The 144,179-nt window shown below is 39.3% G+C and overlaps 6 protein-coding genes and 1 pseudogene across 10 annotated transcripts in view; 2 read left to right on the top strand and 5 right to left on the bottom strand.

Moving 5' to 3' along the window:
* Positions 1-793: 793 nt before the first annotated feature.
* Positions 794-44,319, bottom strand: foxo6b (forkhead box O6 b). The gene is made up of 2 exons (XM_067508889.1): positions 42,182-44,319; positions 794-5,241 (listed from the first exon to the last, which is right to left on the bottom strand). Exons 1-2 carry the CDS (start codon positions 42,677-42,679, stop codon positions 3,529-3,531), a joined length of 2,211 nt encoding a protein of 736 aa, XP_067364990.1. The 5' UTR covers positions 42,680-44,319; the 3' UTR covers positions 794-3,528.
* A 10,560-nt stretch (positions 44,320-54,879) lies between these two features.
* On the bottom strand, positions 54,880-65,014 carry LOC137129577 (nuclear inhibitor of protein phosphatase 1-like). Of its 3 annotated transcripts, none has more exons than XM_067508901.1 (7): positions 64,900-65,014; positions 60,975-61,035; positions 58,237-58,390; positions 57,409-57,626; positions 56,849-56,993; positions 56,699-56,763; positions 54,880-55,778 (listed from the first exon to the last, which is right to left on the bottom strand). In XM_067508901.1, exons 1-7 carry the CDS (start codon positions 64,944-64,946, stop codon positions 55,419-55,421), a joined length of 1,050 nt encoding a protein of 349 aa, XP_067365002.1. In that variant the 5' UTR covers positions 64,947-65,014; the 3' UTR covers positions 54,880-55,418. The 3 variants fall into 3 exon arrangements, with proteins under 3 accessions (XP_067365002.1, XP_067365003.1, XP_067365004.1); XM_067508902.1 differs by having other exon boundaries at positions 60,970-61,035; positions 64,900-64,958; XM_067508903.1 differs by lacking the exon at positions 60,975-61,035 and having other exon boundaries at positions 64,900-64,958.
* Positions 65,015-76,409: 11,395 nt separating this feature from the next.
* On the bottom strand, positions 76,410-87,463 carry pdik1l (PDLIM1 interacting kinase 1 like). Its single transcript, XM_067508904.1, has 3 exons — positions 87,324-87,463; positions 80,992-81,287; positions 76,410-78,174 (listed from the first exon to the last, which is right to left on the bottom strand). Exons 2-3 carry the CDS (start codon positions 81,274-81,276, stop codon positions 77,434-77,436), a joined length of 1,026 nt encoding a protein of 341 aa, XP_067365005.1. The 5' UTR covers positions 81,277-81,287; positions 87,324-87,463; the 3' UTR covers positions 76,410-77,433.
* A 4,662-nt stretch (positions 87,464-92,125) lies between these two features.
* On the bottom strand, positions 92,126-101,579 carry LOC137098026 (protein lin-28 homolog A-like; annotated as a pseudogene).
* A 5,862-nt stretch (positions 101,580-107,441) lies between these two features.
* On the top strand, positions 107,442-118,877 carry maneal (mannosidase endo-alpha like). Of its 2 annotated transcripts, XM_067508905.1 has the most exons (4): positions 107,442-108,724; positions 109,198-109,307; positions 117,339-117,415; positions 117,685-118,877. In XM_067508905.1, the coding sequence occupies exons 1-4, from the start codon at positions 108,220-108,222 to the stop codon at positions 118,319-118,321; spliced, it is 1,329 nt and encodes a 442-aa protein (XP_067365006.1). In that variant the 5' UTR covers positions 107,442-108,219; the 3' UTR covers positions 118,322-118,877. The 2 variants fall into 2 exon arrangements, with proteins under 2 accessions (XP_067365006.1, XP_067365007.1); XM_067508906.1 differs by lacking the exon at positions 117,339-117,415 and having other exon boundaries at positions 108,586-108,724.
* A 7,722-nt stretch (positions 118,878-126,599) lies between these two features.
* sf3a3 (splicing factor 3a, subunit 3) lies at positions 126,600-135,634 on the bottom strand. The gene is made up of 17 exons (XM_067508907.1): positions 135,403-135,634; positions 135,241-135,288; positions 134,272-134,324; positions 133,845-133,950; positions 133,685-133,757; positions 132,849-132,940; positions 132,673-132,755; positions 132,394-132,532; positions 132,219-132,287; positions 132,045-132,112; positions 128,352-128,459; positions 128,188-128,257; positions 127,872-128,036; positions 127,316-127,426; positions 127,134-127,224; positions 126,989-127,044; positions 126,600-126,898 (listed from the first exon to the last, which is right to left on the bottom strand). The coding sequence occupies exons 1-17, from the start codon at positions 135,496-135,498 to the stop codon at positions 126,821-126,823; spliced, it is 1,506 nt and encodes a 501-aa protein (XP_067365008.1). The 5' UTR covers positions 135,499-135,634; the 3' UTR covers positions 126,600-126,820.
* Positions 135,635-136,819: 1,185 nt separating this feature from the next.
* LOC137129670 (ubiquitin-conjugating enzyme E2 E2-like) overlaps positions 136,820-144,179 on the top strand; it is a 69,254-nt gene continuing 61,894 nt past the window's right edge. The window contains exons 1-3 of one of the 2 annotated variants that reach the window (XM_067508908.1): positions 136,820-136,978; positions 140,907-141,104; positions 142,848-142,880. In XM_067508908.1, the coding sequence (XP_067365009.1) occupies positions 140,914-141,104; positions 142,848-142,880 (224 nt within the window). In that variant the 5' untranslated portion in view covers positions 136,820-136,978; positions 140,907-140,913. The remainder of the gene's footprint in view (positions 136,979-140,906; positions 141,105-142,847; positions 142,881-144,179) is intronic. The other variant, XM_067508909.1, reaches the window with a different exon arrangement.

A 144,179-nucleotide genomic window follows, 5' to 3' on the forward strand; every position in this document is an offset into this window, starting at 1 on the left:
TTTAATCATATACAGACAACAGTGCACGTCAATGAATGAAAAAGCTTCAAAATAAACAGTCTTTATGGTGAATGAAGGCAATTAATTATTATTATTCCCTCTGCATGGGAAACAGTAAAAAATATGGAAAATAACCGCACTTATCCATAAAGTACGAGAGCTCAAACTTAAGTGGCAGAGAAAACAAGTAGAAACTAAATTAGCTAAAATATCTGTTGTAAACATGCTCTTTTAATTGTAAAGTCTTTCTGTGAGGAACAATGAGGAAATCTTTCAGAAATGTTGGTTTCAATCTGTTTTAGTTTCAGATAAAGTGGTTAAACCGCCTCAGTCATGTTATCGTGGCTGATACATAATGTCCAGCCATGAAATTCACTTGAAGTCTTCTCTGACGCTCGTATGTCTGCATTTGATTTGCCATATATTATCTTCTGTTGTTGTTTGACTATTACAGCTATTACTATTATGCTATTATACTATTATACAGCTATTTCTGTCCTCTCTATGCGCATGGCACAACTGTCTGTCATGGAAAAGGGCCCTTACCTCTGTTGCATTTCCTGTTAATTTTTTTTCTTTCCAGAATGAGGCTCTGTGGACAGAGGTTGTCGTGTACAGAGGTTGTACAGATTGCAAGCTCCTCTGAGGCAACTTTACACTTGGGTTTTATTAGTATTGACTTAAAACAAAATGCTTTGTATAGGTCATCAAGAGGTCATACGCAAAAGTTGCAAGGTTTTAATCTGACAGCAGTGCACATGTGACTCTGTATGCAAATAACACAAAAACACAGATAAAGCATCTATCTTCTTATTTGTTTTTATTTTACGGTCACCAGATGAGCAGATACATCATTTTAGAAAAGAAATTGATATTTGCAAAAAAATTATAATACAATTTTCTTCATATAGATTATGTACAGGATGAAATGTAGTCAAACTGCCTCTTTGTCACCACGAAGATAAAGCAGGGAGGGATCTGAGCGCCATCCCCCTAAACCAATAAATATAAACTGTATATATTATGTATGCTGCACTCAGCCAGACATGGACAATACCAGGGCAAGTTAGTTCTCAACAGTATTCCCTTAATCAGTTCTTGTACATCACTGTGCTACACACACATGCACACACACTCGCACACCCACAAGAAGCTTGACACACAGGCCAGAGAACAAATTACAGTTGGGTTACAACAATGGGCCATTTTAACTCATCAAAAGGGAAGAAGAAAGCAAAAGAAAGGTGTATGGAAATACCTGTCATTGTCCTTGATCAGGAGGGAGAAGTGGCTTCCTGGTCAGAGCTCGGCTGGCTGCGTGAGTAGCACTTGACATTTGGCCTGATTCAAGCAGCCAATTCTACAAAAAGTTACCGAGCTGGAAAATCTCTCCCAGTCTCACAGATCCTGCCTGCTTGTAGAGTTACCTTCCTCCCATTCAGTCCCCTTGCTTTATCTATCTGGCTTTTGCCTCTCTTGTCCCTATTTTCTATATCTTGTGTTTGAGAGGCACCAGGACAAGGGTTTTGCAGTTACTGCTGTTGCCCATTTTCCCTCTGGGAATGAAGAAAATAAAATGCGCACGAAAGCTCCTATCCACGCTGCATTGAAACAAGACGTACAATTGCACAATCACAGAACGAGCACGAGAAAAGACGATAGCAAAGTAAACCTATGGCCAGGATGTTGCGGGGCAAGCTTGTAAAAGGGTGTGCTTGAAGGACTTGAAGGACACTGTGAGCACACCGCTTGCCAGGTGTGCTGGGCACCACCTCTCAAAAATCACCCTCCATTTGCTTGGTTGGGGGGGGGAGAATTATGACTTTGTGCCGATGAGCGAATACACACACTTGCATAAATCATCCATCTTGTTTGGCGGTTAATTACTCTTGTTTACCCTCTGAGTAACCTCAGGATGGGGCGGCACGATAGGAGAGAGCCTGGAAAGAGGAGATAGCACCAAATAGAAATCTGCTGACGCTGTTCATCGGCATGCAATTCACAGGAGTAAAAGCACATAGTGGGCCCAAACCTGGGTGTTAGTGAATTAGACAAGGTTGCCTGGGGTCTGAGGACAGCAGCTCCATCAACATCCTGGCATGACCACAGCTGCTCACTAAGCTGTTCTGGGGTCAGCCAGTGATAGAGCCACGCTGAGGCAGCCCAGCATAGGCCAATAAGATAGCTCCTCAGGATGTACAGCAGGCTCTGATCGTTGCTTATTTCATTACGGGGAAAGCTACATAAATCCACAAAATGGAGAGGAAGAGGCACAGAGGGAATATTTGCATTTCTCCTCTCCTATCAGCTCTCCTCAATCCCCCACCCTCCCCTCCCCCTTTCAATCCCTCCCCCATTTAGTGCAGAGTGACTTTAATCATCACTTTCACCAAAACACATTAAGCCAGTGTGTCCGGAGTTGAAGAGGGAGAGAGGGGGTTGAAAAAACACAAAGTGGCGCATTAGATTTGCAATAGTGATGCATCACTCTGGCATTACTTTGGAGATTAAAGAAGGGACGTGGCATTTCAATGGAGTGGCGTTGACAGTTGTCTAGTGGATGACTGTCCTTCTGCTCCAAAATGAGCAGGCAACACCACTGTCCACCAGGGAGAAAGGTCACACTGACCTAGGACTTGTCTTACGTTATACAGAAATCAGCCACAACATTAATAGAGCATGGCGGCATTGAATGTAGTGGTGGACAAGGGTCAGCACGGGAAAAATGTAATGCTGGCCATCATGGACAGGTGTCGGAACACACAGAGTATCACAGCTTGCTCTGTATGGAGCTTTGTAGCTGCAGATCGATTAGAGTATCCATGACGACCTCTGTTCAAGACCCCATTAAAATCCCCAGGTGGTATTAAAGATGTGGCTGACTCGTGTATCTCTCCCTTTACTCCATCTTCTTTAAAAAACTTTCTCTTTTTTCTCGTCCTTAAAACCAAAATCCTCCCCTGCCTTTTAACCCCCAATCTGAGAGGAACCTCCACACTGAAAGATATTTATGCAGCTGTTTGATCATGTTCTCCAGTCAAAAACAACACCTCGTTTGTAGGAGGAGATAATACTGTGAAGTGGATTGCATACATTAAACTTAAGCCAACAGACACTGTGACTTTGCCTGGTCTTTGTGTTACTGCATCTGTGTGAAAGGATGGATGTAAAGAGCTTGAGAGCTTCCAACAAGCAAGGATGAGATTGGAAGGAGAATTAAAAAAAAAAAAACACAACAGAAAAAACTGAAAGGCGTGAACAAGTGCATCTTAAGCACTGGGCTGACTAGGGGCAGGTTCAAAATAAAGACAGGAGGCTTTATAAACAGGAAAGGGTGGTGGAGTGTGGGGGTAAGAGTACTGTGGGATGCGGAGGTCCCCAGGAAACAAAATGACAATACAAATTTAGTTTTACAGTCACGGAGAAACAGAATCACAGTCAGTCAGTCCAAGGGCACAGCCCACCAGCAGACTGGCCCAGCGGGTGAGCTATCTGGTCATATGTCTGTCCAAGCCCCTGGGCTTGCCTTCACCCTGGCACCCAACTCTGGTTGCTGTGTGCTGGTGGAGGGCAAGCAAACACCCCTAAGCTCATGCCCATCCCCATGCTCCCACCTTGGGACAGAGAGCCGTCAAAGTTAAAGTCCATGCCCTCTGTGTCCATAAAGTCATTGAGCAGGATGGAGTCTACATCACAGTCCAGGGTATTAGGGGCATCCTCCATCTCCAGGTTGGCAGCCATTCTACTGTGAGAGCTGTGCTGTTGCCCCTGGTAACCAGCATTCCCAGTATGGTGGTGGTTGTGGTAGTAGCCATGCCAGGAGTCGGTCATGCCCTGATGGTGGGCTCCTGAGTAAGGCTGGTGACGAGGTGCAGATGCCAGATGGCAGGGGTCCTGGGGAACATCCATGACCCCGGCAGGGTTGGGTGGCAGGGACGGTGATGTTGGAAGTTGGGGACGGGGCCTGTAGTGGTTAGAAGTTTTGAGGCTGTAGGGCTGCAGGATGTCGGTGCTAACCCGTGGGGAGAGCGCCTGTGGGTGAGGTCCACTGTGCATAGGGTTGTGGGGGTTGTGGCTGTGCATGCGACTCTGGCTGGAGCGAGGGTTGTGATCATGACTTGGGTTTACTTTGTTAGTATGACCATGCTCGTGACTCGGACCATATTCATGGGCAGGGTGGGGTTTGTGGCTGTGGCTGTAGTCGAGGCTGGCTTGACGTTTGTGACCCTGATTGTGGTTCTGATGGTGGGTTGCATTCTGGTCATGGACTGAGGCATGGCCGTTATGTAGACTAAGATTGTGAGCTTGTTCTTGGCTGTGATTGTGGCTATGATTATGGTTGTGATTCTGATTGTGGCTGTGCTGACTGTGAACACTATTGGTTCCCTGTGTCATTAGCGTGTGTGTTTCCTGTCCCTGGCCCAGCACTGTGTCTTTGTTGCAGTATGAAGGACCTCCAGTAAGCAAACTCTGCAGGGCGTTGCTCTCTGAGTAGCCCCTCATTGGTCGCTGGAAGCTAACTGGCTTATTCTCCTGGATGGTCTCCATGGGAGTGTGGTGCCGGAGAATACCCATGGAAGGCTGTCCATACATGGGACCACAGTAGGAACCCTCTGCCTTGGGCCCAGGCACATAGGGATAACCATTGCATTTAATTTGTGGTGTCTGGGGATAGCCACTTTCATCTAGACTGATAGCCCCAGTCAGGTCGGTCAGCTGGGGCAGCTCCACAGAGGGACAGTGGCCCCCAGTGCCCAGGGCTGGGGAGCGGGTGCTGGTGGGGCTGGGGTACAGTCGAGGGGAGGCTGAACAGGATAGTCCACCTTCCTCCGGTTCGTCAGCCTCTGCCTCTGCCAGGATGGGAGACAGGCAGCTGCTCAAAGTAGAGGCAGAAGAGGAGGTGCGGGAATGAAGATCAGTCCATGTGTCGTACTCTTCACCCACCATGCCCACACCCCCTTTACCTGCTGGACTTCCATGCTCTGGGGAGCCTTGCAATGCAGGTCCTCCCCCCTGACCTTGTCCCCGCCCAGCTCCTATTGCTCCTACTTTCTTCCGGCTGATGCGACCCTTAGTCTTCAGGTAACGGGTTCCATTGTCTATAGAAGCTGCACGTCGCCTGGGTCCCTTGCCCATCTTCCCACCTTCTGGATTCAGCATCCACCAAGAACTTTTCCCCGTCCCTTCATTTTGCACCCGGATGAAGCGACTGTGTAGGGACAGATTGTGTCTGATTGAGTTCTATAAAGAGAGAAAAAGGTGGGAAGGAGATGGTGGGAGAGAATTGAAAGGGGCAAAAAAAGGGAGAGAGAAGAAAAGAGATAAATATTAACCCCCAAGGGAACATTTAGGATTAAATAATAATTTCTTGAAAACACAAAGTCATTTCAAATTATGGCCAAACTATCAAGGCTGCAGTGCAAGTGAGAAAAAATGGGTAAAGAAAAGAGGGAGATGGAGGGGAGGGCAAAGAGGGCAGGAGAGTGAAGGACCAATCAATACCTCCCCTGACCAGCCTCTCCTCTCCACACGCGCTCACTGAGTCATAATATGGACATGGGTGCAGCCTCCACATCAAACCATCACCAAGGTTACAGAAATGAATCACGCGAGGCAACCCAATCACAGACAGCCCATATCGATTGCAGGCTTCCAAATATGAGAGTCTGAGACCCAGCCAGAGACAAGAAGGGAGAGAGGGAAGGAGGGAGGGGGAGGCATGATTTGGCAAAAGAAGATGTGGAAGAGCACCAGAATGGAAAAAAAAAAAGAAACGCTCACACACAGGCTTTGAATCAGATAGAAGGAAACTAAGCTGGGGGGAGGGAGGAGGGGAGAGATATGCTCATTTAACCTCTTTTAAAATTATGGCACAATTAATGTGACTAGAGGCAATGATGAAAGATATGCTTACGATGAAGTCTTCTTGCAAGGAGCTTTGAAATGGTGGTGGGGTGGATGCTGTGTATAAGGTGTAGAGTTTTGGGGTTGGATGTAGTGGGTAAAGAATAAGCCCCTCCAGACCTCTGTTTAAGTGCCTGAATGACAGCTGTGTATAGTTAATCCAGGGCTCCACAGCAGCTTTTGCAGTCTGTGCCAATCTGGAGTGAGCTGATGAGATCTAAGCTTGCCTAAAGGAGAGCTTAGCAGGGATCCACATCATCTCAGCTGGCCAAGTTAGTCTAAGTACAGCGTGTTCATCCAAATCTTTCCTGCTTGTGTCATTATTCACACTCTCTCCAGCTTTCCGTCACCTTCTGCCTTCTCTTTCATTCCCTCTCACTTTTTTTGTGCCTTTTTTGATCTGTTGGGATCAACAATCCCACCCTCTGCCTCAACTCTCTACCTCCACCCCATGCGTGCAATCACACACTTTTTCTTTTTCCTCTCTGGAGATATCTATCTATTTCTGCCTTGTTTATTACCTGCACATAGCTCACAATCTCTGTCTCCTGATATCTGGAGCCATTCTCTATCTTCATTCACTCCCCGCCTCCTGTCCAATTTTCCTGCTCTCAGCCCCATTCATCTCCCTCTCTGTGTCCCAGCATCTCTTGATCACGACATTGCTCATTCTCTCCCTCTCTCCACATCCATCCTCTCAACACCTCACACAACTTCTACGCCCCCCCCTCCTCCCTTTCTTTGATTCATTCATTCACACTGAAAGGACAGCAAATATGGGAAACAAACAGCAGGAGATGCAAATCTGTGTTCAACAGGGGGCAAGCTTACATTTCACCCCTCAGTGCAATCCATACAGTCAGCATATGTACACCCCCCTCCCACACCTCACCCCTCCATTCTGGCAGCATACAGAGCCGCATGGCTGCAAACTGGACAGCCAGCTAAAAGAGGTGACGGCTTTTTGTTGTTGCAGCGTATTATGAAAAGCACAGCATCCAGAACAGCAGGTAATAGGTTTCTCGCAAAATGTTTACAGGGGAATTCAGCTTTAAGTGAGTTTCAAATCAGTCTTCTATCCTACCTGCTACTATTCTCATTCATCCACACACACTCATCCCCTCAGCATTACACCTAACAGGTAATTTCATCCCATCCTCCACTCAAATCACGCTGCTTTGACTAGAGCCTCTTCAGAGACGTTGAAATTGGATGGGAGAGATTTATGTTTTTTTCTGCTGTTCAGAAACTGCCGCTCAAAACACCAGGTCGGCAAAATTGAACAAACTCAACATTCAATGATGAATACGACTGACTGCACTTTTCAGCCGCGGCACGCTATGGAGCAGCAGACTTAATCAAAGCCAAAATTGAGCGATGACGGCGTGTGAAACAGGCCACCGGTGGAGGCGACCCACATCAGGTGATCTGAGAGCAGCGCCCTGACAGGTTCCTCCACACTGTGACGGCTCTGGCTGGGCGTAGCTATGGCAACAGAGTAAACCAAAAGAGGGAGAAATGAAGAAAGAGGAGGTAATGGTGAGGAGGAGTGGTGGTGGGGGGGGGAGGCGGCTGATGCTGTTTGATGCTGCAGGCAACTCCAAACAGCCTTTTATCTGAGTCTGTCAGATTCCTGCTTCCAATCCACAAGGGAGGCTCAATCAGTAGTCCCAGTGCCTCAGTACCTGTACCAAGCTGTGATTAGCAGTTGTATGTGTGTGTGTGTGTGTGTGTGTGTGTGTGCACGCAAGGAGAGAAAGCTTCTGTACAACTACCAGAGCAACACCTGCTGATGCATTGTACAGCACTATACTATAGCCGCTGTCTGAATTGTCTTCTGTTTATGTGTAGATTGACATGGCATCCTTTAAAGGCTTATAAGGACATTTTTGTTCTTAAACAGCTAATAGTGAAATTTTGGTGCTGATATTCACCAACTAATGTTACAATTTCTATGACAAAATGTGACTGACAGATCCATTTTGTGCAAACAATAAGGGTCCAATGAAGCATCAACAGGCAATAAGAAGTCTCCAGATTTTTAAAAAATGTATATACACCAGTTTCCTAACAACTGATCTGATCAACACTAATCAGTTTAGGCTTTGAACAGACAACCAGTGTTCAATTCATCAAGAATATTTCAATAAAGAAGCAAAAAGACCACATACAGATGTGTACACTTTACACGCTTTACTGTGTACCAGTTTATTAGGTACACTGAGCTAAAACTGATCCAGCCCTCCTTCATGATGTTGAAACTGTTGTTGAGGGGTGTGTGGTTACTGTTTGAGTATAGTTTGTGGTGTTCTTAAACTACATTATGTTACAGTGACAGGACTTTTTATAAATTTGTGGATCACCTTATTCTATCTGGTGGTGTCTGGTTAGAAAATATTAATTACACCATACTGTTTATCATTTATAGTTCTACAGGCAACTCACCCATTTCCAACTGGCTTCTTATTGTTTGACTATATATGAATATGAATGATATTAAACTTCTCTCTGCCTTCCCTACATTAACATAACCCACTTCTAGCTTAAAAGCTCATCCAATGCCATCATCCGAAGGGGTTTTTTTTTTTTTGTTCATATACTGTCATCTGGGTGAGTTCAGGTGGAAAAGGTCGACTGACACTACAACTTCTGTAGCAGATGTCATCTGGAGGAGATTTTCAACAATAAGAAGAGACATGTTTTAGATAAGGCAGAAGAAAATGTAATACCATTCATAGACGTGCAGTACACTATGCAAACTACAGCTATAAGAATGGAGTTGAAAATTACTGAAATGCACTCACTCAGCCTCACTCAGAAAAATAATTATTCATAGCTCACATCTTCTGATATTAAGTTGCTCACTTACAGGAAAAATAACTCAAATTGCCAGTAAGTCATTCTTGGCGTACTTATTATAATATCTATAGTATCTGTGTTTTAATATGCCCTTTACCATTGTTCAGTATTCTGAATCCAATTATGTCTGTATTGTTACTATGAACTCACCATAAGATGTTCTGTATAACTTTATTTCAATATTAAGGTAACTCAATTCAAACCTTTTTTTTTTTTTGGTAAAAAAAAGGAGTCTCCTTTCAAAAAAATCACAACATGAAAATTTTCAGTAAAATTTTTATACTTTGACACCACAAAGGACTGTCATGGACTTTCATTTTGGTTTCTTTCAGACATTTGAGCTGGGTTTATTTCACTCCAGACCACAATTAAGTCCTAATCTCAAACTGGTAGTTCATGTTTTAACCGGCACGTGTTGCACAACTTAGCAAAATAGTAATTTGAATCCAAACCATGATGTTTCCCTAACTTCAACCAATATATTTTTATACAAACTTGACCAAACCTTAGCCATAGGTCGGATACTGTCTGATCAGAAAACAACACTTTGTGATTTTTTTCAGAAGCCCTGACAAATAATGTCATCCTGTAGGTGTGTAAAGTCATACAAGATATACAGTGGATATACACGACAAGTTAAAAGAGGCTTTTTAATATCACTAATGATTTAAATACACATATGAATTCAGTTAGCATGTCTGTGTTGCTGAATTTGACCAGCCCATGCAATCTGAGGGGTCATCAAGTTTTTATTGCAGTCAGGAATGTCACTGATCAGGACCAATGTCAGGCTCAGTGGAGGACCTGAACCACAAAACCCTTGGTATAGCCTTTGGTTGGACTAAACCCCGCAACCTCCTCAGCCTTCCATGGCACGTAGCTTGCCACCCCTGTCTAATTGTATACATTAACCTGTCAGAAAGACTGATTCTTAAGTGAAGATGCCTGCTCCCTCTGCTCTCCGCCTTTGCTTTTCTGCAAATGCAGGGAAGACAGAGGGTTGTAAAGAGAACGACAGCTGAATCTGTCCTCGCATCCACCCTGCTCCTCTACAGGGAGCCTGCTGTACTTTATACATAAAGAGTGACTGGGTTTGACCTGATCACACTGCTGCTTTCACTGAGTCAGAGGAGTCAGTCCAATGGTTAGGTAATGGCCCATGGACACACAGATCTGTCCACACACAGAATTCTTACACTTTCCCCTTTTTCCAAATGTGAGGCAGGAATTTCTGAATACACATATCTGAGTAAATACTGATAGTGAAACTACATTACACTGTATGCTATATAGTTACAACTAAACATTTAGATAAATCGGTAAAATAATGGAATCTGACATATTGTGTATTGATGTTTGAGGGCATGTTCTGCAGTATATTGTTGCAGTAAGTTGTTGGGGTGGCTGTAGCTCAGTTGGTAAAGGCAGTTGTAAAGACACTGAACCCCCAAGTTGCTCCCAGTGGGTATGGTGAGCACCTTGCATGGCAGCCACCACCATTGGTGTGTGTGAATGGGTGAATGGGAATCAACATTGTAAAGCCCTTTGGATAAAAGTGCTATATAAGCAACCATTTACCATTTACCAGTATAGTGCATGTTGTCTATAAAAGACTAGTGAATTTCCATTAGGAGTAGGAGAAGGTCTCACAGAGGACTATGGGATATTGTATGGTTAATACTGCTGGTTTTTGCGCTCATAAGAAGGGGAGTTCACACAGATACAGAGGGGTTAATGAATGACAGCTGCAATGTGCACTTCAGTCTTAGTCAGCGTGGCATGTTCATCTGCATAAAGGCAGCCATTCTGGGGATCCTTTCCTGATAATCATAAACCATGTTGTTGTGTCTTTCTCTTCATGCTGAAAACTACAGACTGGATTCATTGCACTTTCATTGCACTCTTGTTTTACTCATCACAGACCTAGTTTTGCCCAGTCTTCATCACAGTTACACAGTTGTCATTGAGCTGCATCTGTTGATGTACAAGCTGAGTGGTAAAGTAGTAGGATTTCCTCAGCATGACTTTTATAGCTGTAAGTGTTAGGGAAGACCATGGGGCATGGCTATAAGGTCACATAAAAGGAAATGACTGGACTGAGTTGTAATTGTTGTAGTTTTTTTTTCTGTCATATATGTATATAAAAGACAACAAGGCAGCAAAGGATAAGATGTGTTGGCTTTTACTGTGCAGTGTCCTTACATACAATGGATTCTCTCTACACATGGGGGGAACTTGTCTCAGTCTGCAGCCTGGATTTGCTCATTCTACTTTTATTGTTGTCCAAAAAGCTAAAAACAATAGTTTTATTAAAATTGTCAAATAAATGTTAATTTCCCCACCAGGTGTGGCCCACCTCAGCCACCAAGGGCCAGCTTGGGAGGGTGCAGCAGGACACATTCTAGCAGGACACATTCAGGAACATGCTCCGCTGTGGCAACCCCTGAAGAGACAAGCCGGAAGCTATTGATCTAAGTCTTTGTTCCAAATTGCCATTACTTTTGAACAGCAGTGGTCCATGTGTAGGTGACGCTCACTTACTTCAAACCAATGTGGAAAATGGTGATTTGGGACATTTTTAACACCCTTATGACCAAGTTCTTTGCAATGAAGAAAGAGTACAGTATGTAGCTTTCTAAAGTTTATTAATTAATCTCAGTTGTAAAATCACTGGAGTGTCCGTTTAATATGCTTCCGTTGACATTTCAAAGTAAAATACAGGAGACGGACAGAAACAGCTGCAGTCTAATATAAACATACACCTTGTGTTTCAGGCTGTTTCAGTTGTGTCAGACTGACAAAGGTTAATCTCTGTAATTGTAAATGACATTACACTGTGGGTCGTTATTATTTATTCTGTAGGCACCCCATGGTGTCTACATTTTCATTGAGACTACAATGAAATCAAAAAGCTGTTTAAATGGTCAAAACCCATGTGTTCTCTGCAGCAGAATGCCATGTGCTCAAAACCTCCATTTCAGAAAAGTAATAACAGAGCGATGGCTAATTTTCTTGATTATTATTATTTTCAGCACCCTTGTGCCTTTTGTATTCTGGGTTAGCTAGCTAACGCCAATTACATCTATTGCAAATTATTCAGTTTGAGTTGCATAGCAACAGGAATGATGTAACCCATTGCACCTTTTCCCTCTTGCTGTGTCTCTGTTACTAACAGTTCTCTCAATGGAGCTTTGTGTCTGCATAGAGGAAATGCTTCGTATTGGCCAAAAATCTAATATATATATATGAACCTTTCAAACCCAGTGGAACAAGAACTGTGTCCCGACATTTCCACACTTTGTTGCTGACTGGAACAGATGTGGAAATCAAGTCATATATGTACTGTTTTCTAGACATGTGAGTTGGGATAGTGCTGTACACACATAAAACACATGTAAATAACAGCCACCATATATATGTTTCACAACTTGACACATGTTCTTGTTGATGTCCAAGCACACAGACTCTCTCTCTTTCACACACACACACACACAAACACACACACAAGCACACACCCCAAACTGGCAATCATACTTAATCCCTCTCCAGCCTGAGTAATCCCCGACAATCCAAGGCTAATCCTGGTTAATTCTGGGCACTCCTCAGCTGGGTTTCACCCTGAAACCACAGAGACAGCGTGGGGATTGGTGGGATCATAGCGATTGAGGGTGGGCGCAGCATTGATAGATATAATTGGTTGGACAGTGATTGGGAGGCCAAGAAAAACAAGCACAGGTTTTCACGAGCCTTCAAAATACATCCAGATTGACCTCTGTACTGTATGTCACATCACTGCCGTAGAAAACATGTTTGTCACCAGTCCTGGATGTTCATCCACACTCATTAGAAGCAGCGTTACTTCGTCTGTTTGCATTGAGAACCTGATCTGGGAAATAAATTAACCTTTTATACAGTGTGTCATTTAAAAGAAAGTAAAAACACAAACAAAATATACAGTATGAGCCCTTCCCCTGTTCTACGGGGCTTCAGAGAAGTCATTCGCTTCTTTTCAATCAGCTCTACCTAGCGAGGATCCCAGCTCAATTCTTCTTAGCAGCTATTGATCCTGATTCCAAAATGAAGCACTTAAGACGCCTTGATCAAGCTGTTCCTTAATCTAACGTTAAGGAGATTGAGACCTTTTCACCCCATGTCTCAGACAGACTTATTACTTTGGCACAAGGGTACAGTGGGAGTCAGAGCACACTTCACTATCACAGCCTCACTTTGGATTTTATAGTCTGTTTAAGCCCCTTTGGTGCAGAGCAGGCGGCAAGAACACTTTTACTCTCTGCCATTAAAAAAGAAAAAAACTGTCAATATACACAAAGCCAAGAGTGTTAATTAAGCAATATGTCACTGACAGGGGTGGGATGAGGACGCTTGGTTAAAAACAAGGAAGCCTCTGGTGTTTGCAGGCTCCACTGTTTGCCTGTTCGATTGAGTTTGCACATGGAAAGTGCAGGATGTGTGTGTTTGAAGCGCCAGTATACTCATGAGAGCGTGAAAGCAGAAGCAAAAAGGAAACTGATTTACCTTCTGCTGCAGCTCTGTCAGCAGTGAGACGGGGAACAGGTTGCAGAGGAGTTCTGCTCCTGGACATTTTTATAGGCTGCTTTTACCTCTCTATCCTCACAGGAGAGAAGTCTCTTAGAAGAGATTCTTGTGAGGATTCAGTACAACATCATGTAGTGGGTTTTATAGCATTTTCGGCTTCTCAGTTTAAAGAGGCCACCTCTAATTTATGACGCATTTCAGGGCACATTCAAGAGGAGGGATGTGTTTTAAATTCCATGCAGTGCTCCATTACATGTGGTCCAGCACAATCCCGCTGATTGTTGTGGGGATTGTTCTATGCCGCCTTGTTGGGAACTAGTGGGACTAGGCAAAGCCGCTTTCTCCTCTTGCTCAACCATTATTTATTAATCCATTTCACACAGCCAGGAGTCATTATGCACGGTCCTGTCAATGGGTATCTCTCTATGCCGCGCATTTATTTGATAATAAGCAAGAGTGGGGGAGAAGATAAAAGCGCTGACTGCGTTCATTGTGGAGCGTTTTCTGCAGGCGGGGAGACTTAAATGAGAGCAGCCAGGCTCTGTGTGGGAATGGGTCTCGTCTGCTAAGCCTGTCTGGAGGCAATCGATGGAAATTAGTCAACGCTAAAGATTCACTTCCTGTGACTGATGTCACAGGCAGCGCTTGTCTCTTTGAAGGGAAATAAAGAAGTGGGAGGCTGAGGGATTAATGGGGTTAGAGAAGGTGTGAGCATGCAGAGATTGGGTGGGGGTAAGCTGGGGAGAAAAAAAGATGCTGTTCTTCTGGTGGATTGGAGAAAAATAATAAGTCAGAGCATCCAGAGGAATGCAGTGCAGCTAGGAACATTTAAGGGACACAATATCATCATCAATCGGTTAGAATAACATGCGTAGTCACACTTTTATAACAATGGTATTGCTAGTACCTCTAAAACATTAGTGTATTAAAGGTGCAAATGCTGAATATCATTTAACAATCAGAACAGGAATTGTTGAAACATGTTTTACTGATTCTGTTAGGAAAATGGCTCTTGAGCCAAGCACTACAAACTGCACTGTAGCGGATCAAGACTTGAACTACATTTGTAGTCTTTTTGAACTGGTGGTTCATGACAGTGTTACAGAACTATTAACCTCATCAAGGATACAATCTTTTCTGTGTGCAGCATAAATGCTAGTGTTAACAGTACTAACAGGAGTTTTAAATGTACAGCGATAGTAGCTGTGACAACATGATCAGAGTCAGTGTCTGCAGCAGTTGTGCTGAGCCCACCTCCTGAAAGGTACACCAGTTAGGTTCTCCTCAGAGTACAGCTGAGTGACTAGAGACAGCCCTAAGGCAACAGAAGGCCTTTCACTGCCCCTTACTCCCTGTGGAGCTCCTCAAACTCAGTGGGAAAACAGAGAAACAAGGCAGAGAAATATAGGATTGGTGTAAAGAGGCAAGGAGCGAGGTAGAGAGTAAGGCATTGTCTAGGGCAAACCTGAGAAAGGTAGACGGGGAGAGAGCCTAAGGGGCCTGGGGCAGACAGCAAGCCCAATCCCCAGTGGAGTGGCCTCTAATTGGAGATGCCAGCCTGCCGAGGCAGCGGATGGACATAAGGAGCCAAGTGAAGGCAGAGAGCCTGGGGGCGGGAGAAGAGGGCAGATAAAAATAGAGCCGGCAGATTAACGAGCATCTGAAAGCGGGGCAGGGGATCGGAAAATCCTCCCTGCGTGCCAGAGAAGCCCAGTCCTCAGCCCTTGGCCAGCTAAGTAAAGATGGACACAGAATGGAGATGAGTGGTGCTTCCTTCCTGTTGGCCTTCCTTACATCACAGTCACTGGGGCGAGGAACAACACTATCTCCTGCTCCGGGGTTTGGCTTACATTTAATGAAATGCTGTAGTGGTCGATTCACTGGGTAAAATACAGTTGTAATTTTGCTTTTGTGCTTTATTGACGCAATAAAATGATTCTGATTTTAATAGTGTCATTTGTAAGCTTCTAGCCTTTTGTGCTAATTTCATAGCTGAAAAAATAACCAATTCCAAAGCAGGATCTTATTTTACAATTTACTTATTTTAGAATGAATTATATTCTCTACATTATAATGCAGACTGAATGCAGTCGCTTCTAATGCCTATATTCTAAAAAGAACTAAGCAAATACAGGAAAGTCAACTCATTTACAGTAACAAGACCAAATGTAGCTTATCACCTCCACCTTTGACTCACACTTATAACAGCAGTCACCTCCACGGCTGTGATTTCCCCCCCCCCCCCCCCCCCCCCCTCCCCCCCGGGAGCTTACACACGCCAGGTGGAACATCGTGACACCTATGGGAGCCAAAGGAGAAGCTGAGAAACAGGCCTGATCACACCTGCCACTGGGTCTCGGGGGAGCACCACCCACCTCAACATTCAGCTGTCACATCCATCGACACACCGACGCTGTGCGACACCTCCTACAAATGCACTGATCCGCAGTCAAAAGCTGATACACTGGCAGAAACACAGGATGATAGATTCTGAATGGCACATTAATAAAAAGTAACAAAGCCTATGCTGCCTCGAGGAGCTGCAGATGTGAGAATACTCACAAACACAAGACACTGACACATAGCTTGTTAGAAGAATAACAACCATCTCTTATGTTCAAATAATGAGTTCAACCTTTGGCCTTTCATCCATCATTTAGGATAGAGAAAAGCTGTAGCCATGACTCCAGACTCCTGGAGAAGAAGTGATCAACTTTTCTTCTAGTGTCCATTGCCCTATTACAGGTTAGTGCGATTTAATCAGAAGAAACACTGAAAAGCTATTTAATCATGACAGAGTTTTGCACTTTGCACTGGACTTTCATTGTAGTTTGAAGGAGGTATTGCTGAGGATGTTGCTGAAGTCATGCAGGTGGGGTTACCTGGACTTCTTGTTTCTTGTTTGTTTGAAACTTTCCAATACTCATCGCAGTAGTGAAAAGTCGGCTACACTGTGTTCTTGTAATCTGATTTCTATTTACATCACAAATAATAATAAATCCCTCCATTCATAATAGTGAAAGTCACAATAGAATGAGTGACTCCAGCTCTTATTGTACCAAAAAAAGTTAATAGTATCAGTAGTATCAGTTTTTCCTTATATGGTTTCTGACTATGAGACTCTCCTGCTGTGCTTGGCCTTGGTGGATCAATGGGTAGAGCATTGGGTTGGGATGCCGAAGGCCAATGGATTGAATCCAGGTGTACCTCCACCCAATCACCAAGGGCCACCTTGGTGCTGGACCCGAGCCGGCATAAAAATGAGAGCCGTTGATCTTTTTTTCACACTCTGTGTGCTACATGTGTGACCTCGTGATTCTCCTGAGTTCATATATTTAAAAAAGCATGACTAAGGTACAGTCTGAAGTAACAGTGATTCTCCTTCCTGTTTTTTTGTTTTGTTTTGTTTTTTGTCAGGGCAGTAGTTAGCACTGCCACCTCACAGCTAGGTCCCCTGTTTGAAGTCCTGGTCAGCTGCTGCCTTCCTGTGAAGAGTTTCTTCTCGTGCTTGCATGGGTTTCCACCCACAGTTCAAAGATTTGTTAGGTTACTTGCTGACTCTGCCTGTAGGTGTGAATGTGAGTGTGAATGGTGAATGACTGTGTATGTCTCTCTGTGTTGGCCCTGAGATAGACTGGAGACCTTTCCAGGGTGTACCCCTCCTCTTGCCTAGAGACAGATGGGATAGGCTCCAGCCCCTGTAATGCTGCACACACTAAGCAGTTAAGTAATGGCTGTTTTTCTTTTTTTTTTTTTTTTTTACAAGACTCCATTTGTAACAAATTCTAAATATTTTCACTATCATTGTACTATCAGTCATTTTGTTTTCGTCAAACTATGTTACAATGTAAAGCAACAATCTAAACTTATTTGTTAGCCAGTAGTCTTATAAGTTACGTGATAGCTAATAAAAGAAAATGAAGAGCTCTTTCAAAATATGTCATTTAGATTCATTTTTAGGTAAACTTTTGAATCTATCCTTCAGTATTTATTTTTGTCAAGTTGCAACATCCTGAATAACTGAGTCAATTTCATCCATGCTTGTCATAATTTATGTGACAATTTCTCTGAGGGTGTTCATGTTTCAATGGTTATTTTCCTGGCTGTGGTAAAGGAAGATGATTGTTAATCCTACGTACAAAGCTCTCACTGGCACAGCTGAAATGGCCATCAGCTGAACACCAGATCTAATTCAATTTCTGAAATAATCAAAGTTGTGGGCAGCAATTGTGAGATGTGTAACCAGGCTACAATATCACATCAGTAATGCAGCGATGCCAACCCTAACAGGTGCCTCATTGTATTAACTGTTACAGTTCAGTTTACTGTATCATCAGCATCCTCACAATGACCTCGTCGTAGGAACATGGAGCAAAGCTAAATACATAAACAAATCTGTTTAGACTGACTAAAACTTGGGTGGTGTCTCTGTTCATAATATATCATCATCAGTTTCATCTTTGATTGCTTCTCAGTAACCTGATCCCCGCTTTGGATCCCACGCTCAAATACCGAAGCTGGACAGGAATATTAATGATAGCTGATTTATGGGAATTATACATGCTCATTCCCTACAATAAATACTTCACTGTAACGTTTGATTCAATTAGTCTTTTGTTTTTTTGCCAGCTTTGGAGACACTCTTTATAAACTCATGGGATTGTGACTTGAAATTGATTTTTTTTTCACAAATAATTATTTTGCCAATTCACGCTGTCACACTTTTTGAGGAGTCAAATTTCTTTTAAGAGAAACACATCTAACATCAGATGTGCTCCTTTGAAGTATATTAATTTTTCAAGAGAAAAAAATGTTCACTGTCGTTATTCCAGGATATAATTCCATTTAGCAAATGCAATATGGGAAATTGAGAGGGGAAAGAGGGGAGAAAACATGAGAGGAAAGACTGTACAGTACAAAAACTTCTAATCCTGTGTTATTAATTGACATCAAAACAGAAGTCAAACCCAACTCTGACAGTGTGCATATCACCCTAGCAAAGGCAAAGACAAAGCCACACACACACACACACACACACATCTCGTGCTTCGCTAGCATGGCATGCTGGGCCGGCTCATTACTACAATGCCAAGCTACTAGTTGCTAAGGAGACCTGAGGGAGAGGGAGGGTTCCTGTTGCCATGGCAGCAAGCCTGCATCCTGCCAACTGTCTCCCCCATGAGACCTGACCATCGTAGACACACAGAAAGAGAGTGAGAGAGAGAGAGAGAGATTGGGAGGACAAGTCAGGGCAGAAGAGAGCGTGGAGAGAAAAAGCTGGAGGGGTTTATAGTTAAGATATTGAAAGAAAAGGACTTGTAAATATGCCTGCGAGGCAGTGAGTATGTTGGAGAATCACAGAGACTGTTGGAATATGTGTGTAAAATTGATAGGGTGAGAGCAGGAGAAGAGGGAGACCTTGAATAAAAAAAAAACAAGGCCTCCCCTTATTTTTAAAAGCATCAATGTCCGTGCAGGAGATTTTCCCATGGCTAACATGGTAACTGCCTGGCTGACCACAACTAGATCCAGGCACTAAAAGAAACACCAAATAATGTTAAATACCCAAAACCTGATTTCAACCATCCTCCATCCTCTGGCCCATAATGCCACGCATGTCCCCAAGTGAACCGTCTGCCTCTTGGCTTTTACTGTGCGAGCAGAAGATCTGACAGAGCTTTTTTGGACCAGTGTTCACAGAGCACATCCGTCATGGAAAGAAATCTGCTTTGGTGAGAGTAAGCAGTAATGAGCAAAGGATGGGAAGGAGAGAGTATATAGAGAGACAGAGAGTGAGAGAAGGGGGGAGAGCATCTGGGAGGGATGAGTGGAGAGAGATTAAACTGATTGTGAGGCGCAGAAGAAGGGCGAAGAAGAGGTCAGATGAGGCAAAAGAAAAGAGAAGTAGTCCTCAGACTCAAATTCAAATTAGCTTCATTGGTTTCCAAGGACAATGAATTGTTTCCATCCTCCATTTCTGTCTCAGCCTGCCTCCCTCCTCCCCTGGCTCGACTTCTTTTCCTCTGTTTTTTTGCTCTCTCTCTCTGACTTCATTGGCTCCTATTAAATCATTCTTTTCATTGCCCAGGACTGCTTCGTCACATTGAGGTGTTCGTGTGTGTCAGGGGAGCTATATTGCAGAGCTCCAATATATTAATACCTAAGGCGCTTACCTCTCACCACCCTCTACCACACTAGAGTTCTGCTGCCTGAACTGAACCCAACGGGTCACAACAACATCTTGAGTTTCAGGATGGGTTTATGTGGGGTGGCAGAAGTCCCATTTTTTTTCCAACTCTGGGCAGGCTCAGATTTGTCAAAAGACCCATATTAATTATTTGCTGGTGGTGGTGTGCAAAACCTGCAGATTTAATTCAACTTAGTTAACATCTAATGCCAACATATTATTTTATTCTTTCTACAATATCTGTAGTTAAGATTGTGTTTATGGCAAAAAAACAACCACTGTTCAAGGTATATTTATAGTTTAGGGAAATAATTAGTGAATGTAAGTCATGCACCACTAAACACTTCAACATGACCTGGTCTGTGTGTTGTGTTTTAAATGGATACTGTACCAGTGCCCATTGGGAAAATGGAAATAGCCTGGTGATCTGACAGTTAGGGATGAATTATAGAATGGAATCAAAATATGTTTAATCAAAGTAATTATTGACTGCATTTACATAGATTCAAGTAACAAGGTTACAGTCAGCTTTCTCTAGGAAGCTGATTTCTGAAGTGTCATGTAAACGAGAAAGCCGGTTTCTGAAATTAAATTTTCAAAACAAGGTCTGCAGTAACTAACACAAAGTGCCTCGCAGATGTCTAAATAAGTTACTTTTCCCCGTGGATTGTGGATCTGCGGCATGTGTCTTTTTTCTCTTTACCCCGCACTGTTACTCTGCTGCAAAATATACACACACAAGTAACAAAGCAGCATTTTCCATAACTATACAGTTAAAAACTGCAGGACAGGCTTCCAGAATAAGTCAGAGGTGGAGGTGAAATCATATTATTCATCCGCTGCATGTATGCATGGATTTCCCGTACCCCGGTTCCTTAAGTGCATGTAAATGCAGTCAGTGTCTTGTTTTTAGAACTGCTAAAAAACCCATAGGCTTAGACTTTTACTACCAACCAATATTTGATAGGTTACTGGGGTTTGGGTCCACTTTGTGCCACTTTCTCACAAAATTCTTTGGGCTTTGATTCGGTCAGTGCTTGTTATTTTAGTATGTTTTTAAAAGTTTGAGTTTCCTAAAAACCAGATGTCATTTTGTTGGCTCGGGTCTCAAATTTAGCAGAATTAGTTGGTCTTAGAAAACTTTAATACAACTCAGGTTGTGGTGTTGTGTAAATTAAAAAATTATGATACACGGCAAATATTAGGACCACATGTTAGCATCAGAGAGTGCTCATAATAAATATGATTTTAGTCTAACTGATTTAACCCTTTGGGGTACCTTCTAAAACAAACTGCAGGATCACTTGCGAACTGAACTTATCACTTTATATTTTAGTTAAAAGTTTGTTTCTCATTTCCACCAACTGCCATAGCGGAAACAGCAACAGCCAAATTTTTAGGTTCAATACAGCTGCTTAAAAAAGTTATCCTTTAAGACTTGACCAGCCTCCACAGAGCCCTGAAGTGAACCCCATCTAAAACTGAAATGAACTGGAACACCCTTAATAACCTTATTGCCCACTGTCATTGTTGGGCCGTGATCATGCCCATGTGGCTGAATGGGAACAGATCTCTGCAGCCAGGCTCCCTTATCTAGCAGGAAATCAGCGGATTTGGAATGATACATTCAATTGCTACTGTAATGTTTGGGTGTCATATATTTGGCAGTGTGAGGAAACGTTTTTTTTTAGCCAAATCAAGAACATATGTATGTGTTTAAAGGAAGAAATTATATACAAGTAACTTAGGTCTGAGTTGCGTTTGAGTCTCACACTGGGGAGTAACAGTCGCGTTCAGCTGGGTTCAGTTGGGTTCGTGCTTCACTACGAGGCCTGCACAGGACTTTAACACACACACATGCAACACAAAGCCTATTCCCACATACTTTTGCTTCGTGCAATGTGCAAACATGCTGTAACTGTCCCAACCAATTCAAAGCGCTCCTCTCCATCTCTCTCATTCTGGTTTTGATCACTCATCCCTTCTCTCTTTCTCTCTCTCAGTCTGTTTTTCATTGCGAGGGAATGTGGCGTCTGTCTCATTGTCACAGACGCTGGGAAACAAGAAGCCTCATCACACTCATCCTCATCTGATGCTCTTCTCTAACCCCCCCCCCCCCCCCCCCCCCCTTTACTTTCTCTCTCTCTCTCTCTCACACACACACACACACACACACAAACCACACAGACACAGCTTTATTGACTTATTCATGCATGGGTTTGTTTCAGGGCAGAGCTCCTGTCTGCCAGTCTGACAGACACCCCGTGAACCCTCGAGACTCTCCTCTCCACCTCTCACACACATACTCACAACCCTCGCCCCCCCTCCTCGAGCCTTCCCCTAACCCGACCATGGAGCTGGGACTACTCCTAGAGCAATGGGGTTCACTCAGGTTTTTCCTCCATCGTTTTCCCTCCTCCCTTTTCACTTCTAGGAGAAGGTATGCCCACATTTCCCAGAACAAAGACAGCCCAATTAAGTCAGTTTGAGTTAAGGTCTGTGTGGCAGAGAAGGATTGGAAGCGAGGAAACTGAAGAGAAAGAGTGACGGTGGAGGAGTGAGAAGAGGGGAAGAGAGAGGCAGTCTAACAAACAGGCAAACGAGGGGGTAAAAAGAAGTTGAAGAGGAGGAAAAAAAAGAAGAGCGCAAGTCACTTTGTAGCGGAAGCGGGTCGACTTCGTTTTTAGCTCCTCAATGGGAGACTATGAAATATTAATAACTGCTCCAGCCATATACTTCAGAGGCCTATGGTAAAACTTAAAGTCTAATGAGACGCCGCTCATGAATTGCTAATGTGGATGCTGGAATGTGTGTTTTTTGTGTGTGTTTGAGTGTCTGCACATGTGCCTATGTTTGTGTGAAGGGGGGTGGGGGTCAAGCTGGTAGCTGAGGGGTGGAGTATAGCAGAGCGTTCAGTCTTTCAAAGAGTAGACGAGAAACTTCATTAGAGGCTTGAAGTTCTCGGCATTGCACATCTAAGCGTCGTCGTGTTTTCTTGAACTGAGAAGTAACTTGACTGTTCTTAACGATCCAACCGCAGCTAACAAAGTTAGAAATCATCCTATTAATTGAAACAAAATGGAAATGCATTTAGTTTTTGTTTTTTGGTGGGGGTTTTTTTTGTGTGTGTCAATCTTTTGTTACATCTTAATTCTTTCACTTACAGTTAGATGTGCATGTACATTTGTGAGACAAAAACTGCTAACAGGAGGATGTGTCTCTTGTACAAAGCTTCTACCCTCCTACATGGGATTCCATTACGGAGGTTAAACATCTTTAATTACTGTCTATTACTATTTTATTATTATTTTTTATTATTATAATATTACATATAAAGACCAATTTTCCACATTTTTCACTGAAAATAAAAGCATACCTAAAATTTGCGTCCTCTTCTTTTGAAATGTCAAAAAGAGTAAAAAAATGTTTTTAATCAACATAATATTGAATGCAGAAATGTTTAATAATTAAAAGTTAATTAAAGTAACATTTTTATTAATTTATCAAGGACGATGAAAACTTTTGCACCAATGTAATTTTCCTTATTTTATTATAACTTTTTTATACACTTCTGATGGTGAAAGGTTGTCTGTACGAGCTGAATTTGCATTATTACACTGAAAAAGCATTGAAGGTGATGCAAACTTAGCCCCAAAACTAACATAATCACAATGCACATTCAGCTATTTTCACTGACCTCTATTAGTGAACTCTGTCGCTTTTAAACTGCACACCAACTGCCACTTTTCCTCGTACTGAAACATACCTATGGCCTTTATAATGACTACTGATAACTGGCTGCTCAAAACATGTTTTTATGTTTTGCACAAATTATTTTATAATGCCTGGATTTTGTGGTAAAAATCTGCTGATTATAAACCACTGTAATGAAGCACTTATTTGGTTATTATTTATTTATTAGCTGGAGGGCAGACATTGTTGAGCCCAGCATTTGTGTTCAGAGTTTGTGAAAGAAATTTTTGTGTGTGCTGTGGATCCTCTTCTAGCAGTTGTTTGGTTATTTATTCTCCAGAACATGCACAACAATGTCCAAACGGTTCATTAACATTTACACCTGCAGACTTGATGCATTATTGTGAAAACTATTTCTCAGCTCTTTGTAGATGACTTACTTTAGTGAGGCCATGAGTTACAACATACAACCCCTTACTCTATCAGTCAGTGGCACCCAGTATTCAACAGTATCCAACAATCTCTCCTCCACTTCAGCACTGTTTTTCCTCTGTACAGTACCTCTCATAATGCTCCCCAGCCCAGTTATTTCATACAGCAGGGAAATACCTGGCTTTGTTTGCCAAGCCAATCTCCACCAGCGTCAAGAGGCCTTGCAGAGCCTTGTGTAACCCCACCTGAGTTTAATGGCAGGGCTGAGCTATCAGCTGGGACATTGTGTGCCATGTGCATGCAGGGGACTGAGGGGTGTCTCCCTGCATCACAGTGTTGATGTTACTGACCTCATTCCTTAGATTTCAGGGCGAGTCAAGCAGAGAACACTCACATAAATACTTTATTAAAAATCAAACATGAACAAATGCCTTCAGGTGATTGATTACATATTATTATCAATACCATTCTGGGAGTCTATAGGAATAAATTACCCTGAATGGATATAAATAAGCTATTTTGATCAGATTTCCATATGCATGATTGTTTATTATTAGTAAGGGCCAATTAGTAATTAGGAGCAAGAGCAGCAAGAGAATACTGAAAAGGCGCTTGAGCTCACTCTAATGAAGGAATAAAAAGATTTTATGGAGAAAGTAGGCTACATCCAAAAGCTGCAATTTGGAGGTGTTGCTAAATCTGTGAAGTGGCAACGATTTATTTCTGAGCACCACTGGAGTGTTTTCTACCTCAGCCCAGATTGACTAATGTGTGCATAAATACATTTAATATTGGGAGAAAGCCTCACCTTTACAGCAGGTTTGTGAAATGGTTTGATCAGTGTTGGCAATCAAAACTCCTATTAATCAAATGTGAAACTGGAAAGGGGCATTAAATTCCACCCACATGTTAAGACAACGGTATACTTAATTTGAAATGATGCAACAAAGTAAGTGGAATTTTATTGTTTCTGTGAATAAAGGGGGAATGAATGTGAGATAATGAACGGTACACACTGGCACATGCAAAAACTCTAAACTGGGTTTAAGGGGTGAGTAAGATAAATAGATAAAGAACAATCTATATCAAATAAATAAAGATTAAAAATATTTCAGATGGCACATAAACTATGCTGTGTATAAAACCTGCACAAATACTTGTGAAAAGAACTAATGAAGCATAAGTGCAACTCAGATCCCGGTACTGTTACACAATATGTCTGCAGCAAATATCTATTTTCATTGTTACTTATTAAACAGTTATTTTGTGATTAATCAACCAGGCTATTCAATTAATTCGACACTTTAAGTTCTCCTATTTAACATTTACATGTACAGAGCGGATTTAATAATAAATGCCGTAATGGTTTATAAGACACAGACAGAGGCATTTACCAACTTATGTGAAACATACATCATTATTCAACTGACTGATACATTCTCATCTCTGTTTGTTGCATTATTTCTTTATCTATATGTTTTCTGCCTCAAGCAAGCAAAAAACTATTTTCTGACACTGCAGGAATTTCAGTGAAATGTGCCACTTTCCATTCAGCCCATCTAATTCAATACCTTTCCATTTGCATAAAAATGCATGAATGGTATGTGAGCTGCTCCATAAGCATGTTGAAGAGGAGGGGTGCTATCTGTGTGGTCTATTTTTGTGTTTGTCATCTGCCCTACATATATGTCTACATATACATCTGTTGACGTGTGACTGAACAAATGGGTGTAATTTGTTAATGTGGATCAATCTGTCTCACCATGAGTGCTTTTGCAGGTTAGCACACACTGCATGTGTGTCACACTTGCATAGTAAATGTGTAGCATTGCGATGAGAAAGGAGTTCAGTACTCTATATGAGTGTCTGTGTGTGTGAAGGGGAGGAGGGGTGCAGCCTTTCCGCATGAGTGGGGCTGTCAGTGGGCATCAGTCAGCCAGGCAGCGACAGGCGGAGCAGATCATTAGCAGAGACAGAGAGGAAAAGGCAGAATGGGGAAGGTGAGGGAGGGAGGGAGCGCAGGGACAGAGCAGGGGAAAGGCCTCAGTGCTGCGCCTTTAATATCCGTCTTGCGAGAATTACACAGACAGGCCGGTACGATGCCCAGTCACACAACCACACCACCATCCAAGCACCTTCCTCTTCTCTTTCCTCCAACGAGCTTCACAACTTACAGTCTTTTATGATAACAGTCAATACCTCAATTTTCATGTGAAACTACTTCTAGGCATTCCAAATAGATCCAATTAATACAGCATTTAGACTATGAAGAAGGCTGTTAAAACTCAAAAACTGAACTCTATTGATAGTAGTAGAGCTGCTGATACCAGAAATCCTATATTGATATTAAGTCAAAATAACATATAAGATTTAGAATGAATAATGTTAAAATGCACCACAGTAATCAGCAATGGAGGACCAGATACTGATTACTGTTGTTACTAAAAGTAGCAACACAATGTAAAAATACTCAATTTATAAAAGAGTTCTGTATTCAAAATATTAATTAAAGGGGTCAAAATCAATGCATCAAAGCCTCCTACATATTCCCATAATGCAGTCTCTCAGCCCCAGCTAAAATACCCCTGATGATGTTATTAGAACATTACCAGCGTTTCTTTCTCGGACATGACTTAACTCGTCCACAAAATATATTCTCCCCTACAACAATTTTCATTAAATACTACTGACAATGGCTTTAACATGCATTAAATTGGTTAAGTGCATCTCTAAGTGTTGGTGCATAGGTAAGAGAAATGCATGCTATTTAGTAAAAGCAGCTACTTGTATGTGGAGAAGTGCTGTTGATGCCTCCTGTAGCACAGGTTCACAAAACAGCTCTAGCATAAGTACAGACATATTCCCTTGTGAAGGTTTTTGAAGGCTCATCTTTCTGACCAATCAGAGAAGTTCAAACGTATCTATGAGATTTGGTGGGCTTTGACACAGCATTTGTATTTGATGCACTGGATGGTTTGATTTTATGTCTCAAAAGTTGCATACTGTATATGCATGCATGCATTAAAATATCAGAAGTAAATGGCTTCTTAAGCAACAGTTCGCCATAATTTTACCAACGGGTTGTACTGATGGGTAGATGAATCAATAAAAATGCATCATATTCATTCAATACATAGTACGGTAAATACATTTTAAAACAAACATGTTGGAGTACAAGAATATATTTCCCTTTGAAAAGCAATGAAGGGATAGTTACCATAGCTAGCAATAAATAAAAGTAACAAAGTAAAGTACAAATACCTCAGAATTATACTTAGAGTACCAGTGTAAATATATGCATTCCACCACTGTTCACAAAAGAACTGAAGTAAATGTCAAGACTAAATGTACTAAATATACTCCTCCACCACTGTTATTTCTATGACAAAATTTGATGGCACAGAGTATATGATCAGCATTGCCAAGTAGTTACTAAAGCCTGCTTGACAAGTCGCTGCATGCTGCTAAATCTGATTTGCATATTAGTGAAAGCACAATATTAATTACTACTAACTACTTGTACTTACTGAACATTTTTAAAAGTTCTGATTAAAATAAGATTTAACAAAAAGAAATGGACATAAAATTAAACTTGAAAAGTAAGACAATGGCTGTTTCATAAGATGTCAGTAGGAATTTGATTGGATCAATGATGGCAGACCCAAGTTCAGTGTTTTCTCTAAATCAGCTCTACATTATTTTACTCTAAAGGAAAAGACTATGAAATGAAACTGACCTTTTTAGAACTATTGATTGAACATCCTATGAATGTCTAAATTATTGTGCAAATGCAATAAATATCATATGTCTGGCAACACTGAGCATGCATCTTTATCTACCACTAATTTCATAACAGTTTATGTGTTGAGAAGATCCAAGTGTCATGAGTAGGGGTGTGATTACATCTTGTGACATGAGACCCTCACAACATTAAAATGTGATGATATTTATCTCTGCAGTAAAAAGCTGCCTTGAGATACATACAACAGAACATGAGCAGCAGCTGGCATGATGGAGTGTGAGGGTGAAATTGGCATGTGCCCACTACATTTAAACCGTTTCTGTAGCAGAATTTCAGGTACCCAGTGAAAGTCAAATGGGTTTGTGGAAAAACCTTTTTTTTTACTGCATATGATAGTTCATAAATTAGAACGTAAAATGGAGGTGACATTCATTACAAGATGTTTGAATATTTCAAAATGCACCTACATTGTTTTGCATGCACTTTCAGTCAAATACATTTTATCATTGTAGATTTCTTAAAAACTATATTAAAAGTCTTATCGAGAGCACATTCACTGAGCAATGTTAGCAACTCTTCCGATCATACAGAATTTCATCTGCCACGAGTGTTCTTTTTTAAAAGAAGAACATTCGTATAGGAGTTGTCAAATCTAGCAAGGAAATTATGATTGGCAGTACTGTAAATGATAAAAGCCTATTATCATTATCCCAGTGTATTGGTGTAACCTTGTTCAAAACCACAGCCAATTAAACGTTGCACTAAGTCCTCACTGGGCCTCATTACACAAAAACAACCCACAACAATGTTGACTGTTTTAGCAAACATCTTGAAAAAAAACGGGGGGGTATTATATTTTTTGTCTAGATATGCTTTAGCAGACTTATTAGCTACACAGGGTTATGAAGTGATGAGAAGTGAAACATAGTTGTGTAATCCCATAAAATGTCACATGAGAATCAATTATCATGTGTTCTCAGTAAATTAGCAGAGATGTAAATTGTGCTAACAAAGAAAATATTACCTCCGGCATGTGTTTAGCAACACCAAGCGACTGGGGACAACCAGCATCCTGCAAACGCTGACAGCACTGTCTGAAATGTTTCTACTTAGCACCATGTTCACTAAGTTGTTTAGTTTCTTCTCGCCCTCTTTCCTGTGGAAAAAGACCTTGTTTAATTCCAACACTCTCCTCCATATCTCGACCGTTTTACATTTTGCCCTTTCATCGTTCGCTGGCTGGGCCCATAACTCATCTTTTAGTGCTGCGTCTTGCGGTGACCACCTTCCACTCAACAACACCATTAAACAGGCAGATTAATGCTGCTATTAAATCCACACATCGACTTCGGTGGCACTCATCAAAGACAGTATATATGACTAGCGGTATCAAGGATTTGATGAAGTCAGACATTCAGAGGGCCAATAAATCAGTTAGAAAGGCTAGACCCAGCACTTCACAAGGTAGAGGCTGACATAGTAGGAGACTGATGCTGGACAAATAAGTAAAAATGGACGTGAAAACATTTAACTGCATCTTCTCAGTGACACTAACTTAAACTGGCTAGTTGCTTGACTTGGCTTTCTCTTCCTAAATAAACAGATGATTACTTTCCTTGTATGTTATTATCAAGGCTGGATTAACCTGTCAGTGGGTTGCAGTGCAAAAATTTACTGTTGGGTCCCTAATGACCCCCTTACCTACAATCCACTGTGCATCATGAATATCGGCAGCTGTGTTGGACATCCTCAGACCAGACATATTCTGTGTGGCAGTTGGTGGATTGATAACTATATAGTCAGATACCATATTTCTCAAATTTTTACTCAAATTTGAGAAAAAGCTGTCTGACTATATAGTTACTTTAGATGGTATAGCTCTGGCCTCCAGTATTACTGTGGGGAAACTTGTAGTTATTTTTTAACCAAGGTTTGTCCTATACCTCAAACATCGCAAACTTCCAAAACGACCTTCTTCAACTCTCGGAACATTACCAAAATTAGGAGCATTGTGTCTCTAAGAAAACAGTCCATGCATTTGTTACTTCTAGGTCAGTCTACTGTAATTTCCTGGGGTGCCCTAAACGCTCCCTTAAAATGAGTCCAAAATGCCGCAACAAGAGTACTGACTGGAATTAGCAAGAGAGATCATATTTCTCCCTTCCTATAAAATGTAGAATAGAATTTAATCTTCCGTACATACAAGTCGTACTGTATCGTCTGTTTAGATCCCAGAATGCAGACCTACTTGTGGTTCCCAGAGTTTCCAAAAGTAGAATGGGAGGCATGTTCCTCTCTTCTAATATATATATATATATATATATATATATATATATATATTTAGCTAGCTCTTAGTTATGCTGCTATTTCTTCTACATATCTGTATAGTGTTGAATTTATTATGTAAAGTACCTTGAGATGACTGTGTTTTGAATTGGTGTTATAGTAATAAAGTTATTTGAATTGAACTGAATTCGTGGGTGATCCATGTGATTACCCGGAGGTTACGGATTTGGCCCCTTAATTGGTAAGTCTGTTAACAGAGACTAAAAAGCCATGCCAGTAGCTCACAGAATGACCTAGAATAGGATTTTACATTTCTTAAGGGTTAAGGGTTAATAAAGTTTTTCCTGGGGCTGCAACTAAAAGTAGGACCATGGGAATTTTTCATATAAATGGATGCACAAATGTGCTTAACACATTTCTCAACTTCCTCTTTTTCTTCCTTTCATTTAGATTTGTAAGTCATATTTCATAATTCAGTGTTTTTAGCGTCTGTGTCTTCTGAACAACTCTTAAAAGTTATTTTGAACATAGTATGTATGTTAGATTATGGGCTATTTAATATTCAAACAATTCAACAAAGGTGGAACCAAAGGAGCGCTAAATGAGAAAAACATTTCAGCCCAGTGGATTGTCATGTTTGCCATGTAGCTACAACATGTGTCTCAGCAGTGGGAGGTAAACCAGATAAAGCAGAAAACATCAAAATCTTGCATTTGTGTTCTGAAGGCAACAGCTAATATCTGGTTTTAGTTTAATTATCTCCATCTTTAGGTCCTGCTGTTAGCAGAGCATAAAGTAGCATTAGCTTGCTACAAGTTACACTTTCACAGGTCCATTAGCTGGTTTTGCTACATTAGCGGTTGGCTAATAGCCAGCCAAGAGAGCTACTTCTTCTCAGGCAATAAATATTGCTTCCAAAGCTGTGAAACACCAATTTTTTTCTGCCTTGGCAATCTAATTGGACACAAATCAACCTTATCAGAAAATTCACTTAGCAGAATTGACCTCACAGCAGTCTTTTCACTTATCTATTCCTGCTGTTAGCTTTATTTTTACCCATTATTTGTGTACAGCCAATTCTCAACATGCCAGAGGTGGTTGCGAGGACTCAATTGCAAAGTAAGTGAATTCACCTTTAAGAGAGTCATTTTAAAGCATGGCAGTCATGAGAGATAAGGGTCTGCTCTGTAGCCGAATAATAAATCAAGCCCCTCTATTGGTGACCAAACCTACTGCTAAGCTAGGTCACTGCTGGCCACGGTTGAAATATTATCCTCATAAAACTTTCCAGCACATCTATTTTCTCTCTTGAAAGCAGCACTACAATAGTCAAAAGTACATCTAAATCAAATAAATTCTGCCAGACGTAGACAATTGTGGATTTAAGTGCAATTTCTGTGGTGGAGGAGGACTTAATCTACGGCCACAGATTTGAATGTCTTTGCGTGAGCTTGAAGCGATGGAAGCCACAGCAGAGAGACGGAGGATGACAGGACAGAGTTTAGATTACAGAGGCATGAGGAGGGGGTGGGGTTGGGGGATAAAGAGTCAGAAAGAGTCTGGAGTTCATTCAAGGCTAGCTGTCGTCAAGCGCAGCATCAGGCATCACATGGGCAGAATGCTAAACGCCAAGCTCTGAATCCTGACCTATTTTCATCAAACTGACACAGAAATCCACTGAGAGGCCGTCTTACACTGCTAACCTCTGTCTGCCTCCTGGACCGCCCTCAGCAAGCCATCAAACACATACACATTTGTATAATCTGTACATACCTTAATGTCAATCTGCTTAGCTGTGATTTAAAGCTGCCTAATGATGTTTGATTAATCAGTTCCAAAATGACTACTCAGCTCTGGCTTGAAAGACTTCCATTGTAATTTGTCCAAATATGCCGTTGGACTGATGAATATTCATTAGTGAAAACACTCTTCCCTGACCCTTCTTTGTGCCTACAACAGACAGTAGGCATGCTGTTTTTCTGGGTCTTGGCTCGCCTTGGCCCCGTTAGCACACACCTTCCTGAGTATAGCTTCAACAGACTATTTTTTTTGTTGTTGTTGTTTTACAAAGACAATGAGCAAATAGCTCAGGAAATGATCCTGCTCTTAAGACACTAATGGCTTTTATCAACTATGATAAAAGAGTAATTACAGACATCTTTAATGAAAATAGATTCAATTGCCAACAAATAAATGTGACTTGATTGATGCTGAACATCACCTGAACTACACTGAGAACAATACGCATTAGGGGTGATTGATAGTACTGTAAAATGATGGAGTGTAGCTTTTTACTAATATGCTCTGTTGTTTAACAATTAATTGAGCTCAGAAATTGTTCTAAAATATTTCTTTGTACAAATCTGTGTGCAAATCTACCACTACTTCTTCCTCCATTTTAAAAATCATTTACTTTAGGCTAGTTTAAAGAGACCTCTTTTTTTTAAAATGACTGAAAGTAGACCTCAGACATGAATACTTTTGAATTTTGTGGCAGCGTTGGGTAATTTCTTATTATTGCTAGATACAATTTATTTACTTTTTTGATAAACTTTAAAACTTTATAATAAAACCTCTTTATGAAAATGTAAAAGTTCTAGTACTGCCTCACTATTCGGGACCATTCATCCCTTTATTTCATATGCAAAGTCATTAACTAGACAAGTACTATATTAAGGCTGTGGGATACTTTCAGTTTGTTTAGTTACGGCGTAAAGCTTTACCAGTGACTCTGTACCAGTCAGTGCACAGACTGCAGTTGCGGTCAGAATCTACATGGATATGCGTATCAATCATGTGATGGCTCTGGGCTACAACATTTATTTAGCAGAAAACTGTCTATTTACGAGGACATTTTAGAAGGGGGCAAAAGGTTTAAAAACTTTATTATAATATACTTTCACTTAACTACTACTTTTGACAAAAATTGCAACCCATTCTTAGCCTTTTGAATGTAATTTGTCACTTTACCTATTTAAAATTGGAGAAAATTAGTCACTCTCTTGTTTGGTTTGGCCTTTGTTCTTTCTTTTATTATTCTGTTGAGCCAAAAATCAAAAGCAACAGATTTTTATTCCTTTTATTTATTTTTTTATTACTCTTGTCAGGTTCAAGTTATTTCAGACAAAGACTAAGTTCTTCTTTCATGGAAATGTAAAATGTTTTAATCTAAATCTAAACATTAGATTCAGAAGTTATATTAGGGGACCTGAAACAATTATGTGGTGAGTAGAGCTGTCATCTCAGAGCCATTTTGTGACGGAAATAAAGAGAATGCATTCACAACAAGACGTGAGTCTTGAAATGTAATGCATGAAATGTAGTAAAAACATTAAAATAAAAGTTGACATTTGTGGTGTTCAATAAAAGGTCTTCACCACAATTACATGGATGTCCACCACAAAAACAATATGAATTTGTCCCGTGCTTGCAAACTTGCTTAATACTTTGTGTTTCCACTTGTCAGACCAACATACTAAAGTAAAACAGTGAACACTGTAAACTTTATAGCTTCTGAACAACTGCATGTTAACAGAGCTTTTAGTATGGCTTCAACTAGTTCACTCCTATATTTCCTTTGACAAATGAGGGTTTTCACCGTGAAAAAGACATGTCCACCTCTCAGGGCTAGATCGACTCAGAGAGCAAGAATACTATTTTCAAGCAGAGATCAATCTTTGAATTGTCAATAGCAGGCTTCAGTTAATTGTTGCTATTGCTTCTAAAAATACAAACCACAAAAGGCTTAATATCAACAGCAGCTGTATACAATATAGATTTCTTATTTACATAAATTGTACTTCAATGTGACTGACAAACGTTTAATAGAGATCTTCAGGTACTAACATGCTCTGTGGTGGAGACTGTCCCATTCCCACTGACGCTAACATGCAAATTAGCCTTGTATGAGTCAACTTAATAGTGGCGCCAATTACAATCACCTGTGGGAAATCTGAATAGTGCCTTCGACATGAAATGCAGGCGGTTATAAAGTGTGATGCTTCATTCTAAGCAGCAGCACTTCTCCAGTTTTTACATACCCTCCACACTTCAACTCTACAGAAAATGTGGGGTTAAAAAGCCCTGATCCAGGTCGTCCAGCGTGAGGCTAAGAGCTTCACTCTCCAGCAGCATTAATCACAGAGCTACTGTCCTCCAACTGATTAGCCGCCATCAATCTTAGTTTGCTGAGCCCTCCAACAGGAGAAAGCCCTCATGAAGATCTGATTAAAAATGTAAGTGACTCATAATAGGAGCACATGCCTGGCCTTGGAGTCGATACTCTGTGATAGTCATAAGTTTTGAGTGGGATTTATCTACTCATCTCCAAATGTCCGTTCACCTGCTCTCACAAAGATCCAGCCCTGATCTCAGAGAGGGGACCTGATGCACTGAGGTGAGGTCTGGAACAGAACTAGTGGAGATCTGTGTGTGTTCATGTGTGTGGTAGTCATTTGCAGAGAGGAGGGGGAGTGACTTTGAGAGTATCTGAGAGGCACATCCTGCCTGCAATTAAGGTGGAATCAGAGAGAGATCTGCGCTGCTTTGATAATGAGCCTCATCTGAATTATTAACTAGAGCTGTACCCCCCGGACGTGGACTCCCATCAGGCCTAGCTACACAACAACAAGAGCAGATGCGTGCACACACACACAACACACACACACACACACACACACACAGAATCTTCAGATCCATACAAACCTCTATCAAGCTCATTTTAGCAGGAATTCAAAACTAATCCCATTTGCAGTAAAAAATAAGGGCAACGCATTACTTGAAGTGGTGCTTGTAAGGCATTATAAGGCATGAAAAGTCCATTATAAACACACTGTGAGTGCATGATGATTTATTAAAATTGGTGCATAGTATAATGAAAACAATATGCAGAAAGTTTGGGGGCTGAATACTTTATGAAGCAACTGTATCATTAATCACATTAAAATTTAGTACTATTTCAGATGCATGATTATATTATAACATTCTCTGATCCCAGTGAGATTATAATCAGGTTGCTGCTGGTGTAGATTGATGGCTTGGGATTGTGAGAATGACTGTATTTTAAAAGTAACTGCTTGTGATGTAGAACTTTGAACATAGTCTCAAAGACAAAAATCAAACTTTTTTGTGTCTTTTTCAATATTGCTCAAGTATATTTAATTATAGCAAAAGTCACTTTACCAGTGTGCTCATTTCCTTAACTCTAAATCATGCACAGTATACTCCACAACATTTTGTACTGTATGCTATATGCTAGAGTTTTATTGTAATCTTCCAACATCCCATTAGGCCATTTATTCTATTATTTCTATAGAGTACAAAATCTGTCAAATATGATTTACATTACAAATAAAATTTGCAATGTAAATAATTTCTTTCTGTATAGTATTACATTTAAATTACAGTATATCACAACTACCTACAGTGTTCTGTAATCCCTGCTGTGTATTAAAAAAAAAATCATCATTTTCAAAGCGGGTCTTATTTTCATTTATTTCTGTATCAAAATTACATTTAAATTACAGTATATCACAACTACCTACAGTGTTCTGTAATCCCTGCTGTGTATTAAAAAAAAAATCATCATTTTCAAAGCGGGTCTTATTTTCATTTATTTCTGTATCAAAATCAGTAAATTGAATGTACTTTGACTAACTCTCCCGCACCATGCTATTGTGTTTCATAAATGTTGATCCAGGCAGCTGGAAACTAAATAATTTGTTCAAATAAACTTATTTGACTTTCTGTAACTATCCCCATCAAGTCTGCATTATTATTATACTTTATTCAAACTAAACAGTTTCAATGTGAAAACTAAACACAAAACCAGAAAATTTAAAAAGAAAATCACCTTGGATTCTACACCATAGATGGAAAAATTGTACATATGTACATTACACCTCAAAACAAATTTTAACTTTGACAAACATTAACGAAGCTTGAGATCCACTATTTTGTATTTCGTAGCTCAGCCGTCATGTTTCTCCTTAGAGATTAAGAAGTGTGTTTCATTCTGCAGAGAAATGTTGGAAATCAACCGTTGCCTGTCAAGAAGGAACAGTTCTGTATACAAAAAAACGATATAGCATGTAAAAATTGTAAACACCAATCTTAACTATACTGTACATGATCTGTTTAAAGCGTGGTTACGTTATGTGGCTAATTCTGTGATATCTTGTTACTGAACCCTTTATATTGCTAGTTCCCAACCTCCAAAAATACATAACAAAAAATGTCACACTTATAAAATAGAGTGTTATTCAAGGAAGTAATATATTGAATTACATAACTATGGAATTAAAAGTTTGCTGATAGATTTTCACATTATACAGGGATTAATGGAGTTCATTGAAACAGTAGACAAATTACAGTACAACCAACTACCTCAGACAATAAAGCATAGTTTTCAAATGGTTAGTGATAATGTAAAGTGAGCCATCTGTAGAAAAGAAACAAAAAAACGGCCTTATAAGCAGTGTATTAACATTTGTGCTGACCTGTTCCTGAGTAACAGTCTAAAAATGGTTTCACAGGACTGAATGTTTTTTTGACTCTGCTAATCATCTGAGCAAGACACCAAAACATTTTGGAGGCCTGAGGTTTGGTCAACAACATGGAGAAAATGTGTGTGGGGCCGGCATTTTACGACACACATCCAGGCATGGTTCCTGAGATCCATGTGTCTGGACTCAGTTTTCTCTCTGGAATTTCCGTCTGTAGAGTGTTTCTCAACATTTCATTCCAGCTGATTTATTCCAACTGATTGAAGTGTGAGGGCTGAGGGCGAGAATATTATGTTGTATTCCAACCGCTATGACTCATTTAAGCAGTGAACACCCCGCCTCCACTGCCAGTGCATCCCTTGTTTACATCCCAGCCCTTCTCCAGATTGAAGTGATATCTGCCTGTGTTCTATTTAAATGCTTTTTGTAGCTCAGCATCAACTGACAAGGCAACTGATCCTCTCGGATCAAAATCTGTCCGTCTCCACTTGGCCTCTTTTCCATTCAAGCCCTCAACGACTCTTCCCAACTGTTTTCTTTCATTCACAGGACTGATCAGATGAGTTTTACCACAGTGTCACATTCAACAACCAACCCCCTTTCGCCTTCCAAATTCCTCTTCCCACTCCCCGCCCCCAGTTAACCCAGAGCCAAACCCGCCAACTCAAGAACTGCCTTTCCTTCTGCTGCGCCTTTGTGATAATAACAATAACTGTGTAGCGGTGCAGAGGGCTTTCTGTTGAGCCAGCGCCAGGCCGCCTGGCACAGGGAACCCTCTAAGCCTGTTCCACCATCTCCAACCAATTCCCCTCTGTCTCGGCTGGCGCTGGAGCATCACAGGCATTAAAGCTGCTATCAATGTGCTCAGCAGCAGGGGCCACCGCCACCACTCTCGCTCTATCTTTTCTCTTTTCTGCTCTCTCCCTCTCCCACTCAATTCTGAATCCAATTCAAAAAAGGTTTTATTGGCAGGACAAATAATACCTTGTTCTTCAAAATGTCTCCTTGCCTCCCTTTTTTCTGTTTGTTTCCCTCTGCGCTGTGTACCTTATTCTGTTTCTGCTGCAAGTGGAATCTTAACTAAATAAGGTAAGATGGTCATCAACATGGGCAGTACCACTTTACATGAAGGGTATTAATGCATTGCAAACAAATAGTAAAGAAGGTTAAGATCCACCTTTGCTCTCTGTATGGGATATAAAAGCAGTAGGTAAATCAACTGAATTCAATTTATTTTTAGAGCTGACATAACTCATAAAGGGTGTTCTTTACTTTACTCCTTACCAGGGGTCTCTTCTCTTGGGTTTGGTTGATATGCTCTTGAAGTACTGTATATATGCAGTTCACATACATGCATTTATACTGCGTATGACCCCACTATTAAGTTGACTCATACAAGGCTCGTTTGCGTGTTACCTTCAATTGGAATGGGACAGTCTCCACCACAGAGCATGTTAGTACCTGAAGATCTCTATTAAAGGTTTGTAAGTCACATTATGTAAATAAGAAATCTATATTCTATAAAGCTGCTGTTTATATTAAGCCTTTTGTGGCTTGTATTTTTAGTTCACATACATGCATTTATACTTCGTATGCAGTGGTGGAAGAAGTACTAGTGAAAGTATCAATGCTACAGTGTAAAATGCAGAATGACAAAGAATATTATGTTATAGGAGTTTTAGGAGCACTTTAATGCTGCAGCTGATAATGGTGGGGCTTATTTTACTGACTTTAAACACTTTAAAGCTTTAATCTTTACATCTAATAATAATAATCTGCATTACTTTACGTACTGCTGAGTGGCTTATTGATTTCACAACTGGGATCAATAAAGTCTTCTTCCTATTATACTGTATTTTGTTACCTGGTATTTTAATACCCGGTTACTAGAACTATCCAATAATTGTAGTGCAGTAAAAGTATAATATTTGCCTCTTAATGTACATTTAATCATTTTGTGAGAATCTAGTGTAGTCAAACTATGAAATGGTAGACGATGGAGATGGTTATGTTAAATTCTATTTTGACCTAAACTAAGATAATAACCTTGACTCCTAACCTTGTTATGTTTTTTGTTTTTACCAGGATAATGAAATTACCTGGCTACACTCTGGGTAAGTCTACTGTCAATTCTTATTTATTCTAAAGTGTACTGTCTCTTACTAAATGCTATTTTGAGTGTCAGAGTGTGAGCATTGTGTCTTATACAACAAGTTCAAAATTGCATTCTACTAACTATGTCACAATGCAATGACCTGCAGCTTAGATGTGCAAAAATCCATGCAAATTTCAAGTGATCCTTTCTCAGAGTCTAAAATCATATGTTTGTGAGTAATTGATGGGGGGATATCAGAAACAGTATCTTTCCTTCTTCCTGCTTAGCACTGTGCACGTGTACTTGCAACATCTATTCGTGATTAATTTGCATTCAAGTTAATAATTGACTTGAATGTAGATAATTGCTGAAATCAGACTGACAAACCCAAACCCACACAACTGCTCAAATCAAATCTGAAAGTTGATACTTGCCAAGGTCATTGCCAAGAGGGTCAGCACAGATTTGTCATACACAGGTGAATAGGGAAAATAATTTACTTCCTGATACTAACATTTAGATACTGTAATGCTTAGAACCTGTAATGCTTTTTGGAATTTATAATTGATCCTCATAGGTATTGCTGCTTATTTGCTCTGTGCTCATTACATCACAGTCTGATTACAGCAGTCAAACACCCACATTGTGCCTTTAACATGGTGCTTTGTGAAGCCTTCAGGTAGAGTCAGTGAGCTCCTACCTGCCTGCTGCTGAATCTGTGTACAGCACAGCCTGCAGACAGGCCACAGCTCAGCACATCCATTCCCACGCAAAGCCACTTGTGAAATGAGCAGAACTCTGTGTGTGCGTGTGTGTGTGTATGTGTGTGTGAGTGCACTCCCCTCACTATCACCACCACCATGACCACCTACAGAACTGAACTTATATGACCAAATGTTGCCTCCCACCTCAGATGCAATAACAAACATGGCCAAAACACTTGACCGCAATTACTGAACCACAGTCAGAGAAATCCATACATAGTCATCATGGTAACCCTGCAGCCAGATGCTTAAGCAACACTGTGTGTCTCACAGAAATCCATACACTACCACTGGAGGCAAGAGGTGCATGAATGTGTAAAAGAAATCCAATACACCACTGTAGCCTTAGCCCTTGACACTCAAACAAAGTGAGTGACACCTCAAAAATGTGCGCATGTGTGTGTATGGTATTAAGAGGCAGGAGAAGCTGCTGGCCCAGATGAAGACAAAGAGCCCAGCGGCTGAATTGAGCAGCAGCTCTCAGACAGGATTACACAACGGCTCTTAAAGACTGCTTTTAATAGCAAGACTGTGACTGGATCTTATTTCTATCCCACTCATCCATCCATCTATCCATACCCCCAACACACACACACACACACACACACACACACACACACACACACACACACACACACAGCACCCACATCCTAACCCCCCCGTGCTGTTCAACCTAAGCAAATATAAGAAACATACAGGAATCTGAGGTTGCACACATATTATACACAAGTGTGTTTCTGTGAGTAATTCTTTATCTCTGTGCTTCAAATCTCATTAAAATCACTGCCAACTGTTTCGGTCCAACATATGCATGCATGCATGTTTGTGTGTGTGTGTGTCTTTCTCCCTTTTTGTTGTTTTTGAGGGCCGTTATTATGATTGAATCAAGTTGTTTTTCACCTCGACTTGTAGCCCCTCTCCACCAATCAGCTTGCTCTTGCCAGACCGGCCAATCCAAGCCTCCACACAAAGCTGGAATGGGAACAGCCGGGCAACAAGCTGGGCATCCCTGAGCAGCGCAAACAAGACCCTGGGAATTAAGTCCTCTTTAAATATAATTTTAAAACCCTACCATACCATAAAGATTGGGTAGGCGTTGTTGCTGCTGTACTCGGACCAAATCAAATGAAGATATTATTGAGATTAATCTGTGTCTCAATACTGCTAAATTTGAGGCTGGTTTGGAGCCAAATCAAATGCTAAAACAGGGGAAAGTAAACATTGTGTTGAGAGAGTGAAGGATGAAAACAATGGCAAATGAAACAGTAAGAACATGGGGACATGACAGCAGAAGCACACAAAGTATTTTTTGGATCAAGTCAATGTCAAACACTCAGATGGTGTAAAGTGGTTGTTAATCCCACTACAACTTGGGTTTCCCCTACCTTCTGAATTATTTCTAAAAATACTGCCTGTTTAAGAAAAGCGAAACATAAACCACAGCTTTCAGCATTTAAAGGGGGCACTAACAATTTTACACATGAAACTCAGTTTCCTCTTCAGATGGAGTCTTATAAAGCCTGTTAAGACAATGCCTTCTGTGACTCTTGAAGTGGCTTTAAAGTTGGAAAAAAATGAATGATGTCACAATAATGTCATCATTATCATAGCTATCACATCATTGGGCCTTAAATTAAAACATTTTATCAGAAGATTGTTACGAACTGCAAGTGCTGTGTTCAAAAAGAATGACGTAAATGAAGTTAAAGAATATTTTGTGTTTTTAACTGCATTGTGGAAAATGTAGAACATAACATTTCTCTAGCTTAACCCATAGTCACTATAAAACAATCTTAGCTTCTGCTACTTTAATTTGGACAATGCTTTCTGTAATTTGTCTAACACAAGACAAGCAAGTGAATATATAAGTAAAACAAAAATAGCTGGAATGCTCCTTTAAGATTATTCATATGTTTAATAATGTATCTCCTTTTATACTGTACTTCCACATGGAACAATGCCAGTAAATGTTAAAGCTTGATGTAAAATATAACAAGTGGAGAGTTGTTGAGGATTCTCCTGTACTAGTGGAGTTAACAAAGTCTAGCTCTTTTAGAAATGTATGATTGTTTTGTACCTATTGTTAAAGTCACTAAAAACGCTAAAACATAAAGGATAAGTAAAAACATTATTATTATCCTCATTAATACGTTACGTACTTGTGTTTAAATATGAATAAATACTAAATACTTTGAGCCCAATTTGTCCGATCATGATTTAATATTTAATGGCAGGAGATCAGATGGAGATTTGCCAGATATAATAGTTTAAAGTAAGTAAGGAGTAGAATTCTAAACAGCAGAGCTCATTTAGAAAGTCCTCTCTCTAAAGCAGTTCTTAAATAGTGCTAGATGGGAGAAAAAACTTTGTCAGTGAAAACACTGAGAGGTTCGGGTATGAAGAGAAGCTACAGTAAAGGGCTTAGAAACAAAAGACTATTAATCCTCACACGGGATGGGTGGTAAACGATTAGATTAACCTCATAATAATTTGAATTTAAAGGATAATCTGTAGTTACATCTGTTTGCTGTGACACCCCCATGTCATCATCTCTTGTTATTGTCATTTTAAACCCCTCGCCTTATGCCCTGCTGCCACACAGGCTTTGCGTAATTCAACGTGCGTGCAGGAAGGGGGTGGTAACAGGGGGCGGGGTGGCCTTAAGCGGTTTGTCCTGAGCACCCAAACGGCGGCGTGGGTGACGCTCCAGCCGGGTAGCTGCAAATCGGACCGGAGGCACACTTCTGTCCCCCGTGTGACCCGATAAGGCAGAGAAATATAGGCTTGAAATCACAAACTTCACCAATGCGTCACAACGCGTAATAGTTGCCCATCAAGAGGGAAACGTGAAGAAGGTGGACCTTGACTCCATGCGGCTTCCCTATATTCACAGACTGTAATCTCTAAATACGATGAACCCAGTGAACCACTGAAGCCATACCCAAGCATGCGGGCCGCCCCTTTCCACACACACTGTATGTGGAGTGACATGGGGACACGCCACTGACATAAATTGCTGGAACCAAGGGCCAATTATGTGGCTTTCAAATATGCAGAAAAGGAGTTTTGCTGCAGACACAGACTGAATCTAAATATAGAGTAGGTTCTATACTAAAAACCTCTCCATGTGGTGTCAGGAAATTCTTTCATGTGGCCTACCTTCCATCCGGCTGAACTGTTGCTGTCGCCTTTATCCTTGAAGTAAGGAACAAAGCGAACCATCCAGTCATAAATTTGGGACAGGGTGAGTCTCTTCTCCGGGGCGCTCTCGATGGCACGGGTAATGAGGTCTGCATACGACAGGTTTCCCCATGCGTTCCGCCGGGAGGACTTGGCTTTGCGCAGCTGTCCGGCCACGTCGAGCGCAGCCCCGGACATGCAAGCAGGAGCTGCCACAACCGGGGCCGGGGCGCCGGCTGGATGCTTGATCTCTGCCGGTGCGCCGCCTTTTCTCTCGCCTCGGCAGGCGGGCACGTTGTACTGCTCCACTTTGACCGATGCCAGGGCCAGACCCCGGCTCGCTTCCTCTCCCCCGGGGAAATCCTCCGGACACGGCAACGGCCAGGTGCACGACCGCGAGCGACTGTGAGGTTCAAATTCCGAATCGATATCAACCTGATGCGCATCCATTCCGCTGTTCTCCATCATCATCAGCATGATGATGTCCCACTCTAGAAATGTCAGAACCGGGCAAGGTCACTATAACAAACAAACAAAAAAAAAAAAAAAAAAAAAAAAAAAAAACAGTTTTGACGTCTGCCAATAAGTTCAGATGCCCATTCTGGTCCTTTACACACACCGAAAAGAATCAAATTGTATTGTTTCACACACAGAGATGATCAGCCACTATGAAAAAGCCGGCAGTGCTTGGGGATATTGTCATTCTCCTCAGTGCAACAATGTGGCATCACATCAGGGCAGATAAAGGTGTATCCGAGGCATCAACAACTGTATCAGTCTGTTTTCCATGTTAATTGCACAACAGCGGGTGTGTGGCTGCATGCAGGACCAAGTGACGGTCAAACATCCATTATGAAAGCCAGGCACACTTGGAGAATGTCTGTTTCCTCGCTCCGGCTGCAGCAACAGTTGATCCTTCTGACAGATGAGGTCCAAAGCAGGTTAAAAAGAACCGCTTCTCCAACTCAACACATTCATTGACTTTAGAATTTTATCCAGTTTCTGATACCCGCTTTTACTGCCGTCTCACTGCAGATTGGTTGGTGACCGGCTTGAGTACAAACTCAATGCAAGCGCAATTACTCCCTTAGAAATAGAAACAGGCTCTCATGAATCATTTATATGAAGACGTGAATTTCCAGACGAGAGCGAGAGAGAAAAAAAAGCCTCTGATGGATTTCATTTGGAGCATCCTCTGTGTCTCCTCTGCGCGCTGGCACACGCTTCACTTGGTGTAGTAGATCTTTCTACCTTTGTCTTTAGCTTTCCGTTCGCATGTCACATGGGTGCAGTGTCTCTGCCTATTGCTTTTCCTTTATACTACAAGCCCGTGTGTCTCCAAAGGCTTCGAGCCACTTAACTGTAGCCTGGGATAAAGTGGAATAAGTGCTGCTTCCATATAATTGGACGCTGCCTAGATCAAGTCACTCCCTCCAGAACAGGTTTCCAGTGGAGGAGGAGGAGGAGGATGTGCTGTGTGGGGGTGATGTTCCCAACAATACTGTTCTCAAAGGCGGGCGTTTATATACAGCATATGCAAACACATTCAATCCCTTTGTTATTTATCATTGTGTTTTCTTTTTTCACGTGACATTGACAGTCAATGAGTTTCCATCAGTTAATTAAACATGAATGTAAACTTTATTTTCCTGCTTTGAAACTTGTCACATTTCATGTTTTCAGCTTTTAAAGTCCCGCCTGTCCGTTTTTAGGTTTTGAGAAACTCCAAATCTTCATATGTTGAACCACATGAATGTTATAAACTATTCTAGTTTAAACTAATGAGGCAGCCCACAGCTTCATAGGATACAGCCTTGATTTATATTATTTATATATTATTAAAGTCCACATCAGGAGAGATGGATGGACAGACATTCAATTCCATGTGAAATCTGTTTTCTCTTTTTCACTGTTTATTGATCGATTATTGTAACCACGCTGACAACTGTCCTGCTTGGTAAAATAAGGAAGTACTTATTTTGACAAACCACAATCTGTTTGCTAAACTTTGCTAAACCAAGTTGTCTTTGCATTTCAACATGGCAAAACCGAATCCCAAAATGCTATCAACATGTTTAATATTGTTTCCATGGTGATAAAGGTCCAGTAAACCAACTGCCACAGTGGTGCTACTTCAAGAGGGTTCAGCAGAAGCAACCTGAAAGGTCATTTAGGTTAAAGGACATGTTAAACTTTACGCATATTCACTCTAAATTACTATGATAGACTGGCAACCTGTCTAAGACTGGCTCCAACCACTATGCTACCCTCAAGAGAATAAGCAGTTTAGATAAAGTAATGGATAGAGTCAAGAATACTGAAATAAAGTTATAAAACAGCAACAAAGAGACTGCAGCAAAACTGAGTGAAGAAAATCAATTAAACACTGAGGTTTTGTTTGTTTTATATCTAATGCTGATATTAAACATTTTTTTGCTTTCTCTAATATCTGCACATCCCAACTACATATGTGGACATTGTATCTTGTAATTACAATGTAGAAAGACTGTGGCTCCTTACCTTCATAAATGAAAAGATTAAGATATGGTCAGGGTTAGAGAATTAATCCCATTGGTTAAGGTTTGGGAAAGATAGTGGTTATTGAACCCCAACCTCCATAACCTTACAGCAACCCTGCTAAATAAGGGCACCTTGCTTTCCACATTGGTACTAAACACATGGCACAAACAAACACACACAATCTCAATGTCCTGATATATATCAGTCTAAATTATGAATATGCATTTTCACATATACGTTTTGCACTGTACCAATTATTCCTGAAACACTGCACTGCTTTTTTGGGATTAGGAACTATGATTGTGAGACTTAGACTTCAGTTTCTCTGATCAAAACAGAGGTGAATCTGAAAAGGTTCCTGACAAAGTCAAATCAGTTCTGTTTTTTATTTATTCTATTTTATTTCTTTTGTATTTTATTTCTACTTTCTATTGCAGACTAAAGCAAAGTATACATTTCTTTTATACCATAGAAAGAAACCCACCCAAAACTCACAGGGCAACAATTCTGCCAGTTTTTATTTGTTAGCTTATATTGTCTTGGCATTTAAGGACTACTTCACATTAACGTTAAGTCTAAAACTACTGGGTTAATCAGCTTATGACTTCTACCATGTGCATGCTTTTAGTCGTAGCATGTGGAGTCTCAGGGACTAAAAGCAGGAACTGAAAGCCACTTTTTGTTCATTTCTACTTTGCTTGTGTAAAATTACTCAGACCCAGCAGCAAATTGTCTGGGCTAGGTTCGACCAAATAGAGACTTTGCACATTTCAACCCGATTGTTCCTTGGTAATCAAAATGCACAATCCACCAGAGCTGGGACTTTTGTGGCACCACAATCTATTATAAGGCTATGGGAGACAGTTATCATAGACCCTGGTTTCTTCACTTGAACCATGCTTCCCCTCGGTTCCTGAATTTTTTCCTATGTGCCTGAAAGAGTCCCTGCGGTTGAAACAGGCAAAGGACCCTGCTTTTTCTGCAGGCAACTTCTTTTTTTATTTCATTTTTGTCTGCTAATCCCATTCGACTGGTGCAACTACCTAATGTCTGTTTCTCTATTAAACTACACTTTACATTTCTCTAAAATCAAATTAGATTTATTGTCCAATGTGGTGATTCGTCCTGTCTACAAAGCACCGAAAATCACCAAAATTTAAGCCTACAGGGTCAAAGAATCCAACTACCAACTCCCCTCGCTGTCTTTGTCACCCACCATTGCCTTTGGTGGGTCTGAGTCCATAAAGTAGGCTCCATCAATAGCTGCTCTGTGTGCTGTAAGCTCCTCTGGAAACCCCCAGCATTGATAGAGGCTGCCACTCTCTGACAGACGGTTGTCAGTGACAACCATAACCTCAAATGCACCTAAATGGAATGCTTTCATGAGGACTAAATGGGCCTATCAACATGAAGAGAGCTAGCGATCGGTGTTTATGTGTGTGTGTGTGTGTGTGTGTGTGTGTGTGTGTGTGTGTGTGTGGGAGAGAGAGAGAAAGAAGGAGAGCAGAAGAAAAAGTAGAGAGAGATGCTGTAAATGGGAACAAACAGAGGGAAAACTCAAAACACATGGCTCTGCGGTTTTGGAGAGGAGATTTTTATGTGCCACAGAGAAGTTGTAACAGGAATGTAGTGTGACTCCTTTCATATGGAATGATAACAGTGATGCCATGCCAGCAGGGTGGATATAGGGTGTTCAGCTGTGGCTTACAGCAAAGTCCTCGTCATCACAACTAGGTGAAGTACCGCCGCAGCGTAAACATGAGAAACATGAGTCACCCGGCTGGACACGACACGAGGCAGACGGAGAATTACATGGTTTCACACAGGGGGAGTGGATTTGTCAAAGAGAATGTGGCCGTTTGAGCAAAATACAAAGTGATTACAAGAAGAGCCTCAACGTTCAGCTCTTCCAAGAAACATGTTTATACAGCCGTGTTTCATTTCCAACACTTATTTGTCAGATTAGCTAATTCTGCCAAGTGGGTTTGTGTGAGATTCATGTTTATCCATTGTTCCTCTGTTTTCTCACTATTAAATATTCATGATATGCATATTGACTGTCACTGCCACTTCTCTCAAGCTGCCCCTTCCTATTGATCTCTAGGTCCGCTGATGCCTAAATGAAAGGATGAAGTGGAGAGTAAATAACCTCCCACACCAAAAATCTTTTTAAATGCTTTTGGGTGGCATAAGTATGTCATAATTAAAGAAGCGTCCTTGCGGTTGCACAAATAATTACTGTAATATAGCATGAAATTGTCATAGAGCCATAAAATCTCTTAAGGCAGAAGTTTAGATGAACAAAGCACATTGACTGGTTCCTTAAGACCACAATCTTTAAGTTGTGAACACTAACCAAGATGCTTCTGGTTAGTGTTCACAACTTAACTAAACTATAAAGCTGCACTCTTTATTTTTGTTTTTTTCATGTAGAAAGGTCACATATCGGTACAAATCAAGTCTTTCTGCTACCAAGATCATAGTTGTAAGATCATATTTTTTCATGTTAAGGTCAATTTCTTCCAAAAAATAGCAAATCCAGCAAATAATAAGCACCTACTTGCAAGGTTGGTAGACCACCATGTTTGTCTGCAACCAGGTTCCCTTGATCCATCCTTCCATCTATCATCTGTAACGGCTTATCCTTTTTAGGGTCACAGGGGAGCTGGAGCCTATCCCAGCTCTCACTGGGTGAGAGGCAGGGTACATCCTGGGCAGGTATCCAGTCCATCTAAGGGCCAACACCAGAGTCACCAATTAACCTAACATGCATGTCTTTGGACTGTAGGAGGAAACTGGAGCACTTGGAGGAAACCCACACAAGCACAGGGAGAACATGCAAACTATACACAGAAAGACCACAGCCAGCCAGAGTTTCCAACTTGGGAGCTTCTCACTGTGAGATCTAAACACTCCACCACTGTGCAGTAAGGGTTCCCTTGATAATTTACTTAATTAAAATTTTGTCAAACAAATCTAGACTAGACTTGCACATTAATGTTATAAAAACATTGTTTAAAATACATTGCTTTTTTGTATTTGTAGTAAATTTTAGAGCATGTACTTTGAAGTAGTTCTTTTACTTGCACTGGATTACTTTTTAAGGTAAGTACTTGTACTTTTACTCTAGTATTAGGTTTATGTATTTCTACTGTCATGGCCCAGTTTATGACCTGATCATTTAAACATCTATCAGCTGTAAGATTTGGATGTCGACGTGAGCCATGACGTCGGCATCAGAGAGTGTTGGCATGGAAGACTGATCAGGATGTAAAGAGTGTGTTTCAACAGTGTTTACATTGACAGTACCACGTCTTTTGGTTTATGGTCAATTTTAACCCTCTTCCACTGTCCCCAAGTGGCTAAAAATAAGTTGATGGCGCTTTAACCATAAAGCGCTTTTCATGATTTATTTTTATTTCACAGTATTGTATTTTTTAAGACAACATAAAAAGAAAAAGTTTGCCCTTTTCTGAGAAATGAATAGATTTTTCTTTTCTCCAGTTGTTTGCATTAGGCTGATCACCCTGCTGGGGCACAGGGTTTTCCCTCTTTTTTAACACGAACTACTCCGAGGCCCTGTGTACCTTAGAGTGAACGCTAATTGCCTCTTCTCCACAGGTCTTCCTTCTTCATTTTCATGCTTTATCCAGTGAGCCAGTCAGTCAACCTGCAGGATTATTGATGTGTTTACTGGTGAAGGGGGGGTGCCACTCCCTGCCTTGGGAAGCCCTGAGGCTTTCAACTGTTGACTAACAGTGACTGCTGCCACTGATGCCTCCAATCAGAAAAGTTTGGATGGGTTGTTCTGTGCTGATAATGAGACAAAGTAAAAATCCACCCTGAGTTCTAGATTTCATTTAATAATAAAGGTGAGCCTCAACCGCGACATGTAGATGTCTACAGATGTCTATGCCCCAAACAAAAAGACAAAGCTACAGGTGCTTTAGTTTTAACAGATTCGTTTATATCAACATATGGTTGAATGTCCATAGTGTAAAAATATTGAATTCACCAAGGTAACTGTTGAGATCTGGCAACAGAGCAACATCACAAAAGTGAAGTGAGGAGACCAGGATACAGAAATGAAAAATACCTTATGTCATAAATTACAAGCTATACAGTGTGAACTTCCATTTCAGTGATCAGGTCCATCTTCACCTTTTCTCTGTGCTTTAACGGATTATTAGTCCTAACATAGCTGATTGAACTATGATCATGTTCATCAGTAGACAGTTATTAGTTATTATCATGCCTGTAGTTTTAGTTCAGTAGGCCACCTAACCAGAATCTTTTTTTTTAACCAAATTGTGTTTGTGCCCAACCCTAACCTTGATGCCTATGCACTGTAGGTTTCAGCATTTGGTATTGTAACCATGACGACAACAAACACATTTTTTTCAAATATGGTCCTGTGTAATGGTGGTTTAGAACAGTTCGATCATTTGTCATTCTTTTTGCCAATCTGACTATGTTCCAAGATCATGTGGTCAGTACAATGTAACTACTATATACAAAAGAAATTTTGAAAACTATGTAACTAATAGTAATAACAATAATACCAGTCTATCCATCATTCCTTACATATCATAAACATACACATGCTGTATCATAAAGTTGATAGTGAGGCTGTTGGACTTTGCACATACTGTATCTGTACATCAGACGATGCTGACCCCATACTTCACATTTTAGTTTTACATTTTTGGCCTCTTATTTCTGTAAAAGCAAAACACTGAGCTAATAGACAAAACAACCCTCTACAAAACTGAGGGAAGCTGATTTGGGAGATACAGTAATTCTCTGTAGGTCCCTCTTCACATTTGACACAACTCACATTACATTACATTACACTGACTGAAATCACCTGCTGCAGTGCTTTTTAAAAGAAAATTAAAACCTGCATATGATTAAATGGCGCCTGGTTGGGAGCCTCTGAGTTTACTTTGTTTCAGTGTTCAGTCTTAAATAACCTCCCGTCGTTTTCATCTTTCTCTCCATCAGTCTATAATCCCTCCCTCCAGCCCTCCCTATTCTCTACAACCAACCCCAGTTACATAAGACTGCCAAAAACTGTTGTTTTCCAGTTGGACTTACTGCCGTGTGCGGAAACTGTGGGAGTGGAAGGTTGGGCATCTCAGCCTCATACACTGCCGATGGCCATCCCAGGAATGTATCCTCTCCTTGGGTCTGGGCTGCAGCCAACCATGTGGCCTCCCAATGTCACCAAAGCCCTGAGACAAAAAAGAGACGGAGACCTTTGAGATTTTTTTTTCCCCACCCATAACAAAAGCCTGCATTTTACTCCCATACTGGCAGTAAATGCTGAGGCTGTCTAATAGTGCACGCGTTGATTCTTTCTCGTGCTTTTTATTGGTAAAACCCACAACATTTTTTTGCGCCTGCCTGCCTCACATCCATTTGATGAATACAAAGACAGTTTTAGTAATATTTAAAGAATCCCCCTCCAGCAACGTTCAGTGGTGAAAGGGTTCAGGCAGACGCAGTGACAGACTTCTCTCTGCAGTACCTGACATAAAGAGGTTTAGCTAACACTACCCGACACCTACTGTTAATCCTATTTCAAATTGCACTCTCAACCATGAAATCCACTCACAAGAGGAAAAAATACACGGTGATGCAGTGCAGAGGTGTTACAAAGATAATCTTTCCCCTGCCACTTTCCCCCACTGGCTTTAAAGCAACAAAAGCAAGCAGGTACAATTAAAGCACAAGTAGTTCTTCTGACTGAAGAAAATGGGGCAATATTGGTGTTTTTTTGTAAAATTAGGTTATGTGGAAAGAAAAAACGTGAATGGTATCACACTGTCAGCAGGTGGTGCCAGACATATGGCAGACATTGGTGGGAACCATGCACGCTCTAAGGTTTTTAGTTTTTTGTTTTGCCAATTTTTGATTTGACCCAGTCCTATAAAGCCTCCTGATGGTGGCTGCGCAAAGTTAATCACACGAACTCCTCCAGGCCTTGCGGTCCAGTAAGACATGGCCTTTATATGAGCGTCACAGTTCACATAGAGGAGCAATACCAGCACGACTGAGCTTCTACTAACAACTCCTCCATCTTAAATGACAAAGTAAGCTGAGGTTCAACGCTCATTCTGGATATTGAAGTGTTAGTCCACTCTTTAAGCACTGTCCTGGACCTCTCATATCATATCATCATATCACATGACCTTTTTCAACGTGTGGGCATTGCTTTTTACACTCAAAATAAAAATGGATTAGTCAAGATATCAAGATGTCAAATTTTTGATGAACTACAGTACTGTGATTCAAAGTACATTTTTGCCCCAAATGAAATCACAGCGATGCTGTTTGGTTTGTTAACTTGGCTTCGGCTTTGTAAAAGAACATTTGTGACATTCAGTCAGTATCAAAGTACTTTGGTCACTTGTCACGGAAATGCAGTAACCCAACAAATACTGCAGGTGTCTTCTCCTGTCTGTCTCTGTTTCCTCACAGTGAGAGATTTTGATTAAATGTACCAATTGTTGCGGCCAAGACTCGTGATCTGAAGAATCTTCAGGTACAAAACCACACAATTTATCGATTCTTTTTGATTATTCTAAGCAAACTTGCAAAAGCTTCTGAATATATATCAACTCTAAAAGGTTACCTGAACAGTGATTAGAGAGTACTTGTCACTAACTTTTAAACAAAATTCTAGTGCTGGCCCATTGTAGTTGTTTTTTATGCATTACTTAAAGTTCTGTTGAAAAGATATCAAAACTAATGGGGGACCGAGCTTTCTCAGCAGCTGCTCCACGGCTATGGAACGTTCTGCCTGACAAACCTGAGGGCACCACATTCTGTGGACTTGTTCAAGACTTTTCTCTTCAGAAATGCATATTAATGTGATCATTACCTTTTTTATGTGTTATTTTATGTTTTGCATGTTTCTATGCTTTACATGTTTTTTCTTATGTTTTATTCTTGCTTTGAATCTGCTTGTGTAGTGCTTTGAGATTTGCCGACAAATGTAAAGTGCTTTATAAATAAAATTATTATTATTATGGAGAATAACTTGGTATAGATTGCCACCAGTGAGGGGGCCGCAGGCTGACAGGAGGCAGTAAAGAAGGGAGGTAGACAGTATGGGAGGTCGGCTGTGACAGGAGATGGCAAGGTGGGTGTCACCAGGTACGATTCCCCCTGTCTCCATGTATCTCAAGAGTTTCGCCTGGCTGATCAGGGACAACAGGACCGCTGCTCCCAACCTTCAGTCAGCTGTCACACGAGGTCACAGCATAAGACAAGGTATGCAAGTCACACAGTGTACAGGCCAGACACACGTCGGCTACATGCGTCGGCATTCAGTAGTGGGGCACATGTGCTGCATGTGAAGTCTGACACCAGCCGTTCGCCTCAGCTCTGGTGTGCGTGGGCCGACGGGAAATGATGTGGTGCTGAATTTAATTTCTCTATAATTTCTATTATCTTGGCGGTCACGGGTTAACACTGGGGAGTAAAAATGGAGGAATAAAAACACAACAACTTGGATTAGAGAGAAAAAAAATGAAGGAGTTCAGAGGGTCGTATATCATTAAGCAATTGAGAAAGTTAATTAGGCAGCTCTGATAATTATTGCCATGGCAACCTGAGCGCACTCATGCAGATTTGATTAACGAGGTGCCATTTATCTGTACAGGGTAGACGACAGGGCCGGCACAGAGCTTGAGAGACCCCTAAAGGTGGAAAATATGTAATGTAGTCTATGCTTTATTTGCAGCCACAGTGTGCTCTTATTTGTCATTTCATGCATATGAATACAGTTTGCAACTTCTGTTGAGAGAAAAAATACAAACAACTTAACACATTTATTGTATCACTCATATTTAGTGGGGAATCTAAAGTAAAGCTAAAATGTAGTTTTTCCCTTACCCCATTTATCAAATACAAGGATGAAAAAAAGCCTTTTTATTAAAATAATTTGTTTTTCTATATTCAGAGGCAATGACTTGTGATAAAGAACCAAAATCAGAGTTTTGAGAAAAGAATGTGACTTGTGTTAAGAGGACTGAGCGAGACATAGGGGTTTTTTTTGGATTACAGTACACATGTTGCCCTCTGGTGGAAGAACAACATTAAAGCTTGCATGACTTGCTGGCAAAAGGTGTCTGGAGTCTTGTTTAGCAGTAGGCAGAATATTGTCAGGCACAGAGACACTTTACTGTATGGCAGGGACAATTGTTAATGGCGTTTAAGAGAGCACAGTACAGAAATAAAGTGAAGCAATAAAAAAAAAAAAAAACATACTGAATTCACAACGTGGAGCAGGGTCATTTCAAAAGCAATACCTGTCACTAATCAGGACACTACTCAAAAAGAAAAAACAGATAGGTGTTCAAAATCTTCAGAGAATATTTTTCATCAACACAGGGAGGAAATGACACATTTAGCATGTGCTAGAGACATGCTATCAAAATCAGTTTGCTTAAAAAAAAAAAAAAAACTTAATTAGCACTCTCAAGGGCTTTTTTTGCCATAGATGGCACCATTGGCAGCATGCAGACAAAAGTGAATACATGAAAGTAAAGTAAGCTCAGTGGGAGATTTCTCCAGGGACCAGCTAAACCTCCCCCACATCATTTCCGCACAGCCAAGTAAGAGGTATGGATTATAGTTTATTATCCAAATATCAAGCATAGATGAATTCTAATAACAGTCATATCAATTATAGCCATCTCACTCTAAGTGTTTCATAAATATCTGACAAAGGCACTTGCTTAGAAAGCCACTTTCTGGGATAAAAATAGAAGAAGAGAAAAAAAAACATTGGCTGCTTAACTGTCACAAATTCTAGTTTTTTTCCACTGAGTTCCTTTGAAGTCACTATTCACCCATAGTTCACAGCCTTGTCACAGTCTATTACAGGTATGTCTACTATTCCTGTCCTGGTGTATGACACAGTCTTCCCAATTTTTCCTATTTTTATAAGTTACTCATCTGCTGACCAAATATAATACATACAAAGAGGAATTCATTCACTTGGTGGTGAAGAAAAAAGACACAAAGGAACATACAAACTTTTAATGTTAAACAGAGCTGACCTACGGTAGACAGCTACGTGTATACTAATATCAATCAATTCTAATAAAATATTGCCTAAAGCCTCTGAAGTAGGTTAAATAAGCAACTTTTAAAAAAGTGAGTGAAATATATATATAGAAGAAAACTAATTTTTTTCCCCTTTGTCCAGCATCTCTTGATTACATAGTAAACCAGGAATTATTTGCACTGCTCATACTGCTCAATTCAGGAATTCAGCTTTCATTTGATGCCATTTACCCCCTTGAAATGTGAATCAAGGATTTTATTGATTGAACAAGCAACACCAATTTTTACACGTTTCAGTTCTTGCTCGCTTAAGATTTAGGTCAGCTGACACTGACACTGTTCTATGCTGTAATATAACTTGGAGGCAAACAGCATCACATAAAACCTTAAATTCTGAATTCATCCTAAACTTAAATGTCTTCAGAAAAACAAAGAAACTGGCCTACTGGATGAGACTGTATACTGTAACACAAAAGAGCTGTTTAAATTTAAGTCTAAGTTAAATTCTAAAGCTGCTTTAATCAATATTTTTAACAATGGCCTTGTTTGTCCTACTGTTTTCAGCTCCGGGCCTGTTCTTCGTACATCACTAAACAGATTATAGATTGAGTAATACTGGATGTTTAAAATCCTGGATGTTATTATCTTATTATGATGATTCTTCAGCCTGACTTGAGAAGGAGAATAGAAAAGGTGCATTTAATCATCCTGGATAACTGCTTGTGGTTGGCAAGTTGTCCACATACACTCACTGGCCACTTTATTAGGTACACCTGTACAATCTGATGCAATCCAATACAGAAGCTCTGCCAATTCAATGAATATCATTGTATTAGATTGTACAGGTGTACCTAATAAAGTGGCCTGTAAGTGTATATCCACACTCAAAGCCATGATCAGCAGCTGTTCCTTTGCCTACTTAGAGTCTCTGAGCGAAATAATTTTTGCAATTTGTACCCCTTAAGAAATTTTGCCACAGGAGTAAAAATGATCTGAAGATGGAATTTAAGTAAATTCGCAGAAGCGAAAAAATTAAGAAAGGTGGAGGGGAAATGTCAAGAGATAATAAAAATCCACAATGCGATCACAACTGTATGTTTATTGATATGACGCTGTATCATTTGTATAATCTCTGCTTATATTCCAAGCAAGTACAACCAGAATGTTGAAATAGGCAAAAGTAAGTAAGTTACAAACATATTTGGCAAACTGTTGACTGTGTATAACTCACCGAAAATGGTGCCCCAGACAAAATGTCTATAGTCAATATGCAATATCAAGAAAATGTCATGATCTTGTTCATTATATTATTGACTTTGCTTAACCGTGTAACAGGTTGCTGTGCTTTACACTGCTACAGAAACCACCTGCTCAAAAAAGCTATTTGTTTGCTAATTAACAAGGCACTTGTGGTTTCATCACTCTCTGGTAAAAAGTGAAGAGTGCTGAAACTTTAGCTCAATAAATGAAGATTGTGCAAGAATAACAAGCATAGAAATTATTTCATACAGTGGTGATGGCTCAGTTGTAACTTTTGAAAAGCTGCTCTCTATTTCAGCTTTCAATAGCGTAGGCATGAAATAAGGCTGTCAGACCCCATACGTCACTTGAGCATCCTTTATATGAGCAGTGAATCGGTAGGCTTCTTCCCAGGCCAGGCCTCTTTGGCATATATCTTTTTCTGTGGTTCATTCAGAGGCTCTGCGGTGCACGGTCCTGTTGCAGAGGTGCTGTTAAGGTTGACAGGTGGCTCTGCTGAGGTGGATGCTGCATCCAAATCAGGAGCAAGGTTGGGGAGTACTAGAGCAAGCCCCCCAAGGTTAGTTGCTGCACCCTGTCCTAATGTGTGGTGCTGGGTCTCTCGTTCGTGGGTGGTGGGGGAAAGGTCCCCATACAAACCTCCACTGACCGGCGGGCTGTGCATGTTGTGTGCAGACACCTCCATGCCCAACGAGCCATGTCCTTCTCTGTTCGTTTTCTGTGCAAATTCAAGAGTTATAGTACACAGACAACATGCTGTTTGTTTAATAGATTGAAATCAAGTTCAAGAACCACTATCACCTGAAACACAGCAACATTTCCCTCTTTAAAAATACTAATTTCAAGTGAGAGTTCAGGTCAAATTTTCATTTCTTATTTCATTCAGAGATGGAGATCTACCTTCACACAGGTAAAGCTTGGATAGTATAAATTATTTTCAAAGTAATGCAGTACATCTTTTTCAAAATGGTAAATCCCTTGTCATCATTTTGTATTTGCTTAATCTCTCACATTCTGTTTTGATGGATAGACACAGATATATTTTTAATAAAATGCTGGGAAATTCCTGGACGGATTGATTTTAATTAATTGTATCCTTTTACAGTATGTGTTTAACATTTGTGCCAATTCCCCAAAGGCACTTCTCTGATACTGCATTAATAGGAAAGGACCTACATGAGGTCAGAGTAACCTTAATCTCTGACCACTAAAATCTAATCAGTTCATTCTAGAGTCTGAGTTAATGTTTGTGCCACATTTGAATAAATTCCCTCAATGTTCCTGTGATATCATATTCACAAGAAAGCTACAGATAAGAGTTTACAGTGACCTAGACTTTTGATCTGCATTCAACAAAATCGAGTTAGTTCATTTCTGTGTCCAAGTGAAGGTTTGTGCCCATTTTGAAATAAATCCTTTCAATGCGTTCCTGAGATACTGTGTTCATGAGAATAGCGTAAAACAGATGGAAAACCAAATACATAATAAAAAAAACAATAATTCAGTTCTGTTTAAATGAAGCTTCACAATATGTGGATCTGGTTAGATGCAAAACTAACTACAATTATGTTAGAAACAAACACTGTGCACTTCTTTAAATATCTTTTTTTAAATATAGTGAAGGAACATTGGTCCTACCTTTACTGGAAAAACTGTTGTTTGAATCATGTTCCTTAAGCGTCCAACAGAGGGGTTGACATCCTCTGTGACCACAAAAAATAAAAGTGCATTGAGTTTTTTGCCCATAGTAGAATACTACACTGACTGTACATTTCTGTTCATGTTTACCTGGATTGATGACTTCCTCTTCATCACTGAAGGAGACACAGGAACTCCTCCTCCTCCTCTTGGGCCTCTGGATGTTGAGGTTGCACTCCTCAATGGTTAGAGTGGAGATGCGCTTGTTGTGCGTGGTGTTGAACTCTGTCAGGTTCTGTACCCACATTGTGGCAAAAGAGTCAGACACAATCCTACTCAACACATTTCAATTATCAGGCAAGAGAGGCATAAATATAACACTCAGGTTGTCCTGTGGAATCACAATCCGGTCAATTAGTTCTGCAAAACAAAACAGTTTTTTCACAGTTGTTGGCTTTTGCTTTCTGGGGCTTCTTATTTTAGTCTAAAGTGAAAACAAGCCCAAGCTATAATATATTTATGTCTCTACAACTGTCAATCTTCAGCTCTGTCAGATCTTAAGAAGTGCACTTTTTCTTTTCCAAACGTGTCTAGAGCTGCTCGCATTCACTAGCTTTTGCAAAGAAAAGAAGGATTTCCCTTTGAATCCAGACTTTTTTAAACACCCTGCTGAGAACCAACAGTGGCAAACAAAGACCGAGTCTGCGCACGTTGAGCTCTGTCTCCTCTTCAGGCAATCCCAGCAGGCCTTTTAGCTCCTCATCCTCCCCTGCCTTCAGCTCCCCTGGTACAACGCTGCCTTGGGTTTGGGGCTTTTCCCTCAGAATGTAGACCTGTGTAGAGGCCCCGAACGACATGGTGGTGTCTAGTGGAACCTGCTGGGGCTTTTGTGGTTCCAGGCGGATTTGTCCCAGATAAGTCCCGTGTGCTAAAAAAGAACCATCAAAGCCAAAGGCATGTTTATGTGGCCGAAATAGCATAGGACAGATTACAGAATATTGTACATAAATATGTTCTCATCTGTGAACTTTTATGCAATTACAGGGAGCAGTCTGTAAAAAGGACCAGAGGGACTAGCGAAGATTTCACATTTCTCCTGTGTCTAAATAGTTCAAACACAACCTTTCTTTCAAATTCAAAATTCCCATTTTTTTTTTAAAAAACACATTCCCAACATTTCCAAATAACATTGAACCTGATCAGCTAAATGTCTTCTACCCTGTTCATTTGCTTATGCATAGGAATTAAAGGCGTCTTTTTTATTCCCTGTTCAACTCTAAAAGCCTGATCACTGTTAAGCATGTACTTGTCAATATTTGGTTTTGACAGTAGCCAGTCCTAAAATGATTTGTCCGTCAGCAGACGGTGCCAAAAGCACTTACTGCCAGTTTTCACAATTAGAGGCTTAAAGCAGCAGTAGTGTATATTTCTATAAAAACAAAACACTCCCCACAGCTTGACTGTTGTTATATAGTGAGAAGGAGGTACCTGGCTCTTTGCTTATGAGAACCCTATTTGTAGGCCAAAATCTGACTCACTGCTGTTGAGGTCTATGATGAAGACTCTCTTCAGATGTTTGTGATAAACCAGAGCCGAGTGGATTCGGGAGCAGGACTGGTGGTCTATAGTGATGTCACACACATCTGGATTCCTTCCCAACAGGTAGAATTTCTTTTCATCAATAATCAACTTCTGTGGGATCAACATAGGAAAATTGTTTAAGTCTCTTCTGTTGGATGGTGTTTTTCGGTCAGTAAGCGGCTTTGGACCATTCTTTAACTCCAATATGAAGGCAAAACTAGGACCCATTTACTTAGATCACAGTATAAAGTATGAAGATTATTAATAGTCTTAATACATTTTATTAGCAAATCTCTTGACAGGGGTTTTTAACCAATAGTCCACCGCCCACTGGTTGTCCATAAAGGCCTTACAGGTGGTCCCTGACCATACAATTAATAATGTTTCACTCTTTACCTTAATTTATTAAGCACATTGCCATGTATGTGTTACTGTTTGCGAATAATATTGGCCATCCAGCCTATCCTTGGTTGTAGGTGGGCAATACCAAGTATCCCCATTACTCAAAAGCTTGTACATCCACCTTTTGCAGCAATAACCTAAAGTAATCATTTCCTGTTTGTCTTTGGGTGACTGTGGTGCAGGAGTTAGAGTGGCCGTCCACCAATCCCACAGTTGTTTGTTCGATTCCCGTCTCGTGTGGTCACAAGTTGAATGTCCACTCCTGGGAATATTGGAGATAGTCTTGAATGCTTTCCACTTATGAATAATCTTTCTCACTGTAGAAGTCCAGTTGCTTCTTAAAGACCATTGCTTTTGTCTAAGCATTGTTACTACAACTGGAGCATTCACAACTGAATGCTCCAGACCAGCAAACTGCCAAAACTTCTGCTTTTATAGTGGTCTGCAGACCTGTTAATGATCAATTGATCATGGCTGATAATCAGCAGCACCTGCCTCCTGGGGAAGCAGTAGGGGGGTACTTAGTATTTCCCCATGTTTGGGTTCTTTTTCTTTTTGGCTTCATTTATTTTTATAAATAATGGCACATTGAAAGTTTTATGTTGTTGTCTGAGGTTGTATTAAGACTAATACCCAGGGTTATCAGATCATACTATATCAACTGGATAAAAAAATATATAAAAATAAGGGCTACTAACGTTTGCACAACTGTAAAAAGAGTTACTACATTATTTTCCATCCACCCATTAACTGTTTATCCTGTTCAGGGTCACAGGGGACTGGAGCCTATCCCAGCTGTCACTGAGAGAGAGGCAAAGTTCACCCTGGACAGGTTGCCAGCCAGCCACTACTTTATATTTGCAATGAAGAGAAGAAAAAAAATAATTTTTTTTTACACTCCTCCATAGTGGTCCTCAGGTTGCTTCTTAAAGTCCAACCATGCTTTCTTCATCCATATGTCCATATCAATGATGTGAATTTCATCAACACTCTAGTCCTCTGTCTCTACAGACTGTCCAGAGCTGTGGTGCACTGGCTGTGCATGTGCCAGAAAAGTAAACCAGATACTCACTTCATATATAAAGGTACTTTTTGATTTCAATATCCTTGACACCATTTGTGAAACACATACTGTTACATACTTGCTCAGTCAAACAAAACAAATAATGAACCATAACATCGTGTTTTGCGGTGAGCTTATGTGGAACAAGTCCATGTTCATATCCCCAATTGAACCATGAAAATGAGCGAATGCACAACCTTTGTCCATGTCCAGACTGCACAAACTGCAACTACTTGATGATAAGGCAACAATTAAGCCCATTTTGTACAGTAGTACTATATTCCCAAGTACTGGGTAGGATCTACTATGTGCTTACTTTCATGTTCCTGCCCCAGATCTTTATAAACAATTAGCAGACAAGACCATTCTCCATTGATGCATATTAATTAACTTGGATTTTTCGAAACGAACCGAGTTTACCAACTGGTAAGTTTACCAATGATTCAGACCAGAGCAAACAAACTATTCCAAACAACCTAAAGTTGTGTTTCAATTCAGAGTCCACATCCCTTAAGTAACCAAAAGAATCCTGACAAGGCCGTCCCATTTCAAAGCAGCCAACAAATGGAGCCTTCTTTCCCCAGTAAAGGCTATAACAGCCCTTTGCAGGCCACCATTTCTAATTGTCTTTGTGTGCCAGTGATGAAAAGATAATAGGGTAGACCTCAAGCCTAAGGAGTACACTTTGAAATATAAGAGTGGGGTGTCAATTCAACTGGACAGCTAACAATATGGGCAAAAAATAAATAAAAAAACTGAAAATAAATTAATATAGCAAAAGGGGGCCTTGAAACCTCAAGTTTTTGTAAAATATTGCGTGTTAAGTTGCACGACATTAGTGATGTCAATAAGCTTGTTACTTCAAGAAGCATTAGTAAGGGTGGGAACAACTAATGATACAAGGCTGGGGACCTTTGTAGACCATGTAGATCGTGTCCTTTGAAGGATGCAGCCTCTGATTGAGACAAACTTATAAGCTTTAGCTTTAGCTTGTTACACACATGCTTCTCATGACTGTGCACATATATTCCAATATATTAAATTCCACTTCTCTGGAAGTCCACTGATTTTATATCTCCTGTAATATTCCTAAAACTAACATTGGTTTCCCTCTGCTTCATTTCTAGCCCTTGAATTAGCCCAGCACATATTCTGTCTGTGTGAGCTGCACAGTTCATGGCTGGGGTCAGGGGGCACAGCAGATAATGAGAAGTAGATCACTGACCTCACCTCCACTAGTTTGTCTCCTTTTACAACATCCAGGTGAAGTCCTGGGGGAGGTTTTCCTGCCCTGGTAACAAAAACATTCCATCTGTAATCTCATACTAATTAACAGATTACCACATTAGACATTCATTTACACAAACAATACAATGTTTAGAATAATTAAAAATGGCAAATTCACCAATGGCAATGGCTTAGTTTAGGATGTAAACGTACATCAATGCTTTAAACATTCCCTCTGACTTCACTATATTCAAATATTTATCTGCTTCTAGCTGAAAAACACAGATGGCATCACCCAGGAGAGGTTTTCCATCATTAGGAGTTCAGATGATGTCATCTGGGGGAGCTCTGGAAAAGCAGGTTGACCAATATTACAAATGCCACAGTGTGAGCAATGAGATGAAATAAACTGTAGTTCCTTAGATAGTTCCTCTATGTGACATCATCTGGAGCATTTTTTGAACTAGAGACTAGAGACATATTTTATTGTAGGGAAGTCTGAGGGAACTATAATGGCATTTATTTACATGTACTACTCAATGTAGAACCAGTAGCAAAATGATGTTTTTCTGTGTAATATTAGTCAGGATTAGTCTACTACAGCAGAAAAAGGCAATCAGGCACTGTGGTTTTCAACCCTAATTCCAAAAAAATCAAAGTCATCAACCCATATTTTACTGACAATAGAACAAATATATCAGCTGGAATGTGGTGCCATTTGTGTCTGGTGCAGGATTCTAGCTGCTCAACAGTAGTAGGTCTTTGTTGCTGGATTTTTTGGTTGCAGGCAGGCCAGTTCAGCATCGAGACTCTTCTCCTGCAAAACCATGCTGTTGTGGTGGATACAGTATGTCGTTTAGCATTGTCTTGCTGAAATATGCAAGGCTTCCCTGATAGAGACGACGTCTGGATGGGAGCATATGTTGCTCTAAAACTTCTCTGTACTTTTCAGCATTGATGGCGTCTTTCCAGATGTGTAAGCTGCCCACGCCATAGGCACTAATGCCCCCCCATACCATCAGAGATGCAGGCTTTTGACCTGTCTGCTGATAAGCTGGATGGTCCCTCTCTTTAGTCCACGGCGTCCATGGTTTTCAAAAAGAAGTTCAAATTTTGATTAATATGACCACAGAACAGTTTTCAATTTTACCTCAGACCAGTTTAAATGAGCTTTGCCCGAGAGAACACTGTGGAATTTCTGCAGCAAGTTCATATATGGCTTCTTCTTTGCATGATACAGGTTTAACTAACATTTGTAGATTGCACAGCAAACTGTTCACAGACAGTGATTTCTGGAAGTGTTTGAGCTCATGCATTGATGCCCAGTAGAGAATCCTGCCCGTTTTAAATGTAGGACACCCGAAGGCCCAAAGATCACATGCATCCAGCTTTGACCTACACCCATCTCTTGCATGCAGAGATTCCTCCTGAATCTTTTGATATTATATACTGCAGATGATGGGATCTTTAATGTCTTTGCAATTTTACGTTGAGGAACATTTTTTGAAATTCTTCCATTATTTTTTAGGCGCAGTTTGTTAGATTGCTGACCCTCTGCCAATCTTTACATTCGAGATGCTCTGCCTCTCTGAAATGCTCCTTTTATATAAAGTCTGTCAGTATGTTACTGACCTGTTGCTAATTAACATAATTTGATGTTAATGCTCCTCCATTTGTTTTTAATTTGTGGCAATTACTTTTCCAGCCCGATGTTGCCCTCTTCCAACTTTGAGATGTGTCACTGCCATCAAATACAGTGTAGGTACATAAATTACCTATAGTAAGAATTTGCAATCTCATGATACTGGACATTTTCTTAATGCCTGGTAAAGGCATTTTCTTAAACATGGCACTACAGTCAATTAATACTAACTTTTGCATATAGTTGACTTGATCGTTAGTTTGGCTGTTCCTGCAAATAACACAACTTTTAGGTGTAAGATTTTATAAAACAGTATTTGAATTGGGAGCTCACTAGATGCAGATAAAATGCCCTGAAATAAGTTTACAAAAATCACAGGCTTTTTTATTGATATAATAGCACAAACGTTAAATGTATTCTGGTGTGGAACAGATCTTATGAACTGGGACTAAGACCGATGACAGCTGCCTGCTGCCCAGACTTGCTCAGCACAGGTTGCTAGGACTTGCTACAGTGATAGGGGTGTTGATAAGCAATTGTTGCACTTGCATAATCACAAAGACACGCATACACTTCACAGCCATAACTATAATTACAGTTCTAAAAGGGATTCCTTAGGAAAGCTGCTTCTTGATCTTAACATGTTCAAATATGCTCCACATGACATGGAGGGGAACATACTTGTAGAATGCCAAAAGGCCACTGAATTTCAAATTAGCCATCTAAGTATCTATCCTTTTTCAGTTTCATTGTAAATTTATCATTAACTTAATAGTGCTGTAGAGAAATTGGGACTCAAATTTAATCTGACTGAAATCAAAAGCAAACAAGATGGGGCACTTCACATCCATAAACAAATATGTCTAACATTTTAAAAAATTCTCACCACATTTTAGCTCAGCTCTCTCTTTTTGATCTTTAGGAATACTAATGAGAGAGGAATTTAATAGATTCCTAAAATGAGCCGTTATTTGCCAAACACATTGCAAACAATGCAAAGAGCAACATTTGCAGAAGTACAAGCATTGGCCTACAAAAAAAAAAAAAAAAAAAAAGTAACCCACTACACAGTGTTGTACCATCTCTTTGCTCAAGTACCAAGTAAGAGTATTCCCTAAAAAGTATAAAGTATTCTACTAAGACAGCAATTTCACTTGGCATCAATCCAATTGCATTACCAATAAAATATTTCAAACTCTGCTGAACTTGAGTATTGACATGAACATGCAAGTCTACTCCAGATGTGTTCCACAAGTTTGCTGGCGTATTCTCAAATATTTACCACTTCAAAACAACCTAACTCTTCTTCTATTCAGATTAAGTGGCAGTAGAAAAGCATAAGTTAGGGCATTTTAATTCACTATTCCTGTGTTTTTGGCACTAATGACAAATTGTGGAAGTATGGTACACTGATTTAAGAGTATCAGTGTAGAAATACTACTTACATGTTCTGCATTTGAAACAATTTGCAACTTAAACAGAAAGTGGGAAAAGCAAAGCTTTGCTCTAAAACGTTTATAACTATAAATATAGCGGCATGTTTCTCAAACAAAATTAAAAAAAGTTCTGTACTTACAGCTGGTCAATAACTATTTTAGTAATGTGTCTTATATTCTGTATGTGCAAAGTAAATAACACTGCAATGAATGCTACAACATTTCCCCTTTGATCTACAATAGAATAGGCTACGAGTAACAAACTGGATTTAGTCCAGTACAAACTTCCTAATTGTACCCAAGTAGAATTACTTAGTACTGCTCTTAATTGTCCAAAGAGTAAAAGTTAGATGAAGATTATTTCCTAAAATATTCATTTATTGTAACACTTGCTTACACACTCACGCCCGAGAGGTCCTGCTGGATTTCTGGTGAGAGTTTTAATTTGAGTCTGATTGAGGTCCATCATTAGATATACACAGTAATGTCAGTTTTAGAGAACCCAGTGAACACGCATTAGTTTCAGTTAGGGGAAGTACTTTTAAAATGATGGCACTTCACTAAACTCACGCAATGTATCAAGAAACTCATAGGCCGAAGTGAAAATTACATTTCACAAAGTCGTTTAGCTGTATCAAATGTATCATGTAAAGGCTGCAGAACTAGTTCAAAACGTTTTTAGAAAATTTGAATTCTATAATTTTTGAGGCGGTTTTGACAAAGATGTTATCCAAGCGCGACACTACGCAACTGCCACGAGCTGACGCGACATTGTTTCGTTCAATAATCGATTAAAGGTTTTACATTTGTAGTTGCACAAACAGCATCTAAAACTTCAGTCAGTTCTTACCAGGAGGGACAGTCGAAGAGAGGCGCGCTTTCTCGCTTTGCTGCCATCTTCGCCCACTCGTATTCTACCTTGAATTATGGGAAATTGAGGACTTTATAAAGACACTTGGGAACTGGAGTTTTTCAATGAAGTGTTTAACAAACAAGGCCCATATTTTTTATTTTTTTTTTCAAATGCTTTACACAAGCTACAGTGACACATTCAGAAGAAACTAAATAATACTGTCAAAAAGAAAAAGCCTGAATGATCCATAAGGACAGTCACTGTTTACAGGCCAAACCAATCATACAATTTATCATAAATTATCTACTTTTAACCAGAACAGTTGTCACATTAAAAGTATCCAGATCATGATGAGCTGTTGTCCAGGAAGGGGAGATTTGGCACCAGGCAGCCCAACAATGTTCTGCTGACTTAAAATGATTCTCATCCATGGTAGAGGAGACGTGGCCTTCATTTATAAGAGAACCCAAGGACGATCTGCATAAGGAAGAGGTTGTAAATGTAAGCATTTCATCCTGGTTCTCTTTCAAGGCATCATCCCTCAGTCCCCCCTAAAATAATTGTGGTTCCAGTAAACCCTGATCATTAACTGGCCCTATGCTATGAATCTAAAGAGAAAGCACTGTGGCGCCTGACAGAAAAAAATAAAATAAAATACAAAAAAGGAAAAAAAAAAAGCAAGAAGCCCTTTATGGCTCACTATAAACTAGAATGCATGTTAACAGCTTAGCATGGACTGCACATACAGAAGATTCACAGAACACAAGGTGTGATGAGGAGGGACGGTGTGGTTTTTCAGGTCATGGAAACTGATGCCACCATCATAGACCAACAACTTCCTGATTACATGTAACACTTTAAATAAGAATGTGGAATTTACTTTTTAAACCACAATTGTTCAAAGCAATGACTTAAATCATCAGCATCATTACTTTGAGTTAACAAATTCACAGGTTAATTAAAAGCCCTAAATACAGAACAATTCCATTTACAGTGAAAAAAAAAAAGTCACTGGGCTTTTTTTTTTACTTTTTATACATACAAAGCATTTGAGCTTTTTTCACAAAGACATGACACGTCACAGTAGGAGAAGCACAGGTGTAAATAAAAAAGAATGATGCCACTTCAGCTGCCTATTCATTGTCACACCAATTACCAGGATGCTTAAATGAGACACTGTTAATGTTAATCACATCACCTCTGCTTTTGCTGCTATGTCTAGTCAAACATCTGCAGTGTGCATTTTGTCAACTCCAATTGCAATTTCTGGAAATCACAGTGGAAAGTTTTCAAAACATTGAAATTCTAGCTATATGAATCTTGCATCTTTTGTGGTCTGAACTGAAATTAGACGCTCTGATCTATGGACTATTCAGTTGCATCATGTAACACATTTAATCTTGAGGACATAAACAAGTGTCCTAAATACTTTGTTTATATCCTCCGGTTCAATTTCTACTATATCGTCTTTACATCACTGCCACACAAAGAACCTTTGAATAGGTTAAGGTACGATAAATGCACTCTTTGGGGACCCACTTTCCTCAAGGAAAAAAGGTCCTATTGCAAGGAGCCTCTAAAATTGGACAATACTATGACAGGATGGATACTGAAGAGCCAGAGCCTCCGAAATTATGAGTTGAACCACTGCACTGAGACACACCACATTTGCAATATCAGCATGACTAAAATGTGTTTTTAATTTGGGTGATACCTGGTCCTGGATGGTGGTCATACCATTTGGTGAAGTGCCTCTAAGATTTCCACCACTGTAGCTTCCAGACAGCGAGGACACAGTGGTATTCATGTTCACATCAAATATCTAGAGACATCAACACACTGACAAATCAGAAATTCATTTTTGCAGTATTGGAAACATTAAGAAGCAGAAAAGGGACACTTCTCTGATCTGCTAAAATTTATTATAATAAATTGATTTTATTAATTTAAAAAAAATAAATAATAATTTTAACCACTGTCAGAGTTCTGGATTTTAGTGGATCACTTAGCCTGATTTCTGTTTTTTTTTTAAACAATGTTTATAATCTTTTGTTTGACAATTGTCATAGTCCGGAAATTTTATAAAGTGTTTGTCACTCACTGAACCATTAACTAAGCTCTGATACCTTTCCAAAAAGCTGCATATGGGCTTGTACCACTTCCAACATGTGAGAGGTGATCTCATTCAGGTCATCAATACAATGGATATTTATAGCCAGCAAAGATCTCTGACCCTGACAAAAAAAAAGAAAATAAAAAAATTAATCACATTTGTTGTAAAGATGGCACACAGGGTATAAAAACTAAGGAGAAATTCACAGTAAAGATCCCAGTATCTTGTTACTCACACTGAAGTTGCGTAAACTTCCTGTAACCTTCACATACGTCCCAGGAGAAGCAAACGCCTGAGTGCAGTCCTGTGAGAAATTTGAGAAACAGGTTATTTGCCACAAACGGCATCGTTTGCATTCATTTTCCTGCTGTGGCTGTGAATAGTCACTGGCCTCGCAACGAATCCACTGCTTCACATTTAAAGGCGGACCAGTCATGTCGTCTACCGAGTACTGGATGTTGGTCGCAAAGGGAGAAAATCCTCTGATGACACCCAGCACTGACACCTGCAGCAGGAGAAACAAGTAAACTCAGGAGAGGACATGAGCATCAGACTTCCACTTTCACCTTTGCTTGCTGGACATGATTAATTATCACAGAGGCATTTCATTTTAAGTTAACGTAATGTGGAATGGAACTGAATTATGCGTAGCCTACTACTGATCCCTTCAGTACTTTGTGTACATTTTCGCTACTTTCGTACTTTGAGTTTAATATTGCAGTACAGACACTTCCAACTTCTGAATACATCATTCAGGGGATCAGTACAATCCTTCTGTGATGCTAAAACATACCATTCATGTTCCACTCACCTTTTCAACAAGGACATGTTTCTGAAGTAGGAGTACAGTAGGGGTCCATTTGTGCCACTAGGTACAATCTAATCTATCTACCAATGGCACAGCCATGGGATCAACTGAATCCGAGTTACGACAAGGAGGACTGATGTGACCCACACTAAGGTTTTCACTGGCTCTTACAGCTAATTAAGGGACCTCATGGTAACACTGTGGAACAGCTGATGGCCAAAAAGCTACACATGTAGTTCTTTTTAGATTGATTTTATATACACAGCACTGAGTTGGTTTCAATTTAATTAGACTTTTTACACTGATTAACAGAAACTAATTTCAAAGTGAAAGACCGTGAAAAAGGCAGTTAAAAATATGAAACAAATTCTTATTTTCTAATTCACCCCCTTTAAAGTCACTGGCACAGCCAGGTTGTGTTCTCTCAATTTAGCCAACTGTGGGACTTCTGTGTGCAGTGAATGGGTTTGTAGTTAAGGATTGTAGTATAAATACAGCTCTATCTTGAAGGTCCAGTTACAGGTGAATCAGTGTCCCAGACAAAATGCTAATCAACTCAGGTCAGCACTGAGTAAGAATGAATCAGAAGGCACAAAGGAGCCAGAGATATGCATATACCTTGCATATAATCAACACACTGAAATATGGTGGTTTGTTTGGCAGCATCATGCTTCTCTGCTGGAGGCCCTGAAAGACTTGGGAAGGGAGAAGGTAAAAAAAGAAAAAGAAAAAAAATAATTGCAGCAAACTTTGGAGAAAGAAGACCTGAGACTTGTTTGGCTGCAAGAGAATTTGCCCAAGCTACAAACAAATTGTTAAAAATAACTAACAACAAAGAATGTTTTGGAGCCATAACCCAAACCTCAATGCAACTGACAGTTTGTGGCTGGACGTGAAGAGCTTTTCAGTCCCAACCTTCATGCAGCCTGACACAGCTTATGCAGTTTGGTAAAAGAAGAATGTGGGAAAAACTGTAGTGTCAGGATGTTCAAAGCCAATATAGACCTAAAGGGGGTGGATTTAAAATAAATAACACCCTTTACAGAGCTGTTAACTTGGACATCAAAGAATAGTTTACAAAAATACAAACAAAATATAAAACTGGACACTGTACCCGATTATATAACCGTTAAAACTTTTTTTCCTAAACACCAACTTTTGTCACTACCATTCCTCGAACCGTTGTGTATTATGGTGCACTTCTACATGCACATTTCCTTCCTGCTTGCCACATGTGCGTGCGGACAGAAGTATTTCATAAATAGCTGCGACAGGAAGATAAAACAGTTGATGCACACTTTGCACACTTCAACGACAGCGTTAAGCGATCATAGAGGTGTGGCTGTGTGTCAGCCTGTGAAACACCTTGGGTTTAGGCTGAAACATCTCACAGCTGTTGGGTACAGAAGTTCGTGGTCTACAGATTATGAACACCCTGATTTTATCTTTAGTGTCACCATGACGCTTTTATTTAGTGTGGATTTATAAATCATCTGTACATTTGATTAAGGGTTTATTTAGGCCTCCTGAGTGTTTTATTTCCCCTCCTACCTGGTTCAGTTCCCGGTCACAGAATGCAAAGTCATCACTGCTGACTTGAGATGCAGCCAGAAGCTGAGACACTGTGCAAGGCAGAATCTGCAGAGTGGCCTTCTGTGGAGAGATCAGGGAGACGGAATCAATCTGCCATCACCGTACAAACACACTTTTTGTTAGTGCTGATACTAACCAACACACCTTTGATATTGCTGCTTTGTGGCTACAAATCCTACCCAAGGACTGACTGCCAGCTGTGTCAAAGAAAAAGTTCCCATTAAGGATAAACGACCAAAGAACAGACAAATTGTTTAAAGTGATTTAAACTGACCTTGATTCCACATGACTAAACCATTCAGTTTAAGTGTGACATGCATTCTTCAGTACAACAAACCCTTTCAGGTCCATCAGAAACCAGCACATAACAACTGTCAAACTGGGAGCACCAGCAAATTCTAATTCATACTGCTGGAGGCACCTTTATGCCCAGTACCAGCAGGTGAAGTCAATTGCAGCAATTACCCATGATGCAGTGCACAAAGGGGTCAGAGAGTAGGTTAGCAGTTGTAAAGCTAATAGGCTCGGAGAACAGCCGGGTAGTTTTCTGTCTGACAATTGATTCAGACTTGCTGACGCCACGCATTAGTAGGCATCTGTAACTTGGTGAGCTCAAGGTGGCTATAGCAAAGCAATTCTTCTTAATTGGAAAAAAAACATTTCAGATATTCACATGATTCTTTCAAGGGCAAATGACATCTCTTTTTCCATACATTGGTATTGTGCTTTCAGTTTCAGATATCCATCATGACTTGTCAAAATGCACTTTCAGATATCAACAACTAGATTTATGACTGGACATAATGCAAATGCAGATATTCACAAATATACAGAATTGTGGGGATCTGTTGATGGATATATTTGTCATATCTATAATGACATTGTGGACAGCTGAACATGAAAGCCTAAAACACAAACGGCAAAAGAGATGTCGTTTTGCTTAGAAAGAATGATGTTGAGGATACCTGCATTATATAACCAGCCTAGCTATTAAATGTTAAAGTGGCCACTCCTAAGTTGTTTTAAATGTTTATTGTAGTTTTAACTAGTTAAATCAAACTTGGTCAATCTTGAAATACAATTTCTACTACTCGGATTGTGACTGTGGATTTCTTTAATTAGCATTCTGACTAGTAAGAATACACTTTGGATTAGGAGAAATCCAATATGGATGTGAGTGTGGTTTGATTTAATGTGGTTTGATTTAATGTTAACTGGCTATCACCTGAGCTACCAGCTTATTGCTTCAGGTGTTGGGTCAACAACCCCACATTTTGTAGACACATTTCCTCTTTTATTAATGCAAAATGTTTTTATTGTAAATATTTGACAGATCATAGTGAAAGTGTTTATGCCTGATTGTTTTTGCATTAGCTTTATATTAAAACACTGAAATAAACAGAAGATGGTTACATTTCGGTTGAATATGGATGGGTCCTCACAGGATGTGATTATTTGTTACTTCCTGTAAAGACGATAGCTTTACAACTTACAGAAAGTGTGACAACTGTCCACGTTGACTGCAGTTTTTTAGTCAATGCCCCCTCCACTTTTCAGGTTAAGCACAGTTCAATTCAAGCAAGCCTATTAACATGCTCCACTTCTTTACAAAATTTATTTTTTTCAATTCATTTTATTAAAAATTCATTAAACAGTGATTGACAGGTGATTACACCACTTCTGATAAACTTCATTGAATCTCTTCAAAATATTTTACAATGAGACCAAAATTTGTTCATACAAAAGTTTGAGCACAGATTTGTCTGGTCGTGACTTCAGTTCAGATCTATCATTTGACAGGATTCAAGGTGTGTTGTTTCATCAGGCCATTTTCTTGTAGCCTTGATCCAGACTGATACTTTGTATGACATTGGTATCTTGCTAATACTGTTATTTCTCTAAGCGAGCAGCTAAGAAAATGTGTCAGGACAAACTATTAATCAGATAGCAGGTGATCTTTTTAGCAACCGAAACAATGCAGTCACAAAAACATTATTTATTGCGCACAAAGATCTCAGATTGCAGTTAAAAAAAAAAAAAAAAAGGTATTTATTTAACCAGCTGTTTACTGCTCCAACTAGTGACCAAAAGCAGTATTGCAGTAATACTGCTCAATATTATACACTGCATCCCATGCATATTTATTACATTAAATATACTTCCTAACAGTGCACTGTGTGGAATACAGTATCAAAATATTCCACTTTTTTGTCTGTACAGGTTCTCTTACTGCAGTGTCACTAAGGGTTGACTCCTTTCAGCTGCAAGAATGAAGTTGAAAAAAGATACTATGAAAATATGTATACAGTGCACTGTAGACATTTACTTTTTCATTGTATGTTTCTGGCAGTTTATTTTAAAGTTTCTTAACTTAATATAGTCATATTATAAGACTTAGCATAATTATAGCTCAAACATGATGCCTCAACATTCATCTGGTTGTATTGGTCTCAATCTTTTTTCCTCTGCCATCTGACCAATGGTGGCAGATTTAAGCATTCTACTGCTAAGCGGCACTTCAGGGGGGAATGGAACCTTTGAGGAAACAAAGGTTCAGTACAGCAGCACCAAAGCCCAAGGAAAACTGAGCAAATTTAAAACTGTTACGTTTTTATACATGCCGCAGATTTTTTAAAATAGCAGGAGTGTAAAATGCTGAGTGGAATTTGAACAATCAGCAACATTTAGTGGTGCAGGCTCTCTGCCCCAATAGTTCCTGCAACATCCTAAAGTGGAACTACAGCCCAAGAACTAAATCTAGGCCCTGGTTCTTCTGATGGAAAATGGCTTCTGGTCATTTCAAAAAGTAGAAATTAGCCTTTTATGATTTTACATAATTTATAGTAAAAGAAATTCAACAAACCTCTGATTAGTTTTAGTGACAGTGCAGGAAAACCAATCACCTAACATCAGGTGATTTTCAACAATGTTCCTGTAACACATTTTATGAGCCACTCTGTTACTGAATTGTAATGTATGACAGTCATGGATCAAGTCTAGGTAAAATTGTGAATTTGGCTGATATCCCACAAATCTAAGGGGGGCAATTCCATTTTCTTGCCAGTTCAGTACCAGACAGAACAGACGACTGAGTTGACCCAAGTTTCATACCAACTTTGCTTACCCAAAATAACAAACAATAGGCCAATGAAAAACAATTATCACTAGCACACCAACAGTATTGACCTGTATATATCACATCTTTTCAATGATTGAAGTAAACTGAAGACAAATTAAAAGCTTAAGAAAAATGGAATCCATCATAGCAATGTACATATAAGTCAGGCTCTTAAAAACAGAGCACTTCCATTCACATGTACATAAACCTTGTACATCCCACGTTGAATCTGTACAGTATTTACACATGTGCAAAAGGAATTAATACAATAAATCAAAGGGCAAAATCTCTTGATACCACAGGCATTTGTTTGGCAAACCTCGCAGGAAGTCAAGCATCTCCTTCCTCCCCAATCTTGTGTAAAATGATAGAAGAAAGAAATCTGGCCGGAAATGACTCTACCCATCATTCTCTTCTCTGAGCTCTGAGGATATGGGTGACCTACTTTGAGTCCAAACTTTGCACAGAAAGCCACAAACACCACATTCTTGAAGCAAAGCTTCATTGTCCAAAGCAGTGCAGATGTACTGCAATAAAAGACAAGTGTTTTAATACTGATTAGTGGTATTGCTAAAAAACATAACAAAATTTGATATGCACATCTCAAACTCAACTTCTGCCAATTTTGTGCTTGAGTGCCACATCGATGAAGCAAAGTATTAAAAAAAAAAAAAAAAAAAAAAAAAAAAAAAAAAAAAAAAAAGGCGGTGACTTTTTGTAAGAAAGCAAACCTTAATCGCATTGTGACAGGAAATACAACTATTACAGCTACAGGAAGAAATAAAAGCTGTGTATCAGATAATTGCTGGCAACGAGTCAAGGGGAATTTGATTTTCTGCCAGAGTGTGAGAGCAATATAGAAGCCAAGATTGTTTGGGTTTTACAGTTTTTTGTAAAATTTGTAAAAAGTGCACAAATGATGTGTGACCTGAAAGGCAAAAGGGGCCCAAAGCATGATTCTCCGCCAAGTGCTGCAACAACTTAATAGGCTTACAATTAGCCTGTCAGGAGCATGAAGAAAGGGATTACTGTAAAATCCAGAGCCAAAGGAAATGAGGAGCAGTGACACAGTGAGAGGAGATCAAGTTAAACACAACAGTACTGTGTCAAAGACAGAGAAAAAAAAAATAGCAGAGATCCTCTGGCTCATGGAGGATTGTGTGCATCTTCTTGAGCTTCCTCCCTGAAGGTGAGAGGCACTGCATGCTTAAGTAGACTGTTGGCTGACATTGTGTTCTCCTGATAAACTAATACCAACATAGTTATCGCTCTCAATCCAGCCTCACAGAGCTTGTCCATGTAACAAAGTAGGTAGTTATGAGGAATAAATATAAACAACAGAAAAAAAGTGCTTTCACTGAATTCCTTACCCCGTTTACTCAGTCAGGTTTCCAATTTAAAGTAAAAAGAATATATTCCCATCAGTGTTTTCATGATCCAAGTATCCCACACTTCAGATAATTAAATCTACTGTATGTCTAGGGTTTTTCTTAAGAGCAGATTTGGTTTTCATATGTGAAACAAAGCGTTTAAGGGTAGGCGGATGGCTGCATTGTAGTGGGCTTGGGTGTTTACATTTCCTTATTATGATTCTTCATACCCTCATTACTGGGTAATTCTGGTTTACTACTTAATTTATCAGTTGGGTTTTATTTTTAGAGTCTGAGTTATTTCTATTGGCAGCTTTGCAACAATTATCTAATAGGGGTTGGAAACAATCTGAATGTAAACTTACTAACAGTTTAGTCAATTTATTAACCATAGAGCTAAAACTGAAAGTACGCAATCCAAAATATTGGTAGAAAAATCTCACCGCACAGTACAAATTACTGTGCACAATCAATCAATCATAGAGGAACTAAGAATTTGGGGAGTAAAATGTGATTGATGTCTACACTGGGCAGTCTACGTGATACATTTGGTTTCCAGGAAAGATATTACCTAGGCACAATGTAACCATTAAGGTTTGTATTTAGCTATTTTTGAATTACATTTTATCTTTAAGTAGGGCTGTGAAATAACAAATTAAATTATTTAAATATTTATTCACTTCAATATTTAGAACTGAATTAAAAAAGGTTTTAGTAGGACATGGAAATGGCATCCTGAATTCATTAGCCTCCTGTCTAGCAACAGCTAAAGTGTGATGGATGCGATTTGTGTATAGGAGGGGTTCAGGGACAGAACAGAACATAGGTCACCTGTATCTTAGTGATTAGACCTAATATACAAGTACAAGTATTACTTTTTTGTTTTTGTTGCGCAGCTGCTACCACAGTTCTTCTTTAAACTGTTTACAATATCTAAAACAATAACAGATGTTTTTCTAATTCTCCTTCTATATTGCACATTTGATCTGTAACTGAGAAAGATTGGATTTTTAAATAAAATTAAATTACGTTTTGGCAATAAATTTAACCTTTTCAACTTGTGTTTTAGGTGCATATATCATGTATAGCTGAACAACATGATGCATGTTTAAGGGGTTTAAATTGTGATTTTCATTTTTAATTATTTAATCAATAAGTCTTTGGCTCCAAAATATCTCTTTAAGGCTGTTTTCCAGATTCCAAGGTGACATCTTCTAATGTCTTGTTTTATACAAACAAGAGTCAAAAAGATGCTTTTCTAACAATTTTTCCAATGTAGAAGGTTGAGCCAAAAATGCCAGATTGAGTTTTGGCTTTTGTCATAATTTAAAATTTATCAAATTTTAAACAATGCCCATATAGACTTCAAAACCTACAACAAATTGCCTCTACTTTTTAATTTCAACCATTTTTAGTCTGTCTTTTAACTTGGATTAGTTTATTTATTTGTGGCCTCGCATTGCACATCTGGGTTACACGATGTTATTCCAAACTGTGGTTGTGAGATTGTAAAAATACTTTAAATTGCCACAACTTTTTACAGTTTTTTTTTTTTTTTTACAGCAGCTGACTGTCTTCCTACAGATCTCCGTAAAAAGATCTATTTAACAATTTCTCAATCATGTAGAGTAGTTAGCGCTGCTATCTCACAGCCAACCATGGCCTTTCTGTGTGGAGTTTGCCTGTTCTTGTGCGGGTTTCTTCTGGTTATTCCAGTTTGCTTCCCCAGTCCAAACACATGCAGGTTAATTGGTCAATCTAAAATTGTCTGAGATACACTGGTGACCAGTCCAGGGTGTACCCCGCCTTTGGCCCTGTGACAGCTGGGATAAGGAAACAGTCACCCAGTGGAGTGGTGTGGCTGGCTGTGTTTTTAATAGTTTTTGGATACGAGAGGTCTACAGCACTGACGAATAAACTACTCCAAGCTGCAGACTGACTGACACCAAAATTGAGAAGAGGCAATTCATTGTTGGTTTGAGTGTGTGTATGGGGAAGGTTGAAAATACACTTAATTTAGATAATAAAGGTTAGCTAATTAAATCTGATAGTGACCATTCCGTGTACCCAGTGAAGTCTACACTTGCCAGCTACAGAGAAAAAGTTGCCTTTGTCCTTAAAATAAAAGACTGATGTTTGACAAATTACTAAGAACTCAGAGCAGTAAATGTCCAATAACTTATTGTAAACTGCACACGATTGTGCTAGAGGGGAACACTAGAGAGGCATAGCAACAGTAACAATGAAAAGCAGGATTTAGCAAAGAGTCGCTAATGTGTTGACTACTAACCTAACAAAACCCAACAAAAGTTGTGGCTAAAGCCATAAAACTGAGACCCAGTTTGCTATGCAGTAAACCAGAATTAGGCTTGGTTCCCCATTAAATGTATGATGGGCTGTTGTTGAAATTAAAAGAAAGAAAGAGAGAGAGAGAGAGAGAGAGAGAGAGAGAGAGAGAGAGAGAGAGAGAGAGAGAGAGAGAGAGGAGAGAGAGAGAGAGGAGAGAGAGAGAGAGAGAGAGAGAGAGAGAGAGAGAGAGAGAGAGAGAGAGAGAGAGAGAGAGAGAGAGAGAGAGAGAGAGAGAGAGAGAGAGAGAGAGAGAGAGAGAGAGAGAGAGAGAGAGCCAAAAGGTGACATGGTTTGATTATTATACATTCTATTAAAGGCGGTTAGGGTGTGTCTGGGACCAATGCGCTTATCTTGACATTTGTGATGGGCAGAAGTAGGAATACACCAATCACAAGCACCTGCAGGCTGGAGATTACTGATAACATATCCTCCACCCAACATAACCAACGAAGCACCCTCCAAGAAAAAAGTTATCTTTAAGCACCAACGTTTTACCCTCCAAGACTATTGAGCCAAACTGACCTCGTTATTAGATGTTTGTCTACAAATACCATCATGTTGTTTTTTTTTTTTATTACCTGAGCATTCAGGGCATATCTGCATTTGATGCCAAAACAGAATCAAATCTGGAGGGAAATATTAATGCTGGTGGCAAAGACCAGGCAAAAGTCAGTTTTAAGGTTTTAAAAGCTTCAGCGTTGAGGTGACTGTGTTTCAATATTGGCCCTTTGGATAACGTAGAGTTTAAAAATCACAGGTTAATGTCTCGTATTGCATTTAGTAACAATTAGCACCAAGTCTAAAATGGTATTGGTAGACAAACTGTCACTTTCATTTCAAATTTAATGCAGCACGTTATGGGTCACTCTGCCCATCCATCACACTCCAGTGACTGAAAGAAGGAGGTGGAAGCTGTGAGGTGATTAGCCTGAGACTAAGCTGCAGTTCTGAGTAGCAGCAGTGGTAAGTGTCACAACTCTCCTCTTCATTATAAAAAGGCACAACCACAGTAGTAAAGGACTGTGTGTGCTTGGACAGTGAATGAAGTTTAAGCCATGTTACAAACAATGAATATTCTAGCCATTGTTCACTAGTTAAAAAACAATTATCTGCCATTTAGGGTAACAGTAGCTGATGAGATGTGTGCATGGCTGATTCTGTGGGGCAGTTTGCTCATCCATCACGTGTCCCAGTCCAACTCTCTGCAGGCGATACGGACAAGTCTGAGCTCCAGTTCAAAGGCGTCGGGCCGCTCCTGAGGGTTGGCCGACAGCATCTCCCTGATCAGCTGCTTCATGTGGCTGTTCATGCTTTTTTTCCTAGCGGGGATCAGCAGCTCCATCTTTGGGTTCTCTAACAGGGCTTCCCCTAAGGGTACAATCTCTGAACCCTGCTGCACATAGCTTCCCAGCAGCTCCTTCTGAGTTTCCACATCTACAAAGGTGATGCGCTCCACCATGGCCCAGATTATTACCCCCAGGGCAAAGATATCTGCCTTGGCTGTATAATGGCCCTCCCAAACCTCTGGGGCCATGTAGAAGTCCGTTCCACAAGCTGTGGACAGGAAGCACTTGTTAACACTGGCCGGCTCCTCTGGATTTAGCCCGGAGGTGGAACAGACCTTGCTCAAGCCAAAGTCAGCCACTTTGAGGGTGGGCTCAGATGAGCCGGCCGGCGTACAGGCCTGGGAGATGAGGATGTTGTCTGGTTTGAGGTCACGGTGTATAATCTGATTGCGGTGCAGGAAGGCAAGGGCACTGCCTAGCTGCAGCATGAAGCTGGTGTTGGTCTTCCGACTGGGCTTGCGGGACAGCAGGTAGGCATTCATGTCGCCCCCGTCGCAGAAGTCCATGACAAACCACAAGTAGTAGGCACAGCATGGGTCAAACATGATCTCACCTTTAAGAGACGTTTCCACGAGCTGCAGTACAAACACAGAAAAGACAGAACAAGTCATCATGAGGCCACGAGGGATGCGCTGATATGACCCACCCCCATGCAATAAACAGATTTAATACATTGTTTACCTTTTCCGGTTGGGTGATAAAAGCAAATTGCTCTAGGTAGAGCAGAAGCTGGAAGAATGTAACATGCACGAACTTGAGCAAAGAGGTGACACCATTTTTCACCCACAATATGGTGGGTCTATGACACCAGGCTGCTTATAAGTGTCTCAGTCAGTGTTACAGGGTGATCCCTTTTATTTCATATCCAACCCAGAGCTACAGAATACAAGCTCAAATGCATAAAAGCTGCGGGGGGCAGAAGTCTTCAGAAAGCTATTGTAGTATTTACATTAATATGACTATCAAGACAGGGTGAACATCACCACTCAAATATGTAAATGCCTACCTTGACATCGCACACATCCAAACTGTTAAAGCTTTATGACGTTATTGTAAAGACTGCAAACATATGACACAATTCAAAAAAATACAATTACTTGATCAGGAATGAGAGATTGTGGAGTGCATCCTCACAATGGAGTAAGATTTTAATCAATTTGAATCCATTTCATGTCAACACCAAGACATGTGATTTACACAAGATAAAAACAAAGCCAAGTATTATCTCTAACCCCAGTAGACAAAACACACAGAAACATGTGGTTATGTCACTGAGGTCTGTTGTAGCGTACAGAAATACTGATATTGTGGCAAACAGCTTTGCATTGTGAGGCGAGTAAAATGTCACTAGTAACTAAACACACCCGAGTTGCTTTGGCTTTATATTCAACATATGTAATATCCCAACGTCCTCTGTGGGTCAAATTTTATTAATCAGAGCAGTGGGACAAACCTCTAATTTTTCATCCCTGCTCCTTGAAAGCCAGTTCATTTAATCTGATAGTAGAACACAATATTGGAGGTTTTATCCATATCACATTAACTTAAGATTAAACGAGATGTATCTGTGGAATCAAATGAATGGTGTTTTTTTAATCAAACATAAATAAAGCTATAGGTTTGTATAGAACTAAAATTAAGATAAAATATATACTATATAATAGGTACTTGAAAGAAACCAAATTTTTAGTCTGTGTTAATGATATTTTAACATTAGTGAACTTAATTATTGAAGTAAAAGTGATTGAAAGTTGAAACTTCAGACAATGAAATCAGGAACATTTTAACATAAAAAATAAGAGATGTAAGCAGCAGAAATGTTGACAGAAGAGAAAGTTTTGATGAAACTCTAGGCCAATTGGTCATAGCTGCAGACTTACATGGGGCGGACACACACACACACTATCCACACTATATTGTATAATATGTATAACATTGAAGTGTAAAACAGCAGCTTCACTGTCAAGCTGAGAAGCACAACTGTGTACTGTTACTTGAAAGTGATTACAAGTGAATGTGTGTAGCAGGCAATTCCTAGTGGGAACCCTGCTGTACACAAATGGCTGCAGATGGTTTGATATGCTGCTAGCCAAAGAATTCACTACCCAAAAACAATAGATGCAAATTATCCCACAGTTGGTATGGTCAGATAATTCTGCCCTATTATCATTTGTTCTCCTGTAAGCATGTACTGGCACATTACAGAGCAATGAAGAAAGACAGCGGGAATAAAGGGATTCTGGGAAATTGTCCAGTGCAAGCACAGCAGAAAAGTGAATGGTCGCTCTGACAATAGCCCTGCGTACCACTGAAGAGACTATAATCAGGCACCAGCAGAGTGCCTGTTGTTAGACAGCGGGAGGCACTGCAACATGACAGGCTGCGGCTGCAGACAGGTTGATGGGGGAGGGGTGCCCCCTTCAACCTGACAACACGTTTGTTTTAGGGACATGGGGGCCACAGACTGATCCAACCAGATGTCCAGTTCCTCTGCTGGAACAAACCAGCAACACACACACCCATGGACAGACAGATAGACAGACCCAACCCCCCCCAAGAAGATGTTCTTATCTGAAATATTGAGATAAGATAACACCTATATTATTATTAATCTGCAACTATGTCCTAATCTTTTAACCGCAATCACTTAATGCCTGTCTCTACCGACTGTCAGCGCCAACTGAGCCAGACTAGCACTGATCAAGTCCAACTAGGTCCAACCAATCATCACGACCAAATCCCATTCGGCTGTACAGCTGTTAAGTTTTTGCCTGCTTTTATGGTGATGACATGTCACTTCACTGGATTTTCTGTAGCTTGAACTCTACATGCAGTTTACATCACACAAGTTGAGTGGTGTTACAGAGTGGAGCAGTGTTACTCTTATATTAGCACAGGCACAGCAGTCCACCAATCTAACAGGACCCACAACCATGCCTACATAACAGACAATATTAAAAAACTAATACCATCCAATGTACACTTTTTTGGAAATAAACATTTGTGTTTGAAGGTCTGTCAAGTAGCTCTACCTGTGTCCTCTCCCTGCTTCAATCTGATTTACTTCTCACAGCTCGGGTAAGAAGATTTCATAAAACATGGCGCTATCTTCACTGATATCTTCACCCAGGCTTCCCCAGCTTACAACAAGTTTGTGTTATGTTTTAATTTAACATAATATAAATGAGTTAAATGTGTTAGCATTTTATGAACAGCATGATGAAGAGGACTGTTTAAATACAAATTGTCATTGAACCAGAAAATGTCCCTAAGGTTGTTAGAGAACACTATTTTCAACCAATGTAACCAAACAGTAAGTTTGTCTTTTTCCTTGCATTTTGCAACATAAATGCAGAAACACCTTGGAACTACAAACTGTTCAGTTACCTTACCTCTAGGTAGAGAGGCGAGCTTGAGCCATGGTTCATCCTCTGAGCCAGCTGATCCCGCTGCAGGATACACTCCTCCAAGTGGATGACGTTTGGGTGCTGGCTTTGGATGCTGCTGAGGGCCCAGAATTCCCGCAGTGCCAGCTCCACATTCTCTGGAGAATGGCAGCGGATCTTCTTTACAGCAACCCGAGCCCCTGTACGCTTTACCACTGCCTCATAGACCACGCCGTAGCTGCCGCGACCCACCTCCTGGATCAGCTCGTACTTTGGCTGGCTGCTTACCATCCTAGTCCTCACTGTGGTGAAACAGCATGGCGTTAGTTTTTGTATTGGTTATTTTTTAGCTAATTTTAGTGACATCCAATCTCACACTGTGAAACTGGCTGACTCTGCAAGTTAGTTCCTCCAGGAATTTGTAATGTCATGGCTCAAACATTTAACACAAATTCAACCAAATCCCTGTGAATTCTGGACAACCTTGCAATTTTTTTTACAACCACACAACTTTTTTTGCAAATTTAATCAACACTCAGTACTATTGCTGAATAACTCATGTATGGCACATCAGAGCTGCTATGGGGGAGAGCTTGCTAATGCTATGTATTGCTACTTATAAGTAAGTAAACCCAAGCAAAGTCCAATTAGTGAACCAAATTCCATAAAACTGAAGAAATGTGTGAATTTCAAGATAGTCTTTATAATTTGCAAGGATCAGGGAGATGCGATCAATATGCTGACAATTTTTATCAACTTCTCGAAGATATGGGATGTCTGCAAAAGGTAAGGGCATGTAAGGAACTGCCCTGAAGTTCCACTCAGAAACAGTTTTGCACCATTTTCGATGTAGTGGACAAACAACTATTTTTTTCTATCATAAAAAAATAAATGGCTGAAATGGAAAAAAACAAACTAGACAAATAAACATAACAAAATGTTGCTTCATCCAGATCTCTTTAAATTTCTCAAAGGATTCAAATGAGACATAGTAAATAAGCATGGTTAGGAATTTGCAATTAATTCATCCAACTTCCGCCGAAAATTCTGCACATCCTAGCAAACTGCCACAAAAGCAGGTACTTTAGGCCGCAAGTAGAAGTGACATATATCTTGAATGTACTTGTTTCATGTGATGTCTCGCAGCTTTATCTCTGTTCGATTGCAGTGAACTACTAAATGGCAAACATTTTTTAAGCTGCTGCATGAGGCTTGCTTTGGTCTCTCGTTTCTGTCCCTTTCACGGACCTCTTGCTCTCAGTCTACAAATTCTGGCAGTGCTCATTTTTAGAACATTACTTTCCTACTTCAAGACTTATTGTGTTAACATGGTGCCACTATCAATGCCCCTCTCATTTATGTTACGCAAGATTTAAAACAAACATGTTCTTTTTGCTACACTAACAAAATGTAAACATTTAAAAGACCACTGTCATGGATGGAAGAGTCCAGAGGAAAAATACTACATGTTAACCAAAAAGAACATGCCAAATTAAAAACCACATTATAAGGAGGTAGTTACTTTATAAGACCTGATGAGTCTAAAGTCATTTGATATTATTTAAAGGTTCACAGTGTTGCTCCTTTATACTCGTAAGCCAGACAGTAACTCAATGACTCCTTACTTCTATCCACACTGCACATTTGACCACAAGTACTGCTTGATGCAGCGATTCAGACAGATGTTATATTTGAGTGAATGAAGTAAGGGGGAGACAGATGAGGGAGAGGAACTCAGGGTTGTACCTGGTCACAAAAAAGTGCTACTCAGTTAAAAATCATTTATATGATTTATAAAATATTTAAGCAGTTCTGAGCATTTAATCACTATATTCAATTATTTATTATACTGGTTAAAGGACATTTGCAGTAGTAATGTTCATAGACTCAAATGTCATATATTTCAGTACTAAATCCCAAAAACTAACACTGGAATTACACTACTTTGAAGATCCATGGATAGACTCTTGCTAAGTTAAGTTTAACTATGGGTTGCAGAGGCTCACAGAAGTGGTGGTCAGTATGCACACCTCCCAAATCTCCTCCAATGTTTTTTTGAGGTAATACTTGCTACCAAACCCAAACATGTAAATAATGATCAAAAGTTAGTATCCTCTTATTTTGAAATGGAAAAAGTGTAAAACACTTTCTGCCCCCAATCAAAAGAGGTTGCACACTTTAACTTTCACACTTTAAATGTGAAGAAAATGCAGTTTCAATTTAAAGGGATGCAAATTTAACCCTTAACCTTGTAAAATAATGTATATTCAGCTAGTACAAAAATTCTTTCATCATCACAAGTGGTCAAAATGGTCAAGGAGGGCATAAAATAAAAGGTATAGTATAATATATAAAAAATAAAACGTGCAAAAGTTTGCTTCCACCTTAAACAATTAATTAGAAATAATCTGGTCTGATAAAGAAATATTGTAAAGAAATAATAGCTAATTGTACATAAAATCTTTATTTTAGTATTTTTGCTACTAACATTTGCATATGACACTGGTGTATGTTCACTAACGTGCAATCCAGAGAAGCATGGTTCCAGTTTTAGACTGGACTGAAAATTGTATTCTTATTTTCAGTCCAAGGAAGGCTTGGACCTTGCACCTCAACAGGTGATCAGGCAACAGTGTCACATGCACTTAAAATTCACTAATGAGTGTGTGGAGCTGGTTGATGCTGGTTTTACTGTTGTGGTGAGAATTTCGAACCTCATAGTGGATAATCACCCGTATTAGGATAAACTGGAGATTATCCAACATGATCTTATTATCCTCTCTTGTGAACTAGTTAAATATAAACCCTTGCTGGCCTTCTCAACTAGTTTTTTTTTTCCCAGAGCCATATACTTTCTCTCAGCACCACCCTACGCTCAGTCCACAAGGTGGTGACATAAGGAAAAAACTTTCAGTCATACATTTTCAATTGCATTCCAGCTTAAATCAAGGCGTGATGAAATATCATAAAAATGTCTATGTGAACTAGGGCAAGGTTCAGCTCATATAGTGTAAGGGGGGGCCTTGCCAATTTCAAAATGCTTTTCATTTATTGTACTTCGCAAAAATGTTAACAACCGTTTGCCTTAACATTCAAGATAAGAACACAGGGAATATAAACATGGTGAATTGTGCTTTTACTACTTGTGCATTAAACCATGCACAAGTAGTTAAATTGCTGAGATATTTTTTTTTTAAATTTGGAAAATATTTTAAGATTTGAATAAGTTGTAAATTTTATTTTATTATAAATGTGTTCTTAGCTTAGTTTTGCTTTACTGTAACGGTCAGTGCAACCTATATTAATAAAGGTCTCAATGGAGTGTTGAATGCTTGTTAAATAAAACAAACACTGTATGTACAGCATAAATCAAACACACAGCGTAACCAGAATATTTTAAAACAACACTGCTCTGTTAGGATATATTGTAACATGGCTCAACCATTTTAACCATATGCTGAAATCATGCATCCTCCACAACTGCATATGGCTGAATTCACTACACTTTAGTTATGGATTCTGTCCTGTGTGAATCTTCATTGGGACCATGTTAAAATGGAGATTGCTCTTTTCCCACCTCAATCTCCTCATTGTGCTGGCAAAGGAACCACAAGGGTGATATCACTTTAAACGGTTCATCAAATTGGAAGTATTGCTGCTAGATAACACTGGCCACTTGTTAATTACAAGACTGAGTTACAGCTGTGCTCAGCTTTTACAGTAAGAGTGCAAAGAAGCAGAAAGATGGAGACAAAATGTAGCTGACAAATTACATGTAAATATTTGTATGTGTGCATTATATTCAAAGCAAGTAAAGTGCATCCATAAAGTATTTCAAGCGCATAACTTTTTCCACATTTTGTTATGTTACAGCCTTATTCCAAAATGTATCAAATTCATTATTTTCCTCAAAATTCTACAAATACCTCATAATGACAACGGGAAAGTAGTTTGTTTGAAACCACTGCAAATTTATTAAAAATAAAAAAGGAAAAAGAAAATCTCATGTACATAAATATTCATGGCCTTTGCCCTGACACTCAAAATTGAGCTCTGGTGTATCCTATTTCCACTGATCGTCCTTGAGGTGTCTACAGCTATGGGAAACTGTGGGAAAGTTGATTGGACATGATTAAGAAAAGCATTCACCTGTTTATATAAGGTCCCAAAGTTAACAGTCCAAGGAATTGTCTGTAGCCCTCCGAGACAGGATTGAATCGAGGCACAGATCAGGAGAATAGTACAGAAAATTTTCTGCAGTATTAAAAATGGAAGAAGTTTGGAACCACCAGGACTCTTCCTAGACCAGGCTGGCCAAACTGAGTGATCGAGAGAGAAGGGCCTTAGTCAGGGAGGTGAGCAAGAACTCAATGGTCACTCTGAAAGAGGTCCAGCATTTCTCTATGGAGATAGGAGAACCTTCCAGAAGAACAACCATCTCTGCGGCACTCCACCAATCACACCTGTAGAGTGGCCGGACGGAAACCACTCCTCAGTAAAAGGCAGATGACAGCCCACCTGAAGGACTCTCAGACCATGAGAACATATTCTCTGGTCTGGTGAAACAGACTAATCTCAGAAAGCATAAATATGTTTGTCAAAAATACACAGACAGCATCCCTCCATCTTCCTATTTTCATCATCCCACTAGAAAGGCAGATGAACAGCTGCTGTGGAAACCTCTCACCCACTAAACCCAAAAGAATGATGGAAACCACAAACACTATCAGCATCTTTACAGTACTACATGAGTATTACACAAAATAACATTCAGTTTTCATATTAGACACACACACACCTCAAATACACTATAAACCAAAGGCACATAAATGACTACAAACTGACCATGTTCCATTAAATATTACCTGATCCAGTGTTATGTTACCTTATTTAGAAGTTTATGATGTCCCTACCTGCCAACGTGATCATTCCTAAAACTTTCTACAGCACTTCATACTCTATCCATTTACAATGCAAATAGGAATACAGGAAAAAGCATACCTAACCAGAAGAGTTGAAAGCATATATTGACTCACTCTTATCGATTGGTTGAATAATCCTGGCTTATCTGCCAGAGCAAAAAACAGCACTAAGGCTCCAACATCTTATTATTTTTATAATCATTGGCATTCTAACAACTGACTTAAGTATGAACAAAGTATTTTTAAAAAGAGTAACATTTCACTAATACAGAAACCGAGGCCAAGTGTCCCAACTTGAAGAGCAACTAATTATTATTTTTCTTATTATTTAAGCCACAATTTAGTACATGGTGACAACTTTAATAAGCAGTCCAAATCCTACACACAAACAAAAACACATACTATTCATATTTTTTATTGTGTACAACTTCAATAAATCAGCAGTATTAACAAGATAGATAGATACAATAGATATAGATATAGATATAGATAGATAGATAGATGCAAAGTTCCTAATTCAATGACATGTCATTTGTGACACATTACATTATTTGGTGGAGAAACTGATTTTATGCCTAATACCCAAGTGTTCACTGATACAGAGAATCCCTAATTACACAATATTAAAACTATGCTTGTTATCACTTTCAAACTTGAAATATGCAGGTTCGACCAGGGAGCAAAATATATGTTAGCAAAAGGAAAAACTCATAATGTGAGTGTGCCATCATCAGAACCACTGGGCTGGCACTGACACTGTCAAAACACCTGTCTGTTCAGGTCATTTAAAAGACTAATCATAAAACTTCATTTTAATGTGAACATACGACACTGGCAGATTTGAAGTGATAAACATCTTCCAGGACTCGGTAAATAGAAGATGTTTCCCATCCAGAAAAATGAAAGCCAGTATGCTAACGAGCTAATTGGACGGACACTTGGCTGATTGGCTAACAGGCTAACAGCTAACTATGTGGCCTGACCATCTACAGCTTACGATGTTGTTGGTGAGCTAACGTTAGCTAATCACGTTAACACCAGCTAACAAAGAGTCCAGCTTTCTCCACAACAATCGTCATTCATGTCTGCATCAAGCTTATATAATTCAAACCACAAACTACTTCAATGCTCGTAAATTACACCACCACGGAAACACGAAGGAGGCATGCACGGCAAGCACTAACGTAAGGTACTGACAGTTCATTGTCCTGTGTGTGTGTGTGTGCGCGTGTGTGTGTCTGGCATCAAGAAATTCAACCACACTCCTAAACACACACACACACACATACACATATGCACAGATGCGCACACACACCTGAGAGCCAAGAACACACAGCCACAGCCGACAAGATGACCGTCTAAATGTGGAAGAGGCTACAGCTGTACAGTTGCAGGCTGTCATCTTTGCACGCTCACCTTTGCGTCGATTCTCGGGGGTTCATTTGTTGTCTTCCTCACTCTCCCTGGCAGCCATTACCGCCGCACGTTCTGCTCGCCCAGTCTAACCCAGGTTTTGGACGTGAGAGCGTGCAGCTGCTGAGCAGCGCAGCGCGGCGGCGGCCAGGAAAACACAACTTCCGGGGAAAGATTTCAAAATAAATTTAAAAAAAAAAGTCACACGCATGAATGGCAGGTTCTATTAACATTAGTCATTATTTTAGAAATGGTATTTTTTTACAATTAAGTGTGCACACTTTTACAGATAACGTACTCCTCCAAGTGGTAAATGCATTCTTCATATGTTGAAAGAAAAAAAAGAAAATAAAAGCTCCGAGCATGATCAGTGTGACTAGCTTTACAAGACATGTGGAAACGGTCCTCTTTCCCTCTCTTGCCCAAATGTAACTTACAAGGTGTGGATAAGAGAAACACTTGCACAGATTTATGACCCTGTAACTATGTAAAAAATGTTGTTGCTTTTTTTTTTGTTGAGACATATAGTGGGTTTATTAACTCTTATTAGTTATAGCAGCAACAGCATATCTATCACTTTTTTATTATTTCACTGCAAATTAGCCTATTTATTTTACTCTGGACAGATTTGTTTCCTTTATGTCAGGAACTATATCAAGCAAAGCACAACATCTCTATCATCACTGATGAGAGTTGCAGAATGTAGTTAAAGAGCATTGTTTGTATTGATTTTAAGTTTGAGGCTTTATTATTACTGCATCTTTTTTAAGCATCTGATTTGTTTCAGTCTTATCAATCCCTGATATCAATAATACAAAGCTACAGTGTTTGCTATTAAAATTTTGATGATGTTGAAAGATGAATAATGAATTTGTGATTATAGCCTACAAATTAATGCATAATGTGAAGTTTGTGTCCTAGCAACATTTGACAGTCATCAGCATGAAGTGTAGATACAAGAAACAATGAAAAGCACATTTTGTTTACATTTTATCTTTAATTTGCCATTGTTGTTTTGCAGCACAAATTATTATTTTTCCAGCAAAACCAACAAAAGGAACATGTGATCAATTTGAAATCACACACATAATTACTGAGTTGAAAGAGGCTACAGAATGTGTTCAGCACAACCCCGAGGACTGAGCAAACATTCAACTTGTACCCAGAAAGTCAACATGAACATTCTTAATCCAAACATTCTTTGCCTGTAGTAACATCACCAGAAAGACAGAGTGGGTGTGTCTGCCCTGGAAAGTAAAGATATGGGTGTTTGCCTGAAAAATGTACAAGGACATCCTAGATGTATACTTATAGGTTCTATGTCCTGGTACTCAAATGAATCACTTTGGTTTCAAGCATGGATCTCTTGTTATCTTCAGCAACAGGCATAAAGATATCAAATGTTTTTGGTTGTTTTGAGTTATCACACATCCCACTGAAAACTAACCGTAAAAACAGAGTAATAAAAATTTCAACAGACAACCCAAACAAACAAAATGTACAATACTTACAATAAAAAACTGTTTTGTGGACACGCTGTTCTCCAGCTGTCCCTATCAAAACCAAAACCACACCTGAGGTAGACTTGTATAGACTTTTGACAAGACAATATCTGTCTTGGTCACACATAATAAGTAATACAAACAACAAGAAACAAGATCAAGCTCGCACACTCTGCTCAGATTAGAGTATTATACATGATAGATAAGAGGCCACTTTACTGTAGTACAGTGAGCACATAAAGGAACAGATGCATAATGATCTTTAATGATGATCAATATTGCGGCTTCATAACATCCTCTATGCCATCAGTGGGCGCAGTCATCAGGCCAAATTTAACCTTAAAAATGTATTCCATTATTCTACGCATTATCATGCAAACACATAAACATTATATTAATACACTCAATATGTAGACTATAAAACAACATCATGGTGACTTTCAAAATGTAGTGTAACGCTTTGACTTGTGGTCCATCAGAGTAGGACTGTTATTATGGCTTTGTTAATAAAGTTTCTTCATTTGGAGACTGACATGTCACCCATGGATTTCTAAAGCACCCTTAGTTGTTTGTAGACTAATGAAACATAGAATAAAACAAAGTGTACATAATGAGTCAATCGAGAAATTTACAATTTCATCATCACATCAATTAATTCAACCAAACGACCTAGGAAATATGCACATCGTTGCAATTTAAAACATCATAAAAACATTGCATCATGCATCACAGTTTTACTTTAAAAGGTGTCACAAAAACAGACATTTTAGGCCACAACAATTACAAAAAGGGTCCACAAAACCCTAGAAGGACTGGTAACGTATATACAATGTGGATTCTAGGTTGTTGTTGTTTTTTTTTTTGTGATTAACTGTTTCAGATCCTTTTTTTAGGTCAACCAAATCCCCCTTACCTTTTTTAGTACTTTAAATGTATTTACTTATGATTTCCCTGAATATCTGTAATATAAGCAATAAGACAAGCTGAGGAAACAGTCAATGTGCTGCTGATAGCAACACATACTGTCCATTGAATGTTGTGAGGACATCTGTCCCCTTCTGACTTACAGCTCAATTATTATATCAGATTTTATGCCCACAGAAATGTAAATATCAAAAATGTTGTTCTATGATAATCAACTTCAGGAGGTTGTGTGCAGTAGTTCGAGCACATAAGTTCTTGTGTCATCAAATAGGTAGGCCAACTTGTTATGTTTGTGTCTACATTTAACAAACAAGATACATTTGATAACTAATGACTTAATAAGAATTATTGACAAACAGACTAGTTCCCCCACTGCATTAAATATGCTACGTGTTGTTTACCACAATTATTACCTATTTCTGCAATACTAGAAATAAAAGAAGAGTGTGACTATAAACAGACACTGACACACAGTTGCTTTGAAGGGCTACTTGCCGCTGCATTTGCTCTACCAGATAAAAATACATAAATAGTGCATTGCAATCAATACCCTGGGTCTTTCAGCAACCTAAGACAATGAATAACTTAAACATTTAGACAAATCCTACAAGAAACTAAGTCCAAAGGGTTCTCCCTGAGTCCATGATGCAACCGTTCAAGTATTTTTAAGTACAACAACTCTTAACATACATCAGAATGCTTTGTTTTTTCTGTGCAGTGGCAATACAGTAGAATTAACTATACTCATTAAGGAAAAACTCAGGAATAGAATACATCAAAAAGGCTGGGATTTGTGCAAAAGAAACCTAAGCTTTGCACAATTTGATGTATTTATACTGAGAGGTAGAACGGGTTTTTTAAGTCAGGTTGAAACAAAACAATGAAAAGCTTTCACTTAAAGATGCTCAGTCTGTTCAGGATTAACTTGCGACAACAAGACAAAACAGAGAAAATCCCTGATTAGCTGATCATCAAAAACTCAGTATCTATATATGTATTTAGACCCTATAATAAAATAAGTAAAGGGCTTAGAGAGGCCTGCAGAGTATGTTAGTACAATCAACACTGTTCTTGCATAAGTTCAAAGAATAAAAATGCACTTGGTATTAAGACATGAATTTCAGCACTAATGGAAAAAGTAAAATTATTTTTAACTGGTTTGAGTAATATGCCCAACTTGAAAGAAGAAGTTATGACACTTATGTTGTGGCATTAAGAATATGTTTTTCTATGTACATTCACATGTTCGATTCTTCTCCTCAGTAATTGCATGTTTAGTCATAAAAAATATGTTATTTCTGAACAACAAGATTCTGGGGGGAAAAACACAATTGTTTGACCAGTGGCTTGGATTTTTGAAGACAACGCTGTATCCTGTTTGATTAATTTGAGTTTTCACTCTCATTTAAATAGTCAGTGTTTCAAAAGACTTTTAATACTAGTATGAGAAAAAGTGACAGAGCCTCATTATAACATGGCTACAGTACACGTTGAACCTTTTGACTGTTATTTTGCTCATGAGTAACTTTAAAGCACTAGTTAACTGTGATTCCGATTTTTTTATTTAAAAAATAATTAGTCTGCGCTTTTTTACCTTAGTGGAAAAAGCACTTTACTTTACTAGTTTTATTATTTATTACTTTACTAGTTTGTTTCCTCATTCACACACACACTTACGCACTGATGATGACAGAGCTGCCATGCAAGGCACTGGCAGGCACCAACTCTAAGATTTTATTCGCACAGTGGTGAATAGATAGCACTGACACCTCACAGCTTTTATCTATCTGTCTATCTATCTACCTGCTGGCTGTCGCAGGACAATTAGATTAGGTTTCCTTCACATCAGTCCCAGACTACAAAACGTACACTTGAATGCAGTGCATGCAACTAACTCTGGAGTGTGTGGTGTGCCAGCACTGGAGCATGTCCAATAGCAGAGCGTTACTGTAAAGGGAATGCGGCCAACTTGTGTGATATTAATCACACTTGTTCTTTTTTGTTATGTCAAGACAAAATGTCTTTTCTCAGACTGTACATCATAATCGGGCATGCAGGGTTTATGTCAGCATGGTTATATGTCTACAAACCCATGCAGCAGTCAAACCCTCCTTAGTGCTGTAGAACTATAAGAACAACTACACTGTGTAAAGTGTGTAAACCTTTGGCTACTGCATGGCTAAATCAACAATAGGTCTGATAGTTACATTCCAAAGCTAAGACGCTTCTACGAGTTAGAAAAAAACATACAAAGGAAAAAAAAAACATTCACATTGCATCACATTGGTGATGTTTCTTTTAGTGACTTTACAATTAAACCTGAGGTAAATCTTTCCACAAGCTGCGATCTCACATATTCCCTGAGTCTCACCCACCCTCTCAGTTTTCAGGGGTGGCCTGGCTGTGATCCTCTTCCCTTGGAGCAGTGGCTGGTCCCTGAGAGCCTGGAGACAACTGCTTCTGCTGCTGCTGCTACTGCTGCTGAACTTTGACCATACAGTTGGCAACCATGTGAGACACACAGTGGCAAAAATGACACTTTTTTGGCTGAGGGGGCAGCTGGCATTCTTTGGCATGATGGCCAAATCCTCCACAGTTAAAGCATCTAAAATGACAAGAGAAAATATATTGTGGCAGCAATATATAATTTGTGGGTTGCCTTAATAAAATGATGATCGTATTCATGATCATTTGAATGCATTTAAAGAATTTTAGAAGTTTTTGACTTATGAAATATAAGTACATCTCATCACCACCCACCAGAGGGCAGCACATAAACATATTTTAAGGAGCAATCACCATCCATTATCTGCAGTCCCAGCTGTGAGGAGATATTACAGGGCTGCATTGACAAGATCCTTCTTAAAATATGCTAAAATATCAAGATTGAAATGTGTGTAAAGCGTGGCTTTTCATACTGTTTAATGTCTCCACTTCAAAATGTGTTTTCCTCTTTGTTTTGCACACTGAGTTGTTTGAGATTCAGAATGTGCAGAATGATTGCGTGTACAGAATGATTGCGTGTGCAGATTTCTTGTTATACTGACTATTTAAAGGTGAAAACTTTGTCTAATTGAAAACCTCAGTTTATCACCTTTATGTACAGAGATTTTGTGACATTACAACAAGTTTGGAGCCCGTTGTGATCCTATCTGCAACTGCTAGAAATGTGATGCAGATCTGTGAACCAGTGCACAAAGGTGAGAATAGAGTTTTCAGTGATAACTAGAGTCAAGGAGTTCAAATGAACTGTTTATTTACACAATTAAGGATTGTGGCATTTGCAGCACGAGAGACGCACTGTACATCTTTCCATCCATAGTTGATTAAAGTTCCTGTCTAGTAAGCAGAATATCCTGGGTTTAAATCCCAGCAGTACCTTTAATGTACAGTAGAGGAGGGCTATAAGGAAAGCATGCTGAATCAAACCATCCTCTGCAATGTGTGAACCTTTGGATGTTGGACAGGTCTCCAGTCTATTTCAGGGCCAACACAGAGAGACATACACAGACCACCATTCACACTCACTTTCACAGATCGATTAACCTAACATGCATGTCTTTGGACTTAGCACTCCTCCGGAGTACCTGGAGGAAATTCACCCAACCTCGGTGAGAAGATGCAAACTCCACACATAGAGACCACAGCTGGCCAGGGATTGAACACCAGGACCTTTTCGTTGTAAGGCGTCAGCGGTAACAACTGTACAAAAACCCTTTCTTGCAAGGCAGCACAGTAATCCATGCCTTTATCACATCTTTTTTTTTTTGTAAAGCACTTTACTTTGAAGTTTACCAGTCTTCCCTTGCACACCTCCAATTGGTTGGACCGCGCAGGGAGTACATAACTCCTATCCTGGCATCTCTCGATTGGCTACCCACGCATGTTAGAGTTAATTTTAAGATCCTTTTATTTGTTTTTAAATCTTTAAATGGTCTCGCCCCACCTTACCTCGCTGAGCTACTTTTTCCTACACTCCTTGCTGTAATATTATAGCTATTTATTGTTTTCAAATGGATAAATTCTGTAATGCAACTATTTTCTAAACCATCACTGTTGTACCATTATGATTGCAAGACTTGAATACTTCTATACTATCGCATTACTACTTTTACAAAAACAACAAAGAGTTCTACCACCATTGCAGAAAGCTAATGATCAGTAACGATAAGTAAGTGAAATCCTAGGGGTGAATTGATTAGGGCAAGATAAATAAAGCAAACAAGGGGCAAGCACTGTGAAGTGTGACACAAAGGGACACTTGCCAGTTAAACAGGAAGGTAACAACTATTGATTTTTGAATTGATCTTTCTGTATATGGACAATCTGGTTTTATACTAACACATACTTTGTTCTCCCTCTGCAGACGAGCAAGGAAATTAACAGAGAATAGGGAGCAGTAAACTCAATGTTGCCAAACAGTCTAAACACTTTTTAAAAGATTTCTAAAGTATCAATATTATGCTTTCATACTGAAAAAGTCATAGGTGAACCAGAATTGTCGGCAGGAAACACAAGACAAAAGCTATTTTCATGTCTTCACATATTACAATGCTTCTGCTGTGTGATGAAAATTTCTTTTTGTGAAAATAGATCCTTTAGTCCATACAGACTTGATAAATCGGCCACATTAACACATTTGCTATGCTAGATTTTTGACAAACAATTTAAGTTTGTAAACTGTTTGTAAGACTCAATTCTTCAATCATCATATTTAATATGCATGTTTTAGCATATTTAGGCATATATCATAATCTAAACCCATCACAGGGGAATTTGTTGCTCAGGTCTCATGGCTCAGTTCACCCAGTGTCAGCCACCCCTACTGGGTCAGGCTGTGATAAATAAGGTTCATGTTTTGCTTAAATATTCTGCAGAAATAAATAAGCATTCATGATTTAGACTGAGGTCTTTGACAAAGGTAATGTAAATTCACAAACTGACTTCGTGGAAACCATTTAAGGAAAATAAAGGGCTGATATCTGTTTTTCCCCTAATGAAATGATGGTTGCTCCATGACCTTTTGTAGTTTTAAGTAAATGTAACTTAAACCATAGGAAAATAGATCTTTTGGTGAGGATTATTTTCAGTAGCAGAGTAATATACATTTAATTTTCTAGGCCTTGGGTCTGGAACCCCTGGCACCAGAAGTGCCTGTTGCTTTTTATCCACTCTCTAGTTGCAGTCTGATAGCCTCCAAAAATAAAATAAAATGGAATCAAATAAAAATTTGTGTTTTTTTTTTCCATTTGTTTTGTTGAGCCAAGGTGTTGAAACACCTACAATAAATTAAGCTGTTGTGAAAATAATTTGAAACGTGTGTTTTTTTCTGCAATGTTTGCTTTTTTCTCAAAATTGAGGTAAATGATTTGCATATTGTCTCTTTAATAAAAGAGTCAAGGGGCATGGAATGCACAGCCACGGGATGAACTGAATTTGAGTTACCACAAGGGGGACCAATTTGGTGCGCCACCCTAAGATTTTCCCCTGGGCCCATCTGGCCAAAGATTTGTTTCTTTTTTGGGCAAAACTGGCTCTTGATAGAAAAGGATGCAGACCCCTGGTATGCTCTCATAATAATAAAAGAACTGTATTCCACTCCTCACAGTGGACCAGTGGAGCTCTGTGGCTTAAGAAATCAACAGCTATTATAGCATACTTCTTAGAAGTCATTCAGTGTTGGTTTTGGTCTTTTGGGATGTGGTGACAATGAGAGTGAGTTAGAGAGTGATGAAAACCAGGCTGCGTCCTGCATCATCTCCCAGCTCCCAGCCCCCATCAGGGCTCAGTATTGATCAGCATGGCCACGAGGATGGCAGAGGGACCTCCTTTGTTTCAGTACTACCTCTGAACTCTGACCCCTGCTCGCTCATTGCCCCTCCTCACACCATCCCCTCCACTTAATTTCCAAACCACAGTCAGCCTGTTGTTGCTATGACAGTGGTGACCTCTGACCCCTTTCAAGCACCTACATCTGTTATCAATTAAACAGAGAGGATTCTTTCCTCTTCTGAATACAACATTTATGTTCACTAGAGGGAATCTGTGAATTCAATCAAACTCACAGTGTATTTAAGGACAGGAAGCTGTGGGATTATTTTTATCATTGCCCTATGCCAAACATGATAAATGAAGTTGAACTTAATAAGATGCTATAAATAACACCATCAAATCTAAATGGCCTCTATTCTACAGCTCTTTTTTTCTCTTAACTTCCAGCAAGAAAAAGAAAATCTGAACATCTGACTGCAATTAAATCCTGCAGGTATTTAAAGACAGGAGGAAGTGGGAATTATTTTATCACTGCCAGACATAATTAATATGGTCAAACCTAGAAGATGCTATGTAATTTATAGCCTCACTGGATCCTAAATGTCTGAACAGGCTGTAATATAAATTGTGATTTATTTTAAATGTATTCATTGCTCTTTTTTGTAATACAGTGAAAAACAGATGAAGCTACACTTCAAGCAAATGAGCCCAAAAATGGGGTGATGAGGGTTCAAGAAGACTGAAGAGATTTAACTGTATATTGATCCTGCTCAGCTCACTGCTCTGCAAAGAGCAAACATAGCTCTACTTTAGTTTTTAAAGCTAATTTCTGTGCTTAAAAAGTATTGACATTATTTGTAAAGGTTCAGGTTGCACACAGCAGAGATTTTAATGTTTAATGTAAAGTTCTGGAAATCTTATTTTTCTGCCATGGTACAAATAAGGCTGTGTCTGAAATCACCCCCTACTCACTTAGTCCCTATTTCCTGTACACTCAAAAAGATGAACTATGGATGCTGTTTGCATTACATGATGGTTTTGTGGTAAAACTATTAAATAATTTTTAATTTTAGTGACAAGAATAAGACAGTTTCATTGGATTAATATTATACATTTTGGTTTCAAAGTTACAAAACACACCTAATTTAATCTAACATACCACACTCATTTAAAACCCCTTGGACCAAGTAAAGAGTGTCCAAACATGCTTTCTGTATATTTGGTCATACGTGCGCATTTTCAAAAGCTATGCCATGTGAGCTTCCCAACACATAACAGAATCACATCAAATCCATTGCCATTCACTTATTAATCGGAAGGACAGCAATGTTACTCTGTTTTTCTCTTTAAGGTGTGCTTTATAATTAGTTTGTAATTATTCTGTACACATTTTAGCTAATTTAGGTTAGTTACTTTGTTTTCTTGGTTTGGATTTATATTTACCTTCCTGGTCACTTTATAGATGGGATATGGTTAAGATATCATGTATGCCAAATTACTCAGGTAAAGTAACTTGAGTTGTATTAATTATCCCACTAGCTTATACAAAGAAAGCATAACTTGAGTAGAATCAACAAACCCCAAGATCATTAATAAAGTTAGTTGGTGTTCATTAAATGGAATATAACTGTGTCAGGTTATTATAACATCCCTTAAGTACACTGAACATGATGGCATCCAAGTTGATCAAGTGGGATCACATTAACTTAACAACATGTTGTTGTATTTAATTCGATATTATCTTTACTATTTATTCAACCAGATTTTGTGGGACCGGTTGACATAACTAATTTAAGTAAGTATAACATTTCATTTCACTGAGTATATAATGTACGCTAGTTCAATCAGTAGTGAGCAGTCAATTGACATTTCAGAAACTTAGTAACTGTTGTCACTAACTGTTGTTGAGCCACACAATGGTAATTTTCTCACCTCTAAAACAGTCAGCATTGCTTTGTGGAATAGCAAGCAGAAAGTACCTTGCCATGTACTTGTACAGATTTACACACTTGAACACTATAAAATGGCGAACACACTATATAGTGAGTAAGGGGACAATTTTGGACACAGCCTAAGTTTTGTCAGTAAGGTTTCCAGGTTTTACACCATCATGTCTCTGCAGGATCTAAACTTGTACATGTCAGTTGACACTCAGAAGTGTCAGGTAGATGAACATATTGTTGTTTGCCAAGAAATAACTCTTTCCTGAACTTCCTAAATGATCATTTTGTCTAAACAGATAAAACGACTGTATTTTAGGACAGAGCCTCACTAACTTTTCTGGTAAACTGGGCTGTAGCCACAGACTGTTGTTTTCACGTGTTAAACGAACCAGACAGGACATAAATGAACAATGGATGTGTCGACAGGTGCATTTTTCACCCATCTGTTTTCCCCTCTTCCAAGTCTTTATGTTAAAGTAGACAAACCACATCTTGACTCCATCTACTTCTTAGAAAAAAAGTGAATGTCCAACCATTTTAAACTACACCTTTGTGTCCTAAACTAGCATGTGGACATCCTTAGACTGAACTCACCTGTCGCCCTTAGATTGTTGTTTCTGGGCAATCTTTGGTCTTCTCTCACTACCCAAACATGGTGCTCCATTAGGCCCAGTAACCCTGACAGACTCCAGCCCTTTAGATGATTTTTTAAAGGTGAACTCAACAGCCTCACCTTCTCTAAGGCTGCGAAAGCCCTCCATATGCAGGTTACTCTGTAAATTTGAAATAGTGATGATTATTTTCTAATAATTACCAAATAATGTAGAAGATAGTATTAAACTGTATATTGCACTCGTTCAAATCAACGTATTTGCATTTTTCTAACTCTTAGAAAGAGAGCTCAATTGATGATGCAGATCATTGTATGATCTAAAAAAGATACACTAAGTAAACATTAATTATTTTTCATAGTAGGTTTAACATCTTGCTTCAAGAAAGACAGACTGAGCAGATGGCTGTACTCTGTCTCTTTTCACTAGTTGGGTTTCCCTCACACTTTTTATTGCATTAAGATCCAGTTTGGGGTCTTTTGGTAAGTTGGAGGCTGTGTTCTGACTTTCTGTCCTGATGCTGAAAAGCTCCACCACAGTGCACCAGTGCTGCTGCCACAGCCGATCAGTAGATGACTGCCACCTTACTTTGGCGAGTACAACTGTAGACAAAATCTGTCTGACTCTAGACAGATCCTGTAAACTATGTAAACCTGCTGACAATTACAACCCCAGCTGGGACATTATCAGGCCATTAAACACATCAGCAAAATTATCATTGATAACACTTTTTTTTTAATTTGTGTGTGAACTCAAGTGTCATGGTATAGAATTTCAAATGTATGCAGATGACACTGTTGTACATACAAAAACATCTAATTCAATAACTAACATAGAAAGTGTCACACACTGGCTTTATCAATATTGTCCTGTTTTAAACATCAAAAAGAAAAAAGCTACATTCTTTTTCGAACTTAACATCACCCTGGTGTTGATGTTCTCATGGGGGGAAATATTGAAGTGCTTACCAAACCTAAAAATTTTGGGATTAAAATAAATTAAATTTGGAATCTGTATTTAAAAGTACTTAATATAAATATATGTACACTATAAATGTACATGTACAAACTAATAAATGCTTGTTTTATAACCACTGACTGACATATTTCTGGTTATTTTCTGCATACAAGTAGCTCAACATTTAATTAAGTTAACATATATTACTGTAAGAACCTTGTTGTGCTTGTTTTGTGTGTCTGTTGTTGTTCTGTCATAGTTTTAAATTCGGATTCACAGAGCGATTGCAGATAAAAAAAGCTTTAATTTAACTATTGTGCATGACTCCTTAAAAATAATATAATTTTTCTTCCAAAATATCTGACTTTAGGTTACAATACCCCCTTGTAGTGACTATGGTATGAATAATTTTATGGTTATGTGTAGACAATGGCAGCATTTAGCATTAAAAAATAGAGTTAACCCTTCTTCATTAAAGAAATGGGTTGGGGCATCAGTTTGATACACTCAGGCTATTTCTTACCAATCATCTTCTAAGCAGGTATAAGCAGAAAACACATATCAAATGAGAATTTGTTTCGGTTTGACCGGCTAGCCACACATCCTCCAATAAGGAGGACGTGAAGACCCCCCTCCCCTCTCTTTCCTCTCATGATTTAAAGCACCACCGGGGTGAAGAATTCTAAGAAGGTCCCCACATGTGAAGTGTGAGTGAAAGTTAGTTGGCCTCCCTGATACTTCAATGACTTCAGAACAGGAAGCAGGGCTGGATCAGGAGTGGACTGAGCCTTGTTATCTCTGCTAATGCCTTTTCGTTTAAAAAAAAAAAAAGCGAAATATTTGAACCCTAACCCCCCGTTCCCTTCTCACCTTTTAAGTCCAACAGCAAGACTGTGAGGTGAAGTTAGGTGGGGTATTGCAGGCTTGAGTGTGACTGACTTTAAGATGTGTTAATCTCCAGGTAATTTTACATTAAATCATATCAAGTGCTTCACATTCTTTGATGTTTGTCTTTGAACAGTTTACACCACAGAGAGGTTTCATTAAACCTTTACTTCAGTCTAAAACAGTAGGATCTTTCAATACAGAAGTCCTACCTTTATGGACCTTCCTATTGGACTGTAAGGTCTATACTGAAATGTTTGATGACCACACAAACATTGTCAACCTGAACTGATGGTTCAGCTGGACACTAATCTAGAAAGATTTATCTGATTGGTGGCTGTTCTTTATAGTGTTAAACAAAATGAACCCACTCAAAGAAACTTGGCATCTTACTTAAGAAAAATATGCTCTCCTTACTAGAAGTTAGTATAGACTAGAAAATCAATTCAATCCCAGTACTCTGGATTTGAAATACGAGGTTTCTTTTAAATTAGGGCTAGTGCAGCACATTTAGAACACATGGTGCAATGACATTATTTTCTACAGGGGTTCCCACTAAATGGATCTAAAGACCCACATACTGGAGCACTGCATTAGTCCTGGTTGAAACCAAATTGCTTCAAAAAAGCTGTTGACATCACAAGCAGCAGCAATGCCTCACCTGATGGACAAAGACGTCGAGTGGTGGCTCCAGAGGAACTCCATCCCTGCTGCTCATGGACAGGAAGCCGAAGCCCATCCGCACGTTGAACCACTTGCAGACTCCGCTGCTTTGGGACAGACCTGCTTCTTCCTCCTCACTCTGAAACTCTCCTGCACAAGAGAAACAGATCTACTTCACAGTATAATGTGATGATGGCTCAGAGAGTGGCCTGCCTTAAAACACACAGTGGCACTGTGAAGTCCAGGACACTCTGAAGTGCCTAGGTTTTCCTATTAAGCAATAGTGTGAGCAAATAAACATATGCTTGCCATGTAATAGCTAAAGAATATTATCAAATCTTCAGCCTGAGAACCACACATTTATTTTTACAGATGGTGTGTAATCAAACTGCAGCTTTAACTTTTATTTATGAATATTCTGGATATTATTAACAGTGAAACATGCCCAAACTGGCTTGTTCAAACGTCTTAACAGTCCACAAGAAATTGGAACAAGTCCGTTTTGATTCAGTATTATATTTTTAGTCATCTTTCTTAAGTCTACAGTGTTAGTTTCTTTTTATAAATGTAGTAAAACAGAATTAAACAGGTTATGAACACAGTAGCGAAGTAATTGAGGAAATAAATCCGCGACTATAGAATATAAACTGGTCAATCCGGTAATCGGTAATCAATTGTTACTGTCCAAAACCTCAAGCAATAGTAAAGGCAGTTATTTGTTCACTACGACGTATTACCTTCACATTTACAATTCAAATGGATTTTAAGAGACTATAAATCAAGTGATTTTATAATATTTTCCACGTGTTAACCACTAGGCCATCAAAATAAAACATTCAAAAATCTAAAATGAAATCTTCTCGTCAGCGTAATAATTGGTAAACAGCAAAAATCTTCGACGTCACGAGGTCAGCCGAGCAAATTCTGTTAAAAACATTGTTTTCTTTCTTTAAAGCCTGTTCCTTGTCTACCTGTGAACGTGTGGTTGGAAGCAGAGTCCATCCCGCCGCTCTCCGTTGCTTGTCCCGGCTTTAACGCGCACTGAGCGACTGTCTCCATCTACACATCCAGCCCAACAAAAGCATACCTTCCCCCAACACCAAGTCATGGCTTGGCACTTCTGTAGAGTGTGTGTGTGCTTGTGTGTGTGTCTGTGTGTGTGTGTGTGTGTGTGTGTGCGTGTATGCGCGCGCGCGCGTGTGTAATCCTCCAGAAGAAATGTGTTCCCGTTTCCTGGTCTTTTCTTACACAAAATGCAGAAGCCCCCTGACCCTCCTACCCAACACAGGCAGAGACCTCAACAATACACCCACATACATAGGATGAGAGAGAGAGAGAGAGAGAGAGAGAGAGAGAAAGAGAGAGATATCCCCACCTTTTCAGTCACAGCAGCAGTTAAATCACATAAGTCCAATAAGACAAGGAGCCAAAATTAATGACAGACTGACCAATCATTAGTGCTGGACCCCAGGGCCCACACTGATATCAGTAAACCATCCCACACACAAGCACAATAGCTGGAAAGAATTCAAAAAATACAGTTTAATCAAAGGTTTTCCGTTTCAATTACCTCTATTACAGCATAGTTACATCACTCAACCTAAACATACCGATGCATTCAGTTCCAACTATTTCCCCAGCTTCAGACACTTTAAGATCAAGTGTCCTGGTTTAAGAATACATTTACTTGAATTTGAATTTGTAAGATACAAAAAGAAAAGTAAGTAAGAAAATAAATTGAAATGAAAAGAAACTGTTAGGGAATTCATGATGGACACAGTGAAAAATCAAAATTATTTCATGTAACAAATGCAGTTCAAGCCATTCAAATGTCATAATTAAGATCATAGAATGCAATTCTTTTGCAGGACTTGTTGGCAGGTAAAATAACTGATCAGAACATAAGATGAATTTTTACGATTCAGAGCTAAATAATAAAATTTTAATGACATTAAGTGAATTATTAATAGAAGCTGTACATTTACTGATTGCAACGTTGAGTTAAAATATTAATGGTGTGCATGTTTAAGAGGTATGAAGTAATAATACTTTAAACTGCAAATAATCCATTAAATGTAACTGTAGTAGACACGGTGGTTGCATCTCCCTCTTTCTTTAGTCCTTCAGGGTGAATCACATTTTAATTAATTAAAATACAATTCTGCTTGCATTGTCTATGCGGAGGTGATTCATTTCCACCTGTTACCATTTGTAAAAAGTTATACAGTGGAAAGAGTTCATTTACCCTGCTGATTAACTGACTATTAGTTGCTTCCAAGCTGCTGTATGCTACCACAAACCTGCTATCATCATCATGACTCGGAGGACTTCCTGTAATAACACACACACATACTGTCATTGCATGTGCAAAGCGTTGTGTGTGTAAATGTGTTGGAGTGGGGGTAATTAATAAGCAAATGACTACCTCCATTCATGCCACAGGCCTTCTGAGAGTCACCATGGAAATACAGACGCCAAGCCTGGTGTGTCACAAAACACTCTAAGTTGGCCCAGGTCACTTAGACAATCGGAGGGAACAAAGCTCTGGCACATGATAGGTCAGCAGCCATCAATGAATCACCATATACACACAGTTTGTCTGTTGAAAACTGAAAGACGTAAAGAGCGACTTTTCTGAATGTTGAGTCATGTCAGTTGGACTTCCTTCTTCTTGGCAGTCCAAACAATAAGAAAGAAGTCCAGCTGACATGACTCAACTTTTGGATAACCAGACCTAGATGACTGAGAATATTCACTGTAAAGAATGAGTTCTTAAACACCAGTATTTACCCAGTGTGTGTAAGGGTATGTGGTTTGAAACACACTCCAGGATCAATTGCCTGGGCCTGTGTCCTTTCTATTAACAAGGGGGGAAATTAGCAGCAGTCAAAAGCCAATCAGTTCACTTCTGACCCCTGCTGTAGAGGAACATCAATCAATAAAGCTGATCAATAACAAATGTAAAACCCACAGCTGTGTTGTGACAGATGTCCCTCCTACAAAAATCCTGAAGGTAGGTCAGCCCCTCCGCGGACCAATGATATGTTGGAGCTGTCTCATTTAAAACTTGTTTGGATTGTTGAATTTACCATACAGTGAAATAGAAAACAGATTCTTTTTTTGTTTTCACAAGATCCCAATATTGTGGATATTGTGGAGATTTAAAGCTACAGTGAGCTGATTTTCTTTGCTTACATAAAATGAAATAATTCTGATTAAAATTAAAGCCCTTTTGGTTTGTTTTAAGCCTGTTCACCTGGTCAAATCTTTAGGAACATATGTCCACCCGAAGATTACTGGACCAACCTGGATGTTAGCATTCCTCTGGTTTTCTCCAATAAAAAGCCAATATACAAAATTTTTCGATTTATGTCGGAGAATAGAACATGAAAATCTCTTGACCTTGTGTTAACTACAGATGTTATTTCGTGAGTTTAAACAAAAACTAATTCAAAACCAAAATAGAACAAAATAGTTTGGGGGTACTCCTTCAGAAAGTGTAGCAGTGGAGGAGGTGCAGTTATTGGTGCTTGGAAAGTATTGTCATTGTATGTTTAGCGTTAACTGCAGATAGGACAGAAGAGCGAGGGATGATGTGGTGTCTTGAGTTACTTCATAATAAAGGTATTGTAAATCAGAGTGGTAAATCATTTTCCAATAAACCAAGTTTCCTTCTTGTCTACATGGGATGCTGAGAATCATACAGCTGAACCTGAAGTTCGGCCTAAAAATCAACCAGTAACCACTAAATATAGTGGTGTAAAAAGTACAAAGTTCCTCAATAAAACTCATATCCACATAAACATAATATTACACTTCAAATGAAGCAGAAAGATTTTTTTGCAGCCTTTCTGTGTGGCGTTTGCATGTTCTCTGGTGGGTTTTCTCCCACAGTCCAAAAACATGCATGTTAGATTAACCGGTGAATCTAAAGTTGCCCGTAGGTGTTAATGTGAGTGTGAATAGTTGTCTGTCTGTGTATGTCTCTCTGTGGCCCTGAAATAGACTGTGTAGGGTGTAGCCCACCTCTCACCTGATGGCAGCTGGGATAGGTTCCAGCTCCCCCGCACCCAAATAGGGTAAGCGGTGACAGATAATGGATGGATGTAATGTGTGAACTGCTTAATGGTTGAGGTCAGGACTTTGGGAAGGCCATTCCAAATATCTGTGTTATCCATTCTATAACCAGATGTGTGTTTGAGGTCACTGTTCTGTTAGATCACCCAAGTGTGTCCAAGTTTTGAAGAGTCGTCCTTCTTCATGATTTTATCCACTCTGTAAAATGCACCAGGTCCACTGGCAGCACAAGAGCCTCAGAGCATGATGCTACTACTACTGTGCTTCACATTTACTGCTCCAAATACACCTTCCTTCAAAGGAGTTTTCCTTTAACCTTATGGTCAGCTTTGGAGTGGGGGCTGAGATGGTGATGTAAAACTCACTTGACTGTAGATAGTGACCTGGTTCAGTAAACCTGGAGCTGCTTAGAGAGAAATTTCTAACTTGTATAAATCTATAATCCTCTTCCTCAGATCTGCTCTGGGCTCTTTCCCATTGCACAGTGTTGGTCACTTTCCAAATATATATAGATGTGATTGTATTTCTTTTATGGGCAGATATTACATTTGATTACTACCAATAACATAACATACCTTTTATCATCACATACACAGACCTCTTGGCATTGTCAGTGGCAAATCATCCACCAGCAGAGCTGCATATATAAAAGGTTCAGTAAGGTGCTCAGCCACTGTTACATGGACAAAGATCCCTCTGAATCTTCTTTGAAATGATTTTTTTTTTTAGAGGGCTTAATTTCACATTCTCATTGCAAGAGGAAACATTTCCTGGGATCCAGGAAATTATCTTGTACCAGTTGCTGATATTTTTTCCAAATTTATACAAAGCAAACTGTTTATGTATGGTATAATGATATACTACTCTATTATGACACTTGCACAAGTGAAATTCCTTCTACACCTTGTACTTCTGATCCTCTACTACCAAACCAACAGTATTGTCAACCAAAGTGAGGGAAAACATCTATCACCTTTGTTTATAGGCAGAGGTCAAACTGTTGTGGTAGCCTACAGGTTGAACAGAAAAATGTTCAACATGTTTGGAAAAGCATTCTGACCTCTGAACCAGATCCATTTAATCCAACCTGCAATTCTCCTTTTTGCCAATAGATGTTGCAAAGTCACTTCCTCATCTCCTTTCCACAGTACTGTCTGTAGATGCTATGGACCCAGACCTGTAGTGCCGGTGAACTGTCTGACCAAAAAGTATATCTTACATATAGTGCAGTAGATAAGTAATTAAGATCTCTTACACTCAGTATTACATATTTGGTTCATTGTAACACGGCACCATCAGTTACTGGAATAAACCCATGTACAGTATGTTTGTGAACATTTTAAATATGATGTATCACACAACTGCTCTCAGGGCCCATGCTTATGTGGACTTGGTCAGATGATGAGGCTTAATTGGTTCTCGATCCCTAATGTTATGGGTCATGATTAGATTACTATTACTGTTTTAAAGTTTGTACTTCTGTCTCCTAAAATGTTCACATACAACTAACCTGCAGGAGTAAATGTGTTTTGCATGGAACATATGTGATGTTTGGATTACATTCTCATAAAAGTTACTGAGCTCTATTTCTGTAATGGCTGCACATTCTCATTCTTCAATTTGCTAAATTAATTTGAATATACATCTAATCTGGGGCCCTCATAACATATGAGCATGTTTTTCAGTCTTTATTTTTAGAGTTAAAAACACTGTGTGTCCTCAGATGAGATGGTACTGACTATGACGCATATGCTAATTGAATCATGTACACACTTTTTGAAACAAGAGATGTGTTTAGCAAAGTCTGTGGGAGCAAGAGGAAAACAAAGTTTAACTAGTCTGTGGAGCCTTATAGACCAATTCAGTCTTTTCTCATTTTCATTTAAGTGCAGTGGGAGCTTACAGAAAAAAATGGAAGGAAAGCAATTACTACTTTTAACAATTTCTCATATTTGATAAATGTATCACATTTATCTGTAAGCCTTCCAATTATTTAAACTAATAAATAACTTCTACTTATTTTAATTATTACAATGATTGTATGTATTTATATTTTAAACATGTGACAGAATGTTTAGCCTGCCATGCTGTCCTTAAGATAAAGTGTCCTGTATGCTAAAGGCTGAGTTCGGCATAATCAAAACACTAGTGTAGCAAATACCCACTGTGAGAAATGATTAGGCAATTTAATGTCTACTACTGTATAACAAATACAAACCAACACAATAACCCTGTCATTAGAAATATGTGTCAATATACACCAATTTTATAGATATATCATATGGAATATAGGTTTATTTAATATGTATATGTGTTTTTTATATGTCTAAATGTATTCATTAATGTATGCTTGGATTTGAATTAATAATATGGAAATATAGTTCTACATCTATTACTCAAGGTTCAAGAAAAATTACAATCAATTTTTTTTATGATTTAGAATTTTTTATCACGATACAATATCTGTAAAACCTGGCCACTGATTATTTAGGGGTCCCTTCACTTCACATGCAGCCATATAAACTATTTGATTTGTTAATAATGTCATAATTGGTGTTGTGACAAGATTTTAGAAGAAGAAATGTGTTTTTGTTTCATTCAGTTACAACTGGGAAACAAGGCAAAGCTTAAATGTCCCGCTTTTGCTGAACAGTCTCTGTCAAAAGTAACAGTGGGTGCATCAGTACAAAAGTCTACTCTGTAGTAATGCGTCCACCTCCAAGTTTCTCTCCTGAGACTTAAGAATCTAATTCAGTGACGTATTGTTTGTCCACATTGGCTTTAATGTGTTAATCTCGTCTGGATAGGAAGGGTATGTCAATTTTACCAGGCTGTTAATTTTAAATTGTCCTTTGCCTTTGGAGGCTATAGCTGCGCGCTCATGCGCAGTGAATGCAGACCTCAGCAGGCAAAACTCGGCGTGATCCCACCTCCGTGCTCGCACGCACAAACAAATGTTTAATTCTGTCGTCTAGTGAGAACCTTCAGTACGATCTGTGTTTCTCGGCGGCAGGCAGAGCTGCTTCTGGCAGCGAAAACGGGTTTGATCCCTTGTTACAAACATGGGATGACAGGAAGAGCCAACGGCTCGGCGGAGGACAGAGAAGCAGATCAGGAGACGAGATGGAAAACAAAGGTATCCAGACTTTACAGAAGCCTCGGCTCTGACCAGACCTGATTCTCTTAGAGACATGAGAGACCTGTTGGATGATGAAATCCATTTTTCACTTCTCTCTTCTAAATTAAAATCCGACATAATCATCATGGCCGTGCGAAGGCGAACAGGAGGGGATTTACTGAAGCATTGTAGTGCGCGATGCCCCCAGGTCGTGGCTGTGGAAGTGAAATGAGTGAAATGATCGTTTTTTCATCGTGCGTATTACAGCCTCCGTTATGCACCAGCCGCCGCAGTGACTGAACGTTTCTTCGTTTAACCTGCTCGACGCCAGTTTAGGCTGAAAGACGTCGGCTGCTCTCACGGTCTGCAGCGGGCACCGGGAGAAATCCGAGTCGTTCCCCTTCTGGCTTCAGGACTGGATGTTCTCCAGCACCACGGACAGCGACGATGACCCGGCTCCGCAGGAAAGCTCTCGTCGCGCTTTTCCTCTTCACGCTTTTCATTTTCGGGACCATGATGGGGCTCAGGACGCTGAAGCCCAGCGACGGCTTTTCGGACCTGGCCCCGGGTATGGACTTCATCGGGGAGAGATCAGAGAGGAGGCGGCCGGATTTAAAAGACGTGGTGGTCTCGCCTGCCCAGTTTCACATGGGCAGCAGCGACACTAAAGTGGTTTTCACCAAATCGGACCGAGATTATAGCATATTTTATGATGTTCACATTTTCTATTATTTGTGGTACGGCTCCCCCAGCGTGGACAACAAGTACATTCACTGGGATCATGTGCTGGTGCCACACTGGGACCCTAAGATTGCAGCCAGTCATCCCCAAGGAAGACACGCACCTCCAGAAGACATTGCTTCAAGTTTTTACCCTGAGCTGGGACCTTACAGCTCCAGAGACCCAAAGGTGCTAGATTCACACATGGCGCAGATAGAAGCTGCTGCAGCAGGTAAATCTGCATGTTTACACTGTTATGGAAAAGTGTTGACACCCTTCCAGGACCATAAATAACAACAGCTTAGGAACCATAACTGAGTCTGCCACCCCAGAAAGTTGAGCGTATTTTAATGTATTTTTATGTTTTATTTCATCCCTCTCCTCACTCAGCAATACAAAATCCTTCATTTATTGGCCTAAACTTGTGCCACTGAAAATCGTTTTATTTTTTTCACTTGTAGAATGTGTGGAAAATGTGGACCATCCTCCAAGTTGCAGTAATCTCAAATTAAATAAAAAAAAAAAACAAGAAGAGGATTGGGCCTCACTGTCCTTAATTTCATCTGTGCTAAAACTATACTACACTATTTAAATGCAAAAGTTTTACAATATAAAAGGCTCTGTTTACAGATGTTAGTATAAGTCACAGCTTTAAGCCCCAATGTCATTCATCGCATTCCAACTACATGCCTCTACATGTTGTAGGGGTGGTGGTGTTGTCCTGGTATCCTCCTGGCATGGCAGATGACCACGGGGAGCCCACAGAGGACCTGGTTCCTGCTGTCATGGACGCCGCCCACAGGCACAGCATCAAGGTAACTGGTGAGGCAACCGGTATGTTTTTCCTTTCTGTTGATTTACTCAGTGACTTCCTGTGTAGATGTCCAGTGCCACAACGGAAGCTGGAAATGGTTGTGTATTTGTGCTATGATCTGGACAGTGTAAATATATCATATAAAAATCATTTTCTGAGACATACAGCCAGCATGTTATTCGTGTTGTCTTTTTAAAAATGCACTATAAGTTTGTACTTAAATGGATTGGACCCTTCATAAAAGTAAAGTTTATCCTCTGACATGTACAGTTGGTGTAAGAGAATGGTTACAAGTGAAGGTGTCGCAAATAATAGCAGTTCAGAGATGTAGTAACTGCTGTTTTTTTTCCTTTTTCGTGTTGTTTGAATGCATTCTTTAGATGCTTGTAGGCCTAAAGCACTTTGAAATTGTGTTTGTGTTTTAAAGTTGCTTTCAGCTTGACTGTAGTTACTCAGAGAGCTGGGTGGTAATCACTATAATGTCAGTCAACACAGTGGTGAGAGAGTCATGTCTCCAAGGTGGCTGGCTTACAAATGAACAGTCAGTTACCACTTTTTTTACTCTCAGCTGACTTTTAGTTAGCAAGATAGATCATTTCTTTTCCTAACCACCAGACCCAGGATCTTCACAATGCACTAAGAGACATATTCTCTATGTGTTCTGTTGTACAGAGCATCTGAAGTTGATTTCTTTTAAGCCCCACTAAGCAGCATTTGGTACTTTTGGGGATTTGTTCACTCAGACTGTTGCTGAGTGTAATTCCCTTTTATACACCATTGTTGTAAATGTTACAATTCTCCTTATGGGCATTTGTTAAGAAGCTGAAGTTGTTACTGAATCAACAAGGAAAGAGATAGAAGCCAAAGAATGATGCTGACTGATATGTTACCATACAATTTCAGGGTTTTACACAAAAAAATAACTCCAATATTTACACTTGTCTGGTCTTTTGCTCGATGGTACTATGTTGTTCCAAGCAACGAAAATTTGTGTATGAATTACAGGAATACAGAGTGAGAGTCTTCCTGCACGTTACCTAAAAACATTTTGCAGTTCTCACAAGCAGGACTCAAAAATGACATATTACAATAACTGGGGATCGGGTGCACTGTGGCAAAGGCAGATATGCCATTTGCCAAATTTAGTGTGCCATCAAAATGATTTTGAAGGTTTTCACAAATAAATAGAAATCTTTGATTCATTAACAAAATTATGATGATAAATATTTGTTGATTTTGAAGTAACTTTTGTGGTATTGTAAAACACAAACTATAGTCACGATCTATACTGTGCTAATGCAAAGTCCTATTCAATCACCTGAATGTATCATTAAAACAGCTTATTCTACATTTGAAAATAGCTCCTGTTCTGCCACCTACCAATGAAGAGACACTTTTACTCAGTAAAATTGTGTTTTATCTGATGTTTCTGGTTCATGAAAGAAACTGGTTTACAGACTAAACATTATTATTGCTGTTTGTCAATGGTGTCAAAGTTTGAATCTGAAGTAAAAGACATTTTACTTTTAAATACCGCTGTGACGGGGCCTTTAGGGCCACATTTAATCCAGTTGAGAAAAAAATGTTATGTGCCCTTTATTCCAAACACAGCATATTTTACAGCTGCATTGCATTCTGGTCCACTGAGGCTACCAGCAGGGAGGGAATTTGTTCCGCTACACAGCTGTTTCGATTTTGATGTCCTGACCTCAAAACCTGACATTTAAAGCTAAGTGGATGTTGCAGGGAGATGAAATGTTTAGCTATAATAGACTCATTCTAGCTAGGCCAATAGCTGTTTTTAAAAGACTTGAAGTACTTTGGGGTAGATTCTCCCTTTAAGTGCACGGCTCTCCCAAACTGAAGGTTTTCAGATAACATAAAGTCGTTACATGCTCAAGGTACCTGAGACAGCAGTGGCAAAACAATCTGAGCACAAACTCTAGATTCAGCATTAGCAGGACAGAGAGCTTTCCCCCAGTCTACTTTCATGCTCCTTATATGGAAGTCTTAGACTGAGAACTGGGTCTCTCTGTGTGTCTCAGTCACTCTTACACAACAGTGTGTATTTCACAGCTGACCTGAGGGCTAATGCTCCAGTGTTTCAGTGCACCAAAGCCACCACTGACATAATACAGGCTAAAGTCTGTGTGCGCTCTGTCCCTGCACATTTTGTCATGTGATAAATTGATTCAAAAGTGGGTCATCATTCCAAATTTCATCCAACACAGGCTTGTGATGTCATAGAAATCAATTAACACATCACATCAGACAGATAGGAGGACACTGGCTTATCTCTAATCCTCTCCACTCATCCATTTTCACTGGTTAAGGCTCGATTAAGCAGGTTGTTTAGTGAAATACTGATTGTAAAAGAAGAGAAACTGAAAAAAGTGCACTGTATACTGTTACAACAGAACACATGGAGTTTGCAGGAAGGCAGGAGAAGTATTGGCCCTAGTTGTCTTGCAGATTTCCTTCTATCAAAAAAAAACTAGAGAAAGTGTACAAAAGTATGGTACCAAGGTGCTCCATAGTGACCTTCATTTAATGCAGGCTACAGCGCATTTTTACAGAAAAGACTGATAGCTGTGGTTGCCAGAATAATTCTGTAAAAGAAAACAGTACCACTGTTAACATCTTTAGTGGACAAACTGCAGATTTTACAGTTTAAAACTGTTGAAAATCTACAGAAGCTTTACATTTTAAACCTGTAAACCACTTATATAGCGCTTTCATCCAAAGCGCTTTACAATATTGCTTCTCATTCACCCATTCAAACACACTCACACACCAATGGTGGTGGCTGATATGCAGGGTGCTCACCTGACCCACCGGGAGCAACTTGGGGTTCAGTTTCTTGACCTAGGACACTTCAAAACATAATTTAACACAAGGAGGCAAGGAACTGGGAATCAAAGTTTCTGTGTGCAGTTTGCATACTGCTTACAAACAAAATACTACTTACAAGTCACATACTTCCTGTGTGTTATGTTGTGTAATGATAATCATTAAAGTGCACTGCACTGTCAAACAACGGAGCTAGATTCTGGTCTACTGTGGTACAGTCCTGTGTCCTGGTAGATTTAGAGGAGGAAACCAGACTACTCAGAGCAAGCACACAGAAAGGCCGGTCAGCAGGGGATGCGAAATCGCACCTGCTGGTTGCAGGACACTGAGCCCCATGTTTCTCCTGGTGGTATTCACTTTAAAATTAACAGCTGTGTTTGGTTTGCTACTTTACCCAAATTTGCTGTAAATGAAACATTGCATTTGTGTTTTTTTATTTATATTTTTGGATGTCATGATTTTACAGACATTTCTTACAGTGTGCCTTTTGACGTTAATGTCATGGTCTTTTACTTCTCGTAGATTTAACCAGAGCCCTTAACAAATCAAACTGGTCAGACTGTTCCTGCGTGTGTTGTCAGAGGTTTGTTTACTTTTCTAATCCCTCTGGTTCAGTCCTGGATACATCCACTGTACACCACATTTTTTATCACCAAACAGCCTCATGCTAATGTTGTTCTGCATCTGCTGGACCATAATATCTCAAATATGTGGCCAAAAAAAATGATTAGTAGCGCCAGGTGAAAGTTCACTGACATTCTTTTAGATCAGTTGAGAATAATTAGTGACATATTTTACTATTTGAAACATGAACAAATGAAATCCAAGCAGAACTCATTATTTAATACAGAGTTTGTTGTAGTCACCTACACAAAATGCCCTGTGTTTCAGTTCAGGGGCTACATCCTTCAAAGGAAGCAGTCTACATGGCTTTGTTGCGACAGCTAACCCAAAGTGAGACAATGCTCGATTTGCATTATTGTACCATTGCCAGCTTGCATTACTCACACCACATAACTATATTGTGAAATTGTAATGTTGTATGGCCTGAGTTTTCGTATCATTAGCTAATCAGTTTTGTTAAAACCCACTAACTTATAATTAAAAGTGTACTCTATGGGCTCTGTATCTGGCATTTTTGTCTTTCATCACCCGTGCATAAAGAAACTTGAGATGTGAGGTTGTGTGGTGAAGGATCCACCTGTTGCAGGCTTCTTTGCAATGCAATGCTGCGACGCAATCGGCTCTCACATCTTTTTAATAATGCAGCCCCTGAATGAAAACACAGCTGTGGTGTACTATGTAGTTATGGCTGTGGCAGCTGTGCATTTCTAGAGTAAAACTGTGGATATGTACTCAAGCCTAAACTCAACAGAAATTTATATTCACCCAACACTATACTTGATTTCTGTATTGTTCTCTCTTTTTTCATCTGTCTATCAATCCATTATCTACACCACTTATCTTGTGGGTGGTGGTGCTGGAGCTGATTCCAGCTGAGATTGGGAAAACAGCAGGGTACTCTCTGAACAAGAGACCACTCTATCTCAGGGATGAGACAACCATTCACACTGACACTTGGGGGCCATGTAGAGTCAACAGTTGACCTAACATGCATGTCTTTGTGGTAGGAAACCTACAGAAATATGGTGTGAACATGCAATTGGGCAAACTAATGTGACATTTTCTACAACTTTGAAAATCTGAGTTGCAGTCACTTCACCAGCTGTCTGCTATACTTACTATAACCAAACCCCATTGCCTTCAAAATATTAGGTAATGTTAACTTTGGTTTTCCAAACTTCTGTCACACATATTGGTCTACTTTGGTCACTTTGTCTTCCATTGGTTTGTTTACCACAGGCCTTCCCCCAAAATAATGAACATGCATTACTATTGTAACAGTACCACACTATACCACAATATTATTGTATTACATACTACACTACTAAGGTAGATAGGCCCCCACCCTCCCAGCCCTTCCATCCAAAAATGATTTGTTGTCAATTAGCTGTAATCATCATCCTCAGCAAATGTCACCGAAGGATTTTCCAACTTCAGAAAAAGATCAGTGGACTGGGTTTATGAATTGTCTTGACCCCATTAATACTTACCTTCATGACCTTGTTAATTCTTGCCTGAAAGTTTTCCAAGCAAACTAAGCACCTTTTTGTGAATTACTGACTCTAACTGGTTAATTAGTGTCATTGCCTCGTTTTTTTCTTCTGTACTTGATTAATTTACGTCAGCTTCACTCAAAAACAAAAAGTAAAGGGGTTGTTCAACCTGCAATTGCCTATAACCTGATGAAAACTAGAAAGAAGTGCATATTGTTGATAACTGAGTAAAGTTATCTAAAAACAAAATCCAATTTTGGATTACTATTGCATTTTACAGTGTACAATGAGGAAGTTAAAAATGCATGAGTTGTGTGCTGACTGTAGCCACACTGCAGGATTAATAATTCCAGGTTAATCGGGGTAAAATGGCTGTTTCAAACCCTCAGTAACAGAGAGTCGGCCTCACAAATTTTTCTTTCGTGATGTAATTTGTGATACAATTTATTTATTGTATCATCTCACTTAATATAAATAGCTAAATGAATGAAGCACACACCAACATGAAAGCATTGTATATGACTTGGTGTTTGTCAGTGTTCAGGATGCGTGATGCATCTATACAACTGCATCTTCAAATGTAAATATGAGAATACTGTCACCATCAAACATCATGAGGGAAACAAAATGCTTTTCATCCACATCCATCCCTGATTTATTCAGCCAAAAGGGAACAGATTGAACAGCGTCTTACCTCGCTGGCCTTTCATGATTTCTAACCAGTCAAGACGACTAACAAACCTAAGCATGGGCGGCAAGCGCCGCCACGTTGCCATGGAAACTGTTTATGAAGACCTTGCAGCCTCCTTTGAAAGATGGAGTGGGCGTTGAAAATTCATTGTTTGTGACTCGACAGCTCTGTCAATGCTTTACTGTTTGCTGATAACCTGCAGTAGACATTTTTTCCCCTTTGTGACTGAAGCAAACAATCATACCACAGGTTTTCCTGGATGACAGGAAACACATTGTTCTCTGTGAACATGCCTTCACATGTTTTACTGATTTTTGGTCTTAATAATGTTCTTTTAGGCCTGTATATGAAATACCTTCTGGATCACCCCCCCCCCCCCCCCCCCCCAAAAAAAAAAAAAAAAACTCTTTTTCTTCAGAGATGTTACTGTGAGAAAAGCAAAAAGATGCTTTCTAAAACACTCACAGCAGAAAAGACATTTCACATCACCTGACAGTGTTGACAGACGGAACAACCATATTGACATGCCTGTGGGGTTGGAGAACATTTGCTCACTCTCTTCACCTGCTCCCACTCAGCCCCTTTCACCAGAATGCTCAGCATCCTGGAGGCTAAACATAGGGTCTGTCTCCTCTTATGTGTATTCCAGAGGACAAGGACACAGATTGCCTGCCTGTGCACAGTCTAAGCAGACCCATTAAGAATAATAGGTCACTTGGAAAGTTGAATTATTTTTGGATAACTTAAAGGGACCCTAGGGTTTTTTTGAACAAATGTGATGCTGTAGATCTACAGTAGATTTCCTTTATTATTTGTATCTAATGTACTAACAGCTCCAGTAGGTGTCCAAGCAGGGCGTTGATATGTGCTGGTGTTGCACTTGTCAGTTAAAATGGATTTGGACTCAACCATTGTTTTTGTATCTCAAGTACACAAATGATCACAAATGATACATTTTCCCTGGGAGACATGTGTGATGAGATGCTGAGGGGACACTGGGATGCTGTGCTTTTGCTTACTGTGCCTTACAAAATGATTAATACCCCTTGAAATTTTCCAAATTTTGTCACGTTACAATCACAAGCATAAATGTTTTGTTATGGTTTTATGTGATAGACCAACACAAAGTGGTACATAATTGTGAAGTGTAAGGAAAATGATAAATTGTTTTCAAAATAGTTACAAAGAAACATCTAAATAGTGTGACCTGACATTACAATAAATGTGCCCGTTGGTTAAAAGGCAGATTTCCATCTGCTTTTGCTGGAAAGATTTTACAGTGTCACACCTAATTATGATTCTAAAGCATAGTAAAAAAAAATGAAGGATAAACTGACATGCAGTAATATTGTCACAAATCGTAAAATATCCCAAGTCATTCACAACTGAAATCCCTCAAGATATTAGCCTAAAACCATCTAACACAACGCAAAAATAGTGTTAGGTACTCCAATTTAATACTGACAATTCCAAAAAGGAACAAGTGACAGACAGTCAACTGTTTGGCATAAAAACTATCATGTATTGTGCATAATTTAAGGTGTTGATGGGAAAAAGCAGAATTCTTAAGTCCACTTTTTAAAATGTGAATCAAAATTTTGGGAGCTTTTCTGAAACTGATGAAACGGATGTAGTACTAGTACCAGCTGGTCTCTGTCTTCTGTTTGTTTGTACTGTGTTTTCATAAAGATAATTTTTAGATAAATCTTGGTTCTTTCTTATTCTCTCTTGTGATATCAGCACCTACTACAGCACCATAATCTGTAATTTGATTACATCCTAAAATGCACAAACATTTTAGGAAAAGTCAAAATATTATTTGTTACAAAACACAACTAATTACCAACAAACATTATCATGCCATTAAATGAAGCAGCAACAGTATAAATAAAAAAGTACCTACTTTGCCTAGACTGTGTGAATATTATAAAATTGTTAAAACAGCTTCTCATTTAAACTTGAGGATGTCATGACTGAATTTCATCCTCTGATTGAAACTTGCATTGGATTGGTGCTTTAAATGTACTTCACAATGCAGAGCAATTTGATGCATGAATATTCACACAAAATCATGCATCCACTGTGGAATAGAGCGAGCATGAAATGACACTTCATTCGACACTCTGAATCACAGACAACACGGCTAAACCATTAGGCAGGTTCACAGACTACAAAATAAATGTTGCCTTCACACTAGCTGTCCATCAAAACTAATAATACACTGGAATAATGAGCAGAGAGTGCTTGTACTTTGGAATTCAACCACAGTACAAGCACAAAGCATAACCGCTTTATTTTTCAGGCTTTTGTGTGTTCACATTGTCCGTTCTTTGTATTTTAGTTATCATCCATGTTAAAATGTATTTTTGCACAGGTGACCTTTCACATACAGCCATACAAAGGACGGACGGACCAGAGCGTGCATGACAACATCAAGTACATTATTGACAAGTAAGTTGTTTTTCTGTGCATCCACTGATTTGATTCCTTTCTCTCACCAAAGCCTCTGCTTTCCATGTCACTGGCTGCTGACACTAGAAATTGAGCCATGATCTGAAACATGAACCTTGGTAAGGGAAGATGAGGACTGAGCAGTTCCACACAGATGTCTTCTCTGTGATCCTGCTGTAATGGATCAGCAGACAGCTTTTGCTTTAACTTCGGTCAGTTAAAGTGAACCTGCTTCCTTTTCTAATTTCCCCTCTTTTCTTTGTTCTCAGCTATGGAAACCATGGCGCCTTTTACAGATTCAGGTCAAGCACAGGGCAAATCCTGCCTCTGCTTTATGTCTACGACTCGTACCTGACGCCACCAGAGTCCTGGGCAGAGCTCCTGACAACTAAAGGCTCCCACAGCATAAGAGGCACGCCTTACGATGCCATTTTCGTTGCTCTCATTGTTGAGGAGCGCCACAAACATCACATCTTAGCTAGCGGCTTTGATGGCATTTATACTTACTTTGCCTCCAACGGCTTCTCCTTTGGTTCATCCCACCAGAACTGGAAAGCCATTAAGGCCTTTTGTGATGCAAACAATCTGCTGTTTGTTCCCAGTGTCGGTCCAGGGTATGTAGACACAGCTGTTCGACCTTGGAATAATCATAACACAAGAAACCGGGTGAATGGACGTTACTACGAGACATCACTGCAGGCTGCTCTATCTGTCAGACCAGAAATTGTTACTATCACTTCCTTTAATCACTGGCACGAAGGAACACAGATAGAGAAGGCTGTGCCCAAGAAAACAGCAACACGTTTGTACCTAGACTACCAACCCAACCAATCAGACCACTACTTAAAGCTAACTCGTGAGTGGGCTGAAAACTTCAACAAGGAGAAGGACAAATGGCTGATGTGAACGTGATGTTGTTCCCCAGTAGATAACCTGAGCATGATCACAAATGACAATAAATCAGCTTTCACTGTTAAAAGATGATGTTTTTCTCTAAAACTGGTCATTTTTGATTCCTGCAATTTCCCCTAATGTTCACTCTACCCTCACTGTCTTTAATCACAGTTTTGCACAGATTTAATAATGTCACAAAAAATGTTTATAAAATTATTATTAGTATTGTTATTATTATTTAATAAATCAGTATCTGTTTGTGACACTGAAATTGCGAGTACATCCAGTAAATCTGCTCTGTATAGTTTTTTTACTTAATATTTTATTATGATTAAAGACTGTTCTTTCCTGTATTTCCTTGATGACAAATTAAACTGTGTGTAAGTTTAGTGTTTAGTGAAAATCAGTGTTTAATGTGAAAGGACAGAGGATTCAGTGAGCGAAAGGCTTGAGAAATTCACCCATGGGAGCTGCTGAGTTTAGGCAGCCATGTATCTGATTATAAGGGCTTAGACACACCAAGTCAAGTTCAAAGAGCTAGCAGTAAATAAAAGCAAGTGCTACATCAGCTCAAGTTGCGTTTCTGGGCTGACATGTAAATGGTAAATGGTCTGCACTTATATAGCGTTTTGGGGGACCAGAGAAGCCGGTGACCAACAGAGTGAAAAGACTACAGATAACCATACAGGTGGCGAGCATATAGCACAATATGCTCTGCTGTTGTATGACAGGAAGTGAAACCTAAATGCAGAGTTCACTAATTTTCCAAACTGTAAACAAAGCAGCATTAGTTTACTATTTTCACAACACGCTCACCATAGATGGTTATTTCTAATTGAGGTCTGATAAGAAGTTACAAATTGTACTGGTGTTTTTAATACCATTGTGCCTTCTTGTACACTCATTCACTAAAGCTGAACAGACATTCAGAGTGGGCTCTCTAACCGACTGAACTCAACATGCTGAATTGGCTGAAAAGCCATAGATCAGGATCCAACTAATCCCGACAGAGCGGGACACACCAGAAAAACCAGGTTGATGACTCGACATTGGCACATTCTGGCCCAGAGAGTTGAAATCTGGTACTTCATTCAGTTCCCTTAGACACTCTTTATTTAAAAAGTTACGTTTTTAGATGTTGAAATGATCAATTCAGTCAGTCAGTCCATAAGGTAGACCTGAGTACATCAGATTTGTCCATAACACAACTATGATAAGGTGAAATTTAGAAGTCACCTGTGACACAGAGTTCAGGCAACAATTTTACAGTTTGTCACTTTCTGATAACTGAGCAATGTGTTTAAAACGTTGAATTTAATTTCTATCACACTTATAGTGTGAGAGGAGGAAGACCACAAGCAGATAGGAGGTTTGGACAGTAATGTTGTCTCTACTAAGACAAATCGTGGAGAAAGAGGTTATGAACACCTACTAATAAACTACGTGGGCCCAGAAAGTTGGGTTAGATGCTTCTCTTTGTTCCTATAAGCTACAAAAATATCATTACAAGAAACCTGCAGGGATGACTTTGACTGTGCCGGTTTTTCTAATTTAGTGGTGATGTAAAAGTCAAATTCATTTTAGGCTGGTTTGTTATTTTCCTGGTCTTGTTAGCTAACCTCTTCAAGCATTCTTGTTACAAATAACATCTTAAATTTTTATGATTGTTTCCAACAGATGATTGGAGGTGAACTCATCCCCATATTAACATGTAGGCAGTTCTAATCACTACTTAAGGAGCAGGTTCGCTGGGAAGTTGCACAGCGATCCTGACTCAGGCCTCCATGCCAAGCAATTGGACGTCGAACACATGAGGCGGAAAATAACAACTACTGTCCAAGTAGACTGCCTGAAGCCCTCATGTGAATGAGAAATCACTGGGGCAAAGCAGATCTTTCAGGACACTATTGGCTTTGCAGCAATAAAGGCTGTGCCCAGAAAAATGACATGTTACTACCAGACTGTTGGAAGCCTTTTTCACAAATGTCAGGCCTTGGAGCAGTTATTCACTCCTAATCCACAGTTTAGGGGTTGAAAGCCACATTGTTCTCGGAATCTTTTCTTTGAGACTTTGTAATATTTTATAGATCCATGTAACAAACTAAACTCTTCCCTGAAGCCCATCAAGGTACACTACTGACCATTACCACAACTACTGCTGATGTTTGTGCCCTGAATTATTAATTGCTGCTTTTGTTGTCACCTGTGCCAGAGTGTAATCTATATCTTCTGCCCTGGCAGCACTGTGTGTTTAGAGATAAAAAGTTTATCAGTCCAACATTTAATCCAGACCAAAATATTTCAGGAACTTTTTAGAGAGACGTTCATGTTCCCAAGGCGATGAATCCAAAGACTGTGGTCTTTGCAAAGATTTCTTTTACACATGTTTAGTGTCTGTCAGTCTGCAGTCTGGATCATTTAATTTGCCTGTGCCGTAGACCTCTGTTGGTATCCAGAAATGATCAGAAACACTGATTTCAAACAGTGAAATTAAAGAAAAGATAAAGAAAATCAGTATCCAGGTCAGAAATCTGTCAAGAAACTTGGAGCCACTTATATACCCCTCTTAAGTAAACCTTAGAACACTCAAAAGGTTATTTTGCTGCCTTTCAGTAACTTAATCCCATCCCAACTGTCCCAAAACAGTAAACTAACATATAGTTATATACTCAAAACTATAAATAGTTAAGTGTATTAGTTTTTTAAAGCCCATGTCTGATTAACCAGTGCCTAAATCATTGTTTTTCTTTAAAAAAAAAACAGCCCTGCTTTCTAAACATGCTGACAATGTTACTGGATATTTAGAAATGTACTTTATGATACAGGCTTTTCTTTATAAGGGACCCTATATTTTATGTAAGGGAAAACATTTGGTTAGGACTTTCTAACATCAGTAACTTTTCTGCTACAGGAGAGATTAATATTCAAATGAATTCATAAATCTTTATTAAATTCAAACATTTGAACATTTGTCAAACCTGGACTACATTAAAAGCTAAGGGGTGCATGAAGTAATCCTTTATAATCACACATACTTGTCATAGTAAGAAGCACAATTATAATCATTATCATCACCATCATCGCTATAATTATATATATAATATTTTTTACAATGTTTTGTTGAGAAACAAATTGGAAATTGTCAAGTAAAATACAAATACTCAAACTCCTAAACTGAATTCAAGCGCAGTACTTCAATGCATGTACGTAGTGTAGTTGCTTTATACAAGTGAGGCCCCTTAATTCTTTTGTCATAACCTCACTGTGGTAGAATTGTGTATATAGTGTGCAGGTTCTAGTACTAAGCATGATGCATTCTATTTGTTTCAACTAGGAAATTATGGTAAAGCAGCACCATCTGCAGGCTCTCATTTGTTCCAAAGAGAGCATTCATTTAATGGTTAAAATTCATTTAAGCATCAATGTCATCAATTATCAATTAAATGACACTTTCAAAGAACATAAGTTCTCTGATTCTTCAAACCTCATGGAAACACTCAACAGCCATGGGCAATTCTAAGTGGCTGACTGAGGATCTGTAAATGCTAGATGATTGGAACAGGGAGGGCAATCAAAGCACATCAAGTGTCCACTTTTTGTTAAGAAGTGTCAGTGAAGAGGAGCTATGGAAAGACAAAAGAAAGATGAGACAAGTTCTGGAAGGGCAGGAAAACCTTCCAATAAGACTGTGTGTCTGCTGCGCAGAAAGGCAAAGTAATGCTCAAGATGGCTGCAGAGGTGTAGCTGACACAGGGGTGGTGGTGCACCGCACTACTGTGCTATGTTGGTGCCTCAATGAGATCTGGTTGGAAGGAGTTTGGTGATGCATGCTGTTAAAATAATCACCAGTAAACCTGTGGTTGGAAATATCTTGCTTTGGGGGTGGAGTGTGAATAACAAGTCTACAAGACTAAAACTAAGTAGTAGGAGGGATGTTAATAGCACCAGCTCACAAGCTTGGAAACAGTTCACTCACTGCAAAGCATCAAGTGGGTTTGTGATAAACAGTCGTGTGCTGAGTAAATAGTAGGACAAACGCTCTTTTTATTGTGTTACCACCTAATACGTGTTACTGAGCCTATCAAAGAACACATGAAAGAGTCATTTTAATGGATGGGATGTTAAATGAAATGGCAGGAGTCACTGTATTCTCTTTTTGCAGATGTTGATTCTCAATATCAAATATAATCAACTAACAAATGCTGATATATTATGGATGAAGTAGCCTTGGATACATAAAGTGGTTCAAAGCAGCTTTACCATTACTTTCTACTGCTTTTACAATAAATCTTTCTTTGCCATATTTCTTACCTTTGACAATTTGTCAGACAAATCTGGACTTGACCTGTACGTTCATACTATTAACAGCATCACATTGAAGACCATTTTAAAAAGTCTACATTTCTTAGTGGAGTAATTTTACATTGCATTTAAACTGCATAATTTTTGTTTTTACTGTCTAAAAAGTTGGTAATATGTGATGTCATATGTGATAGATGGAGATAGGGCAACACTAAAGCAGCCCTCCTCTACCATACTGAGCTGCTGTGATGATGCTTTGCAGAATCAGGACAAAAAGTCAGAACACAGACTCATCAAATCATCAACAGTGAAGCGTGGGCTCTTCACAAAGTGGCAAACAAAAACAATTTAGCACAGCGTGATGTGAACTTCACATTCTCTGTAGGAAGTCATTGCTTCCAAGGCAAAACCACAAATCATTTTTGCATTTCAGATTTCCTATGAATTGAGTCAAGACATGACTTGGTTATCTTTGAGTTTTAGAGGTGCAGAGGTAGAGACACAATACATCCAGAAAGTTTTTGTTAAGTTACAACCTTTGTGAAATCTTTAATAAATGTGCAAAAAAAAAGTCAATCCTGACTAGTCTCTCAGTTCCTGCCACTGAAAAACATCCCCACTGCATGATGCTGCCAACACCAAGCTTTACTGTAGGGATGATATTTCTAGGGGGTGAGCAGTGCCTGGTTTTCTCCAGACATGACACTTGGCATTCAGGCCAAAGAGTTCAATCTTTGTTTCACCAGACCAGAGAATTTAGTTTCTCATGGTCTGAGAGTCCTTCAGGTAGGCTGTGATGTGCATTTTACTGAGGAGTGGTTTCCGTCTGGCCACTACCATACAGGCCTGATCGGTGGAGTGCTGCAGAGATGGTTGTTTCATCTGGAAGTTTCTCCTCTCTTCACAGAGAAATGCTGGAGCTCTTTCAGAGTGATCATCGGGTTCCTGCTCACCTCCCTGACTAAGGCCCTTCTCTCTCAATCGCCCAGTTAGGCTGGCCGGCCTGCACTAGGAAGAGTCCTGGTGGTTCTAAACTTCTTCCGTTTACGAGTGATGGAGGCCACTGTGCTCATTGAGACCTTTAATGCTGCAGAAATTTTTCTGTACCCTTCCCCAGATCTGTGCCTCAATACAATCCTGTCTTGTAGGTCTACAGACAATTCCTTGAATGTCATGGCTTGGTTTGTGGAATGACATGCACTATTTTCTGTGGGACCTTATATAGACAGGTGTATGCTTTTACAAATCATGACCAATCCACTGAACTTCCCACAGGTGGACTCCAATAAAGTTGTAGAAACATCTCAAGGATGATAAGTGGAAACAGGATCCACCAGAGCTCAATTTTGAGTGTCATAACAAAGATTGTGAATTCTTTCTGGATGCATTTTAAATGCACATTTTTAACAAAGCCAGGTTAACCATTCCCCTGTTTGCACTTTTTATGCCATGCTTGTCTGATTCAAGTGGTGGGTTCATGATTAACAGACAGAAATTGTGGAAATATCTAACTCAGAGCAGGACAGTGAATACTTCAGTTGTATGTCCTCAGTGTCAAACTATTCCTTTAGACCTAAATGTGGGTGTAGTGCTCCATGTGAGTAAAAAGAAATTCATGAAAGAAAATTCGATAAGAGCTGATATGGGAACTATCACTGCTGAGTATGACTGGTTGGGATAAATCTGAATAATCTTTAATCCAACAATGAATTTCTAAAGAGGGCAAAGATCACTTATTCCTAATATTACAGAGGCCTGCGGTAAGTTTTAACATGTGGAAACTGCAGAGCTACATGACGGGAAAATGTGGCTCAGCACCTGGTGCCTACATTACCCACATTGTACCTTAATCACCAGCAGATCAGTTGGAGAATCAGCTGTTTTATGCAAGAAGATAGTGTTTATGTATTTTGGATCCGAGATGAAGACACTAGTAAGGAGGACTAGTGGCACATTTACTTTATTGAGACTAGCACCTTCTGGAGACAAAGCTTTTTACAACTTACGAGGGTGTAGTTGAGTTTTCCTTTAATATGTGAGTCAGCATACCATCCCCAGCTGCAGCACAACACTCGGATATGGAAATGAACTGATTCCCAGTAGATACATGATCTGCCTGTGTCCTTAGTTTTAAGCACAGTGTGTGACTACGTCATTAAACTGTCCTGAGGATACTTACTACACTATTATCTGATGATTTACTACATGTTTTTTCTCCAAGTTATAAAATAAAGATAACATAATTTCAGTTCCCAGCAATTCATAGTTTTTAAGTAAAGCAGAAAGAAGGAAAATTGGATCTTTGCCAGTGTGGATTTCCTCAGAGACAGATGCAGAGACATTTCCATGAGATTTTCAGAGGAGGAGGATTTTCAGGCAGAATATGACTAGTTTATCTGCGCAGGACGCGGAAAATTCCCAACCTGTGTTTTTCTGTGATATTCTACAGAAGATGTTGATGTAATAAAGATTCTTCCAGTAACTCAACCAGTTATTTTGTGCTATTGAATACTGTAGTTGTTCATCACAGTGGCCAGGGTGGCATAGAATGCTCCCCTCCCCTCCAAAGTAGAACTTTAGGCACAAGAAAAACGGATAAAATTATTATTATAAATAATAACTTATTCTGTGGTAATATTTTTTAACCTAAGGCATATTCATATTTGTGTCACACTTGATTATACTTAGTTTCTTACTTAGTAGTTATTATTTCATATTAAAACATACAAACTTGCTTATTTGGCAAGTTAACTTTCAACATCTCTATAAAAACAGGGTTTAAATTCAATATAATATTGCCACCTTATTAGGAAATGATCAGTGATTTTTCACTATAGTTAGATTTTAATTTTCATTTTCCTTCACTGATATTAATATGCTACACAGCTCAGAAGGAATAATACATAACACATCAGTGCTACTGGGACATCAAAATCACATCACCTAATGTCATCTAGTGCTAAGAGGTAATTACAAGTCTCACCAAGCAGAAAAATGACTCTCCACTGTAAGGCTGCTTCGATATTGAAAATGAAACCAATCAGTCATGCCACTCTAAACCAATATGAATGTGACAAAATCAGACAGTGAAGGTTCTCATAGATTATTGTTCAATATCCCTTTTCATGTGTAAACAAATAAAATATTAACTAGGGAAGCCAGGAGACTGTGGGAGCAGGTAATGAGCTTGTTACCACTTCTGCAGTGCTTTGTGATTAACGATGATGATCTTAGTATTCCAACAAGTAAGAGGGTGTTCTGTGGAACATGTAACATTTTTACCAATCAAGCTCCCATTATATGGGCTAATATTCAATATCTTATCTTTTGAACACATTAATCATCATCACAGTCTCTGTACATTACTGCAGTTGTTTATTGTTAAAGCCTTGTAGGAATTTTATCCAATCCAACCATTTTGGTGCTTTTGTGGCTGTAAGTTGTTCCTACTGAATACTTTAAAGGTCAGTTTACAGCATCTCATAAAACAGCATTATCTGTGTTGATAACCTTATAAATATTAAATACTGTAATATAATTTTCTTATTTTAATCCCTGAGTAAAGTGATCAGAGCAGAGCACAATTAACACTGCTAAAGAAGGCAATTCTGTGAATGAACTGAATAAATTGAATGAATAATGCAGCAGCTTCTCAAAGTTAACCAGGCATTCTGCAGATTTGTGAGGGGGTTGGTCACAAAAGATGTGTTTCTGCAGTATGTAATAGTATACCAAGTGGAGTATAGTTATGGTGGAATTTTAGAATTGTTTTTAAGGTTAGTCTGTAACACAGTGTACTTAAAAAAATGATGATCATGAAAAATTGAGTGGTTGATGCCACATTATGAGACACCAGAATTTAAAACTAATGAGTAGAAGACATGTTGATTCAGCCTGCACAGCCACTGTAAAGCTCACATTGCACTACTAATAAACACAGTTGGCAAAGCAGTGACAAACCTGTGATAAAGACAAACAGCACAGTGTAAAAAATTCTACAACGAGTTTATTATAATCAATGTTTGCCACATTACAAAGTTATCAAAGGGAAGAATGGAGGATCAAACAGTTTGTAAAACAGTTCTACTTACAAATTAAAAGAAGCAGAGTGATAAAAAACAAAAAAACAAAAACTGAATTTTACAGAACCCTCCTCACAAGTTACGATTGTTTCAGATGTTCCATGTTCTCAGTCAGACTATTTTTAATCTACAGCAAACCCTGTCTCTTCAGATCCTCGTATGTCTTCTTGTTGACCACATTTCCACTTGAGTCCTCATACTCCTCCTGAAAAACACAATAGTTATTGAATAAGTATCTTCATTGTCAGGGGAAGACTTATTTTTCCAAACATTTAATTCATTAGTCTGGACTTACCTCTGTGTCTGGCTGCCACCGCTCCAAAGCCTTTTGGGACTTCAGTTTAGCCCACACTGGAATAATTAAAAACACAAATGGCTTTTTAATCACAAATTTCTATAATTCAAAATCCAGATGTTCATGAGCTCAGAACAAGACTCACAGGAGACGGCGTCTTCGATCTGTGTGACGTTAGCAAAGTGAGCGGTGTTGGGGATTCCCAGACAGCGCATACCATGAGCATGTCTCCATTCCTAGGGAACGTATAAGAAAACACACCACATTTAAAACTACAAGAACTGTACCATGTCTTAGTGCTGTGACTTTCTTAAAACTACAACGTACTGCAAAGTGTCTCTGGAAGGCTTTTGGTCCCCTGTAGGTGTAGTTTCCACAAATCTCACAGTTGTAGTTGATATTTAGCCCGTGGAGTTTGTAGAGCCAGTATGGAATTGGCTGCGGTGAATAAAACAACAGTCAGCAAACACACAAAGGCAACGCTGAGACATGCAAGTAAAAAAAATGATGAGCACATATGCAAAGCAAGGTGTCACTTTAAATGGACCAATCCCATTTGTCTACATACAATGATAAATTAAAGTTTTGCCACGTTAATCTTCCATACAGTAAGCGGACTTGAAATAAGCGATTTAAAAACAACAACAAATCTGATGTCTTTTTGTGTGAAATTTGCAGATTCTTTATCGTGATTGCGTGGGTTTCCCTGTCTTAAGACATAAGCTTAGTCTAACCAGTGAACCCTGAGGTGTGAATGTGAGTTTGAACGGTTGTCTTCCTCTAAGCCTTAAGACAGACTGGTGACCTGTCCAGAGACGATACCACACAGCCATCAATGGGATAAGTGATTTAGATGAGAGAATGAATGCAGATTTAGCCTCACCTTGCCATCCCAGCCCAGTGGAAGGTTCTTTGGGTTGTAGATGATTTCGTTGTCTTCATCTTCGCTCTCGCTCTCACTAAGCTGCTCCTCCTCCTCTTCTTCACGTTCCTCTCCGGTCCTTGCCTGCTTCCTTTGCACATTCTCGTGCGTCAGGTGCCTCTGCTCCTGTAAACACAGAAAACGTCCATCATGAACATTATGGTCTAAACCCAAGCTGGCCATAATTAGCTAGGTAACACTCTTATTGTAATATTGTCAGCTCTGACCTTTTTTCTGTATTCCACAACAGAGGCAACCTGAAGATAGATTTACTCACCCCAAGGATCTCTACATATTCATAGACCTGAGCCTCCAGGAAAGCAATTTCCTTGTTACGCTCCGTGTCTCTGCAAAAGTGATGGATGGATATTGATATGAATTATATAATGGGCACACCCTTTTGTGTTACTGTCAGCAGTAAAAGTTTTTACACCCACTTACTTTTTAGGGCCTTTGGCTTTAGGATTCTTGGCAAACAGTGAAGGGTCCAGTAATTCCAGGGATTTGCCTTTAGTGCTAAAGAGTCTCTGAGCTCTCTCCTCCAGAGTCCTGTACAACACACACAAACTCACATCAGAAAGGTCAGGCTGTCCTCAATAAGTTACCCGTTCCCAATGATAATGATGTGCACTCATGATGATGTGCTACTGCGGGTTAAAGATCAAGAACATTCCTCAACAGACTCCTACAGGACATTCTGTGCTACTTTCACTTTTATCTGGAGTATTGGGAAGATATGCGTTAAAATTGAGAAGGAGTCCGCTCTCCTTATCCACTCCACTATTTTTCCTGTCTGCAGCTTTTTGTCATCTACATGTTTTTTTATATTCAATGCAATGTGACACAGACAAAAACAATGAAGAAAATTGATGGAATTTTGTTTTTGATTCTGTCTCTCAGCAAGGAGATCGACTTTTTTTGGAAGAGTCTGAAAGCAACATGGCCAAAGACAGCTGAAAAGGAAAACAGGAAAGCTGAGGAAATACTTCTCCTGAGTTAAAACAACAAAATGACTGCGGCTGCTGTCGTACCTTTTTGCATTGCCTCAGCTTACCTGGAACCTAAAAAGAAATTATACCATAACTAACTATCCAAAATGAAAAGAAATTAACAGAAAAAAGTACCAGGTAACATAACCTTAGCCTGATGGAAAAAGGTCAAAAAGGTTCTGTAGAAGTCACTGGTGGGGCTATAAGCTAAACCAAGTCATCATCTTTCAGAATTCGTCTTTTTAAAGACAAATTTCCATCTTTAGTGGCTCCTTGCCTAGCTGTGAGGATCAGATAGATTCTAGCAGCTGTCTGAACAAGGGCTGTGCATGCATCTGTGACTTTTCATTTTTCATACAGCAGAGACACGTTCTGGATGAGAAACTTCAGGGTTACTGCGGAAAGTAGGAAACATTACAGCAACAGGCTTCTGTCACACATGGGTACATCAACATTACAAGCAGGGCTTAAGGATCTGTGGCAACCTGCTGCTCAGCCTAGTGCACAGGCTGTTTTTGATAAAAGATAATGCGTCTAGAGGAAATCTTCTCTGCATATTTTTTAAACTTAACATTTACTGTTATAGAGCCAGATTGTTGATGTGCATGTATGTATACTGTATCAAGCAACCCTGTATTTTATATTAATGAGACGGATCTACTTTTCACTATAGCCCCAGAACTGGACTGCAGTTCTGACTAAAATGGAGCTCTTGCATTGCTGAAACTAATGGCAACATACACTTCATGAATCAAAAGGTTGTTGCCTTATTTTGGTAAAACCTTAAGCTCACCACAGCAATATCCAGAGGTTAAACTGGCCAAGTGTCAACCACCCATCAGCTCAGTCGCCTCTCACTGGCACTTTCGTTTTCAACATTGCAACTATCAGACACCGTCTCATTGAACAAACAAATTTAGACTGTATTTCCAATTCTTTCTCTTTATCAAATTGCTGGGAAAAAAATGTAAAATGGGCTTGAAATAAGCTGAGAAAGCATAGGACTGCACCACAGAAACCCCACTCCCACTGGGAGAACACCAGTCTCTAACTGCCAAGTGACATGTGTGTCACTGTATGTCAAGAGATGCGTAAAGATGTGCAGGGTAGAATTCTTTTGTCATTTCAAGCCGATTTAAAAGTAGTGGATGATTGTGCATAATCATATTGCTCCCTGGCACATGTGCCCTGCTGCTTTTAGGAGAAACATTTCATACTGTATAAAGCAGCTATAAGGATCAGTCATTATTAAATCAAGACCATACAGCTTTGCCAGAGCTTGTGCTTTTACCACATAATTAAATCATTCTTAAGCAAGTTTAAACCCATTTATGGATTTGGAGTATTCGATTCAATCGTTTATTAACAGTTTATCAAGTTTTTGTCTGTGCACTTATTTCTACAGTATTTGCTTACAATTCTGAGGAACACTGGCAAGAAAATGTTTGGAAACACCTACACACTTAGCTATTTTAGCTATTTCTTTGTATTCAATAAAATGGCTCTAAATTAACCACAACATAGAAAATGAACAAAAATTGATTTAAGGCATATTTGAGCACAGAATAATTGCTCAAATCAAATTTGCATGTTAAACTTTACTGTCATCAAAATTACTGAACCATTAACTGCCTGACAAATCTCTGGCAATTTACTGATCAGATCATCTTAAAATAAGTTAAATTCCAGTAAACCAATAATATAAATTTGCATTAGACTCTTTCTCCGTAGTTAGATGGACCTGTGATTTTCAAGAAAGGAAGTTTATTCTCTATGGAGATTTAGCCAAGAAATTAAAAACTTCATTAAATAACGTATACTATAGTCTCTATAGACATGCTGCAACTAAATCCGATCAGGACAAAAGATGCAGTGGAAGGGCCAAGAGCACACATGCCCAAGAAGACAAGTACTTATAAGTGCCCTTCTTAATTAACCAATGCCTCGCTGCTCCTGAATTGGCTGCATCCTAGAATAAAACGAGAGGGCTGCCTAACACCATCAGTGAAGTATGGAGGTGGAAAACTAGAAAGCATTCTTCCTGGTGCAAGAATTATCTTGAGAAGAAAGTTGCTGGAATACTCAGTGATGGCTTGGCCAGCTCAATCAGCAGATGTGAACCTCATTAATGTGGTGTGGGAGAAGCTGGACTGAAGAGCTTGGAAACACTGCTCAACAAAGCACAGCAAACCTCTGGAAAGTATTGCAAAAGAACTGAGAGGAAATCACAGCTGAATAGATGCAAAAACCTACAGGTGGAATGTCACAGATTTATCAGGCAATTGTTAAAGTTACTTTCCTAACAAACTCCCCCAGGAATTAAAGACATATTACATGCATTAATTTAGAGATTATTTAACTTATCGATACACAAAGCACCCTACACTTCTTGTCATTTGCACCCACAATTACACACACACAGGAACTGCTATGCAGCTGGCCTGCACTCACAGGGAACAACTGGGCAATCACATGAAACACAGCCTGGGAACTTTTGATTGTTCAAATGTGAGGACGTGCTGTTATTTCCAAACACGTAATAGGTACTGCTTCTTCTAATCAAGGATATGTTGGATAAAAAATTAAAAATGACACTGGTTTGTTAATACTGTGGTCTCTTCTCGTGCACTAATTTGCTGAGGTGAAAAGGTGCTGATGGGGGTCCTACTTGACTTCTTGGCAAAAACTAGGGCAACAGACTCTCACCAATGGTCACCCCCAGGTTACTCTCTTCAACAATTTTCTGACATTTTTATAAATTAAATGAAACACAATGAAAATTTATTGTATACAATGTCTCATAAATTGACAAACTGAGCACACAAAGCTGTTTTTTCAGTTTTCTGCACTGCGGACATTGTGATAAAGACTTTATAGCCTTTTGAACTTTTAAAGTTGTTTATGTGTGTGCTTTAGGCCCATTTGTCATAGGTTGCCAAGAAAGTTCAGTTCTAGTCCCCAAAACATAACAGCCAAAACAAAAGAAAAACTGGTAACAGTGTGACTACATTTGACATTAAGTTTCACAGTGGAAAGAAAAGTAATGTCGACAATGGAATAATTAACATTAGAGGAATAATGGTTTGTGACATTCATTTCACCAATGCTTTAATTATATTTGCACATGCACACGTTTTTTTCTCACCCTCCACACTTGAGCCCCAGTGCCATAAGAGCAGACTTCAATCTGTCCAGACCCAAGGAAGCTAACTCCTGTGTGAAAGACGACAAAAAGCAAAACATTAGCAGAGGCGTGAATGAACAAATAGTAACAATACTAAAAGATAAATCTTTATGTACAAGTACTTTAATTTTTTACCTCCCAAGAAGAAAAAGCAGAAAGGTCCAGATGAGCTCCAGCATGTGTCAAGGCACTACTTGTCTCTTTCTACAGTGCAAAGAATTGGATAAGGAAAAAAGCATTAGATCACTTGAGGTGAATGACAAAAGCCTGAACCACAATTGAATGGGGAGACATTGTCAGAAGAACGTACAGGCCAGCCTGGAAAAGTCCCATTCTCCCACTTTTTCTCAAACTCTGTGAGCACTTTGCCATAAAGCTCGTTCTGGTCCAGTAGAGGTTTAACCCGATCTGTGTAGTCCTGTAGGTACTCCAGCAGCATTTCCAGATACCTGCACAGACAGACACAAGATCATGAGTTCACATTGGTCCATGTGTGAACATTAAGGTAATTTATCTGTATTTACTTTCAGGTCAGGTATTTGCAATCTCGACATTTTTGCCTGTCAGCAACTTTTTGTCCAACACCTACTTTTTGTATTCAGCATTTTTCCTGTCCTTGGGGATGTCAAACAGCTGGTCAAATGAAGACAGGTATGTGATGTAGTCAAGCTTCTGTTGGAAGAGACAGCAAAAAGCGAGGTTAAAATGGTAAAGGTTTTAGATTTGAAGTAAAAATACATAAAGAAGTCATAAAGGGATTATAACCTCAACTCCCTTCAAGTTGGTGTACTTCAGGTAGCAGTCATGAAGATCCAGGTAACGGCCATATCCTTCCTCATCAGTGAACTCCACAAGATCTAGGGAACATTAGTACATTGTATTTATTTTATTATTGGCTTGGAAACTGTCTCACAGATCCAGCAGTGAGTCAGTTAACTAGTTCACTTTTATCCAAGGTAAAGCCTTACAGTGGTCAGCTTACCTGTTACGGAGGTGTAACAGGTAAGCTGTTACCCAAATATTGGAAAGGAAGAATCAAATGTATTAAAATGTTTCTCGGCATACATCAGTCTAAAAATATGGAGTCAATGATAGGACCCAGATATGAATCACATACTGCTATATAGAAAATTAACTGGCAGTAGAAGAGCAGTGAGTATCCAGGGCAGTGGTTTTACATTTGCATTACACTCAGGCCCCTTCATTTTTTGCTGATATGTTTGAATCTAGACGCACAATGCTGTGATAAATGCAGTAAGCATCCTGCACCGCTGCTCATAATCTCACAGATTCATTAATATTTATGACAAAACATTAGCAGCGCAGCTTGCACTTCCTAGACTCCATGCAGATACCTGGAGCTTGTATGAAACTTAAGAGGCTCCACCACACAGCCATGTAGTAGGGCCCCTGATGGATTGGTGCACAACACATTTGACAGGATACGTAGTTCTACAGCATCCTATTTCATGTAAACTCTCAGTGCTAGACTTCAAAATCTTGGTCATGACAAGAATTGTCTACGTTAAAGTCAGGTTGAGAGACAGAACCTATTGTAATTGAAAACATCTTTTTTTCTTGTTACAGTGATTTAGGCTTACTCTGAGCCTCCTCGCTGGGGTTGTCTCTAGCTTTCATCAGCTCCTCAAACTCTGCAGACATGGGAATGGAAATCTACAAGGAATCCAAGCAGCAACATTTTTAATAAACACTTTCAAAAGGTTTAAAAACCATAATTTGGCAATTTAAAATAGTAACTACCTCATTTGGGTGCTTCCTGTGAAACTCCTTAATTTGTTTAAGTCTGTTGTAGAACTCTGCAAACTCATTTGGCCCCGAAATGGCAGCAAGTTCTTCCCTTCTCATTCTGTCGAGAAAAAGAAAAAGAAAAAAAAAAGATTTTCTCATTCAAGTTTTTGGTGGACCATTGCCTTGTGGATACAATAATCTAAAGTAAACCTTATGTAAATAGTTCCTGTTTCAAAGTTGATTTATTGATGAATTTAGAAAAGAATTTAAAATAAAAAAGTATATATTGTTAAAAGGAAACCTTTGAAATTAATGAAAACTTCAGACAATAGGCAATAACATGTGAGAACTAGTAAGAGACCATTTTTACACATCAGGATTTGAGTTAAGGGGTACTAAGCCACTTAGAAGAAACAACTTAATGGCCTAAAAGACTTACCCATCTTTGTCTTCATAGGAATCTCTGAGATTGGCGCTGACTTCCATATACCTCTGTCAAAAATAAAACAGCAGTCAAACCTTTTAATGACTATAAATGACATTTCTGAATTTTCATTGTTTAAGTGGACAAAATGTCTCAGCGAACTGTTGGCACTACACTATTCTCAGTGACCAGGCTCTAACAGCTCTCTGCTATTTTTTCTACTAGCAAGGTTTAAAGGACATCTTTACTGATATTGAACATGCTTCTTTTGGTTTTGGTTCGGGTAGTACATGTAATTTAACCCCATTAAAGTTCTCTCTGACTTGCCTACTTATAGCTAAAAAATGCCCCCAGAAAACATCACTTGGGGGAACCTTCAGTTCAGATTCTGTCATCTTGCTGCTCACACTATGGAGTTTGTAATTATGGTAAACCTGCTTTTACAGAGCTCCTCCAAATGACACAATCTGAACTCCAAATGATGAAAAACTCCTCCAGGTGATGTCATCTGGAGTTTTTCATCTAGAAGCAGAGATATATTTTGATATAGGGAAATCAGAGCTTAAATGCAAGTTTACATGCATTCCTGTACATTTACACCCTAAACTAAAGCGATAGAAAGTGAGTTGTAGTGCTTTGTTTTTTTGAGTGTTTAAATCTAGTTACCAGTCGCCGATTCTGGCATAGTTAAGATAAGTTAACGTATGTTGAGATTTTACTAAGGTTATATAAAAGATTTTACTAAGTTGAGATTTAACTAAGGTTATATAAGATACAACGCTATGAATGCTAGCATATATACATAAATTAATTACGAAAAGTAATGTTAAATGTAATGAAATTTACTTGCAATCAATGCTTTACTCTACTATGCATTTATTGTAACAGTAGCGAACTTAGCTTTCAATAGAATTAACGTTAGACATTACTAAAGTAAACCGACTGCTGCTAGTCTTTTATTATAAACTTAAAACTCCTACTTACGTCCAACATTGCCCTTGTACGATGGTCAGAGTTTATCTGTTCCCGCAGCTGTAAAAAGCATAAACAAGATGCATTTGAAACGGATATACTTGTAAAGGTTTCTTGTGTTTTTATTACTTGGTTAGCAAAAATGCTAAAACTAGCAGAACGCTGTCAGCTTACCGTGGATTTCTTGTGTAACATTTCTCTTGTTTTCGCATCCATTAGCCTCTCTTTTTCTTCGTGATATCGTCGCTGTTGCTCTAAAATACTCTCCATTGTTTCAAAATGTCTCGTGCGCTTTTAAATTACAAGATAAAGCTTCTAACAATTTGGCTAAAAAATGAAAGAAAGCGTACCCCCGCCGTATCAGCTACGTTTGTTTTCAATGGCGCATGTTGGGAAGCTAACGTCCGTCACTGCACTCGGCTTAGGGAAACATCCGCCAAAAGAAAAGGTTCCGCAGGTGTACGACACCACATGGTCTAGACAAACGATGGACAAATAAGACGTGTTGTTAAAGTGTGAGTTTATCACAGTTTATCAAATAATGACACAATTTGGATAAGTCACTGGCTAAATTTAGCAATCTATTTAAAGTCACTTAAAATATATAGCGCTCAACCTAATGATACTGTTGTAAACTGAACTGGTGTTTATGAAATAAAGGATAGGACAGCGGCTAACAGCTGACCGTCGCCTATCTATAGTAGCAGGTCACCCAAGCACAGCTAAATCATTAAGAAGTTCGTTATGCAGTAGTAATCTGTACATTACTTGCACTGTAAATCATTAACATGTAGGAAATTGCTTGTGATATCTTAATGCACACTTGTCAAGCAAGACAGCCTACAAGACACAGTTCCCACTTCCTTTGTAATCTACACACTCATCAAAGCCTGCTACAACGCTTTACAGTGCACAGTTTGCGCGCCCTCGCATGAGAGCGCGCACAGTGATGATCTGATTTGTCAAGTTTCTGTAAAGAGATATAGACCGGAAGAGAGGATAAAAATAAAATGGGTTTGTACTAGGACGTTAAAGGATTCTGATCAATAAAGGAAAAAAATCACATGTTGCAGCAATGAAAAAAAGCAACAGAACAATAAATTAGGACTGAGGCATTCAAACGTTTTACATACACTGTGAGCTAGAGTAGATAAGGAATCCTAATCCATCTCAGTACGAAATACCTGTAAATGATTATTGTGTTTAACAATAAAAAAAAAAAACAATAAATCAATCAGTCAATCAATCAACCAATCAATCAATCAATCAAAATTTTATTTATATAGCACCTTTCGTACAAATTAATGCAATTCCAGTTGCTTTACAGATGATTAAAAGTTGAACGTTGATAAAATGGTGTACCAAGCAAAGACAATAAAATATATAAACAGTCACAACAGTGATAATAGACAATTTAAATGTTAGTTTTTATTATTTAATAATAATAATAATAATAATTGACAATTTGAATGAAAAGTATTATTTCTGTAGTACTGTTAAATGCAATCTGACCTAATGTTTGCAAGATTTGAAAGCGAAGGTTCGTTCAGACCTTTATTTTCAGGGCGAAAACAGGAAGCGACGGACGTCATTACGGTTGCCCTGACGGTCGCGGTTTGGCACATTCTCCAGCAGTCAGTCAAAGCAACCGACGGAAAGCAGCGGATAACCCGGTTTGCGGATTACCAAACAACCAGTGGACGTTATAACACATTTCTCCTGCCGCCGTGTGTCCACGCTGTTTAGGAAGGTGAGTCGCACGAATTCGTCCCTAACAATTCAACTCTACAAACAGAATTAAGGTTCATTACGTTATCTTCTAACGTTAGAGGGAGGGGGCGGCGGTGGTGGTGGTGTTGGTGAAGAAAGAGGGGGGCATCCATTCTGTCTTTTGTGCTGGAGCAGATTTGGCAGCGGTCAGTGGGAGCTCCTATACTCGACAATGTGTGGCTAGATATCGGAAAAGTGTCCTGTTCAGCTTTATCTTGTTGTAACGCTACCTCTATAAAGATGTCTGATACCGGGGCTGCCGAGCTGGTAACTCGTCATACACAGCCAGTGTGCCAGGGGACCGGGGCGGCCAGTAACTCAGGAGCTCCTTAACTTTAGCCCCGATACGTGGCTTTTCTCTTTGCTTTTTAGAACCTGTCCCCCAAACTCCGTCCAGATTCTAAAACATTTCAAACTAACTCCTCTTAAAAAATCAGAAAGTACTTCATAGGAATGCCGCAAAATACATTTAAACATCCTTAACGGCCACAGCCGTTGCACCAAACTGCGCTAACGTCCAACAAAATAACGTTAAACCTTGGGAAAAGCTCGACAGGTGACTTACTCCCTCAAACTGTCCAACAAAAATACCTGTGCTTAGTTTACTTTGCCAAACAAATGTGAAAGTTAAAATTTCATTGTAAAACAAAGCTAATTTGTTCACGAAAACATACTTGAATAGAGTAAATGTATGAAGTGAAATATGTGTTAGGACATGTTAGCAAGGTAGCATCTAGCTAAAAGCTAAATCTTGGAATGGAATATGACATGTTTGTCTTCACGGAATGTATGGGACAGTGTGCTCTCTCTGGGGTGTGATTTGCTTTAAGGCCTGCTTACTAACTCAGCATTTGGAATGCTTTTCCAAGGTTGGTAGTTATGGTTGAGCTGTTTTGACAGTTTCACACCCGAGGGGGAAAAACATCTGCCCAGTCTCTTGTTGCAAGTGCCCAAGGGGATATATTGCTCTGTCTGCAGTTTTTACTTTGAGCATGTTTGTTCTCTCCTGACAACTGAAAACACATCATTTTCTACAGAATAACTGCTTATCCTGAGAGGAAAAAAGCTTCAAAATGTTATAACCTTTGAAATGATACCCCAGCGTGTTATCCTAATCCATATAAAGTCCACGTTACAGTTTTGGTTCAGTTAGAATCAGGCACTTAATTTGATATAGGATTAATGGTGCTATGTCAAAATGCCAAGGTTGATTATATTACAACTAAAAGAGGTGTGTGTGTGTCCATCCACCCATTTAACACACACGCAAAGTTTAGAGTAAAACATAAAAGGACAGATTTAATTGAAGCCAAGCAAAATAATTATATTTGATATTTTGCAGTGAAGGACTCCCTGGGGCCTTTGGTCTGTATACTTTACCAGATGCCTCTTCCCTGGTGATGCTCTTCTAGACCTTAACCTCTTGCTTGTTTTGGGCTCTGTCCTACTCTCAACAATTGGAATGCAGCTGATTGAGAATGAGATCAGTGACTAACCATGCCAGTTAAGGATATTCCTCATTTCCACTGTAAAAAGCTCTTGGCTTGCTTTTGCCAGATGATTATGATATCTGTAGCTGTAAATGATTAAATGTCATTAAGTAAAGTTTGATGTATTCAACTGAATCTAAGCACACAGAATGCTCTCCTGTGCACCCTGTGCTCCTCTGAATTTGTTATGTTGCTTCTGTCAGCAGTGAAATCACAAACAAACGCTGGTGTGCCAGTTCCAGTGGCAGCTGGACATGTTCAAGCCATAACAGAACCACCAAGACTGACAAATGAGCTGGTGCTTTGGGTCATGTGCTCTCTACTTTTTTATTATTTAGATATTTATTTCCATCAGGCCATATAATGTGTTATATAATTTTTGCAAACTACAGCAACCTGAGCTTGTTTTAGTGATTCTTGGGGTTTTCTCTGAGGTTGTCACAAGGGCATCTCTTGAATGTCAAAAATGAAACGTGTGCCTACATGTCACGTGTCATGTGATGATGGTGATAGCAGGGCAGTTGAATGAGATGTTATTCTCTACACTGTGCCCTTTTTTGGCAGATGCAGACTACTCAGTGTGGTAAGAGCTGAGCCCCCAAAATAAATACAGAGTGTCTGTCTACTAACTGGACAGTAAGTTAAAAGCTCGGTACTAAAAGTGTTATTCACCTGTCAGGAGGTGGTTTAGTATGGCGTTAATGCTCTTGAATGTCAAAAATGAAACGTGTGCCTACATCCTGCAGGGCATTCTTGACTTTTTTTTTCATGCAAACAATTTTTTTGTTCATACACAAGATTTCCCTTGGTTCTGGCAAACCATCTGTCTACTCAAACACATTCCTCATATTGACAGAAAACTCCACATCAATGTAAATGGAAACACTTAGGTCTCAATCATTTTGATATCTCACACCCTTGCAGTCTGGGCTTTATGTGTTAAAAGGGCTCAAACAGTTTTTCCTCTACTGATGTAAATCTAATTAAGCTAAAATGACCTGGCATTTTAATGGTGTATCAGTTATTTAATTTCAGACTGAATGTGCTGAAGCACAGAGCTAGAGGAACAAAAACAGTGTAACTGGTGTTGACTATACTCCCCCAATTATCTCCCTATCAGCTCTCAACCAAATGTAGGTAATTGCATCAGATGGCCTGTGTGCAGTGGTTGTTTGTCAAATGTCAAAAGCCGAGTCTGCTTGCCAAAGCTGCTGTCATGTTTATTGAACAATCTGTCCTTACCTCTGCCCAATCCTATCTTCATTTCAGCTCAACAGCATGTAGAAAGAAATGCCCTCATATCATACATTTTTCATACCAAATTTGCAAATGTAAACAGTCTTGGTGCATTCACATTCACCTTCACAGACACAGTGATGAAGGAAATGGATTTAGTGAACATAACCTTGTAGTTGTCTTTTGATCGTAGATAATTATGGATTGTGAACAGGAGACATTCAGCTTGGCTGATTCTGAGGATGAATGGTTCTGGCTTCTGTATTTCACATCTTAGACATAGTTTCAAATCTACCCCAAAAGGGCCAACACTTTTAGGGGAGGAATCACATCAATAGAGCTGACACTGACTATTTTCATCATTGTTTAATATACAGATCAATATAATTTAAATAATAGTGAGAATTGGGGGCATTGGTATGCATCTGTTTAAGAGTAGGCAGTAGAAATGTGAAACTGGAGCGTCCCTTGAATGAGGGCATTTTAAATCCTGTGGACCTGTAAACCAAATCAGCGAACCAGTTTATAGTCTTGGTTGGTTTTTCCCTTAGTTAAGTTTCTTTTCACACATAGAAAAATGCAAGTGAACTAAAATGCTTCAGTATAAGTTACATGAGAAGGAACTTGTCCGATTGTTGGGTGGATGTGTGTTGGGAACACGCAAGTAAACGCACAAAGAAGGCCATGTTCTGTGAAAGTTCCTATGAATAAGACATTGCTCATCAACATGTGAAAACTGCACAGTTGGTATTTATTAATAACTATTTTATTATCTTGACAATCTAACAGGCAAAATTCTCATTTTGAAAAACGTCTTAGAATACAACACCTCCTAACACTAAACAATACGAGCTGTAAATAGCCATTTAGCTAAAACCTGCGGTTTTGGGCTAGATTGATGTCAGATTATATTCTCATCACAAATTACCTGCTTCAGAGTTTGTTTTAGATCTTTGTAAATTTTACACGTTTGATGTTGGACTGTTGGTAGGCTGTTGGAAGAAAATGTCATCAGAAGATTATTAGTGACAACTTTGCAGCACTTAGTTGAAATCATGTCAGACAGCTTCACCGCCTTTTCCCATAACTTCAGAAGCCCTTTTAGGTTTGTGTTTTTGTATACACTGTATGTATGCGCCTAATGCTGCCTGTCTGTGTGCATGTGTGTGTTTGTTAATGTAGTGTCAACATGTCCAGTGAGGTACAGCCGAGGCCGGACGACAGCCCTAATACCAGCGGGGGAAGCTCGGACGCTGAACAGAGAGAGGCGGCTCCTCCGGAGCAGCCAGGCCCCGAACAAAGAGACCAGACCCAGCCTAAGAAGAAGGAGGCTAAAATTTCAAGCAAAACCGCTGCCAAGCTTTCCACTAGTGCTAAGAGGTACGTCTGCTGGACTTGTACTGTCCTCTGTTGCATTGTTGCTCAAGTGGTTGTCTGGCACTTGTTTATTTGGTTTTCTGTTTTATGCCAAGTACTCAATGCTGTGTTGCTTTTTCACATTTTCAGAAATCATCTGTCAATCAAACTGTGTACAACCTGTGATTTTACTCCCCTGAGGCTTAATGCTTAACAGTTTCATTTATCAAGAGAAAATATCAAATCTTTACTGGCTTTTCCAATGTGGAGAGTAATTGCTCTTATCTGTTATTTATCTGTGTAATTTGAATACTCCTGATCAGAAAACAAACAATCGAAGGATATGAGAAGGGATTTTTAACATTGTTTTAGATTTTTATTACACTAAACAACTGATTTATTGAAAGCATAATGAAACAAATTGAATCAAACCCCACACATCCAATCTTAAAGGTTGGAAAATGATGCAACCGTTCATACCAACCATAAAGCGGTTGCAAATTGATGCCAGAAATTCTCACTTTAAAGACATCCCCTGGTGTTTCTGCCCAGATCGCTGATAACACAGCACTGATTCAGTTTATCACCAGTTTATATTCAGTGCCAGGTTGGCATTGGATATCATGAGGGTGATGGCACAGAACAACAGCAGCTGTTATGTGGTTGGGCAAGAAGCTTGCAAAGCAGCATGGTCACAGTCATGTGATGATGGTGATAGCAGGGCAGTTGAATGAGATGTTATTCTCTACACTGTGCCCTTTTTTGGCAGATGCAGACTACTCAGTGTGGTAAGAGCTGAGCCCCCAAAATAAATACAGAGTGTCTGTCTACTAACTGGACAGTAAGTTAAAGCTCGGTACTAAAAGTGTTATTCACCTGTCAGGAGGTGGTTTAGTATGGCGTTAATGCTGTACAATTTCAGAGCTTGTATTTTCTTCAACACATGAGAAGTGAAACCAATTATAGTTTGCTAAAACAAAGTGTATACCCTGGTCTTTTCTCAAACTAAATGTGCTAATAATCTTTGTAACCATTTGACCAATAATTAGTAACACAGTTTCTGCTACTAGTCTCAACCTGAAAGCTATGCTGGCTCCTGCTACTTTAGTTCAGCATTTGTTCTTCTAATTCAATGATAATATCACTTGGGAAGCCCATTATTATTCTTACAGTAATTATAATATACTTGACCAAAGGGTATTTAGTAATATTTGAATATTTTTCAATTAACCATATCAAAAAATGTACAGCATACCTTCTCACTCTCATCTGAATATTATCTCTGTTACTGTTTAAAATGATTGTTGTGAAAGTGGCTAATACAGTGGTAATAATAATATAATGGTTGAACTGGTTTGGTGTATACTTTAACGGGCTGCTCAAGTACATTTATTGCAAGTATATTTGGCCACCCGTTTTTTAAAGAACATCTGCTGCTTTATTATTGTTGCTGCTCTAAAAAAATATTTTTAAAAAGTAAGAAATTGTAATTTTGTTATTAATTTGTTAGGTTAATAATTAATTTTAATTTTTAAAAATAATTCAGATATTTAAAATTTTCATAAAATGTAAACTTGTATGAAAATTTTATTTCTGAATTAGATAATTTAGTAGCCTATCTAAGGCAAGTAGCAGTTACTAGACAATAAGGCGTGCCAAAGTCATTAGGCTGTTATTATGTAAAGACGCATAAATTGCATACATTTAATATTTGTACTATTTACATTTAGGATATTTGTCCACTACATTAAAACTTTTCTTCAGCAGGATGTTTAATGCTGCTGCATTTACTCGGCACAAGTAAGTAAATTAAATATTTTTAAACACAAACTACTTGTGTTCAGTCTTTGCATAATAGAGCCACACCAATTACAAGCTACTACATTAATGGCACTGCTCCACTCCTTGCTGCCTCATTCTGTGTCACCTTCACTCTCCTACATGTGTGTTTGTGGTGTGACACTGCTGCATCTGTGCCATGTGCTTTTTTGTAACAGAGTGTGATTTGCAGCATAACAAAATGAAAAATAGAGCATGATCTGAAATGATAGATGTTTGTAAAAATTGTCACTGTTGTATAATGTCATTTCACAAAGCCCTAAAATAAACATACAGAAAAGTGCCATGGGCTTTATAAATTTACTACTAATTAAAAATGATAATAATAATAATAATAATAATAATAATAACGGTTTTCATACCTGTTTGATTAGAAACATCTCTTTGCCTAAAGGTCAAATTGGCACAACGCACATACTTACGATTCACAATCTTTAGATTAATTCAATCTGTTGTCCTTCTCCTGTGCAATTTGATTCAGAGAGTGGAGGGACACGGAGGTGAATTATTCCACACTCTAGAGGTGCCAGTGGAAACAGCTCTATCACCTCTAGAACAGGGCTGCAATTGTACTCCTTTTGTGCATATGAAAATTTACGTTTAAGTTTGAGAAATGGCCAAAGCCTACTTTTTCACATCTGGCCTGTCATTATGTGAAACTAGTGTGTTTAAATTAGTGTTAGCTTATGATGGTTAAACAAATAACCAAACAAAGACAACCCAATCATGATTTTGGAAAAATGATGGGTTATCAGATCTGGTTAGATCCCCATCTAACCATCCTAAAAGTACATTGACTGAAGCATACATACACTTATAAGAATTATCTAATTGTGAAAAGCAAGGTCCTTTCCCCACCATACTAGAAAAACTAAAGCAATTGCACAGTATTGTTGCATAGTGCAATGGGATGATGTTTTGAAGCCAGCTAGAAGCTCCCTGTTTCAAATTTCAGCTGGCTGGTAGGGGCCTTTTGTGTGGAGTTTGCGTGTTCTCCCAGTGCTTGTGTGGGTTTTCCTCTGGGTACTCTGGTTTCCTACCACAGTCCGAGGTCATGCACGTTAGGTTAATTGGTGACTCTATATTGCCCCTAGTTAGGAATGGAAATGGGAATGGTTGTCTCTGTACGTCTTACTGAGTCTGTCCTGAGATAGTCTGATATCTGTCCAGGATGTACCCCGCCATTCACCTAGTGACAGCTGCGATTAGCTCCAGCCCCCCAGTGGCCCTTAAATGGATAAGCAGTTAAGGTAATAGATG

The sequence above is a fragment of the Channa argus genome, chromosome 1 (genome assembly GCF_033026475.1).
Source record: "Channa argus isolate prfri chromosome 1, Channa argus male v1.0, whole genome shotgun sequence".
Taxonomy (NCBI): Eukaryota; Metazoa; Chordata; class Actinopteri; order Anabantiformes; family Channidae; genus Channa; species Channa argus.

Excerpts from the sequence above, each read along its gene's own strand:
- foxo6b (XM_067508889.1), bottom strand. The coding sequence starts at position 42,679 with ATGCTGATGATGATGGAGAACAGCGGAATGGATGCGCATCAGGTTGAT. Across the intron at positions 5,242-42,181 it reads ACAGTTCAGCCGGATGGAAG|AACTCAATCAGACACAATCT; the intron begins GTAGGCCACATG and ends CTCTCTTTATAG.
- LOC137129577 (XM_067508901.1), bottom strand. The coding sequence starts at position 64,946 with ATGGCAGCAAAGCGAGAAAGCGCGCCTCTCTTCGACTGTCCCTCCTG. Across the intron at positions 58,391-60,974 it reads AAGGAGACAAACTAGTGGAG|AAGTTGATTATTGATGAAAA; the intron begins GTGAGGTCAGTG and ends TTGATCCCACAG. Across the intron at positions 56,764-56,848 it reads AGAGGAAGTCATCAATCCAG|AGGATGTCAACCCCTCTGTT; the intron begins GTAAACATGAAC and ends TTGTGGTCACAG.
- pdik1l (XM_067508904.1), bottom strand. The coding sequence starts at position 81,276 with ATGGTAAGCAGCCAGCCAAAGTACGAGCTGATCCAGGAGGTGGGTCGC. Across the intron at positions 78,175-80,991 it reads GCTCGCCTCTCTACCTAGAG|CTCGTGGAAACGTCTCTTAA; the intron begins GTAAGGTAACTG and ends TTTGTACTGCAG.
- maneal (XM_067508905.1), top strand. The coding sequence starts at position 108,220 with ATGACCCGGCTCCGCAGGAAAGCTCTCGTCGCGCTTTTCCTCTTCACG. Across the intron at positions 108,725-109,197 it reads GATAGAAGCTGCTGCAGCAG|GGGTGGTGGTGTTGTCCTGG; the intron begins GTAAATCTGCAT and ends TACATGTTGTAG. Across the intron at positions 109,308-117,338 it reads CCCACAGGCACAGCATCAAG|GTGACCTTTCACATACAGCC; the intron begins GTAACTGGTGAG and ends ATTTTTGCACAG.
- sf3a3 (XM_067508907.1), bottom strand. The coding sequence starts at position 135,498 with ATGGAGAGTATTTTAGAGCAACAGCGACGATATCACGAAGAAAAAGAG. Across the intron at positions 132,756-132,848 it reads CCAACTTGAAGGGAGTTGAG|AAGCTTGACTACATCACATA; the intron begins GTTATAATCCCT and ends CTCTTCCAACAG. Across the intron at positions 132,533-132,672 it reads AAAAATGCTGAATACAAAAA|GTATCTGGAAATGCTGCTGG; the intron begins GTAGGTGTTGGA and ends CTGTCTGTGCAG.